We start from the raw sequence: 133,919 nt of genomic DNA on the forward strand, positions 1-133,919 counted from the left end.
TTCCAGAGACCATTTCCAGCATTTGAGCTTGCAGTGTTGAATCTCTTCTGGGGAGGGTGAACATGTTAACACAGCACAGCCAATGACCATGGGGCTACCACAATAAAGAGCCTTGTCGCACCTGAACAACAGAGGTGCTTTTTATAATGCAAAATTGTTGATATTTAACGTGCCCAAAAAATGGACTGCCAGCCATGACCTACACCTCTAGAAGTGGTTTTCATGGGCTGTTAGGGATGGAAGGATCTGTCAGTTTTGGTTCTCTCAGATCCTCATCTTTCCAATCTTAAGTTCAGTTCTGCGCATTTCTGCAGCAAATTGTATTTTTTTAATTTAAAAAAACCCTCATTAAAGTATTCAGTGAGAGCCAGTGTGGTGGAGTGGTTAAGAGCTGTAGTCTCGTAATCTGGGGAACCGGGTTTGCTTCTCCGCTCCTCCACATGCAGCTGCTGGGTGACCTTGGGCCAGTCACACTTCTTTGAAGTCTCTCAGCCCCACTCACCTCACAGAGTGCTTGTTGTGGGGGAGGAAGGGAAAGGAGATTGTTAGCCGCTTTGAGACTCCTGAAGGGGAGTGAAAGGCGGGATATCAAATCCAAACTCCTCCTCCTCCTCCTCCTCCTCTTCTTCTTCTTCTTCTTCTTCAGGATTTTAGTTTGACTTTCTCCTAATAAATACATTTTTGTATGCAGTTTTGACTAATGTACCCATTTTTGCAAGCGATTTCTCCTATTTGTGCTGCATTTTTGTATGTTTTTTAAAAAACTTACATAGTCTTTTATTCTGCACACATTCCCCTAACTGATGCATTTTGGTAAGCCCTGTTTGATTGGAGAACTGCACTGCAAAATTCAGAGAAGGCTTAATTTTGAAGGATGGCTGGGTTACAGTTTTCATACCGTTTCAGAAAATGCGAATCTGATAGATTCACTTTTAAATGCAAATTTGAATTGCGTTTCTCCTCCAATCCCTATCAGTTGCAATATGGGTGGGGAAGGGAAGGTGGTCCAGACCTGGATTACACAATCTTAGCCATGCAAAGAGTTCTCCATCAAGTGCAGAAGTGAGCAGAGCTTGCAGACAGGTGTCAAGAGCACGAGCTCCTCTGGAGTCTGTCTTCTGAGGGAAAACACACACCCTGACTTTGCACAGCTTTCTCCCAAGCCAGAAAAGATTTTGAGGGCATTTATTTTAAAAAGATGAGGCATGTGTTTTATGGGTGATGCTCTGCAATTAGTTTCTGCTCTTCGCACTGCCAGACTCAATTTCCCCAACTTAAGAGCTCCCTAGCCAGGACAAAAAAGAAACCAACCCCAAAAAAATATTGGCCTCCCCAGGAAAGAGACAGGAGGAATCAGATATAATGAGGTATTTATAGTTAGGGCAGGTTCAAATCCTGCACTTTGAAGAGATTTATTAGCAGGGAAAATTATGTCAGGGTGCAGCTTCTTCTATCTTTGCAACAGGCTAAGAGGAAATGCCTTCTCCTTTGCAACCCTGATTAGTGTAGCTTCTCCATTGTCCTCTAGTCCTTTAAGAGCCACTGGGTAGTTTGACAAGCTGTCAGCTCCTCTGCAAGGGACAGGGGGCTGTGATTGAGAGGGTGATCAGGCACTTGCACCTTGGCACCACGGTAATTGCACCAGACAGAGCTGCTTAAATACCACCAGACAGAATATTACTCAAATTAAAATGAGGCCTTAAAATGTCATTATTTGTGTCATTATTAATAGCCCTTAATTGTGTTCTCTAATCATCACGAAATTATGTTAGTATTAATAACCACGTCAAAGCTGCCTAGGGAACCGCAAGAACTTCCTAAAAAAAAAAAAAATTATGCCATATGTCAGTTCCCATGAATGCAAAATGCAAAGCTGGGAGGATTTCAGGCATCCAACAAATGAGTAATGAGACAGGGAGGCACCAGGATCCTTGGAAAAGATATGCAAACATTTGGACCCTGTCCCTTAGCCAACACACAGAGAAGTCCTGGGCTTCCCCTCCACTGCCTTGAAAATTAGACAATGTCCTTCAAGGCAGGAACTCTTGAGGTTAGGCACGTGGGGCTGGGGAGCAAGTTACACTTTGGACAAGTCAGCTGTGTTCAACCTTCCCATTGTAACGGAAGGTCCTCAGTATAACTGATAAGGCTAGCAGTGGAGTCAACTTTGCATTAGAGGAAAAATTGGGATTGCTTGTAAAGGTAAAGGGGCCCCTGACCATTAGGTCCAGTCGTGGCTGACTCTGGGGTTGCGGAGCTCATCTCGCTTTACTGGCCGAGGGAGCCGGCGTACAGCTTCTGGGTCATGTGGCCAGCATGACTAAGCCACTTCTGATGAACCAGAGCAGTGCACGGAAACACCGTTTACCTTCCTGCTGGAGTGGAACCTATTTATCTACTTGTACTTTGACATGCTTTCGAACTGCTAGGTTGGCAGGAGCAGGGACCGAGCAACGGGAGCTCACCCCGTCGCGGGGATTTGAACCGCCGACCTTCTGATCGGCAAGTCCTAGCCTCTGTGGCTTAACCCACAGCGCCACCAGCGTCTCTCAAAAACCCCAGTACGGAATTCCCTGGACTGCTGCAGAGTTCAAGGCATCTGGGGTGGGAGTGGGAAATAGAGGTCATTAGGAGAGGCAGGTGGGAACAAAACAATAAATATAAATGTGAATAGCAAAATGGATAAAAGTCCCATGAATGAATGGGGGGGGGGGGAGAATGCAATTGGTATGACTGGATAACAAAATGCATTAAATCTTTAATCAAGAAAATGAATAGCAATCTGATTTTTTAAAAAATCTTGCCCACCCTTGCCTTGTGTATCTACAGTCCTGAGACAGAGATGGAACAGAGTGAAAACCCTAATGGCCCTCTGCGGTATTTATATAATTAGCTAAATAGCTGAGATTCTTGTCCTTTAAGGATGCCCCCAAATCTACTGATGGTGAGGGAGACCCTCAGGCTGCCCTAAGTTTGGGCTGCCACCTGTGTTTACAGTCTAGCAAAGACTGGGGGGGGGGGGGAGGAATAATTCTCATTGTGCCATGCTGAAATGTTTTCCCCAAAGGAGAATCTCAGGTCATGATTTGAGGATGCCGTCTGCAGTATGGCAAGTCTGAATGGGGAGGCAATGGGGAATAGGTGGCAAGATACTGGAAAGAACCTGCATATATTTACCCAGATGGTTGGAAATGCAGGTGATTTTGATCTGGAAAATAACCTGGAAGAGAGCAGGTTCAGCAGCTTCTCCCTGTGCATCCTCCCTCCCTCCTGCCTCTGATTTTGCTGTAATAATCACCACCACCAGCATCATCATCAAATTTCGAAGAAAGAAAGCTCCCTGGAATGTTTAGCTCCTTAGAGACGAATCTGCAGGAAAGCAGTGCACATTCACCGAGAGCAAAGCTCTCTTTGCTCCGGGTTTTATTATTTATTATTATTTTAGAAAGCAAGCCGAGCAAACTTTTAACTAACGTTCATTGGCCTGAAAAACCACGGAGGAAGAAAAGCTCTCTGGGTGTCCCCGAGAAAAGTCTCTCAGCCTGATCGGCCTTCAAAGGTTCGTGTGAAGATTTGGATTCTATGGCACTTTTGTGTGCCGGAAAGGAAGAGTCATAATAGGTTGAGGATTTTACAGAATGCAGGTACCCAGTCCCAAGCCAGGGTTAGCAAGAAAAATGTTGCCCCAAAAAAGTGTCAAAGGGGGTTAATGATTTAAAAGGATCAAAGTCCACCCTGGACTATATTTAAAAGCGAAGCCACATGAAAAGTGCTTCAAAAAGTAACATGTACCATAATTCAGGCAATGAGTTGTTCTGTCTCTAGGAAACAGGCAGATGCCACTCACTTTAAAAAGAAATCCCAACAAATGGAAAGAGCGTACAGTGGTTCCTCGTGTTACATACGCTTCAGGTTACACACTCCGCTAACCCAGAAATAGTGCTTCAGGTTAAGAACTTTGCTTCAGATGACTGGCAGAATCCAAGACCAGGGAGAAGAGTCGGTGGAAGAAGATTGGAAAAAAATTAAAGTATATTTACAGAAACATTGTAAAATTAATGAGTGTTAGAAGGATGCTGGAATGAAGCTATATGGTTTTAGTAGAAATGTAACAAAGAATTAAGTAAAAGCTGATTGATAATGGGCCAAAACGAAAAAACTTAAGGTTAGACCGTTAAGATAAATTATAGAACAAAAATTGAGAAAGATGGAAAGAATTTGCTGAAATAGTGAATTGAACTAGAATACAAAAAAAGGGAGGTGTGAGGAGGTCGATGAAACAAGTAAAGGAAAGGTAAAGATATGGAATATTGGATGTGTGTTTTAGTCTTTTTGGTTTTTTTTTACTGTATTGTTGTATTGCTTTTCTATGTTTTTCTTTTTATGTATTGTAAGGTATGTTCTGAATTTTTTTTTTATTGTTGTCTTCTTTTCTTTTTTCTGTAATCTTTAAACTTCTAATAAATATCATTTTTTTAAAAAAAGAACTTTGCTTCAGGATAAGAACAGAAATTGGGCTCCGGCGGCACAGCAGCAGCAGGAGGCCCCATTAGCTAAAGTGGTGCTTCAGGTTAAGAACAGTTTCAGGTTAAGTACGGACCTCCGGAACGAATTAAGTACTTAACCCGAGGTACCACTGTACAGAACAGTTACAATTATGTCACAATAGTTGCTTGGCCATGTGACCCTCCACACACATCTTTCAACACCCCCCCCAAAGCAACAACAATGCCTGTGAGGCAAAGTTTCTCGAGGCCAACACCATAAATCCCTGAAATGTGTAACAGCCAAATGCCTTCCCGTTGGTGGAAGTGCCACAGAGCTCCATGCTCCAAAATATTATGACTTGAGTTAAATGTAACTAGGAGTGTAAAAAATAACGGCACAGTAGATGTAAAGGGAAGAGAACGGAGTTCACACAGGGCAGGCAGCTCGAGGGGTTCTGATCTTGGAGGCTGCAATTCCCCAATCGCCTTCCTGAAAATGAAGGCATCTCTTGTTGAAAGGTAAATTTCGCAACAAGCCGAAGGCTGGCAGGGAGGCAAACATTGCCAGGGTTCCTCGCAGCAGATCTTGCACCACTAGTGAACATCCCTTTGCAGATTGTAATGCAAGTCTCAGCCGGACAGGTTTGCGTTAATTGCTTGGGTGACATCAGAAATTATTTCCAAGGGAGTTTCAAAATATGGATTTCCCACTTAGTGTGTGTCTTAATTAGAACTTCTCATGCCGGGGTGTTTGCTCATGAGTAGGTCTACTGACAGGAGCAGGGACTCTGGCCTGCTGCTTGAAACAGAGCCCTTTGTGCTCAGCTGAGCTGTCATGACCCTTTGGGGATTTGTGGGTACTTGTGGCACTGTGGGTTAAGCCGCAGAGCCTAGGACTTGCCGATCAGCAGGTCGGTGGTTCGAATCCCCGCGACGGAGTGAGCTCCCGTTGCTCGGTCCCTGCTCCTGCCAACCTAGCAGTTTGAAAGCATGTCAAAGTGCAAGTAGATAAATAGGTACCGCTCCGGCAGGAAGGTAAACGGCGTTTCCGTGCGCTGCTCTGGTTTGCCAGAAGCGGCTTAGTCATGCTGGCCACATGACCCGGAAGTTGTACGCCAGCTCCCTTGGCCAATAAAGCGAGATGAGCGCTGCAACCCCAGAGTCGGCCACGACTGGACCTAATGGTCAGGGGTCCCTTTACCTTTACCTTTAGTGGTAAGGGCAAGGCGCTCTGTACATGCTCAGCAAAGCACTATATTGTTATCTCACATTTCCTAGACATGTTAATGGAGAATAAGGCTTCTGTAAATCTGGGACTGTGCTTGCAAAATAGGGGCATTTGGAGGGTCTGGATGGGCACCCTCTGGCTTCATCCACCAGTCAGGGTCTTATGTTTTCATGTTCCTAGCCACTGTACTGTAAATATGTGGAGGGGCCACATTTGCTCACATTAAGCCCTACTTTAGGGATATGGTCTACTGGTAGGTAGGGATAGAGAAAGGAAAATCATTTGGTTTGCTTTTTAATACGAACTCACCAAATTCACACTTTCCGAGCCGTATGTGCAAACCGAAACACATCTCCACCGAACATCACCCTTTCCTCACATTTTGCAATGCTGTTCTGCAACCAAAGAATGTGCAGGAAAGTGCATAAATCAGTGAAAAGTGTGTGCAGAAATGCACAGAAAGTAATGCAGAAGAATGCACAGAATCAGAGGAAGCTTGCTTGCAAACACAAATAAACAGGGCAAAATTGCGTACAAAAATTGTGCGTTTCAGGAAAAAGGCACATGGGAAGACTTACCCACTTTCATTTGAAACCTTTCTTTTTCTTTTTCTTGAAAAATGAAAACAAAGAGGAAAAACTGAACTTGAGAGTGGAAAAGGGAGAGAAATGGAAATAGGAAGATTTGCCCATCGCTACATGTTGGTGGGGGTTGCTGAGGCGGGGAAATGCCTTCAGAAATGCAAGATGGTGCAGGCTGGTAGTTTTCCAAAGTCACACCTGCCTTGCCAACAGCAGGTCTGCTTGCCTGCCCTCCTCACTCTTAACTGTCAATGTCCATCCTCCCAAAGCATTTGTAGCAGCAGCTGCCTCTCCCCTCCCCTCCCTTCTCTATCTCTCTCTCCCCCTCCCTCCCTCCTGCTTCCTTGACAGGCCACGGCTTAACATTCTACAGGTGTCGTTGCCAGGCAACCCCCCCTCCCTTGTTGGAGAGGCTCTCTGCTGATGCCAGAACCAGATCAGACGCCCCACTCCTGCTACACTGGCAGATAGGCAGGAATTTGAGGTTTGAGGGGCTCTATAAGCAGCACACAAGGCCCTTTTCTGCTTTCGCACACAAATAATATATATGATGGCTTAGAGTCTGCCCAGAATGATACCATTTTTGACTGTGGCTCAGGAAGAATTCCTGGGACTCAGCTAGATTGGTAAAGAAAAAAGTGTTGTATATATGATACAACACTATGACACCAGATGGCGCTGTGTAGTCCCGTCTTTCCCTACTGGATTTCCTGTACGAGTTGGCAACGCGTTTAACCGAGTCACCTCTTTGACGTGTCTAGATCCAGCCCTAACGAGGTCTAGGAAGGTTCAAGCATCCCAAATTGACAGCAGCTTCCCCGGCTTCTGATCCCAATCCAGGATACCCCGATTTTCCAGATCCGCGGCACAGGCTGCAGCAACCTTCCTGGAGGCCGCTCTAGGCCACACCGTGTCTCGTGAGGCTGCAGAGCAGGAGCAGGAGGCAGGAGGCAGCAAAACTAAGAGAGGGGGAGGGAAGGAGGGGGTGAGTGAGCACGTTGCAGCAGCGAGTGGGCAGGTGAGGAAGGGGTCAGCAGCAAGGAGGGAGCGAGTGATGGGGATGGTGACCTTTTGTCAGAAAATGTCGGAGGGTGTGAAGCAATGCTGTTGCGTACCCAACCCCTAGGATTCCTGCCCCTCTCCCCACAGCAGATGAAGCAAAGAAGGAAAAAACTTTGCACCAGCCCCTGGCACCTGGGCCCCTGGCAACACCAGGTGGCAGAGTCTCTGAGCCACCATTTTAATTTCCTACAATGGCCTGGAGTTGGGTGCTCCACTGGAAGCTCATGTGAAAGGAAAATCTCACCTCCCGGCTACCCTTGAGGCAAAGATGCTACCATCACCATTGCCAGGCACGGCTGAAGGAGGGCATCAATAAAAGAGGGTGTCCAGCCCTCCCTCCCAAGGTGAAGCAAGGGGTCACTACTGTCAAGGAGGGAGGGAGGGAGGAGGCCATTATCCCACCAGATGCAGCTTACTAGATCAAAGCAGCAGACCATTCCAAGCCCGAGACCATTAGCTTGCACAGGAGCACTGCCTATATTGCAACACGCTTTGCTTATATGCTTTTAAAATTATTTTACTGCAGTGTCTTTCATAGGAAGCATGTCCTCTAAAACCTGGAGCTTGCTACTAGGAACTGGGCTATGGTTCGCCTGAAAATCCCTACAGAAATTGAGAGGATTCCTCACTTCTCTGATGTGGTTTAAAAGAGAAAATCGCCCTCAGGGGATCTAGTGGGTGAGGAGAAAGTGGGGGGAGGGGGCAGCGGGGGGTGGGAATGACAAAAATGATATTTAACACATTCTGTTGAGTGATTTTCTCTGTGAAAATATTAATGCTACACATATATAATCTAATTGAATCCTCAGGGCAATATCCTCTGACAAAATGGCCCTGATGAGGAGATAATTGAGTGTATTGAATTGTGTCCTGGGAGACCATAATGTTACAAGGCCCATTATCCTGCCCTTTCAACCCCCCCTTTTGTCAGGTGTGCCTGACTTTTTGGACACATCCTCTGAAAAAAATAAGCCTGCCCCTTTAAACTCCTTCTGCCCCATTATTACAAAGCGGTTTCCAAATCAAAGCCAATGTTTGTATCATCTACAGGTCATGGATGGGGTGGAATAGCTGGTGATGCAGAGGTGGGACTTCTATGCAGCTCAGTTTGGATTCCATTGACCCTGAGGGCCAATTCTCCTTGTTGCCAGTCCTCCAAAGGTTGCACACCAAGCATGGTGAGGGCACATTCCCACACACTTGTACACTGATGCGCCATATGCTGCTGCCACAACCACACAAATAAGTGTAGGTCCAGGCTGGTGTGCCTTCAAAACAGAATTTCATATTTACCATGGGGGTCGCCTGTGAGGAACACAGTGGGATGCAGGCTCTGCTAGAAACATGGGGGGTGACTGACTTTGCCTGCAATGCGCAAGCTCTTTCCGCCTCACACTCCCATCAGAATTTTTGGCTCTACCCACAAAGTTCCTTCATGCACAGGTTCTCAGATCAGACTAGGGTTGCCCCCTGAAGGAAAGCATCCCACACCTTTGCGGGTGAGCGAGGATTGTCTATCATCTATTATTTTTTACATTTCCAAGGCCCTGTGCATCCTCTCTCCTTCCTATGATCCCCAACTTATAGCGCATGGATTTTCACCTCCCTGTCCAGCAAGGCATGTCCAGAGTGAGGGATTAACTCTTTATTGTTAAAACTACACTTGCAAGTTATAACAAGGCATGTCCATCAGTCCTACAGCTCTCAGCTTTGCCTAGGTGTGCAACCAATGAGGCAGTTGGCAAAACAGAGAGGACCTGCCCCCTACCTCAGCTTATGTATCTTCCTCACCCAAGCTGTGCGCAAGCAGGCAAAGAATGCATTTGCATGTGACCTGCTTCTGCTTCTCCTTCTTCAATCCTCTCCTGGTCCTGGGAGACAGTAGAACAAGAGAGGTTGGGGAGGGAAGAGGTGGTCTGGAAACTCTTTATACGGGCCTGACCTATCTCCCTCCTCCTGCCCCTGTTCTTCACTCTCCAGCCCTGCAGCTTCTCCCACCTCTGACTCTTGTCTTCTGGCTGTTACAGGCTCCCCCAGATCACTGATCCTTTCTTCCAAGTCAGTCTTCATCCCCATTCTCCTAGTACCCGCTCCTCAGTGTCCAGCCAGTCACTGACAGGGATGGGGAACCTGTGATCCCCTGCCCAGATGTTGTTGGACTGCCATCATTCCTGACCACTGACTCTGCTTGCTAGGACTGATGGGAGTTGGAATCTAGCAACTTCTGGAGGACCAAGTGGTTACCTACCTGTCACAGTTCAAATCTGTAGACTCTGACAATAACTAAGGGAACAACCTGGCTCTGAAACAACTTTGTTTTCTCCCTTGATAAATAATTCTGCACCACCCACCAGATCCTTAACCTTAGCAGGTCGGCATGGCCACAGCCTCATGGGCTCTGTGTTTCTTGTAGCCGGGGCCAACACATCGACAGAAAGGCGCAGGCTAAACTGACAAAGCTGCGGGCTGCTTTCTTTCCCCCATCAAAACAACATTACTTATTTACAGTACATAGAGTTTGTGGAAGTAACAGCAGGGGCACCTGCCTCTCCTCGGGCGTACATCACAGCGCACACACAGTCACAGCAGGAAGCCATTCCTTGAGCTAAACAGCAGCCTCCGCTCAGTGCCAAGGGAGGAGGTCAACACTTTCAGTATACAGGTCATTCATTGGAGAAGATAGATTCACTTTCAGCAGGTTTCTCTCCTTGCAATCTCTGTGTTGACTGCTCCCTTTCTCTACTATTTCCCAAGGTAGGCACTATAGCTCCCAGGTGTTCTATTGGCTATTACAGTGGACAGCAACAACGTGCAGTAATGCATTCCCACACATCCACCATTTGGAGAAATTCAGTTAACTCATGTCTTTTGAAGGCCTGTTTACTCAAGCTGTGGTACACCAATGTTTCTCATCATGAATTACTCAAAATGTGATCACCTCTTGGATACTCAGCCAGCACTCCATGTTCAGCACTTCCATCCAGAAATACTGTATAGCAACGGCAACCACCTGATAACGTAACAGCAACAGCAGATGAATGTGTGGAGTAGCTATCATTGAAAAGTGTGGCATTGAGGTGGCCCTGGGAGAGCTAAAGTTCTGCCCTGTGGTGTTGCATCTGTGATCCACGCTTGCAAATCACCATGAATGGTGCAGTTATCGGGGGTGGGGGACCAAATGTGCCAAAGCAGCACCCAGACATTTAATGAGCTATTAAAAAAAATAAATCAATTAGTGTTTTGTGGCCAAAAGCAGAGATGCCCCTTCCAAGGGAAGAACAAATGCTCCAGTTTAGGATAATGTAGGGCAGAATATGTCAGAGCTGGGTGCTTCCTCCTCTAACTCACTTAGTCCCCTTTCCTTTCCTTCATTTGAAGCTAAGTACACAAGCTGGGGCTCCAAAGCCTCTTTGGGAACAATGGCTCAGCTGTGGAAGAGCTGAAATAGTGGCAATAGGCAAAGGGAGGGGAGAGCACCAGCAGTGAGTGGGTGGAGCTGTGTCTGCCACATGGCCTCCCTTGTGCCCTCTAAACTGTTAGGTATAATTGTTCAATTGTACATTTAAATGGAAAATGGGTCTGAATGTGTATTGCTAAGGGGCATGGGAAATTCCATAGAGCTAAACTAGGATCTCTCTAAGTGTCACCAAGTTGATGATTAACTGTTGATTCATCTCTGCTGATTCTGTCACATGGTGTTTAACCTTAGATCACATGAGTAAGATATTCAGTTGCAAATCACCATTTTGAGAGAATATTTTTTCTCTCAAGTCACAGAACACAAAATACGTGCTAATGATCTCTGTCCTGAAGAGGAAACAGCTCCAGGCTGTAATGGAGTCTGTGTGGAGAGAAAAACCTTTGATTTCAGATCTGTTTGGATGTATCATTGTTTTTGTGTATGTTTGAAGAAAGTTCTGTTAGTAAAGCTTTGAAACCATATTTTATGTCTGGAAAAATTTTATTCTAAGAGAAGTCATTTTTTATCCATCCTATTGTTTCAATAATAATAATAATAAGTAATTGTAATATTAATATCTGCAATATAAACCAACCTCCTGCTGTCAGGTGTCTTGTAGAATCATAGCTCTGTAAGTGGCGGTCTCCTAACAACTCCCAGCACTATTAACAAACTACATTTCCCAGGATGCTTTGGGGTAAGTCATGGCTGTTTAAAGTGGTACAATGCTGCTTCAAATGGATAGTGCAGATGGGACCTGAGTCTCTGTTTCTTCCACCCAAGCTGGCTCTGTGAAAACCCTTTTGCACCTGTCTTTAAAGCAGCCTTTCTCAACCTGTGGGTCCCCAGATGTTGTTGAACTACAACTCCCATCACCCCTAGCTAGCAAGGCCAGAGCTCAGGGATGATGGGAGTTGTAGTCCAACAACATCTAGGGACCCACAGGTTGAGAACCGCTGCTTTAAAGGCTTCCCCATTGTCTGTCCTGTTCCTTTGTAGTCGTTCCCCTCTTCCTCCAAACACTCCTTGACTTTTAGCAGCCTGTTGCCCATCACCTGTTCACCCTGTGATCTACAGCATTATCTCCCAGAAATTTTGACGAGAGCATCCCAGAAAGAGTCCTCCTCCATCTCTGTAGCTTAATCCCTCAATCAGGCGAAATGGAGAACTCCGTAAGCGGCTTAGGAGGACGCTTTCTGCAGAGAGGCGCCCAGGGAGAAAAATGAGGAAGAAACCATCTATTACAGCCCAAATTTTCAGGAGGTGTATTTAAAATAAATGCAGGAGGTGAGTTTCTTTTTTATTAGAGCGACTTTTCCCAAGGAGAAAAAACAGCAGGATTGAGTGGAGGTTAAAGTCTTTCATTTATCACTTGTGCAGAAAATAGGACTCAGAGCCACACCAGGGGAGCAGCTGCTGTAGCTGGTTTTTGAAAAACTTCCCAGAGAGCGGGGCTATGGATGAAAGCGAAATGGGAGAAAGGACCACTATAGAAGCTCTGTCTGAAAAGGGGAGCTTGCCCATACATGATAGGTTACCTTAAAAACAAAACAAAAAAACTAGTGAGAGATAACATCTTTTTCATCAGGGTGGTGTGTGGTGGGCTGTCCTGAGCACCGATTGCCTAAGGCAGGGATAGGCATAGGCAAACTCGGCCCTCCAGATCAGGCATAGGCAAACTCGGCCCTCCAGATGTTTTGGGACTACAACTCCCATCATCCCTGACCACTGGTCCTGTTAGCTAGGGATGATGGGAGTTGTAGTCCTTAAACATCTGGAGGACTGAGTTGGCCTGTGCCTGCTCTAGATGTTTGGAATAACAGTTCCAAGCACTTCAGATCATTGGGCATCCTGGCTGGGCCAACAGCATATGGAGGTTGTCTCTGGTCCAAGCCACCATCAAGAAAAACATTGGGAGCTCCTGGAATTCTCCTTTTGGATTTTTATCCTGTAGTCAGAGGGATGACCCTGGGGAGAAAACGACACATGCACTCCTGTTTCAGCAGCAGGAGACTGAAGTCTTAATGTTGATTATGTTGTTGTATGCGTCCTTCTTCTCTAAGTGGGGAACTATTCTCAGTATAGTGCTATCAGGCTTCATGTCCTTTGGAGGAAGGAGCTCTGGAGACTTGTGGTGCCTTTGCAGTGTACATCTACTCAATTTGCTAATATATATATGGAGCTAAAACAATAGGAACTCTGTATCGCCAAGCTGTTTTCAGACTCTCTGCTCCAAACGTCAAATTGCTTTCTCTTTTTCTCACTTTCACTCTCTCTCAGATACACACATCACCCTGCCCACCCCCTTATTTTAATGTTACTGTAGCCAGGGAGGTCACTTTCTCTTTGCTCCATTGTGTATCTCCTTCAATACACCCCAAAGAGATCTCCAGCTGCAAGGAGATGGTCTTTCAACAGTTAGTTAGCCTCTATTGATGAGACACCAAGTAACCATTCTGGACCCTTAAATTAGCAACCTCCTGCTGCTAATGGGCCTCCAGCCCAATGCAATATTGTGGCAGCACTCCACTCATTTCCTTCCTTGCACGTGGACTGTCTGAGTGTGGAAGACCAGTCCTGCCCTGCAGCTACATAGTTCAACCCCGAAGCATGGCAAATTAGTCAGAAAGCAGGAGACAAAAAGACTTGAATGGAGCAGAAATGGAAGGGGTGCAAATGGGGAAGATTCTTCTCCTTTTCCTTTTGGCAGGAAAACGGTGTCATTTGTACAAATTGCCAGCAAACTCCAGTCTGGGAGAGAGACCTTAGCAAGAAAAAGTACCAGTCTTCCCTGCCTTTCATGTAAGCGGGTGTCCCTTTTATTTCTGAGTGAGCAGTATCTGCAAGGGGAGAAAAGGAGCCCTTGTCAGCCTCCCGCACAGACAAATTGCTTCTCTCATCCCTGGGTTATCTCTCAGCTGTAACAATTGCCTGTCCTCAGAGGTGAGCGAAAGGGTCTCTCTCCAAACTCAAAGAGCTGAGCATCTGTCCCTCCCTCTGCTCAGGACGTTTGCTTTAAGCATCACTCCCAGACAAGTAAAATAACCATCTTCCCTGCTTTTGAATTACTGGTCCTCCATGTATGTGGTAGTGCAGCAAACCCCACTGCCGGATGGAGGGGTGGAGAGCAGCTGGGTGCCTAAACGGAGTGACCCTATTGAAGCTCTGGGCCAGGGCAAAGACTGATCTGGCTATTGCACCATCTGATGGACGTGCGCCCTGTTGCACCTTTCGCGTTGCAATGGGAAACAGATGGCAGGGAGGGCTTTAATAAATCAAGGAGCCTCCTAATCTTGACAGCCAGGCAAAGGAGGTTTGTTTGCACCGCTGCCATTCAGCGTTAAGGCAGCAAGTTGGAAAATTTGCTGACTGCAGTGACACTTAGCAAGCGGGGGCATGTCCTCACCACACAACCATTCCGGCTGGAAATGCTATGCCATGCACACAGCCATCCCCTGCAAGGTGAACTTTGGGGCTTGGTGTTCTGGAAACGAGCTCAGAGTTCTCAGCCACAATCATTTGGCTACACTTCCCAGGATTCCTGGGTGGAGAACCCAAGGCAGTTAAATCACGCTTAAGCTGGTGTGCATCAACTGTGCCTGGGGCCAAATAACAAGGCAAATTGGGGTGTTTGGGGTGTTTGTCCTTCCTCTTCCCAAGTCAAAGCGTGATACTAATACCTTCTCCTGAGTCAGGTTGGAATTCCCAGAAAGACTCATGACATGTTACTGGGCCATTCTGCTCTGTGTTTCATATATTTCTCTATATTTTTTCTAGGTCTGTGGGTTTGCAAGAAGTAAGGCTGTCTAAAATGTTGCCTGGAAAGCACTGAATAATTATTGTTGTTGCTGTTGTTGAAGGACAGTTAAATGTTTCATTCTGCTTCAACATACCCCACTTCCACTTCCATGGTTTTCTAAATTATGCAGCTCTAGACAGCCCCCCATTGCAATGATTTTTTAAAGGGTTTTTTTAGCTATCCTTTTTATAATCTGTAAACCGCCTTGAGTCCCTGCCAGAGAAAAATGTGAGGTAATAACAATAATAGTAATAATAATAATAATGTCTATTGGGAGTCCCATGAGACATATCAGAGGACATAAACTACCACCATTAAGAAAGGCCAGTGTGAAGCTGCAGAGTTTTTAGTACAAGCAAGAATGTGCCTCCTTGTCCACCTCTTAATTATTTCCCAGCAAGAAATATTATGGAAGAATGTAAAGAATGTAAATCCCTTTTACTTCCCCCACAAACAGCCCCTGGACTGATCTACCTGCAGTTTTGGCAGGCTGGTTCCTGTGCCTGTAAATTCCACCTACTTTTGCACAAAGGGGGGGAAAAGTTGTAGCTGTTTTTAGACCCCCCCCCATTATAGTGAATGGAAACATAGTGCTTCATTTTATACAGAGCAGCTAAGAATCTGGAACACAGTTCAAAGGGGAGAGAGCACAGTGTGACTCAGGAATGGACGTGTGTGTGTGTGTGTGTGTGTGTGTGTGTGTGTGTGTAACACAAATACAAGGTGAATCTAGGGGACTGTGCACTCCCCCAGTATGCATGCATAGATGCTTGCATTAAGCTGTGTAAGTGTGACCTCTTCCTCTCTGCTTCTTTGCCTTCTGTTGCTCCGCAGAATTCCTCCAAACAAAGCTGATATCTGTAGCCACCTGGAGCCTTGCCACTCTAGGATTGTACTCAGAACAATACGGGGGGGGGGGGGAGGCAGTTGTGGAATTTCCACTGAGAGCTCCCCTCCCAGCTGTCAGTCTAGACAGACAGTTGGCCCTGCATGATGGATGTCAGGTGAGGGGCTTGTCCACCCCCGCTCCATGTCACAAATGGCCTCATTAGTTAGGGAGAAAAGGGGCGGCAGGAGCCTAAATGGCTAAATCAATAGCTTGGTGGTGGCACTTCAAGGGGGGGGGAGGCGTGTTCAGATAACAGATGAGCTTCTCAAAGCTGTTCTGAGCAGCTGTGGCCGCATTAGACACCTAAGCGGGGGCCATGCATCAAAGAGAGGAGAGATCCAGCTTCTCACCCTTGGCATTCCCTTCACTTTCAATCCTGGTCCTTCAACGACCTGGAAGGATGTGTAACCTGCTGGCAAAGGGGAGCTGCCCATGGATGGATGAAAGACAGGTACAGAAACTCACTTGAATGGCTGTTGAAGCTAACTTAAATGTCATCAATGGAGCATCCTTCTCCATTGCCCTTGAGGTCCAGTAGGCTGGCTTGAGAAGTACAGGATAGGCAACCAATTGGGCACAGACAGCCCTACCCTTCCATACCTCACTTTTGCTCCCTGCCCCTCCAGCAGCTTCTGCCTGAGGTACTTGCTTCACTCTCCCCAGTGGTAGTGCTGCATCTGGGGCTACCAAGACTCCATTAAAAGGTAAAGGGACCCCTGATCATTAGGTCCAGTCGTGGCCGACTCTGGGGTTGCGGCGCTCATCTCGCTTTATTGGCTGAGGGAGCCAGCATACAGCTTCTGGGTCATGTGGCCAGCAGGACTAAGCCACTTCTGGCGAACCAGAGCAGCACATGGAAACGCCGTTTACCTTCCCGCCGGAGCGGTACCTATTTATCTACTTGCACTTTGGTGTGCTTTTGAACTGCTAGGTGCGCAGGAGCAGGGACCAGGCAACAGGAGCTCATCACGTTGCCGGGATTCGAACCGCCAACCTTCTGATCAGCAAGCCCTAGGCTCAGTGGTTTAGACCACAGCGCCACCTGCGTCCATTGTCACCTTCCTAAAAGGCTGGGCTCTCTACAGAGAGGGAAGTGTTGCTTCCTGTTTCAACAAGCCCCATGTTCCCATTTGCTTTTCAAGAACTTGTTTATTTTCCCTTGGTCTTTTTTTAAAAATGAAATATCTTCCCCTCTCCCTCCCATTTCTTCTTCCCCTTGTAAACTTGATATTTCTTGCCGGCTTGTCATATTTCCTACTGGATTGGGTGTTTAATTAAAATCATAATTAAAATTGATCTCCTCATTATCATGCACCTGTTCTGGCACTCACAAGCCAGCATCCCATTATCTTCTGGAGGCGTTGAGTCGCGAGGCAAGGAGGAGACCCCTGGTCACGGCAACCTCCGGCAGCAAGAGCTGGAGCGTGCAAGGGATGGTTGTCTGGGGGCTTCTTCGGGGAGTGGGAGGGGTGGAGTGGAGGAAAAGGGCTCATGGAAGAAGAAGAGCTGCGTGGAACAACAATGGAAATGGTGGTCAACCTTGTTTTTCCCCTCAATATTCCTTCCCATCTCTGGCGGCTGGGAGAAGAAGCTGCTGCCAGATCATGAGCCCCTGTGGTGCAGTACAGTCTACCTGGAGTAGCAGTTCTGCTCCAGGGCCTTGAGTAGAGAATGCTCTGAGGACTAGCAGATTGTAAAGCGGCGGAGTTGTGAGCAACTCAGGGAGCCCTTCATTCAAACCTCAACCCAGCCATAGTGAGATGGGCCAAGGACCATAGATAGGGCAGCATGTATTCAAAAGGACCCAGCTTCAATCCTCACCCTGTTGGAAGAAATTGTGTGTGTGGAAGGGAGGAGATGGTTGGGGGAAATAAAATCTCTGTGCTGCAGAGCCTCTCCGCCTGTTGAATTAAACAACCCTGAGTAGATAGGAACAATGACTCATTGTAAGGCAGTTTTCTAGGTGAGTGGTGCATTTATGGGAAAGGGTCATGCCTCAGTGGTAAACCACCTACTTCCAGAAGGTCTTGGGTTCTATCCCTGGCAGCAGCATCTCCAGGTAGGGCTGGGAAGGATGCCCTGCCTGAAATCCCAGAGAGCCACTGCAAGCCAGTGCAGTAGACAATACTGAGCTAGATGGAGCCTGAATGGTTTCTTACCTGGTTTAAGGCTGCATTCCCTCTGGATGATCTTATCTTGCCCACTAAGCCTCACCCAAAGGTAAAGGTAAAGGGACCCCTGACCATTAGGTTCAGTAGTGACCGACTCTGGGGTTGCGGCGCTCATCTCGCTTTATTTGCTGAGGGAGCCGGCGTACAGCTTCCGGGTCATGAGGCCAGCATGACTAAGCCGCTTCCGGCAAACCAGAGCAGTGCACGGAAACGCCATTTACCTTCCCACTGGAACAGTACCTATTTATCTACTTGCACTTTTGGCGTGCTTTCGAACTGCTAGGTTGGCAGGAGCAGGGATCGAGCAACGGGAGCTCACCCCGTTGTGGGGATTCGAACTGCCGACCTTCTGATCGGCAAGTCCTAGGCTCTGTGGTTTAACCCACAGCACCACCCGCGTCCCATAAGCCTCACCCAACCCAGCTGTAATTTGGGGATAATGATGCTTGCCTACCTTACAGTGACTGTTAGTACTTATATCCCTCAAAAGCTTGGGGTCACCCTACTCCAAATAGGCTCACTCAGCCACCACAATCTTTGGAAATGGCACTTTTACAAATACCACATAATGTTTCATACTTTTAGGCCGAGAACTTTGTCATACTGTTTCTGGAGGCTACTAAAAGCTTTTTTGTTTAGGCAAACCTACCCAGACAACTAATTTTATGAGGCCCATTTGCTCATAAAATCTGCTCATTTCAGCTATATTTTGACCAATTTTTTATCATTCCTACTCTGTTGTTCTTGCTATTTTAATGAACATTCTACATAATTTTGTGTAAACTGCTTGGAGATTTTTTAAAAAAGATATATTCCAAGTGGCATATAAATCTTGCTAAATAAAATAGAATTAAAACGTTCTGAAGATTACTGAGGAAAGGATTAATGCCTGAAACACAGCTCAAAGTGATGCTGGATAAATGAGGGAAGACAAAGGCACTCCCCCCCCCCCCCAAATAGAGAGAAACCAAGAGAGACTCTTTAAAGATCACTCTTGGGACCTCTTGTGTTCAATATCTTCATTACAGGCTTCGGGGCAGAAAGCTGAAGTGTGCAGAGTGAGCATAGAAACCACATTTAACAATAAAACAGAAGGTCCATCTTGCTTGTTGTTTCCTAAAGCGGACAGGCAGGTGCCTCTGGAAGCTCACAAGCAAACCATGAAGATGGGATGGCTAACCACTGTTTATCTTCACCATTTGGCAGTTAGAGGGACGCTGCCTTCAAAGAGGTTTCCTTTACCTATAGGAGGTTTCCTACACCTCCTATGGAATCGCAAAGAATAGGCAGTTGAAACCATCTCGTATCTTGGACCAGTGGCAAAAGCTTTGTGATAAAGAACCTGGCTAGCTGGAACAATTGCAAACAGACAAGCTCTTGAATTCTCTAATCCAGAGCTGAAAGTTTAAGTGTATGCGCACGTATAGCCATGGATTCAGCCAAATGAGAACAGCCACCTCAAGGACATGAGGTCTGCCCAAGACTGTCGGGGAATGGGAGACAGGACTCAGACAGCTCAATACAACCGTACAATTTGGCTCTATTGTCTCTGTTGCCTGGAACACAGCTTGTTAATAATGAAACAAAGCGACTGTCACACGTTCTACACAAAGATGCGCTGCGCCTTTCATAATGATACATAAGCCCCATGTCCTGTAGTGGAACACCATTTAGGTGGCTTTGTAGTTAGCAATCCAACTAGAAATAAATGCCATTGTCAGACCTGAACCTTTTCGTATGCAACTATCCCCATAAGTTCCTGTTCATCCAAACGAGAGGTCGCGGAGTCCTACAGATTTCTGTTAGGCATAATGGGAGTTTTCCTGAGTAATTATGGATGGAGATCACTTTAAGGACAGGGGGACAGGGTTGGGGATAATGAAGGTGCTGTGTTGGTATCAAGTTGTGAAATACATATTGTGAAATAATAAATCGGAGAACAGGTGCTGCATTTGGAATTTGAATGAACGAAAGCTTTCAACGTGTGTCACATCATCTTAAGCAAATGCTTACCATTTCATTTCTAATTATAACGTTGCAGAAACATGTAATATTAGTAAATGAAAGGCATTCTGTGAAGATTCACCTGAGCAAATAAATATTTGAAAGCAATTACATTTGTGGATCCAAAGTTTTGAAAGATTCAGGTTTCCTGCATTGTACTTTTTGCTGGTTAAAAAGCTCATACAAAGGCAGGGAACGCAGAAGAAAACACTGCCTCCCGCCCCCCCAGGTAACACAGCAACAAAAGACTACAGAACTTCATCACTAGAGGAGCAAGGAATAAATAAACAAGAAAAAAAAAAAAGAAAACCCACATAATTTGTTTCACTAAACATCCCCATGGGAAGCACGAATTATGATACTGTTGGAGGAACCAAGGAACTCGTGTAGCAACAACATTGTTTATTTTATGACTGTTGCTATGAAAGACAGAAATTTTGTTAGAAAAATTGTGCCCATATGTTCTCTGTTCTGCAGCAAACAGCAATGTTGGCTGGGTGGGGGCTGCAACTTGGGAGGAAAGGGTTAAGTCCCTCCCTTCACATCATGGACCCAATGTAAACCAGCCCTTCCTGTCTTCTTCCCGAAGAAAATTCCAATTACTGAACTTCAACATAACCTGACATTTGACACTTTGAAAAGTCAATAATTTCATTTTGGCATTGGTCTGAAATGGAACCCTTCCCCCATTAATGTTTTAAAAATGGAGGCCTCTCTCTCTCTCTCTCTCTCTCTCTCTCTCTCTCTCTCTCTCTCTGTGTGTGTGTGTGTGTGTGTATGTGTGTGTGTGTGTTTTATTCTTATCAACAAATAGGAAGACAGAAAGCTGCTCTGTAGCAGGCCATACTACAGGTCCATCTAGCTCAGAATTGTCTCCACTGACTGGCAGACACTCTCCAAAGTTTCTAGTCCTAGCCCTACCTGCATAGTGGCTATTAAAAACCTGGGAACTTCTACATGCCAAGCGGATGACCTGAGTCCCACTTTTCTGTAACTCCATCCCCTAACAGCAAAATCCATAATCACACCTGTCTTAGAAGATGTATGTGAAAACAGCTGAATGGTAAGGCATGTGACCTGTGGCAAAAACCCATAAGTTGTCATAGAATCACAGAATTACAGAGTGGGATTGAGTCCCAACCCAACAGTCTTCTAGTCAAATCTCTTGCAATGCAGAAATCACATATAAAGAATGCCTGGCAAATAGCCACCCAACCTCTGTTTGGACACCCCCATTGAAGGAGAGTTTGCCATCTCCCAAGGTCCACATATAGTCTTTTGAGCTCCCTAGAAGAAAAGTAGGATATAAATCATACCTTTTATCTCATGTCCCAATGAAGCTGATGTGAAGAGTGACAGAGATGCAATGCTTTGTCTTAAGGGGTGGATAGTCTAGCATTAGGCAGAGAGGGATGGCTGCTTCAGGGGTGCGGGTGGTGCTGTGGTCTAGACCACTGCCAGTCAGAAGGTCAGTGGTTCGAATCCCTGTGAAGGGGTGAGCTCCTGTTGCTCTGTCCCAGCTCCTGCCAACCTAGCAGTTCAAAAGCATACCAGTGTGAGTAGATAAATAGGTGCCACTGCGGCAGGAAGATAAACAACGTTTCCATGCACTCTGGTTTCTGACATGGTGTTCTGTTGTGCCAGAAGCAGTTTAGTCATGCTGGCCACATGAACCGGGAAGTTGTCTGTGGACAAAAGCGAGATGAACGCTGCAACCCCATAGTCACCTCTGACTGGACTTAACCATCCAGGGGTCCTTTACCTTTACCCACCATACCTTGGGCTGCCTTTGAAGGCAGTTTAGAAACAGCAGCCAATGCAGAATTCAGCAGCTAGACAGTTGACTGGGACCAGAATTCTGGTACATATACAGTGGTACCTCGGGTTACATAATGCTTCAGGTTACATACGCTTCAGGTTACAGACTCCGCTAACCCAGAAATAGTACCTTGGGTTAAGAACTTTGCTTCAGGATGAGAACAGAAATCGTGCTCCGGCAGCGCGGTGGCAGCAGGAGGCCCCATTAGCTAAAGTGGTGCCTCAGGTTAAGAACAGTTTCAGGTTAAGAACGGACCTCCGGAATGAATTAAGTACTTAACCTGAGGTACCACTGTAACATTGATCCTGACCTGACTGCATTGGCAGCCAATTAGTTCAAAGAACTAAACCTTAGATGGCTCTGGATCTCAATACCTTGGGGACCATCTCTCCCCTTGCTATAGAAGTGTATCAGGCACCATCTCTGGAGTATTCATGGAAGGCACCCGTCTCCTCTCTGGCCTCTGAGAGCTGAACTACTCTTGTGAGTGTCCTACGATATACTCTCTGCTTTTGTTCTTATGTATCGTATTTGGGTCTGTTTTCATTTGTATTATTGGACTGCAATATCTTTCTGTAGCTGTAACCCACTCTGGGACCTTATGGTGAAGGGTAGGCCGCAAACATTAATATTATTTTACTAATAATATAGGATCACATCCAACAAATGTCTACGCAGAGCAAACCCATTGAAATCAATGGGCCTAAGTTCATACCCTCTAACATTTCTCCGATGAAAATAGAGACGTCCTATTCTGTACCCTCCAACATTTCTCCGATGAAAATAGTGACGTCCTATTCTGTACCCTTCAACATTTCTCCAATGAAAATAGAGACATCCTCTCCAACATGTCTCCAATGAAAATAGGAATGTCTATTTATTTCAGAGGGTCTATGCTGAGTAGGCTGAGCATTAGACAGACCAATGATAATACAAAGCAGCCATTGAACCCTTCCTCATTTGGCGTGGCTCAAAGGCCAGGAAGACCTGAGCCCAGAGCTGGCCTTTTTGCTTCCATGTCCTCGGATTGGCATGGCGAGGTTCAGAATTAGGCATTCCAGAAAGCCTGCATCCCTGCTTAATGTTTGCCTATGAAAAACACTAAATATTCATTGAGTAATTAGCCCATTCCGATTAGTGGTATGAAAAGACAATTCCTCCTAATTATAAGGGGATGTCAGTTTAGAAGATGCTATGCAGGTTTGCCAGTTGTGAGGATATAACAGTCGTGTGTGTGTGTGTGTGTGTGTGTGTGTGTGTATGCACGCGCGCACACACTCCCTTTTGTCTAAAATTCAAATGAAATAAAAAGAACCCAAAGAGGTGCCTTGTGAAATCCCCTAACACAATTACTTTAGATAATTAAATATTTATCACAGCTGAAGAAATAAGCCCATTTAATGTTTCAGGCAAGTCAAAAAATCTCTCTCTCTTAATTCATTTTGCTTTAATTGCTTTCCTCTCGCTTCTCCGTACTTCCTCCCCCCGTGATGCCCCCCCGCCCCACCATTGGGCATTCTGCTTCATGAAGGCATCGCCTGGCTTGTTCAAAAGGCCGCCCTCATCGCTCACTGGGAGTGGGGGGGGGTAGCCTCCCCCTTTTAGCTTTAATTGAGAAGAACGTGTTTAAGGGGACTTTTCTGTTCCAGTCACTAATTCCACACTCTCCTCTTCACGAGGTTTCTTTCCAACCACAGGACGTAACATCTAATCTTGGCTACAGCTGAACTGAAATTTAAATCCCAAAATGAAATTTCTTATGAAAGGCTGTAAAATGGAAAGGATTTTTTTTTAAATGGTGGAAATTTGAAGGCCATCATCTTTATACGGGCTCTGAGATAACATCCCAAATCCCTCGTTCAGTGCTGAAACCTCTGAGAACACAAGAAGAGGTTGCTGGATCAGGCTAATGGCTCACCTAGGGAAGCATCCTGTTCTCACAGTGGCCAACCAAATGCCTGTGGGAAACCAGCAAGCAGGATTCGAACACAAGACCCCTCTCACCTCTTGTGGTTTCCAGCAACTGGTACTCAGAAGCTTTGCTCCCTCCAACTGCAAAGGCAAAGCGCAGCCACCAGGGTTAGTAGCCACTGTTAGCCCTCACCTTCATGAATTTGTCTAATCCCCTTTTAAAGTCATTGAAGTTTCTCCAAACTAAAAAGTCCTAATGCTGAGAGCTTTTCACATCAATGTCACCTGATTAGCCTCCATGCTGCAAAAACCTTTCAGGCACGCCAGTTATGCATTATTTCGTAGGTTCGCAAACTCCGCATAAATCATTCCCCCCCAATAGATTTCAGCGAATTCCATTTATTACTTGCACAGAGAGACAGCGTGGCCTAACAGTTGGAGTGCTAGGCTGCAACCACTCAGCAACGAAGCACAAGAATGATCTTGGGCCTGTCAGGAACCATGAGAGCCAGTGTGGTGTAGTGGTTAAGAGCAATAGACTCGTAATCTGGTGAACTGGGTTCGCGTCCCCGCTCTTCCACATGCAGCTGCTGGGTGACCTTGGGCTAGTCACATTTCTCTGAAGTCTCTCAGCCCCACTCACCTCACAGAGTGTTTGTTGTGGGGGAGGAAGGGAAAGGAGAATGTTAGCCGCTTTAAGACGCCTTAGGGTAGTGATAAAGTGGGATATCAAATCCAAACTCTTCTTCTTCATCATCATCATGCTAGCCAGCCTCACAGGCTGGTTGTGAAAATTAAAAGGTTGGGGGGGAGAGCAGCTGGCAAACTCCTCTGAGCAGCTTGGAGGGGTAGGATGGGATACAGGTGAAATAAATGCACATTCAGAATGTGTTTCTAGAAGCCTGAAATTTGCACTTTTTTGGGAAAAGTTCCCTTAAGGGACAAAAATCTCCACCAACTGATTTCAGCCACCCCCCTGATTGCCTGGCATGGTTGTCAGTTTGATGTTGCCAAAAAGGGTTTTAAAAATAGAGTCTGCATTTTGCTCTTGTCCAAAATGGCCTCATGCTCGTATCAAATTCCATGACAGCAGCATCAAATGCCTGGTTTAAAGTTGCTTGTGGACAGTGTGTACCCTTTTTGCTGGAGAGAGAGAAGAGAGTGCTTTGACATTAATCAGCCAATGCCAGGTTGGAGTGGCAAGGTACATGAGGCATTACCTATGTTTTTGCATCTAACTGCAGGTATTTTTAAGCACACAAGCTGTGTTCATTAGGGGACTGATAATGAATGGGAGCAATGAACAAAACAATATCCCAAACTGTGCAGGGCTTAAGTTTGTAAGTTTGACAACTGGTGTTGGTGGCGGTTGTAAGATGACGCTGGAAATGTGAGATGTGTGTTTTGTTTTTCCGTGGACAGGAGGAGTCCCCTGAGTGGAATAATGACTCAAGATAACGTGCTATGGGATTAAAATTGGCCACAACTTTATTAAGTTTCATATGTAGGGAGACCTTGACTCAGGCACTGGGTGTTTATCCTTCCCAGTCCCCAGCTGGGGATCTGGGAGACATCAGGATTATCCAGAATGTGTGGGGATTGGGCTGGCTCTGGAGAACATATGTTCAAGCAGCCAGCCCACTCCCCGTTTCACCGCCGTCGCAGGGGAGAGCAATGACAACCTTTCGGCGTACGGCCAAAGCCTTCCCTCAAGACCCCTTTAACAGGGAACCCTGGGATCACCGCCGCAAGGGGGGTGGGTGGATCACTGCTTCACGCCCCCCCCCACTTTAGGAAGATAGACTAAATGATTCCACCCAAGGCCTGAAACTGCGAAAGTTGTGACATTTTGCTACGGGAAAGGCAAAACCTGCCAATGCAGGAAAATTCCTTTCCGGCCCTTCAACAGCAACCATGACATAGCAGCGGCTGCGTACCTGTGGAAAAGAGGTTAACCTGCAAAAGAAGGCTTAACTGAGGGAGGGCAGGATGGAGCCAACTGACGTTTCCCAGGTAAGATTCACCTTCCATTGTGTGGGCAGGGCGGTCTCTCCCCCTACCTGGCTGATCCCCTGGCAATGCCTCCCCAGGCGGGATTGGGCGATTAGCTGAGGTAGGTGGAGACCTCCAGGTATTCAGCCTGGGGAGGGCGAAACCAGTCCGTACTACCAGCCACACTGGGATCCGGGGGCTGTGTGCAACCATGCAAAAGACGCCCACCATTTGATGTGGGGAGCGGTCATTATTGCTGATCCTTGATGTTCTGTTATGTATTTTAGGATATTGACTTTTGTTATGGCCTCTGGCCAAGTCAAATGACCTAACTTAAGCCCACCTACCCTCCCAGGTGTAAGTGTGTAATATGCCCTATCCAAATCTTCTGTTGATTGAACACTTCCAGCTGCTGAGTGACTGATAAGCCAGGACAAGTGGTTGCCAGCTGCCCTGCAGAAGGTGAAAAGTCTCTGAGCATCAGAAAAGTAGAGTCTGTCTGACCATGTCCACAATTCCTTTCTGCCGTTGCTGAATGACCACAGAGGAGCATAGGAAGGAATATAGGGAGCTGCATTACACCAGATCAGACAGTTGGTTCATCTAGCTGAGTTTCGACTGCGCTGAACGGCAGTGGCCCTCCAGGATTTTAGACTGGAGTTTTTCCCAGCCACACCTCAAGATGATGGGGATTGAACCTGGGACCGCTGAGCTACAAATCATCCCAACAACTAACCTCTAAATATCTGGGACTGGTTGTTGTTGTTGGGAAGTTTAAGGTTAGAAAGTGTGCAGCCTCTGCAGTTGCTCCTATCCAACACATCTCTGATTTTATGAATTAGCCAGGTTCCTTTTAAGACTGTGATGCCCAGAGTCAACGATTTCCTTCCTTCTCAGTGCTCCCTGTGCTAGTTTTCTCTAGGGCACTGCTTGTCAACGTCCTTGTGGCCCACTCCATGTGGGGGCCCCAGAGGAATTGTGCCCCCATTTCCCCACCCTTAAAAATGGACTTGGAACTAACCGTTGCATCCCTATGCCCCTCTGGAAGTCTCAAGGCGTGATGGGAAAATGGAGTTGTCATGCATGGCATGGCTTTTTCATGCAAAGAAAGCCCTCAGATGAACAAGGACCCCTTAGGAGACAAGTGTGTGACCCAGCCAAGACCACCAGGCTGGCAGCAATGGGGCCCAGCGAGCAGCCACACCCTTGTTTGTGTAGCCTCAGCATGACCGACTCCAAAGACAGATGATCAGACAATTGGCACTCACCAATGCACAGCGATGGCTTGGTGACCTGCCAACCTGGAGGAGCCAGTCTATAAATAGCTGCGGAGAGGACATTGATGTCACTCTGTGAATAATGAAGCCAGCCCTTTTGTTCCCAGCCCGCAGCCTGCATAGAGACGTGTTGTCGGACTAGCAAGGCCTGAACTCGGTCCTGCCTGGAAGGGATCCCGTCCATTTGGGGAGATGCTGTGTGTGACAAAGATAATGGCTTCAGAATATGTGCCACCACAGGAGAATTCTTTGTCCGGGGAAACGAGGAGAGGAGGCTGCAGAGACAGACAGGACCTGGGCACAGTCTGGCCCAGATGCTTTGGCGTTATTTTAAGCACCAGTTAAAAAGTGACCTCTTTGGCCAGGCCTTTGGTAGGGAGGGCTCAGGCTGAAGGGAGCTTAGGGCTGATTTATGATTGCGGAACTAGTTTGGGGCACTATGTGCTGTGGGTTCTAATCATCTGATATTTTCAAATGTTCTCGACTGCTGTTTAAAGGTAAAGGTAAAGGGAACCCTGACCATTAGGTCCAGTCACGGACGACTCTGGGGTTGCGGCGCTCATCACGCTTTATTGACCGAGGGAGCCGGCGTACAGCTTCCAGGTCATGTGGCCAGCATGACTAAGCGCTTCTGGCGAACCAGAACAGCGCACAGAAATGCCGTTTACCTTCCCGCCTATTTATCCACTTGCACTTTGACATGCTTTTGAACTGCTAGATTGGCAGGAGCAGGGACCGAGCAAAGGGAGCTCACCCTGTCACGGGGATTCAAACCGCCAACCTTCTGATCGGCAAGCCCTAGACTCTGTGGTTTAACCCACAGCGCCACCCGCGTCCCCGAATGCTGTTTAGTGATTATTATTTATTATTTATTAAATTTGTACAGCACCCTATACCCGCAGGTCTCAGGGCGATTACAACTAAAAAAACCACCACAATATAAAAACACAAAATGCATAATAAAAATTAAAACAACCCAATAACCCTACCAACACATTTTAAAAGGGCATTGGATGTCGTGGTTATTCTGGTTAGTTCTGTTTCTAGTGTCACCAGTGCTTTGGAGGGGGGAATGAGGTGCCGATACCCATCCCTGCATAAAAGTGTTGGGGTGCTAGCACAAAATGGTTGCCACAGGTAGGAGAAAAAAAGATGTTGGTATTCCTTACTGGCGAGGAGCGTCACAACCCCCCCCCCCACCTTATTGTAACCCACCCAGAGACTCCTGCATAAAGAAGGGTGAGATTTTAAAATATGCGTATAATAATGAATCAGTTTATAAATATATTGTCTCAGCACCAGCAGATTAGTCATTAAAACCTTTCCTGGGCCGTTTCTGCTCTGGGTGGAGTGGATTGGCATTTGCTGCGCTGTTCCAATGCAGGATTAAAGATCCCCAACAGGAATGATGGACTGCTTGGTAGATATTGTTCTTGGCAAGGGGCTTGCCTGTCCTTCTGTCAGATTCACAGCTTGCTTGAACGACGGAGACAAAAGAACCCAAAACAATTTACCACCTGAAGGATAATACAAAGTCTGCAGTATCGGAGAGCCACAAAACATGGCCAGGCCTGATCTGTTCTGCAGTCACCAACCCCGCTCTCTCTCTCACCCTCTCTCCACACACATCCAGCAGCACAGCCAGGATGGGGTGAGTTCACCATGTCTCTCCACAGACTCTTAGGACATGGGTGCCAAATTTTGGAAACAAACGGTGCAGGTGCCAGTTGGTCACGTATCCAAGGCTCAGCCCAAAAGAGATGGAGATGAGGGAGCTTTTTTCTCCACCTTCCAGGATTGTGTTGGAGCTAGTTGAGGATACGGACTGACTAATAATTTAGGTATTTCTCTCCGTTTCTCCATTTCTCAGTCTTAAACTCAGCTGGACATGTTCTTACTTCAATTTGCATTTTAAAAGTCAGAGGAAATGATGTGTATTTACAGTGGTACCTCGGGTTAAGTACTTAATTTGTTCTGGAGGTCCGTTCTTAACCTGAAACTGCTCCTAACCTGAAGCACCACTTTAGCTAATGGGGCCTCCTGCAGCCTCCGCGCACGATTTCTGTTCTCATCCTGAAGCAGAGTTCTTAACCCGAGGTACTATTTCTGGGTTAGCGGAGTCTGTAACCTGAAGCGTATGTAACCCTAGGTACCACTGTATTATTACGTTTAGTATATTGCGCCATTCCTCCAAGGAACTCGAGGTGGTGTATGTAGTTTCTACCCCCTACATTTAATCCTTGCAACAGCCCTGAGAGGTAAGTTAGGCTGAAAGACATTGCTGGCCCAAAGTCACCCAAGCAAGTTTCATGGCTGCACAGGGATTTGAACGCTGATCTCACAGGTCCTAGTCTGACACTCTAACCACTGCACCACATGGCTGATCAGAGCCCAATATACATCTTTGCAAGAACTTTCGCCCCAAATAATGCTTTTTTGGATGCTATTTTAATTAATACATGCATTTTTATGCACATATTCTGACAATATCCTCATTTTTTCCTCCCCTTTCTTTCAGTTGGAGAACTGCGCAGCAAAATTCAGAGAAGTGTGAATTTTGAGGGGTCACTAGCTGTGTTTTGGTTTAGGTTATCAAAAAGAGTTTTCCAAGCCTGACTTTTTGAATTAAAAAATTCCACATGCAGTTTTGCATTTAAAACTCACTTAGATCATAGTGGCATCATGACTACAGGAATAAAACGGGGTTTGCTTCTGCCACCCTGGTGCTAAATGCATTTCCTTGGGACCAAGCGCCATTTTATTATTGTAGAAAAGAGTGATTGGTTTTAAAAGTAAAAATAATAAAATGGGAAGAGTACAGGCATGCACATGCCTGGCTGGCTGTTCCCTGACTAAAAACTGCTTTGAAAAATAAGAAGAACAAAAGGAATCTGCGTCAAGCAGTGCCACAAGCCTTGGTGTGCCCTGCTGTGCCCATGCCAGCCCAGGTACCAATGTCAGCGGTCACCAATTTTTTAAGTCAGAGAATGCACCCATCACACAGAGGCTGGACACGTCTTTCCTTTTCTTTGTTGGGGTTCCTTCACACAGACTGTTTACATGATAACACTTCATTGCAAGGTTGTGCATGTGTTTCTAGTGAAAAGCTAAAGGTTGTATTTCAGCCAGCTGGAGTTGTTTTGTTAAAGGCCAATGCGGTTTACAAGTCAAATCTACAAATTAAGCAAAACTATGCAATCCGATCGAAGCACCACTGAGCTCAGGAAACTACGCAGGGTAATCCTGATAAGTTTGATATGCGATGCACTGTTGCTTTAACATATGTGTTAAATTGACACAGCTGCCTGCGTATTTGGACTTTGGGAGTATGACTATTTATACTAAGAAGTATCCCTACTTGTGGGAAGAAATGCCATAGTTTAACTATGAGCTGTGTGATGAAGTCCTGCCTTTATTTTTATTGTATATTACAAAATGTATGTGCCCCTCGATTGTAGAAAACCCCCAAAGTGATTCACAAGAGGTAAAATTATCCATAAAGGCAACATATAATTTAAATGAACACCAGAAGAAATCAAAAGACACCAGCATCTATGTGTTCCTTTGGTCTGAATCTTCCAACATGCACCTATGCTTCTGGGTTCTAGTGTTGTGAGAGAGGCAGAATTCTCCTTATTCATCCTCTCGATCATATGCATCATTCTAGACACCTCTGTTATCTTCTCTGTGCCCTTTTTTACTAAGCTAAAAAGCCCCAAAGATTGTAGCTTCTCCTTGAGCTGCTCCACCAGCCCCTGAATCATTCTGCGTGCCCTTTTCTGCCCCTTTCCAGCAGAGTGGAAACTGTATTACCAAGGCGACACATCCACAGCGAGGAAGCAAAGAAAATAGTCCTGTGACAGGTACATCTGTAACACCTAGAGGAAGAAAGACTACTTGGAGATATATATATACACGGATGCACACACAGAGAGATACAGATATGTATATATTTAACATATGTAATTATAGCACTGAATGTTGTTTGCTTTCTCTCCTGCAGCTGCTGCCATCCTGCAGTTTGGCCCAGCGAAATTACAGTGGAGAGACAACCGTCTGTCTTCAGCCAGGCGGGCTGCCTCTCCACAGTGACAGTGAAGCAGGAAGGGAGCACAACACAGGCTTCTCCTTGCAGCTGCTTCCAAGGCTTTGCGAGGCAGGGCAGAGCGGGCAAGGCTGCGACACCTGGTGGCAATGGCAGCCCACTGTGGTGGGGCTGCCTTTCATTTTAGAGGGTCCCAGGCAGGAACCTCAGCCAGTGGCAGAGTGTATGCTCCAGCCACCTATGGTGGGCGCCTGGGGCATGCCCTCGAAGGGGGCGGGATGTGGGGCATAGAGGGAGCCCGCTGCACCTGGCCTGGCCGGGTCTGAGAATGCTCCCTTGGAAGCATCCTTGCTCGGTGTCGCCCAGCCAAGGAGAAGGGTGGCAACACTGCCGCTGACTCTCCTCTCTCCCTGGCCACTCGTTGGAGATGAAGGCTGGTTGAGCGGAAGGCAAAGAGACCCTCTGCACATCGCCCAGCCCTTGCCACTGATGGGTGCTCTCTCATGCACTGGGCGGGGAAATCTCAGGGGGGCCTGGTTCACGCCCCCTCCCCATTATGCGCCCGGGGCAACAGCCCCCTGACAGCCCTCTACACCAGTGGCCTCAGCAACAGCCCGGGCTGGATTTTGCCCCAGGGCAGTAAACTGGCAAGAAAGAGGCAGCTGGGACTTGCCCCCTGCATTCCACAGGTCTATGCCAGCCTCTTGTCCTGAATTTCCAGCTTCCTTTCACCTTTTTGCTACAGGAAGACATTGGATGCAATTGCTCAGTAGGAAGACAGGAAACCATTGGTTCTTAAGGTTCTAGCCAAATAATTTGAAAGCATGGGGGGACTGCGGGAGGGGGACAAGTGCCAGCTTCCTGACAGTTTCTCAATTTCACTGAAATCAAATTCAAAGAGGATTCATTTATTAGATCACAAGAAAGCGTAAACAGATTAGACTGCCAGCAAAATAGGTGTTTGCTGTTTTACATTGACTTAACAGTTTATTCAATAAAGCATTACCCTCTTTCTGCCTGAAACCCCTGAGGCGGCTTCCAAAATTAAATGAAATAAATCTACAATTAACTGTTGCAATTAATAAGCTAAAATGAATTAAAACAAACAAACAAAAAGCCACTAACAGAAGCAGCAGCCGAATAACCAGTTTTTAAAAAAACCAACCCAAAAAACTGAGCTAAGATGCTCTGAAATTAAATTTCATCGAATGCACTCAGGAGTAAAACAGCTTTTGGCTGGCAATTGGAAGACAGCAAAGGAGGAGCCAGGTGGCCTTTGTGGTGTCTGGGGGCAGCCACAACATAGCAGCCCCCCACCTCTGGAAGGTGGGGTACATGAGTGGGGTTTAGCACATGGGCAAAGTCATAGAATTGTAGAACTTTGGGGTTGGGAGGGACCCTGACGGTCATTTAATCCCAACCCCTGAAATTCAGGAATCTTTTGCCCAATGTGGGGCTCAAACCCATGATGCTGAGATTAGGAGTCTCCTGCTCTGCCAACTGGACTATTTCAGATATTGGAGCTTAACCCAGAGCCAGGTTGGTCGGAGCTTGATTGAAGGATGGTCACATTGTCTGGGCCAACAGGCACATTGAAAGTTTTGAGAAAGTACCATGGTCGACTGCTTCACTCTGTTTCTTGGGTGGTCTGGCACTGGGGTAAGCGTTCAGTGACCAGCTAGAGATGGGGTAGGCAACCTAAGGCCCAGGGGCTGGATGCAGCCCAATCACCTTCTCAATCTGGCCCATGGACGGTCTGGGAATCAGTGTGTTTTTACATGAGTAGAATGATTGCTTTTATTTAAACTGCATCTCTGGGTTATTTGTGGGGCATAGGAATTCAATCATCCCCCCCCCCCAAAATATAGTCTGCCCCCCAAGGTCTGAGGGACAGTGGACCGGCCCCCTGCTGAAAAAGTTTGCTGACCCCTGGGCTAGAGAGATAGAGCTGGAGCTGTGAAGGAGCTGGTGCAAATACATTTCCCCATCATTTTAAAACCTTAGTATTCAGAGCCCAGCTGCAGAATGCCTGAGAGCCTGGTCTACCCATGAGGAGCAGCTTACTCACAAGTATCCATTTACTCTAGGGAGGTCCTTGTTCCTCAGATGGGCACATCGGCAACAGGCAGCTGACTAATCCTGCACCCAGAGGTGAAGCAACCTGCTCTGGTACCCGAAGCAGCACTCGTCTCAGGGCCCTCGTCCCTGGGGGCGTGGTGTGCATCCCGCATTTCTGTGGTGTGGCATGATACAGTGCCCCAGCCCCCCTGAAATATGCCTTTTTAAAAATGTACTTTAGGGTTTGTTTCTTTTTTTGCTGCACCTTTGGCTTCCTCACTGTGATGTCATGATGCCAAAAGGTTTTTTTAAAAATTGTGAGATGTATGGTCCATTGAGAAGTAGTGACCATTATAATAAGCAAATGATAGGCTTTGGGGTAGCCCCTTCCACTTTACCCCTACCTGACACCTTCTCCCCTCAATTTGAGGGGATGGGAGATATGGTCGTCATTCCCCCCCCCCCAATCTTAAAGGGTCTCTCTGGGAGATTGCTGGTTAAGGGATGTGCATGAAACTGGTTTTATTGCAGAGTTTTGAAAGAGATGGAGCCATCTCACAACATGCCTGGAACCCCAAAAATCCATAAAGGATTTCCTTTAATGATAATCAAAAGGTACAGAAGAATGATGTAGTAAATAGAGCTCAGCTCCGCAACTGCAGCGGAGCAATAAAAACTAATCCCAAGCGGAATACGTCCCCGTATATTTTGATGACTCCTTTCGCCTATTTGCAATTCACTCTCTTTCCAAAAAACACTGGCAAGGTTTAATTTCGTGAGTTGGCTCACCCACTGGAGATTCCTGCCTGCCTCTGCCTGTCTTAATTTCCCTAAACTGTGAAATCTCCTGTAAGGTTGAACTGGTAGAAAAACTCCAAATAAACGGTAACACTGTCTAAATGACTTTAAAACACACACACACACACACACACACACACAGAGAGAGAGAGAGAGAGAGAGAGAGAGAGAGAGATTAGACAAGTATTAAAGGGTTAATGAGTGTGTGGAGCAGTTTTTGAACTTTCCAGATCATTAATACCTGATACAGAGAGGGAAAGAAAAGCAACCTGGCTAAGAGTCAAAGGAATTATAGTTATGGATGGTTATAAAAAAAGGAGGGTAATAAAGAGTTGGTGGACTTTATGGGGATCTATAAATTATTGATAAACAATTCAATAAACCACTTAACCATTTATTAACCTTTTTGATTTTTTTTCCTTTTCTTTTTAATGGTTGCATCCAGAGGCAGGCAAGGCCATCCTGGCTTTTCTTTTGCAGTGAGGTGTACCACTCTTTTGAGCCTCTTCTTTACTTAAATTTCCAGACAGTGGGAGAGAGACTGTCATTTCTTTTGGAATGTGCATCATCTGCCGCCACCATCCCACAAAGGATGCCCTAGATCAGTGGTTCCCACCCCCCCACCCCTTTTTTGGCCATGCCCCACCTAAGCATCTCTAAAATCCTGATGCCTCCCCATGACATATAATTCTTATTATTCAAAAAGTGAACTCCTATTCATGTGGAGGAAGCCTAAAAGGCCATTTGCTGTTAATAACTCATTCTCGAATTGCCCCCTTAAAAATCAAACTGCCCCCCTGTGGAGCATGGGCCCCATGTTGGGAAACACGACCCTAGATTAGCACAAAGACTGGGGCATTCTGGGAAAATAAAATACCAGCAGCCATTTTGTGGGGCCCCCAGGAAGTCCTGGCCACTAACCGAAAGCTGCCTAAGCCTTCTGAGGATGTGGCTCCCATCCCAAGCAAACCCTCTGTGCCATTATCTCAGAGCCCTGTTCTTCAGGGGAGGGGAGGAAGTCACTACGGATGAAGTTGCCTCCATCCAAATCCTCTGCCCTCCCTCACAGACAAGCCTCAGCTAAGGCCTGATGTATTGGATTTGGAGCTACCTGGTTGTTATAGGGCAGGCTTCCTCAAACTCAGCCCACCAGATGTTTTGAGACTACAGTTCCCATCATCCCTGACCACTGGTCCTGCTAGGTAGGGATCATGGGAGTTGTAGTCCAAAAACATCTGGAGGGCCAAGTTTGAGGAAGCCTGTTGTAGGGTGTTGGAAGGCGACTACTACTACTCAAAGGGCTGCCTAGTCGAACTCCACTTTAAAGATAGAGAACCCAAAGAAGAGAGAGGTGGTTGGGTGGGGGGAATTGAAGTTTAATTATCAGCACCTGGACAGCAGACTCAGTAGGCACACAGGTCATCAGGTCACGGTCTTCCCCACAATTTATTGTATTTCTGTTTCAATAGGTCAGTTGGTTAGAGAGTGGTGCTGATAACACCAAGGTTGCAGGTTCGATCCCCATATGGGACAGCTGCATTGTGGGGGTTTGGAATAAATGATCCTCAGGGTCCTGTCCAACTCTACAATTCTATGACTTAGTGAATTAGAGCAACATTTCCTAAATGCATATAAATTAGCACTTGCAAATTTTATGTCTTTCTTTCTATTAATTAAATTTGCACGCCACCTTTCTGTACAAATCTGCTCAAAGAGTCCGGCAGCAGAAGAACTAAAATGCAAATCAATACATTGTTATGATAGCAGTCAAATGCTAAACCATTTCAGAATGTAACAACCACCCGGTAAAATTGCTCACTTTGATTATATGAAGATTATAACACAAGAAAGTCGTCATAAAACGAACTATCAATAAAGTACAACATATAAATTAATTACAAATATAAGATAGGCTCGGATGCATAGGCATGTTGGCAATCATATATACATTTATGCAATTTAGCGTGCTCTTTCTTAGCGATGCGTAAGCAGCCACTCAGCCAAGGGTGCTGTTGGTGTGAGAAAGAGCTACTGCTGGAGCTTGCAACTTTCATTGCCGCTATCCCTCTGGAGCTGGGAATTTTGCCAGGGCCTCCTGCTGGTTGCTAGAAGTAAGACTGGGCTCCAGAACTGACACCACAACCCAACCACTCCATCCCAAAGCAGACCTGGTAGCTCCCAGGATCTTCAGCCCACCCAGGAAGCCACCTGTCTAGCCCAGAGCTCTTGTCCTCATCTTGTAGTTCCAATGGTGCCTTTTATGAAACATGCTTCAAGGTAACCACTTGAGGAGGTTTAGCAGCAGGACAGGGTTGTGGATGACAGCTACCATCAGATGAATGAATGGCAGGCGCCAGAGCGATGACAGTTCCATAAAGCCTTGTTATTAGCTGTGTTTTGTGTCAGGTCCCTTTTCTGGCAGCGAGGCAAGTCCGACGGCCTCATCAGGAAGGAAGGGAGACAGAAGAATGGCAAGGAAGAACAATGGTGGCAGCAGGAACACTGGACAAAACTCATCTCATCCGTGCTTCCTTGTCAAGCTATAAGCATCACGCTTGGACTGAGCAATTCCTGCAAAATTTGCCCTTGTATACCCTAGGCTCCCATCTTTTCATCTGCCAACCAGGCAAGCAAGAATCATTATCAGAATTTGACAATACATTCCAGCCAGGCAAATACACTCAAGGTGAAAGCAAAGCAGAGCTGCTGAAGGATGTGGCTTGGGAAAGTCCTAAGGGCCAGACAGAGAGGTCTGGAGGCCACATTGCACCCCAAATAAAAAAGCCAAAATAGGCACAACTACATGCATGCACATGAATTTCCTGGAGGCTTTTGGTATCACCCTACGGTCAGAATTTTGATTGCATGCTCCATGCTCATTCGACTCCTGAAGGCAGCATAGATATTGGTGGCATTGTGTGATTAAAAATATAAACCTGCGTTGGTCATCTATTGATCTGTTGGAAGAACACAGCGGCATAGGAATCTGCCTAATACTGTCTCAGGCCATTTCGGTTCACCTAGCTCAATATTGTCTACACTGGCTGGCAGCATCTCTCCCAGGCTTCAGAAAGGTAACATTCCCGGCTCTGCCAGGAGATGCCCTCTGAGACTGAACCGGCAACCTTCTGCATGCAAAGCAGATGCTCTTTCACTGAGCTACAGCCCTTTGACACTTTTATATGTTCGGCCCCACCAGATAATGGACACTCATAGAGCAAATTGTTTGCAGCAGAGTCACCTAATGTAGGATTCAAGACGCTCCTTTTGCTCCCCAGATCGGAAGAAGTTGAGGTTTTCCTGTTGACTTCCCAGAGAAGCTGGCTGGGCAAGGCCACAATCCCCTGTAAGCTACAGAGTCACTGGGTGGGGGAATGGAGGAAAAGCTTGGCCTTGTTCTTCTTCACAGCTTGTATTATTGCTTGGGAACCTGGGGGCACATCAGAGGCAGGAGAAAGGGGGGGGGAAGGATGCAAGGCCAGCTGGAGAACAGAACACTAACGGACTGGGAATATCGATGAGATGTCTCAATCAGTCTGTCGTGCTCTTCGCTCCCTCCCCACCCTCCTCCCAGCAACTAGGCAGGAGGCAGCCTTGTGCATCTCAAAGAGATTGTGTCAGCTGACTCTAGCTCAGGGGTCAGCAACCTTTTTCAGCCGTGGGCCGGTCCCTCAGACCATGTGGTGGGCCGGACTATGTTTTTTGGAGGGAAATGAATGAATTCCTTTTTTTAAAAAAATAATATTTATTAATTTTCAACCGTTTAAACACAACAAAACAGAAAGACAAAAAAAGAAAGGAAAAAAAGAAAAAAAGAAAAACATTAATAATAATAATAATAATAATAATAATAATAATAATAATAATATCTTTATTGTCATTGCCCCCTTTGGGGACAACGAAATTACTTGACTGCTCCATAAAAACACTAATTAATCAATACAATATAATACAGCAAGGGAGATTAGATGACTTTCAAAGTCCGGGCTTCCCATTCAGGGCCGAGATCGCTCTGGAGAAGAAGCTGTTCTTAAGACGGCTCGTTCTTGTCTTCATCGTCCTGTATCTCCGTCCCGACGGCAAGAGCTGGAAGAGACAGTGACCAGGATGCGATGGATCTTTTACTATGTCCAGTGCCTTCCTAATCCAAGATTAGTTTCAAATTAGTTTCAATTTTCAGTTACTTTTACTCCTTTTTAAAGCAGCCGGAGACAGTAGAAACAATGTATTTCTCTTATTTGACCAGCTGTCAATGAACGTTCTAAACGCTGTCAATGAACATTCCAAAAGACGTCAGTCCTACTAGCAGCCCGTTTCCAGGGTCAGAGCGGCGGTGTTTTAAGTCTCTTCGCTCTCTCCCGCAGGCATATTCAATCCGCAACTTCCCCCTCTCTTCTCCTGCCTCCAAGAGGGGGTTTAATGTTCTTTACCGTTGGAAATTTAACCTTTTACAAAAGACCTTCCAGGACTCCAGCTTGCAACTTCATTGCCTCAGTCTATTTACAAAAGGGGAAGGCGGACTTCCTGTTTTGAACCTCCCCGTTACGGTACCAAATTAAACATTTAGAAATCCAATTCTTCCGTTTCAGCTTTACTCACGGGTAATTACTTTAAAGTCAAATTGTCCACAGGAAAAGGTCAGCGCTCTCCGGCAACAGCTATGCGGCTTCGCTCCGTGAAAGAAGCAGATGATTCGATGCACCGCGCCGTTCACCCCACGTCGCTCCGGAGCCCCCAAAACCGGGGTTCCCCGCGAGTGGAGGAGGCGCTAAAGGTGCCCGCCGAATCCCACGCTCACAGGCTTCTCCCGCCTGTGATTTTAACGGGTCTCCGCCTTCGCCGTGGTGGCCAGACCCAGATTCCCACAGAGCAGATTCCTCCCGGTCAGAGGAATTCCGCCATTACCGGAGGCGCCTCCCCGGAAGTCCTGGAAAATGAACGAATTCCTATGCCCCACAAATAACCCAGAGATGCATTTTAAATAAAAGGACACATTCTATTCATGTAAAAACACACTGATTCCTGGACCGTCCGCGGGCCAGATTGAGAAGGCGATTGGGCCGTATCTGGCCCACGGGCCTTAGGTTGCCTACCCATGCTCTAGATCATAAGTGACCCACAGGGGTAGTTATTCTTTAGGGTGTTTGAGTGCTTTCTTTCCCCCAGTGGGGAGATGCATAAGGAAATCACAAGTTGCAATGAAAGAGCTTTTGGCTTGTTGGGAATGGAAGACTCTGAAGAGCCAAAGCTTTGCATCTTACCCAATGCTGCTTCTATTTATCTGGAGCGCTGTCTTTAGCATATGCGCCACCGGGGTGCAAAGATCCGCCCAGCACCCCCAAATTTAGTTTAGCCCCCCAATTAACTTTTATTATGCTTATGTCAGATACCACGCTTATGCCTTATCTCTTGTTTATGAAAGAAGGGAGGGAAAAGAAACAAACTTTTATTTGCTCATTTATTTACAATACACTTATACTTAAGTATACACCACCACCACACTTAAACGTATAAGTATTGTTTAGGCACCTATTCAGGAGAAACATCGGTCGTGTCAAAGGTGCCGCTGACCCTGCTGCCGCATAGCAGCTCAATACAATACGTAACATAATATTTTGATGTAAGAGTTAATTTCGTGTGCACGGCATTGTTGAGAATGACAAGCGCCATCGTTGACTCATCTGACAAGCACCACCGTTGTGAATGACAAGCGCCGCCACTGGTGCAGCGCATCTTTGGTAAATGAGCACACAAAGTCGAAAGTCCTTTAGTGAAACAGTAGGTATACATTTCGGTAATGCCTAGGTATATATGTATTTTGTTTTTCTAGCTTGATCAAAAGTATTTATTATTTCATAACAGGTAGATAGTTAAGAGCTTAGGCCATGGGTAGGCAACCTAAGGCCTGGGGGCTGGATGTGGCCCAATCGCCTTCTCAATCCGGCCCGCGGATGGTCCGGGAATCAGTGTGTTTTACATGAGTAGAGTGTGTCCTTTTATTCAAACTGCATCTCTGGTTTATTTGTGGGGCATAGGAATTTGTTCATTCCCCCCCCCCCCAATATATAGTCTGGCCCCCCACAAGGTCTGAAGGACAGTGGACTGGCCCCCTGCTGAAAAAGTTTGCTGACCTTTGGCTTAGGCGGCTTCAGTGGCGGGCACCTGGCATCCCCCAGAATTCGGTGCCCGGGTGCCCCACACCCCTTGCACCCCCAGGTAAAGACGGCCCTGGGGGGTGGGGAGAAAGTTCGTGTGCTTATTCTCCCTTATGAAGATGCCCAAATGCAAAGTTCTATATTCAGGAAATAAATAAAATAAAATAAAATAAAAGCACATGTATGCCAATTGCCCTAAGGTGATAGGAGAGGCAGCTGTGAACATATGATTCATATATAGAATCCATCCATGTCTGTCTTTTCCTCTGCAGCAGCCAGACAAGCCAAGTCCATCCTAATCCTGCGTCCTCCAACCTTCTCCAGTACTGTTGGGAGTAAAATCTGCCTCTTCCTCTGCCTCCTAGCTGAGCAGCCATCCCTGTGTGGGATTCTCTGTTCCTCTAAGGGGAAGGACTGGAGCTAATGGAGCTAATTCACAGGAGGGCAGATTTTAGTTGAACGTTTGAGGATACTGCTGGATGGAGCACTTTGACCTGTGGGTGCTGGGCTTCCCTTCACTGGAGGTCTCCAAGCAAAGGTTGGGCTGCCATCAGTTGGGGAGGCTACTTTAGTCCGGGACTCCTTCCTTCAGCAGGGAGTTTGACTAGGTGGCCTACAAGCCTCCCACCAACTCTATGATGGCTTCTGAAGGAACGCTTTTCCTTGCAAAAACAATGATGACCAGGAAATGACAATGCTTCTGAATAAGAGAGTGGTATATGCAGCTCACTGATCCATCTTGTAATTCTATTTCTTTCAAATTTGTTATCTTCTTTGGGGGGTAGGGTGGCGGCATGATGAGAGGAGCATGAAGGGTATATTGACCATGAAACTCACCTTGATTTTTTTCCCCATTTCCAAGGCTAGTTTGTTTATGTAACATGATCTTTCTCTCTCCCCCTAACATGCACACACACGCATGCACACACACACATCCAGGCTGCACCTCCCGTGCGTACTTACATGGAAGTAAATCCACTGAATGCAATGGGACTTGCCTCTGAGCAAACACGCACAGGGTCAGGCCATCAGACGCACAAATCCTCTTTGTTCCACATGCCAGTGGGAGCTGGGGATTCAGTGCTCATTCAAATCGATGGGATGGTCAGTGGTGCATTAGAAATGACCTTTTACTTATTTAAGAGGGTGGTGGAAAGCACTGAAGAGTGCTGTGTGCTAGTCAAAGAAAAATAAACCAGCCACCAGCTTCTCCCTCCCTCTCCCCACTGCAGCTCCTCTTCAATGATGGGGGAGGGGGGGAAGGTGTTCTAAATCTGCTCAGGCTGGTTTCTCCTGCTATCTTGCACTGTGCCTGCTTTTTGCCCTCCAAGGGGTCCCAGGCACAAGGCTTGGCTTGTCCCGAGCTTCCTGGCTCTTCCTCAAGCATTTCCAGGATGCTGGAGGGAATCCCAGGGTTTATCTTGTGCTCCCAATATATTTCCCTGGAAATTCACCAGTCCTGCACCTTTCGTATTTTCTGCATTTGGGGAAGGTTTGGAAGGGCAAGCTGAGATGTGGGTCTCCTTAATGGGCTAGAGGGAAGGAGATATATTTGGGCAACTTTAGGCTCTGGAAACACAGACCAGAGACTGGCAGGAGTCAAGGTTAAGAATAATGGGTGTGGCATAGTGATGGGGGATGAATTCAATACAGTGCACATTTAAAGGCAAACCTGCCTAATTTGCTTTTGCCTAAACAATAACACTCCTGCCAACCTAGCAGTTCGAAAGCACGTCAAAGTGCAAGTAGATAAATAGGTACTACTCTGGTGGGAAGGTAAACGGTGTTTCTGTGCACTGCTCTGGTTCGCCAGAAGAGGCTTAGTCATGCTAGCCACATGACCCGGAAGCTGTACGCCTGCTCCCTCGGCCAATAAAGCGAGATGAGTGCGACAACCCCAGAGTCAGCCACGACTGGACCTAATGGTCAGGGGTCTCTTTACAAGCTGAAACACAGGTGTCCTGCAATATTTGCACTTCTCTAAATTTTTTGATGCACTTCCCCAAACAAGCAATGTGTATGATGATACACATTGGGAACGCGGGTGGTTCTGTGGTCTAAACCGCTGAACCTCTTCAGCTTGCCGATCATAAGACGGGGTGAGCTCCATTGCTATTGTTCTGATTCAGCATTAAAGAGCAAGTTTTCTTGCAGAAAGCAGTGGAGGGGGTGGGGAAGTGCTCGGATGAGGACTGGGAAATCACAGACCTGTGCCTAGAAAGCACAGGGTGGAGGCAGGTAAGTGTGGATGAGCCCTCAGTTTACTTTGAATGGCCCTGGCTCCATTCTTTAGTCCATTGCCAGGGGGTGTTTTTGTGGGCAAACTTTAAAAGGGGAGAACGTAGGAAGAGCCTGCTGGATCAGAACAACGGCCCATCGAGTCCAGCATCCTGTTCTCACTGGGATGCGGGTGGCGCTGTGGTCTAAACCACTGAGACTCTTGGGCTTGCCGATCAGAAGGTCGGCGGTTTGAATCCGTGCGACAGAGTGAGCTCCCATTGCTTTGTCCCAGCCCCTGCCAACCTAGCAGTTCGAAAGCACACCAGTGCAAGTAGATAAATAGGTACCGCTGCGGCGGGAAGGTAAACGGTGTTTCCGTGTGCTCTGGTTTGTCTCACGGTGTTCCATTGTGCCAGAAGCGGTTCAGTCATGCTGGCCACATGACCCAGGAAGCTGTCTGTGGACAAACGCCAGCTCCCTCGGCCTGAAAAACAAGTTGAGCGGCACAACCCCGTAGTCACCTTTGGACTTAACTGTCCAGCAGTCCTTTGCCTTTTTAAAAAATACCTTATGATGATGCATATCCTAGTATGCCTAAAATGTATGTATCAGTGGAAATATCATTAAAGGCGTATTTTATTAGGGAAATGTGTTTCCCGAAATGTGTATTTTCTGCAAAACTGCATACAAAAATTTGTATAGTAGGAGAAATTCACTAATGCATTTTCATGATGACTTAAAAACAACACTGATGTGCTCCCCATGTGGGGAACAGAACTTAAGACTGGGGGGGGGGGGGAGGAATGGAGACAAATAAATGAGAGATTTGTCTATCCCTGGTACAGGAAGAGAAGGGAGCAAAGGAGTTCCCTTAAGGCAGCAGCAACAGAAGTTCTAAAAATACATGTTTTGCAATTTAGTTTAATAGATCCAAGAGCAAACCTTTGATGAGTCGAAGGTTGATTTGAAATGCTACTGCAGGTGGCCAAATAGGAGGCTGATTCTGGTGATTTTCAGAGGGAGGAAAGCTGGATGAACTTATTCTGTATTTATAATTTATTTCAAGTATTTGTATACTGCTTTCCAGCAGAATAGACCCCAAAGTGGTTTACAAAGGAAATTAAGCAAAGCGAAATACAATACACCCAGTATATGAAATAGCAAAACAGGTAACATCAAAGGGCACAAAATGTGATTCGAATCATGCAAGGTCAAGCCAGAGTCCATCTTCAGATTCTATCCCCAATAATACAACCGTACCTCAACTTGCACACTTTCTCCCACACTTGCATGTGCACAATGACTGCTCCTGACAATCCCTTAGCTACATAGGCAAGAAGATAGTTCCACACCACTAGCAGCCTAAAACCATGAGTCTTAAATTAAATCTAATCTAGGTCTCCACCAACCACAATAAAAAAAACCTGCACATCATTCACCCAAACACTCATTCACCTTTGCAGCAGATGAGGAGCCTAGCTCTCAACCTGGCCATCAGACCCCAATTCCCAGTTGCCCCCTCTGAAGTGGGGAGTCTCCAACAAAGCCTGTGGAGCTCTTCTCAGCAGGTGACATTTCCCCCACAAGTCACATCATGTTGTAGGAACACCTTTTGTTCTTACAATACATTGAGAACAAGTCTGCCAAAGTGTCCAAGACACAATGGCTTTGTAAGTACTTCCAGCATCAGAGGCAATACCAGCCGCTGGGAATCACAAGTGGGGTGAGTGGCGTTGTACTCAGAGCCTGCTTGTGGGCTTACCTTTGGGGCACCCAGTGTCAGGAGTTCAGCCTACACTCGAGTAGGACCCTGGCAGAGACACATGCCTGACTGGCATGTTCTCTCCCTCCTGGTCGATCGTTCGGGAGCTTCATAAGCTTTCTTCAGCCTGAACATCACAGCGGCCAATGCCGACTGACATCGGCACACTTAGAGATCCGCAGAGTTAGCACAGCATTTCGCATGACAGAACTCAGCATGTTGGCTAATCTACTTTATTACATATAAACACACATGGAGCACTGCAACATGGCTCCCTCTCTCTCTAGCATCAGACAGCAAAGAGAAAAAGAACAAAGGACAATAGTCCCACTTCACGGAACACAGTAACACAAACATCCTGTCTCCATCACTTCCCACTCTGTAGAGTCGAAACATACACCATCATGTGATAGACAAAAATCCCATGACTGCAATCATAGATCAGGAATTCTAACACCCAGTTGGTCATTCTGAGAACAGGCTGCTGGACTAAGTGGGCCTTTGGTCTAATCCGGTCAGCATGGCTCGATGTCCTCACATGACATCCTTCTGAGGAAGCTTCTGAAGAAAAATATGAAATGGCAGTTTGTACTACATACCCTGCAAGTGTCCTGGTAAAACCAGGACATCCCCTTTTTTGTGTGAGAGCACAGTGGCCATTTTGGGTGCCATGATCTCACATGATTGTGTGCCACAATCTCACCCCCCCCATAAAAGTACTTTATTCAGGGCCACAATCTCATGCAGCACCCCAAAGTGCACGTTTGCTTGGGCACCGTGCTCTTGTGTGAGAGTACAACTCCGAAAATATCGCATCTTTTGGACTCTGTGAGCTCACACAGGTCACATGACTCATGCAGGAGCATGGCTGGAAAGATGCACATCCCAGTTTTGGGTCCCAACATGTTGGAGGGTATGGCCATGAATTGTTGTTGTTTAGTCGTTTAGTCGTGTCTGACTCTTCATGACCCCATGGAGCAGAGCACGCCAGGCACTCCTGTCTTCCACTGCCTCCCACAGTTTGGTCAAACTCATGTTGGTAGCTTCAAGAACACTGTCCAACCATCTCCTCCTCTGTCGTCCCCTTCTCCTTGCGCCCTCCATCTTTCCCAGCATCAGGGTCTTTTCCAGGGAGTCTTCTCTTCTCACGAGGTGGCCAGAGTCTCAGCTTCAGGATCTGTCCTTCCAGTGAGCACTCAGGGCTGATTTCCTTAAGAATGGAGAGGTTTGATCTTCTTGCAGTCCATGGGACTCTCAAGAGTCTCCTCCAGCATCAACCATGAATTAGGTGTCAACAAAGCTGAGTCTGGGATGCCAATTTCAGGACAACTTTTACCCCCCTCTAAAAACAACCTTTTGATTCAAGTGTAGAGTGCATAGCAGGAACAATGATCCTCGTTTCAAACTAGGTCTCTGAAGAAGCTGATTTTATGCCTCCTAGTTGGGTCTCTCAAAAACGTGGGCTTTCCATTCTTTACTCTGCCAAGGTTAGGCAAACAATTCTATTCTGCAGGAATCAACATACTTTCTATACAGACAAATCAACCTCTGGAGGATAGTCAGGGAACAGCAATCAGAGAAGAAGAATTACTCCAAACTGTGATTGTGTGCGCAATATTCAAATCCACGTGGACCTAAATGTAAATGGCGCAAGACCCAGGTGATGGAACAAGCTCTGGCAGCCCTTTGGTTTGCATAAGCTCTCCTCAAGTATAACAGCAACAGACACATGTGGTTGGCAGAAGATGCCAAGATGCTTTTAATGTTGGCATGCACCAAAGCCTCCTTTGCTGATGATGGCATGGTTGCCATGCTAGGCAGCCTGTCTATTTATTCCCTGGGTTGCTTGGCACCTAATGCCAGAGGGCAAGTGTCTGACCAATTTGTGAGTGGGCACCAGGCCACCTGAACAGATGGGGAAAAGGGGAGGCTGCCAAGGGAATGTGGATGGGCTTCAAGTAGTTCTTCTTTCAGAGGGCAGAGTTTAAGCCATTCTTCTTCTGAAGGGCTGCCTTGGAGCTCTGGTCCAATGGCATTCTCCCTTCCCCTGTTGCATTTGGGGGAAAAACAGACTCCCCCCCATCTCCTGAAACCAGGCCTGAAAGGGACACGTATGATGTTTTCTGGACACGAGAGATGGTTAGTTGGAGGGGCACAGAGGTGGGAGGGTGAAATTGTTCCAAGCATGTAAATTCTCACACCTCTCGTTCCCTTCTGTCCATTTGTGAGGAGCCAAGTGGAAATGGCTTGAATCTCAGCCCCCTCTGCCCTTCTAGCAGGGACAGGCTGGCAACCAGCACTGGATGGATGCCTTTCAAAGCAGGTTAGCAGAGTGGGGAATGTGTGCACATGTATCCATGTAAGTTGGCTGTTTCTGATGTTTTTCTTAAAAGCAACGAGGTGGTGGTATGGCTGGGACTGAATAATGAACTAATCCTAGCAGCCCCATTTGAACACATGAATTTCTGATCAATACAGCCTGTTTTTATCGATCCCGTTACTCCCCGTAACGAACTGATTACGAGAAATACAGCTGAAAAGCCAAATGCCAGAACACATCTTCCTTCTTCCTGGCATGGGGAGACAACCTCCTTTCCTCATGGTGGGCAAGGATCCATGGCAGTTTTGAAAGTTAATTTAAATTTAGACCATCTAACCCTCTCGGCTGTGCTAGCCTGGCAGAGCAAAGAAATTTGGGGGTGGGGGAGAATGCCCTCACACTTTCCATCTCAGCTGGCATGAATGGCACGACCTTCAGGTGTGGTGGGGGTGCCCACCACTCCCAACCATTAGTATTTGTGACCTTCAGATTCTACTGGAGGGTTTTGTTTGTGTGGGGTTTTTTTGTCAACTCGTGAATTTACTAGGCATTCTTTCCATTTCAAATGCAAAATCCTTGAAGCATCCCCAATGCTGGGCTTCAGGAAGACATCAGCTATTCAGAGAATCAAAGTGAGCTCTCCTTTGAAACAAAACAAAACAAATTCTAAAGTTTTAAAAGGTGCATGTTTGATTTGGGTAAGGCAACCAAAGCTCACAGGGCTTGATTTATTTATTAGGAGCTTTGAATTGTCTTTGTTTGGCTTTGGCGTGTTTATCTGGAATGCTGCAGAGCAACCCCCAAAGGACCTGTTTCCAAAATGTCCAATTTGTGGATTCATTGCACAGCTCTGGGCCCGGCTCTACATCTGCATCTCCCTGCAGCAACTGGTGCCGCATCAGCGCAGAGGGAAGCCACGAGGGTATGTGGGCTGAGGGGATGCATGGATTCACATGCAGTTGCTACAACCTGGAGTGACCCACTAAGAATTATATGAAACAAACAAAAACATAAAAAATCCTTCCAGTAGCACCTTAGAGACCAACCAAGTTTGTTATTGGTATGAGCTTTCGTGTGCATGCACACTTCTTCAGATATCTGAAGAAGGAATTTTTTTTATTTTGTTTCGACTACGGCAGACCAACATGGCTACCTACCTGTAACTAAAAATTACCGTATTTTTCGCCCCATAGGACGCACCGGCCCATAAGGCACACCTAGTTTTTTGGGGGGGAAATAAAGGGGAAAAAAATATTTCCCCCCCAGGCGCGGGGCTTATTTCCGACCCCAGCCCCCAGAACAGGCAACTCTCTGCAAGCCGTGGGAGCCCAGTGCCGGGCTCCCACCGCTTGCGGAGAGCTGCGCGAAGTCTGGAGAGCGAGAGGGGTCGGTGCGCACTGACCCCTCTCGCTCTCCAGGCTTCAGCAAAAGCCTGCATTCGCCCCATAGGACACACACACATTTTCCCTTCATTTTTGGAGGGGGAAAAGTGCGTCCTATAGGGCGAAAAATACTGTATATGATTAGACATACGCAACAGAGCTTCAGAAATTGCATGCCAGGCTAGACCAAAGAGTTTATGTGCAGTCCAGCACTTTACCTTCCGCTATGCCCATTCAGATGCCCACAGTCTGATCCTGATGCAGATAGCCATCTGCCCGCACATGTTTTGTCTGCCACTATTTGGGAATCAGAGACGTGCTTCTTCGGAACATGGGGATTTCGTTGTTAGCTACTGTGACCAAATAATCACTGATAGATCCATCAACCAAGGTTTTCTTTTCCCTATTTTTTAAAAAACCTCTTCTGCTAGTGGCTATAACATTTACCCCCCCCCCAAAAAAAAACACAATGTGGAGAAACTAATGAAGTCATAGAGCAGCCTTCTTTAATCTGCTATCCTCCAGATGCTTTGAATATTGCAGCTCCCATCAGTTGCAGCTGGCATGTAGCCACAAACATCTGGATGGCAACAGAGTAGGGCTTTCCAAGTAGGAGTGGGCAAATAATGCCGCTTTCTGTTTCTTGCCATTTCTCATTTTTTCAGTCTTAAAATTCAGTTCTCCACATTTCCACATCTGTTTGAGATTTTTTTTTTTAAAAAATGTCCTCATGGAAATTCATCAACATTTTATATTGATTTTCTCCTAATATTTTTCACTTACAAATTTCCCTAACATGCAGATACTTGCAAAATGATCTCCTCCAAATACAATGCATTTTTTTGTACTCAAAATTCTTAGAAGTGCAAATTTCAAAGGATGGCTGCGTTTCAGTTCACGTATTGCTTATGAAAGCCAGTGGCATAGTGGTGGGGGGCACACAGGGGTGGTTGCCCCGGGTGCAAAATTGTTAGGGGGTGCAAAATTTCAACACCTGCTGCTGCCTCGATACAGCTGTGCTAGGCTCCATTGAAAACGGCTTCTCGGTGTGAACCAGGAAGTGACCTTCCCAGACAACGAAACAACTCTTCTTTTCCTATCTCTGTGGCTGCGATCTCCTGGGTGACATGGGACATGATTAGGCAGTTGAATGTGCATGCATGCTTTGTTTGTATCCCTCCCTCCCACCCCTTCCATTTGGCCCTGGACGCCAGCAACCCATGCTACACCACTGAAGAAAGCACAAATTAAGTAGGTTTGTCTTTAATTGTGAACTGAACTGAATTCCTCCTCCATTTCTTGGGCCTCTGGGCCAAGAGGTTGACACTGCTAGCATGCCATTTGTGCTTCTCTTCTGCCTGTTACCTGCTGTGGAGAGGAGAAAGTGCTCATTCAAGGGTTTCCCTCAGCCTCAAGTAGGCATGTGTGCTCCAGAGCTGGTCATCTTCTCTCTGAAGTTTCCTTTCCACTGTTTGCATAACTTCCCTGTGACCCCCACTCTAAGAGCATGGCTAGTTTGGGCCTTTGCCAGAGACTCACGAACGCCCTGTCCTGTGCTCATCTGGAACCTCTTAAGGAGAAGGAATCCCTCCAGCTGCTCACAGAGGAAGCGTTTGTTTGGGCTGTCTCCTCCCAGAGCTTTGGACAGTGGCATTTGCTGTTGGCTGCTCCTCCCACCGGCTTCCTCCTTCCCCATCAGGGTGTCCTCCTGCATGCGAACAGGAGGCGCTGTGTAATATCACAGGCCTGCATGGGGCACAGCAAAGTGATGATTATAGCTGCTGGGAGATGAGAGGGAGCTGCGCATCTGGAGGTGATTTGATAATGAACAGGCCCGGCTTCTGTTGGGAGAGAAGGTTATTAACTCCAACTTAAATTGTGACTACAATCCCACACGGGAATGATTGCGCAGCTAGGAGAAAGAGAGGCCAGGTTTAATTCCAGCAGTACTGGAGGAAGGGGGAAGAAGCAGGATTAGGATGTCTGGCTGGGATTTGACTGCCACTTCTACGGACAGTGGAACAGAAAAAGCTGCCTTACCCTGAGTCAAACCATTGGTCCATCTGGCTCAATATTGCCTGCACGGACTGGCAGTGACTCTCCAGGGTTTCAGGCATGGATGCCAGGAATTGAAACTGAGCTACAGACTTTCTACCTAATGATCCTTGGGAAAACCAAAGTTCTTTGGGGAATGTATCACTATGATTATGTTGTTGACCATGGATTTAGAAGGCTCCCCTTTGATACTTTGTTCTCATGACCTTTTGTAGCAACAGGTTACCTAAGATGCACATTTTAGCAAGTGTCATGTTCACCCTCCACCAAATCAGCAACTTCTAATTCCCTGAAGGCTAAAAGTAAAAGGCCTGCATGGGGCACAGCAAAGATGTGCAGCTCCCTCTCATCTCCCAGCAGCTATAATCATCACTTTGCTGTGCCCCATGCAGGCCTTTTACTTTTAGCCTTCAGGGAATTAGAAGTATTATTTCCCGACCCTTTTCTTTGTTGCCCTGGAACCAATCCATGTCCGAATAGAAAACCGCTGTCCCCGTCGTACCTTTGGCCCTCAGGCTGCCCAGCCAGTTACAACACAAAGCAGCACCTTTGATCTGTGATTCACTTTGAAATCCCACCTCGGATGCATTATTCACCATGGCGGCTTTCAGCTCCACTGCAGAAGGCAAGTTTGCTGCAGTTCAGCAGCTCCTGCCCAAGCCATGCTGCCAGCCACCCTTATCATTTGCTCTTCATATTCTGATGACGGCGTCCTGCCATAATGCAATAATCCTTGGGAGGGAGAAGTAGACACTCAATAAAGGGCTTTCAGCTTTGGTAAACAGTTTTGTTTTTGTCGAGGTGTTTACCTCACTTGGCAGTTACTTATTGGATCTTCTCTGCCTGCTTCCAAACATTATGGCTTAATTATATTTCAGAAACTCAGCACTCGCAGACATACAGAGTTGGCTGTAACTGCCAGATTGTGCCTCTGATAGGGTGTTGTTCCCATAAAGCGTAATATACGTTTATTTGTATTCTGCTATACAGAGTTAAGGCAGTAAAGTTTAGATGTGAATCCCAAGCCGAGGGCAGTCCAGAGGCACAGTTTTGGGGAGGCAATTCAATACTTTCAGGGTCCTAGCAACTCCAATAACTGGATTTTTGCCCCCGACGACACCTTGACATTTTAAAAATTAGCTCTTGTTCTGAATCTAGACAAAAGGTCGCACTATTGGAATATTGCCGGGGAGGAAACATTCCAAAAACCTTTCAGGCAGACATGTGTGCCATCCAATTATTTTCAACCATGGAACAAATATTTACACCTTGGACACTGAACTGGTAACCCTATCAACATAAATTGTTTGCTCTTTACTTTTGAAATTCTTTGAGCTGCTATTATATACATCACATCTCAAAGCAAACCTCAGCAAACACTCTACCTAGTGACTCTGCCTAGCAGATTTTGTCATGGGGCTGGTGGGAAGAAAGGCAGCGACAGGAATTCTCCAGAATCTGGGTAATAACCAGAAAACTACTTGCTTTCAAATTGGATGTGTGTAATCTAAGGGATGAAGAAGAATACTTTTCTGTATACAGAGCCACTCACCAGTTGATACAATCTTTTTGATCCATTTCCTCCCCCCCCCAAAGCTAGCCCATGCCAGAAGGAGACCATTAAAAATGTGCATGCCTTTAAGTTATTAGCAGACAAGACAAGCCCTTTTGTCTGTTTCTCATAGAGAAGAAGCAAAGCAGACATACACCAGGGCAAGCAAACTTTCCTTCTTCCTCGGAGGGTTTTGCTCTGCCAAAAAGCCCATGGTTGTGTTTGCTGTTAATAATGGGCATGCAGAAGCAAGAAGGAACAACAATTAAAAGGTGAGCATCACTGCTGGTGTTTCTGGGAGGAAGTCAACAAAGCTTCACCAACAGGTGGAGGAGTCAGAGGGTCAAAGACCCATTCTGCAACAGGGGTCCAGCAGGGTCCCTGTCTCCAGCATCCTAGAGTTGCACAATCAGCATGGGGAGGTAGTTCCTCCCACACACACACCTTTGTGCTGATTGGAGCCAATCAGAGTGAAAGCAGGCGAGTTAGCCACTGAGGATTGGCTCCTCTGGAGAGTGACTATAAGCACATGGGGACAACACTTAGGAGCTGTTGTCCTGTATGCTCGAAAAAGTAAGCATTTAAGAACACTGAAAACATAAGATGCTTCAGTTTCTAGAGAATGCTGGGCAAGTCCTGTTACACACAATGGAACTTCAAAGGGAACCCAACTTCCCAAAGAAGATATTTGAGTACTCCAAATAATTTCCCAAGTATGTGCATAGAAAATAACAGATCTTGCTGAAAGGCAACACTTGGAGATCTGCACTTATGGTTGCAGTGCACCCCTAATGATTTCTTTTGTATAATTGTGTGCTCTTCGAAGAGGGCGTGACTGCAGGGCAGTGTGGATGTGAGTGGGTGTAGCTGTGACTATGTGGAAGGAAAGGTGCAAGGGCACTTCTGAATTGGTCACTACAGGCCTAGGAGTATAGGAAGAGGAGGAGAAAGTAGTGTTAGAGAGAAAGAATGTGGTTGGGGCTAGGGGGATCCAGGAAGGTAAAGTGTGGGAATGCCTCACACAGGGGCTTATGGTTCAAAGATGACAATGCTAGGTAGGTGCTTTTGTTGTGAAAGAATGCAGAGAGCTGGGTTTCACGTATTGGCATGAAATAGTTTTGCATAGTGGCACATCAAATAAGGGTTGCCACCCCATCCTGCAGCACTGAATTTCATAATTTAAATATGTGTTCTGTGGGGGGGGGGGAGTTTCCTTTGTTTGTCCTGAAACTACTGCTCATCAATTTCATTGGATGCTCCCACTTTTACAGATGGGGCAGGAATTAAGTTCAGGTAGCAGTTTAATGTGATCCTACCTAAATTTGCATTTTCTGATCCAAATTTTGAAGTGTCCTTCAAAATTGGCGCTTTTCGGAATTTTACAAAGCATGTGTATATTCAGGGGAACCACACATGAAAATGCATTATATTGGGGAAATTGCTCGCAAACATTTGCATGTTAGGCAAAATTGCACACAAAAACATGTATATTATGGAAAGTGTGCATTATGTTATCGAAGATCATTTTAAGAAAGATGCGAAGTGATTTAGGAATGTGGCCAGCTGAATTTAAAATGGGTCAGAGAGAGAGAATGAGATGACAATATTGACAACATTGTCCATTCCAACTGCTGTCCAATTTCCCCCCAATATGTTTTGTAGTTAATTTACGTGATTAGAGTAGCTGGGGCAACCCACCCAAATGGGCAGGGTATAAATAATAAAACAATTATTGTTATTAGGTCCTGCACAGCTCTGGATCTAGTTAGCCAAAGTCCAAACCACCAATTTTGCCGATTCAAATTCCGCCTCACAATGAAGTTTCTCCTCAGTTCCCTTAGGGCAGAGCTCTGATCCTATCATTTACTCTGACGGGTATCTGGAAATGAAAGCAAAGGAGGCATGAAAGCAAAGCTCTTTGCTTTGCAAGGCCAGTAATGGAAAAGTCCTGACACTAAACAGATATGAAAACATTAATGGCCAATACTCAGAGCAAATGTTTTCCATATGCACAGACTGTTCTAGACCAAATAATACAAATGTCGGCAGAGCTACAGATTTGGTGGGGGAGGGATGAAGGAGGGTGTGATGATGTGGAAATCAAGAATGTGGCAAGAAAGCAGATGTATTCCTTGCTGAATCTCCAGCTCTGCTTCCAGCAACTTGTAGCTTGATTTGGTCATCATTCAGCTGCGAAGAATTCACGGCTCTTTGGTGGTCTCACACTGGCCATGGCTGCACATTTTAATTTTGGGCCAGGGGAGGCTGGAACAGGGACCATCTGTGCATTGCCATTGCATCACAGCTCATGTGTTTTGCATCTGGAAGGTTCTGGGGCTCAGTCCCCTTGAAGCATCTACCATTGAAGGATACTGAGGAAGAAGTGATGGGGAAGACCTCTCTTGGCCAGAGGCATTAGAGAGGCACTGCCAGGCTGGTAGTTAGACAATACAGTGGTACCTCGAATTAAGTACTTAATTCGTTCTGGAGATCTGTTCTTAAACTGAAACTGTTCTTAACCTGAGGTCCACTTTAGCTAATGGGGCCTCCAGCTGCTGCCACGCCGTCGGAGCACAATTTCTGTTCTCATCCTGAAGCAAAGTTCTTAACCCACGGTACTATTTCTGGGTTGGTGGAGTCTGTAACCTGAAGTGTCTGTAACCTGAAGCATATGTAACCTGAGGTACCACTGTATTGGACTAAATGGGCCATTGGTCTGACTCTGCAGAAGATCTGTGTATGAGTAGACGTGGCTAGGATTGTGCTGTAAGTCACTGACGGAGAAATGTTGATGTATAAAAGACATTATCCAGGTCTAAAGTTGGCCATTAAGATCATGGCCACTGGTCCCACCACCACTGGTCCCATCACCTCCTGGCAAATAGAAGGGGAAGAAATGGAGGCAGTGAGAGATTTTACTTTCTTGGGCTCCATGATCACTGCAGATGGTGACAGCAGTCACAAAATTAAAAGACGCCTGCTTCTTGGGAGAAAAGCAATGATAAACCTAGACAGCATCTTAAAAAGCAGAGGCATCACCTTGCCAACAAAGGTCCATATAGTTAAAGCTATGGTTTTTCCAGTAATGATGTATGGAAATGAGAGCTGGACCATAAAGAAGGCTGATCACCGAAGAATTGATGCTTTTGAATTATGGTGCTGGAGGAGACTCTTGAGAGTCCCATGGACTGCAAGAAGATCAAACCTCTCCATTCTGAAGGAAATCAGCCCTGAGTGCTCACTGGAAGGACAGATCGTGAAGCTGAGGCTCCAATACTTTGGTCACCTCATGAGAAGAGAAGACTCCCTGGAAAAGACCCTGATGTTGGGAAAGATGGAGGGCACAAGGAGAAGGGGACGACAGAGGACGAGATGGTTGGACAGTGTTCTCGAAGCTACCAGCATGAGTTTGACCAAACTGTGGGAGGCAGTGGAAGACAGGAGTGCCTGGCATGCTCTGGTCCATGGGGTCACGAAACGTTGGACATGACTAAACGACTAAACGACTAAACAACAAAAGTTGGCCATGGCTGTCCATGGTACTGAGCTATTTGGAACAGTTTGATATTTCTGTGGGCCTCTCTGGAATACAGAAGGGTTGTCTTGAGGAGACTCTGGAGATTCTGGAGTCACTCCTCATTTTTGAGTATTTATAGTGCTACTTCCTTTCAAAACCCAGCTAGCAGTTTCCCCCTCACCGATGGATATAGATATATGTTTATTGTTCTCAATGTGAGCCATTCTCTGGCTCTGGTCAATGTGTCCTGTCAAGTGTTTTTCAGGAGCTTGTTGCAGTCCAGATGTACCCAATGTTTCTTATTTTCTTCTCATCTAGTGGAGAGGAGCCAGTTTTATCTGTTAATAGATCAGGCAAACCAGCACTATGAGAGAGAGGAGAGAGGAGAGGAGAGGAAGAAAGCTCAAATGAAAGCAATATCCATTAGCTCAGAGCATTCAACATGACCATGGATTATTGTGTTGATTGGAGGAGACAGGCCATAAATTCCTCTTATTAAACTTCTTGATTCACAATATGAGGCAGAGACTAATGACTTAAAAATAATATGCACAAATGTAGCAGGAATACAGATTGTCTCTTTTAATGGGCCCATGGGAAATCAGCTCTGCTAACCCCCTCAGCTAACTGAAGTTGTCCCCCCTCCTCCCCAGTCCTTTCAACAGCCCTCAGATGAAGCTGCCTTTGGGACAGCTTAGCACATGGCATTCGCCGCTGAACAAGATAACCCCAATGCTTGTTTTCCCTTCCTTTATGAGGATTCACACAATCACCTTTTCCTCTACATGGTGGCTTCCTCTGTTATTATCTCAAGCAGGTTTTGGTCTTGGGCAACGCTTGCTAAGCTGGTGGCCTCTAGCTGATGATGCCCTCCGACCCCCATCAGCCGCAGCCAGTATGGCTTATGTCAGTGATGGTGGGAGCTGGAGTCTAACAATATCTGAAGGGCACCAGGTTGTGTGAGCCATGGAGATAAGCACACAAGAGCCTGCGGGGTCAGGCTCAAGGGTCATCTAAGCCAATATCCTGCTTCCAAGAGAGACACTTCTGGGGAGCCCAGAGCAAGGCTCAAAACCATATGGCCTCTTTTGCTGTTGATAGGCTTCTGCTCCTCCATGAACTGGTCTGATCCTCTTCTAAAGCTATCTAAGCCAGAAGTCATCACCCCATCTGGTGGCAGGGACTTCCACAGATCACAGAGAGTCTGTTGCAGGCAGCAAAAGTAATAAAAAGACTCGTGGCACTCTGAAGACTAACAAAGGTTATTATGGTGTAAGATTTAATGGGATGGTTCACAAAAGCTACTATAATAGTAATAGTAGTTTCTAAGGTGGCACAGCACTCTTTGTTGATTCTCTGCAGATTTCGATGTGCAAATGAAAAAGTTCCGGATAAAGAAGTACTACTTTTTATCTGTCCTGAATTTCATTGGGTGACCCCAAATTCTATTATTGTGAGAGAAGGAAAAAAATAAATGAATGTTGCATTCTGTCAGGTGCATTCTCTAGAGTCTCCTGAATCTGCTGCCGGTCAGATTCTGGGGTCATTCAACATGTGTTCACATCTTGAGCCAACCAGTATTAATCAAGTCTTCTTGTGTCTTCACTACAATATGATTTTGAATCATTGGATAGCCAGGCAAGCTCTCCCTGGGCAGCAGCACTTCTGATGCCAGGTTAGAGAGGTCACTGCATACAATCACCTGATGAAGGAAACCTGCATTTTTAATCGGTCCCTGCTCCTGAACCTCAGTGTGATCTACATACACACTTGCCTGTACACCACGTTGTAGAAAACATCTGTTGGCAGTGTTTACCTTTGCGAGCAACAATTAAAAGACATGGGATCAGCCTGAGGAATGGTCACCAGAATACACAGCTTTCCTACCACTTGGAGCAAAATGACAAAGAAACAAAGGGTTAAATGCAAATCCACTTTTCCTCTCTAGATATAGTTCCTAAGGTTACAAACTCAGGTCAGGATTGCAACTATCTTATGTTACTTTATCTTTCTGAGATCCAGCCTTGAACTGAAATTGAACATGAAGGCAAGACTCAGCGGCAGATATAGCCTGGGGCTATGTGACTCACCCACCCCCCAATAAACAAGGTTAAAGGAAGTTACTGATCTTAATTGCCAACTGCAGCCAGAGTATGTGCATGAGATTCACCTCCCATGGACAGGTTAGGCTGACATGTTAACCCCAAACAAACCCGTACCAGATTTGTACTTTTTATATATATAATGCAGTCCAGACTACAGAAGCAAAGTCCATTTCTTTTGCACTTCCACTGGGGTAAATCTTGTCTAACTAACCATTTAGAGTTCCTTGAGTGTCAATAAGCATAAAGATAGAGGGGATCCAATAGACATTGTATACGTAGACTTTCAGAATGCTTTTTATCAAAAGACTCCTGAGTTAATTTAGCAGTCATAGGATAACAGAACAGGTGAATCAGTCACTGGTTTTAAAAAGTGAAAACTGAGAGCAGGAACAAAGGAATAGTTGTTGAATCGGAGGGATGTAAGGATGTGTAATGGTTCTTCTGCTTTTCAACATGTTTATAAATGACCCGGAGTTAGGGATGAGTAGTAAGGTGGCCAAGTTTGCTGACGACACCAAATTATTCAGAGTGGTACAAATAAAAAGGGATTGTGGGCTTCCTGTTTCCTGTGCGCCAGGGGGTAGACACCTCTCCCAAGACTGCAGAGATAGACAGATGGAGATAATCAGAAAATGATGGGGGGGGGGGATTGTATTTTCTGTATTCCTCTTCGGCCGGAAGAGGAACCTGGCTCTCACTCGCAGTTTGCCTGGTGCTCTCGCTTCCCCATGGAATGTGAGGGCAGGCAAAGGCACTGGGTGCATGGAGCACTTGGGCTGCCTAGACCCCCCAATCCCATTCCTGGAAGCACAGGTTATCCTGCTAAATGGTTTAAATAATAATAATAATGGAGCAAACTACAGGTGCGTGTTAGAGATGATGAGATAAGAAACTGCAAAAACGAACCCAGCTACAAGGATTTAGAAAGTTTGGATTGAGAAGGGATTTCATTCGGTGAAAGAGACGATGGGGGGAAGGGGAGCCCACGGTTTGCTTATGCCAAAGTTTTTCTCTACATTTATGATACGGCAACCCTCCCCAGAATGCATGCTTAAAAAACTAACAAAAAACCTGTACATGTGAGGAAGGAAGAAACTGGAATATAAATATGGGATTTAACAAAACTGGAACTGCATGTGTGAGAGAAAGGAACTGAGAGGGAAGCAGGGGAGAACGCTATGCTTTGAAAATATAAAGCAAAATCCTCCCTAACCTCCATTATCCACAAAGGAATGTGTTTGAGATAAGGACAATTGGCCATAAAGCAGTGGCAGAGAGGAAAGGAGTCTACCAGGTGCAGCAATAGAAGCTTTTAGATTAACTATTTGCAGTCTGGGTTCAGATCGTTCTTCCTAGGCTGGAAAAATGGCGAAGATGGCTTGTTTACTGGAAGCCAAATCACAGGATGAAGTGACGCAGTGACTTTTGGAAACTGTGAGATAACCACTTCTCCTGAGGCATGATGCGAACCATCAAAAGTTGTAGGAATGAAGGATATACAGTGGTACCTCGGGTTACAAACACTTTGGGTTACAAACTCTGCTAACCCGGAAGTAGTACCTTGGGTTACAAACTTTGCCCCAGGATGAGAACGGAAAACGGGTGACGGCAGCAGCGGGAGGCCCCATTAGTGAAAGGGCGCCTCGGGTTAAGAAGGGTTTCGGGTTAAGAACAGACCTCCAGAACGAATTAAGTTTGTAACCCGGTGTACCACTGTAGTGCCATATATGAACGGGAAAACATCATGGGGGGAAACTGTCACACACAGGAAAGAATAATGATTACAGTTAGAGTTCCTCACTTGAAACTTTATAAATTACCTAATATACCAACTCGAATGAAATCACAGGATTGTAGCTGTTATATAAGGGATTATTATATCTGAATGTAATGTAATAGAAATTATTAAGATTTTGGAATGCAGAAAAAATGTAGAAGAAAGAGGTCATCAAATCTAGCATGTGGGGAGGCCAGTTTGAATAAATCGTATAATTTGACATTTGAATAATTGGCATGAATAATTGTTTTAATTGGATAAAATTGATATTGTTATAATGAGGCTGCTATTGGAATAATATTGGAAAATCAATAAAACACTATATATATATATATATATATATATATATATATATATGAATGAAAGAAATAAAAAGGGATTGTGAAGCAAAAACATCTCTCCAAACTAGGTGAATGGCCATTGTGATGGCAGATGCGGTTTAATTCATGCAAGCATGGAGTAATGCACATTGAGCTCCTAAAATCCCCACCATCGTATATAAGCTAATGGGGTCTGAGCTGGTGGTTACTAATTAGGAACAAGACCTTGTGGTCATAGTGGATAGCTTACTGTTGACCCAGGGTGCAGTAGCTGTGAAAAGGGCAATTTCCATATCAAGGGTCATTGGGAAAGGAGTTTGGAAATGCCAGTGTCATAATGTTGTTATATAAACCTCTGGTGCAATGTTGTTATATAAACCTCTGCACTCTGAATACTGAGTACAGTTCTGGTCACCTTACCTCAAATAGGGTATTGTAGAGCTGGAAAAGATCCTGAAAAGGGCAACTAAAATGAGGATAGGGCTGGAACAACTCTTCTATGAGGAAAGGTTACAGCTCTGTACTTGGCTAAGGAAGGACATGATAGAAGTTTATGAAATGATGTCTTGTGTGGATAAAATGAATAGAGAGAGGTTTTCTTTTCTTTCACACAATAGTAATTGGAAGAACGGAGTTATCCAATGAAGCTGAATGTGAGAAGATTCAGGACAGGCAAAAGAATGTATTTCTTTACATAGTACATTGTTAGATATAGGGATGACCAGCAACTCGGATGGCTGTGTACTGTAGGGTGTGAATGGGCTCTCTAGGTACCCTGAATAATGGGCTGAAACAGGGTCATGCTCTCACTTTCCTAAGACCGTTAACAAAGTACAGTGGTACCTTGGGTTACAGACGCTTCAGGTTACAGACTCTGCTAACCCAGAAATAGTACCTTGGGTTAAGAATTTTGCTTCAGGATGAGAACAGAAATTGCACAGCAGCGGCACGGTGACAGCGGGAGGCCCCATTAGCTAAAGTGGTGCTTCAGGTTAAGAACAGTTTCAGGTTAAGAACCTCCAGAACGAATTAAGTGCTTAACCCGAGGTACCGCTGTATCTCCAGTTGGGTCACAGACCCCACAAATTTCTGAGTCACTGCATGGCCTCGATTTCCCCCCAAAGTCCACCTACCGCCACTTCTTTTTTTGGAGAAACAAAGCAAAGCTGATTGGCAAAACAGCCAGAGCAGGAGGTGATGGAGAGATGGCAGTGTGGAAGCTTTTGTTTTGACAGTCATGTCCCCTCAAAAAGTGCAAAGGTGCCTGGAATTTGCATACATACTGGCAGACAATAAGGAAGTTTAAAGGCTCTCTGCATACACACAAACACACCCTTTGTGATGGCCTGGGATTCCGAGTCTGAGAGTGAACCGGAGGAATCCCAGCCGGCACAGGAGTCCCCGCCTCCAGGGCCGGCTGAACTGGGGCAAGGCCTAGATGCTGAGGAGCCTGCACCTGTGCCAGATCCTCAGGGGCAGGCACCAGGTGAGACCATTCTGGCCCCAGAGGTGCTGGAGGACTCAGTGGCTACAGGTGAGCCTCCCCCGGGGCCCAGTAACCCTTCGGCCTCTCCTGAACTGCAGAGGCTTAGGGCAGAGAGGCGAAGGGAACTGGTCTCTCCCAGGAGGAGTGCTCGCCTTAAGGCCAAGAGAGGCGGGGCTCCTGGGGGCCGGGACCGCCCCCGGCCTTAGAAGAAGATAAAGGTCAGGCAGCCCGGTCCCAGGTTGCGGGAGCAACGTCGTTGTGGAGTACCTGCTTTACCCAGACCTAGATCTGCACTCCCAGTGTGCCTGTTCCACGCCCGGCTTCCTGCTCCTGACTCTCCGGTGTTCCTGTTCCTCGCCCAGCTGCCCGCTGCTGACCCACCAGTGTTCCTGTTCCCCGCCTGGCTCCCTGCTTCTGCTCTACCAGTGTTCCTGTTACCCGCCTGGCTTCCTGCTGCTGCCCTACCAGCGTTCCTGCTCCCCCGCCCGGCTCCCTGTTTCGGACCTCGCGTCTCATCTAGTGATTGTCTACCCTGCTAGTGACTCTGGACTGAACTTCGGCTACGGTATTAGTACCTTCCCCCCCCCGGGACCAGCACAGTTTGCTCCCGCCTCACCCGCACTCCCTCTTTGTTGGGGTGCGTTCGGGAAGAGTCAGAGGCCATGGCCGACCAAGCGGCTAGACTGTTGGCAATAGCCCAGGAGAACCAGGCCTTGACGCACACCGTGCAGCAGCTCAGTAATGCGGTTACGGCACTTCAGCAGTGGTTGGACGCCCTCCCGGCTCCTGGGGCCGACGCCCCGGCTCCTGGCAAGTACCCAGTGGCCTTGCCTGAGAAATTTGATGGGGCCCCGGCCAGCTTTCCCATGTTTCTTGCCCAGGCCAAGCTGTACATTCAGGGGCGCGCCCGGAACTTCCCTGACGACCGCACCAAGGTGCACTTTTTGATTAGTTTGTTAAAAGACCAGGCGGCCAAGTGGGCGTTGCCGCTGCTCAGGCAGGACTCCCCTTTGCTGGTGGACTATGTGGGGTTTTGCAATCTGTTGGAGGCCGCGTTCGGCAACCCCCAGAAGGGGAGTCAAGCCAACCGGGCGATTCGGCGGTTGAAACAGGGCAAGTCCACGGTGGCCGCATACACCACGGAATTCCGGCTGCTGGCACAGGACTTGACCTGGAATGACTCTGCTCTTCGGGACCAGTATCTCGAGGGGCTTTCAGACGAGATACTGGACCAGCTGGCCACTATGGAACGCCCCACCACGCTAGACACCCTCATTCGACGGAGTCTACAGATAGACGATCGGCTAGAGGACCGTCGTCAGGCTCGGGGCCGCCGGCACTTTCAGTTCTCGGCACCAGTTTCTACCAGCAGCCCCACAGGCACAGCTGAGTCATTGGAGGAACCTATGCAGCTTGGGGCAGTGCGGCCACGCCTCTCCCCCGCAGAGAAGTCGCGGCGTCGGGAGGGGAATTTATGTCTCTATTGTGGCGGAAGCGGACACTATGCCCGGTCCTGTCCTGAGAAACGCCAGCCACAGGGAAACCGCCAACCCCAGTAGCTGATGGCCCTGGCTACCTGGGGTCCCAAACAGCACAGAATGGGGCCGCACCAATTGAACTACAACACCTTATGGTTCCGGTACGTCTATACCCTCCGGGTGGACCCTGGATTCTTACCCATGCTCTAGTGGATTCGGGGGCAACCCGCTCCTATATGGACGCTGCTTTTGCTGCCCATCATCGGGTGCCACTTCAGAACAAGCCAGAACCGGTACAGGTGGAGGCAATCGACGGGCGGCTCCTGCGTTCGGGTGCCGTTACTCAGGAGACTCAGCCCCTGGTCCTGTGCCTCCAGCAGCACCGTGAGATGCGAACTTTGGATATTGCCTCCATGCCCCAGTTCCCCCTGGTGCTTGGGATGGACTGGCTGGAGGCTCACAATGTGCAGATTGACTGGGTCAAACGGACTGTACACTTCCCAGACCCAAGTTCTCCTGCTGAGACTGAAATGCTAGCAGCTGCGCCCACTGAGGAGGCTGCTGCAACGCTCCCCGCTGAGTACCGGGACTATTACGACGTGTTCGAGGAACGGGGGGCCGACCAGCTGCCGCCGCATCGGTCCTTTGACTGCGGCATAGACCTCCAGCCCGGAGCGCCCCTACCGGTGAGTCGCTTATACTCTTTAACAGAGCCAGAGCGCGAGGCTTTGCAGGACTTCTTGCGCAAGAACCTGGAGCGTGGGTTCATTAGGCCTTCGACCTCGCCCACTGCTGCGCCAGTGCTCTTTGTTAAAAAGAAATGTGGGGAGCTCCGCCTTTGCCATGATTACCGGGCCCTGAACAAAATTACCATCCCAGACCGGTACCCCTTGCCCCTTATTTCGGAGTTGCTGGAGCGGGTGCAAGGGGCGCAGGTGTTCACCAAGCTAGACCTCCGGGGTGCCTACAATTTGATTCGGATCCGAGCCGGGGATGAGTGGAAGACAGCATTCGGGACCCGGTACGGGCAGTTCGAATACCTGGTTATGCCCTTCGGTTTGTGCAACGCGCCTGCTGTGTTTCAACGGTACATCAACCACGTGTTCCAGGACTTGCTAGACAAGTACGTGGTGGTGTACCTGGATGACATTCTGGTTTACTCCCGTGACCCGGCGCGCCACGAGGGTCATGTCCGGACCGTGCTGCAGTGCTTGCGCGAGCACCGTTTGTATGCAAAGCTCAGCAAGTGCGAGTTCCATCAGCGGTCAGTGGACTTCCTGGGTCACCGACTCTCACCAGGTGGGGTGCAGATGGATCCTGGGAAGGTGGCAGCGGTTCGAGAATGGGCGGCACCTCGGAACCGCAAGGACCTACAGCGTTTCCTGGGGTTCGCCAACTATTACCGGACCTTCATTGCGGATTATGCTCATCGCACCACCCCGTTGACCCGGCTACTGCGCCCCAAGACGCCGTTTTCCTGGGACAAGGATGCAGAGGAGGCATTTCAAGGGTTGAAGGCCTGTTTCCAGAGAGCGCCAATCTTGCAGCATCCGGATCCTTCTCGACCCTTTGTGGTAGAGACTGACGCCTCCAGTACGGCTCTCGGTGCCGTCTTGTCTCAGCAGTGCGGACCGGAAGCGCCACTCTTACCCTGCGCCTTTTATTCCCGCCAGCTCCTTCCAGCGGAGCGTAACTATACCGTGTGGGAGCGGGAACTACTGGCCATCAAGGTGGCCTTTGAGGTTTGGCGCCACCATCTTGAGGGGGCACGACACCCGGTGGAGGTGAGAACCGACCACCGGAACCTGGAGTACCTCCAGACCACCCGCAAGCTGAACCAAAGGCAGATCCGGTGGGCGTTGTTCTTTTCCCGGTTCCAGTTCCGGATCCGCTACATCCCTAGCTCCCAAAACCAGAAGGCGGATTCCCTGTCCCGGAAACCTGAAGACAACGCAGACACGGTACAGCAAGCAGTACCCACCACGATTCTACCACCAGCTGCATTCCTGGCCACCCAGGAGGTTGAGCCACTGCAGGCTCGGGTGCGGGAACAGCAGCGGGTCGACCCTTGGGCCCAGGAACGACTCCGGGAACTGGCCGAAGGGTCATGCCCTCAGTATCCAGGGCTGGTCTTGCATCAGGGTCTTCTGCTGCACCACGGGCGCCTGTACATCCCACCAGGGCCGCTGCGGGCTGAGGTTCTCCGGATGACCCATGATGCTCCAGCAGCGGGGCACTTTGGGCGGTATCGGACCACCCATCTGGTAAGCCGTGAGTTTTGGTGGCCCCGTCTGAAGGCTGACGTGGCTCGCTACGTCGCTGGTTGTGATGTCTGCAGGCGGGCCAAGGGGCCTACCGGGCGCCCCCCCGGCCTTCTTCAGCCGTTGCCGGTTCCACCACGTCCTTGGCACACAGTTTCTCTGGACTTTGTAGTGGAGCTACCCCCGTCTCGGGGCTACACCTGCCTTCTAGTTTTCTCCGACCATTTCACGAAGATGGTGCACTGTGCCCCCTGCCCATCCGTACCCTCAGCTAAGGAAACCGCTCAGCTGTACCTTCAGCATGTCTTCCGCCTGCATGGTCTACCTGAGCGTGTGGTGTCCGACCGTGGCGTTCAGTTCACGTCCCGGTTTTGGCGTGCTTTGCACCAGGCCCTCGGAACAGAGGTCTGTCTCTCATCTGCTTACCACCCACAGACTGATGGCCAGACGGAACGGGCGAATGCGGTGCTGGAGCAGTACCTCCGGTGTTACTGCAGCTACCAGCAGGATGACTGGGTCGACCACCTAGCCTTGGCGGAGTTTGCTTATAACAACGCGGTGAATGCGTCCACCCAGCAGACCCCGTTCCAGGCCAGCTACGGTTTTCATCCACGGTTGTTCCCGGATGTGCTGCCGGCATCTGCGGTCCCTGCGGTGACAGAGTGGCTTCAGGAGCTCCAGTCCCAGCAACAGCTGTTGATGGAGCAGCTGCGCCAGGCCAAGGAGGCGTACAAGGTCCAGGCCGACCGCCACCGCCAGGTGGGGCCGGAACTCCACGTCGGTGACCTGGTATGGCTCTCCACTCGCCACCTCCACCCTTCTCGACCTTCGCGGAAGCTGGACGCCCGTTTCACCGGCCCGTTTCCCATCGTGCACCAGGTCTCGCCGGTGGCATTCCGTCTCCGGTTGCCAGCAACCCTGAAGGTTCACCCGGTATTCCACAGGTCCCTTCTGAGTCCGGTGGCCCCACCCGACGAGTTCCACCCGAACCGTCCCCGACCGCAGCCAGTTTTGGTTCAGGGAGAGCCTGAGTACGAGGTGGAACGCATTCTGGACTCCTGATACCGCAGGGGAAAGCTGCAGTATCTCATAGACTGGAAGGGGTATGGGCCGGAGGACCGTTCCTGGGAACCAGCGACCAACGTCCACGCGCCTGCCTGCCTCCGAGAGTTTCATGCGGCGTACCCCAACAAGCCGGGTCCGGACCCTCAATTGAGGGGGGGGCCTGGGAGGGGGGATGGTGTGATGGCCTGGGATTCCGAGTCTGAGAGTGAACCGGAGGAATCCCAGCCGGCACAGGAGTCCCCGCCTCCAGGGCCGGCTGAACTGGGGCAAGGCCTAGATGCTGAGGAGCCTGCACCTGTGCCAGATCCTCAGGGGCAGGCACCAGGTGAGACCATTCTGGCCCCAGAGGTGCTGGAGGACTCAGTGGCTACAGGTGAGCCTCCCCCGGGGCCCAGTAACCCTTCGGCCTCTCCTGAACTGCAGAGGCTTAGGGCAGAGAGGCGAAGGGAACTGGTCTCTCCCAGGAGGAGTGTTCGCCTTAAGGCCAAGAGAGGCGGGGCTCCTGGGGGCCGGGACCGCCCCCGGCCTTAGAAGAAGATAAAGGTCAGGCAGCCCGGTCCCAGGTTGCGGGAGCAACGTCGTTGTGGAGTACCTGCTTTACCCAGACCTAGATCTGCACTCCCAGTGTGCCTGTTCCACACCCGGCTTCCTGCTCCTGACTCTCCGGTGTTCCTGTTCCTCGCCCAGCTGCCCGCTGCTGACCCACCAGTGTTCCTGTTCCCCGCCTGGCTCCCTGCTTCTGCTCTACCAGTGTTCCTGTTACCCGCCTGGCTTCCTGCTGCTGCCCTACCAGCGTTCCTGCTCCCCCGCCCGGCTCCCTGTTTCGGACCTCGCGTCTCATCTAGTGATTGTCTACCCTGCTAGTGACTCTGGACTGAACTTCGGCTACGGTATTAGTACCTCCCCCCCCCCCCCGGGACCAGCACACCCTTGATAGATCTGCCTGAGGGGTTCCTTTGCCTGCAAATTTCATCCACTTATTCAAAAAGGGGGGGGGGAGCTATGGCCATTTTCAGATTCTTCATTATAGTCTCTATGGGTGAAACAGGTCAGATTTAAGCCCAAATTATGGACTGAATCAGAATGACACAGAGATCAGGTTGCTTCAAGGCAAAATGTGTGGTCACCTCACACTCCAAGTGCTTCCTACCTTCACTGTCAGAAGCAGTCAGCTTCTGAATAACAATTGCTGTGAATCACAAGTGGAGGGAGAGTTTTTATGCTCATTAACTTGCTCGTGTGTTTCTCAGAGGCTTCTGATTGGCCCCTTTTAGTAGAAGACGCTGGACCAGATGGGCCTCTGGTTTGATCCAGCTGCAGTGAAATAACCATTGCCATCATGCCTTGCTTGCAAACCTTCTAGGGGCACCTGGCTCTTCCCATTGTTGGAAGCAGAAAACTGGGCTAAATGGGTCTTTGGTCTGATTCAGCAGGGCTGGGTTAAGTCAAGGGCTGTAAGGGTATCAGGGGGTTCTCGAGAGCAATCAGGCAAATGCCTCCCTGGTCTGTTGTAAGCCTTGTTATTGGTGCCAAAAAAAAAACCCCTTCGCCGTTTACGCACCAAATGAGGGGAAATCTGAATTTTTTAAAAAGTTGCATGAGACCTTGATGGACTATTTGGACTATAATGTGATTTTGATGGGAGATATGAACGGAGTGGTATCTACACATATGGACAAGGCACAAAGACAGGTAGTCAGTAAGGATGGCAGACTACCGAAAATCTTTTTCGAGATGACAGACAATTTGGACTTAGTTGATATCTGGAGAACAAAGAATCCCTTGGCTAGAGAGGGAACCTTCTTCTCTGAAGCCAAAATGACATGGACAAGAATTGACCAAATATGGGTAACTAGAGGAATGGCACCAAAGACAAGAAAAGTGGAAATCTGCCCAAAAACCTGCTCCGACCATAATGCTGTGAAGATGGAGATGAAACTAACACCAACTGGCTTCTTCAGATGGAGGATGAATGACACCTTATTTAGAGATGAAGAAGTGACTAAGAAGGCCCAAAAAACCTTGAGAGACTATTTTGAGACAAATATGAACACTAATCTCGAAAAAAGAGTAATCTGGGACGCAAGCAAAGCTGTTATGAGAGGGTTCTTGATACAACAGAATGCAATAAAGAAGAGAATTCAAAATGAGAAGAAAGATAAAATATTGGAGAAAATAAAGGAAAGTGAAAAGAAATTGAGAGCAAAACCAAAGTCGCAAGAGATCTTGAGAGAAATAAAGTTATATCAAGTACAATACATGAAAATGATGAATCAGGAGACAGAATGGAAAATTAAACAAATGAGACAAAAGACATTTGAGTCGGCTAATAAATGTGGGAAATTGCTGGCTTGGCAAATGAAAAAAAGACAAAAACTGAATACTATTATAAATTTAGAAGTGGAAGGAAAGAATATACAGAACCCAGTTGAGATTAGAAACTGTTTCCAGAGGTATTTTAAACAACTATATACACAAGGGCCACAGAAAGAAATTGATGTAGACCGATTTTTGAAAATAAATGGATTACAAAAAATCTCTCAAGAAAATAAATTAATGCTGAACTATAAAATAACTGAACAGGAGGTAGAAGGTGCCATTCAGAATATGCAATTAGGTAAATCTCCAGGACCGGATGGACTGACTTCTAGATACTACAGATCTTTAAGAGAATGGTTAGTACAACCTTTAAAGGAAGTCTGTAATGAAATAATGGATGGGAAAAGGGCACCAGAGTCGTGGAAAGAAGCGTATATTACACTTATACCGAAAACAGAGACTGAAAAGACGCAGCTTAAGAACTACCGCCCTATATCACTGCTTAATGTGGATTATAAAATCTTTGCAGACATTTTGGCTAAAAGACTAAAAAAAAGTGTTAATGGAAGAGATTCATAAAGACCAAGCAGGCTTTCTCCCGGGTAGACACTTGTCTGATAACATGAGAAACATAATCAATATTTTAGAAAAATTACAAGTGAATATTAATACCAAGGCAGTTTTGATATTTGTGGACGCAGAGAAAGCTTTTGACAACATTTCTTGGAGTTTTATGAAGAAGAATCTACAGGGGATGGGGGTAGGTCAAGGCTTTGGAAACGGTATAAGTGCAATTTATTCAGAACAAAAGGCTAAATTAATTGTTAACAACGTGGTGACGGAGGAATTTAAGATAGAAAAAGGTACACGACAAGGTTGCCCAATCTCCCCATTGCTCTTTATATCGGTCCTGGAGGTCCTGTTGAATATGATTAGAAGGGACCAGTTGGTTAAAGGTATACAAGTCGGAGCTAAACAGTACAAATTGAGAGCATTTGCAGATGACTTAGTATTGACATTACAGGAGCCAGAATCTAGTACAAAAAGAGTTTTGGAACTGATTCAAGAATTTGGTCAGGTTGCAGGATTTAAACTGAATAAGTTAAAAACAAAGGTTTTAGAGAAAAATTTAACAGTGATTGAGAGAGAGAGGTTTCAGAATGAGACAGGTTTAACAGTGGTTAAGAAAGTGAAATACCTGGGGATTAGCATGACAGCTAAAAATGGGAACTTATTTAAAGACAATTATGAAAAATGCTGGACTGAAGTGAAAAAAGATTTAGAAATTTGGTCAAATTCGAAGCTTTCACTGCTAGGCAGTATTGCTGCGATAAAAATGAATGTATTGCCTAGAATGTTGTTCTTGTTTCAAACATTGCAAGTTTTGGACAAAATGGATTGCTTCAAGAAGTGGCAGAGAGATATTTCTAGATTTGTCTGGCAGGGCAAGAAGCCTAGAATAAAATTTAAAATACTAACGGACGCAAAGGAAAGAGGTGGATTTGCCCTGCCAGACCTTAAACTTTATTATGAATCAGCAGCTTTTTGCTGGCTGAAAGAGTGGCTACTTCTTGAAAACACAGACATTTTGGATTTAGAAGGTTTTAATAATGTATTTGGATGGCATGCATATTTGTGGTATGACAAGGTCAAAGCACAGAAAGCATTTTAAAATCATATTGTCAGGAAAGCATTGTTTAATGTCTGGATAAGATACAAGGACCTACTTGAAAATAAAACCCCAAGGTGGTTGTCACCGATGGAAGCGAAAGCTTTGAAAAAGCTCAATATGGAGGCCAAATGGCCGAAATATTGGGAAATTTTGGAACAAGAGGGAGACAGATGGAAATTGCAGAGTTTTGAAAAACTAAAAAATAAAGTGCGTGATTGGCTTCATTATTATCAGATAATGGAGGCATATAATTTGGACAAGAAAATTGGCTTCCAGGGGGAAAAATCAAAATTGGAAACAGAACTGTTAGAACCCAAAACCAAGATTTTGTCAAAGATGTATAACTTGCTGTTGAAATGGAATACTCAGGATGAAACGGTGAAATCTGCTATGATTAAATGGGCACAAGATGTTGGACATAACATAATGATGGCTGACTGGGAACAGTTATGGACCACAGGTATGAAGTTTACGGCAATTAAGAGAGTTTACGGCAATTAAGAGAGAATATTATGAAAATGATATACAGGTGGTACATGACACCTGTCAAGCTTGCAAAAATCTATCATTTGCCCGATAATAAATGTTGGAAATGTAAAGAAACTGAAGGCACATTCTTTCACCTTTGGTGGACGTGCCCAAGGATTAAGGCTTTCTGGGAGATGATCTATAATGAAATGAAAAAGGTATTTAAATATACCTTCCTGAAGAAACCAGAGGCCTTTCTCCTGGGCATGGTTGGCCAATTGGTGCCAAAGAAGGATAGAACTTTTTTTATGTATGCTACAACAGCAGCAAGAATACTTATTGCAAAGTATTGGAAGACACAAGATCTACCCACCCTGGAAGAATGGCAGATGAAGGTGATGGACTATATGGAACTGGCGGAAATGACTGGCAGAATCCGAGACTAGGGAGAAGAGTTGGTGGAAGAAGATTGGAAGAAATTTAAAGACTATTTACAGAAATACTGTAAAATTAATGAATGTTAGAACGATGTCAGAATGAAGTTACGTGGTTTTAGCAGCAATATTACAAAGGAGTATGTAAAAATGGATTGTTAACAGGTGAGAATCTAAAGTTACAATATATTAAGTTAAAGGATTAGGATAAAAACAAAGAGGGAAAGGATTTGCTGAATTAGCTAACTGGATTGGAATACAAAAAAGTGACTTCCGGGGGCGGCGCGAACGGCAATGGCGGTCCTCTTCTGAATGGGAGAGGAGGCTCCGCAGGCAACGGGTCGTCCGCTACGGCGAAGCGGAGACCCATTCTGGAAAACCCCAGGCGGCAAGAGCCTGGGGTCTTGAGGCTCGGTGGGCGCCTTGAGCGACCCTCCAAGCGCAAAAGGAACCCCGTAAGGGGCTCCGGAGCGCGGAGGGGGGTTGCGGCGCTGAGAGCTGCTTCACAGCCTGAGGAGCGAAGCCGCGCTGCTGCTGTCGATGAGCGCTGATCCCTTTTCCTGCTAAATTACGGATTCGGACGAAAAGCAACTAACTTGTGAGTAAAAGACTGAGTCACTTGAAATTAGAGACTTTAAAGGGAAAATCTAAATTGGCTTGAACTTGGCTGAAAGCGGAGAGACGTGGAAGCAGGAAGTCCGTCTTCCGCAGTCATTGAACTTGAAAAAAGCAATCAGCTGGAGGAGTGGAGGCTGAAAGAAAGAGAACCTAAGCCTTACAGATCTAAGCATCTATTGAACTTGCATCTTAAAGTAAAGACTTTAAGATAAAGATTTGGGATTATTACTTGCACTTGACTTTCCTCCTTTTATTGGATTACAAATTAGAAGGTGAAACCCAGAGTCAGGAGCTGCCTGAGCACTAAGGGAGCTGTCAGTACTGCAGATTTGGATACTGTATATTGGAACTTGAAACAATCTGAGGGTATTGAGACCTTTTAAATTGGAAACACTCTTTTTGGAGATAAATAAGCACTGTCTGTAACAAAGTGACCATTTATAAACTCTGCTAAACACTTGTATTTGAAGGTTCTTGGATATTAAATTAGACTCTGAAAGACATTTTAAGCTCCCTCTAGAGGATTGGATTAAAACAGTGACTTTACATGCACATTTTACTTTCGATTCCCTTGTTGTTTGCTTGCTCTGGACCTTTCCATTCCCATGGGAATAACTCAGTGTGACCTTGACTGACAGATAACGTTGGAATGAGTGGCACAAGAAAAAGAGGGAGAGCTAAACAAACAACTTTAACAACTCTAACCTCAGCCTCGCAGACACGTAGATCATCTGTACCTACTTTGCCCTCAGAAGTGGAGGGAGAGGGCGAAGCAGAGCAGTTACAATTGGAAGATATGGCCTCAGGAGTATCTGTTTCTGTTCTAGACAAAATTTTTGAAAAATTGGAAGCTTTGGACAAGAAAGTAGATGCGCAATCAGCAAAGATTGACAAAAATACAGAATGTCTAAATAAATTAACTACACAAGTGGTACAGAATGCACAAGCAATTGGACAGTTAACGGAGGCCTCAGCAGAAAATCGGAAATTGGCTGAGGACACCAGACAAAAATTAGAAAATTTAGAGCAAGAGGTAAGACCACTCACTAAACAAGTTGGGGAACATCAGATTTATCTCTCTATGATAGAACTGCGAAATCGTGAGAATAACTTGAGGATTAGATCACTACAAGAGGCAGAAGAAGGACATCTAACTGAGTTTTTGACCAAAGAATTCTCCAAGTTCTGGAATTTGGAAGAAAAGGACTTTAAAATCGTGTCAGCTTTCAGACTTGGAAGATTCATAAAGAAGGAGAGGCCCAGAGACTGTTTGATAACATTGAGATCAAAGGAAGAAAGGGATAAGATCTTGGGCCTACATTTTGTAAAATCACTGGAGGTTTTGGATAGAAGAATTGAAATTTATAAAGATATCCCAAGACTACTGCTGGATCTTAGAGCCGCCTATTCTGAACTTACTAAACTACTAAGGAGCAACGCAATTCCATTCAGGTGGGAATTTCCCCAAGGAATATCTTTTACCTTTAGAGGGAGAAAGGTTAAAGTAAGAACACTGGAAGAGAGAGACAAATTCCTGTCTACATACGGAGAGGACCTTCAAAAAGGAATTGAACTACCTTCTGGGCCTGAGGCAACGCCAGTACCAACACCAGCACCTGTGGAACCTGAAGATCCTGAGAACAAGATACCATCCCTTGAAAAATAACCAGATAATTCAGGATGTCTCTGCAACTGTTGAGCTGGAATATTAATGGTTGTAACATTCCGGAAAAAAGGAAGAAAATATTTCATATATTAAAAAAAGAACAATTGGACATTATTTGTTTACAAGAAACACATGTGACGAGGCTCCACAGAAAAGTGTTAATAAATAAAAGATTGGGCCAGGAATTTGTATCGTCGGACAAAGTTAAGAAGAGAGGCGTGGTGATATATGCAAAAGAGAGCCTGTCACCTAAATTCCTATTTAAAGATGAACATGGAAGAATTTTGGCTATTGAGATACAATATCAAGGAGAGAAACTGCTGATATTAGGAATCTATGCACCTAATGAAGGGAAATCGGAATTTTACAAGAAGCTGCAGGAGACAATGCTGGACTATCTGGACTATAACAACATCATAATGATGGGAGATATGAATGGGGTCGTATCAACTAACATGGACAAGTCACAAAGTCAAAATGTTATAAAAGACGGCAGACTACCTAAAACCTTTTTTGAAATGACTGACAATATGGATTTGATTGACATTTGGAGGACAAAGAACCCACTAGGAAGAGAGGGAACATTCTTTTCTGAAGCCCAACTGACCTGGACAAGAATCGACCAAATATGGATTTCTAGAGGCCTGGCACCTAAGGTCAGAAAAGTGGAAATCTGCCCAAAGACCTGCTCCGACCATAATGCAGTAAAGATGGATATGACACTATTACCAACTGGATCCTTTAGATGGAAGATGAATGACAATTTGTTTAGAGATCAGGAAATTACCAAGAAGGCCCAAAAAGTTTTGAAGGACTACTTTGAGATAAACATGAATAATATGGTGGAAAAAAGAATAATCTGGGATGCAAGCAAAGCTGTAATGAGGGGATTCTTGATACAACAGAATGCAGTAAAGAAAAGAACACAAAATGAGAAAAAAGATAAGATCTTGGATAAAATAAAAGAATTAGAGAAGAAATTAAGATTGAATCCGAAGTCACAGCCAACTCTGAGAGAAATTAAACTTTATCAAACACAATATTCTAAATTGATAAATCAGGAAATTGAATGGAAGGTTAAATTAATGAAACAAAAAACGTTTGAGTCGGCGAATAAATGTGGAAAACTGCTAGCTTGGCAGTTGAAGAGAAGACAAAGATTAAATACTGTTACAAACTTAGAGGTTGATGGAAAAAACATCCAGAATCCAGTGGACATCAGAAAGTGTTTCCAGAGATACTTCAAAAAATTATACACCCAAGGGCCGCAAGACGATGTTGAGATTAAACAATTTTTGGCAAAAAACGGACTATCTAAATTGTCACAAGAAAATAGGACAATCCTGAATTCTAAAATAACACGACAGGAGATCGAACAAGCCATCCAGAACATGCAACTTGGCAAATCTCCAGGACCAGATGGACTGACCTCCAAGTACTATAAGACATTAAAAGATTATTTGATACAACCTTTGATGGAGGTCAGCAATGAAATTATGGAGGGGAAGAGGGCACCGGAGTCGTGGAAGGAAGCGTTCATCACATTAATACCAAAGTCGGAAGCTGAAAAGACACAACTTAAGAACTACCGTCCCATCTCTCTTTTAAATGTGGATTACAAAATATTTGCAGACATTTTGGCAAATAGATTTAAAAAAGTTTTAAATGAAGTAATTCATAAGGACCAGGCCGGCTTTCTCCCAGGTAGACATCTGTTTGCTAATACAAGGAACATTATTGACATTTTGGAACTTTTGCAAACAGACATAAATACAAAAGCAGTTTTAATTTTTATAGACGCGGAGAAGGCCTTTGACAATATCTCCTGGAAATTTATGATGGGAAATTTAAAAGAGATGGGAGTGGGACGGGGTTTTGAGAATGGGATTGAGGCGATATATTCAGAACAGAAAGCTAAATTGATAGTTAATAATGTGGTTACAGAAGAGTTTAAAATTGAAAAAGGGACACGACAAGGTTGCCCTATTTCCCCTTTGTTATTCATTTCGGTTCTGGAAGTGCTATTGAACATGATTAGAGGGGATCGGTTGGTGGAAGGAATTCAGGTCGGTCAGAAACAATATAAATTAAAAGCTTTCGCAGATGACCTGGTTTTGACCTTGCAGAAGCCAGAGCCCAGTACGAAAAGAGTACTACAACTGATTAATGACTTTGGTCGGGTGGCTGGATTTAAACTAAATAAACAGAAAACTAAGGTTTTGGGGAAAAATTTGACTGATACAGAGTCAGAACGGTTTCAGAATGAGACGGAACTCAATGTGGTTAAAAAAGTAAAATACCTAGGGGTAAACATAACATCAAAAAATCTAAGTCTATTTAAGGACAATTATGAAAAATGCTGGACAGAAATTAAGAGAGACTTAGATAGTTGGTCAAAATTGAAACTTTCTTTGTTAGGCCGAATTGCTGCTATCAAGATGAATGTATTGCCAAGGATGTTGTTTTTATTTCAAACACTTCAGGTTTTGGACAAAACGGAGTGCTTTCAGAAGTGGCAGAGAGACATTTCTAAGTTTGTCTGGCAGGGCAAAAAGCCCAGAATTAAGTTTAAGATATTAACCGATGCAAAACAAAGAGGGGGCTTTGCCCTGCCAGACTTAAAGTTGTATTATGAAGCCGCAGCGTTCTGCTGGCTAAAAGACTGGCTACTTCTTGAAGACACTGATGTGTTAGATTTGGAAGGGTTTAACAATGCCTTTGGATGGCATGCATATTTATGGTATGACAAGGTTAAAGCAAACAAGGCCTTTAAGAACCATATTGTCAGAAAATCATTGTTTAATGTCTGGACAAAATATAAAGACTTGCTGGAAAATAAAACACCAAGGTGGCTTTCACCTTTGGAAGCCAAGGCCCGAAAAAGACCCAATATGGAGGCTAAATGACCAAAATATTGGGAAATACTAGAAAAGGATGGAGACAATTGGAAATTGCAGAGTTTGGAGAAAATGAAAGACAAAGTGCGAGATTGGTTACATTACGCTCAGATTAAAGAAGTTTTTAAAAATGATAAGAAACTAGGGTTCCAGGTGGAGAAATCGAAATTAGAAACAGAATTGCTAGAACCAAAGATTAAGGTACTTTCAAGGATGTATAACTTGCTGCTGAAATGGAATACACAAGATGAAACGGTTAAATCGGCTATGATAAGGTGGGCACAGGACATTGGGCATAATATCATGTTTGAGGACTGGGAGAGGTTGTGGAGTAATGGATTGAAATTTACTGCATGTAACGCTCTGAAAGAAAATGTAATGAAAATGATTTATAGATGGTATATGACCCCAGTCAAACTTGCCAAAATTTACCACCTGTCTGATAATAAGTGTTGGAAATGCAAAGAGTGTGAGGGAACGTTCTTTCACCTCTGGTGGACTTGCCCTAAAGTGAAGGCGTTCTGGGAAATGATTTATAATGAACTGAAAAAGGTATTTAAATATACCTTCACTAAGAAACCAGAGGCTTTCCTTTTGGGTATTGTCGGCCAAGGGGTGGTAAAGAAGGACCAGACATTTTTTATGTATGCAACAACAGCAGCAAGGATACTTCTCGCAAAACACTGGAAAACTCAAGATCTACCCACACTGGAAGAATGGCAGATACAACTGATAGACTATATGGAACTGGCTGAAATGACCGGCAGAATCCGTGACCTGGGAGAAGAGAGGATTGAGGAGGACTGGAAGAAATTTAAGAACTATTTACAAAAGTATTGTAATTTGAGTGAATGCTAAATAAGATGCTAGATCAAAATAACTGAGCACCACTAAATTTAGAAGTTTTTAAGAAAACAAGTAACACTGTGAAATTTAGCTCCTTCTGAGAATTATAAGATTATGAAATATAGAAGGGATATAAGAATTTAAATAAGATGATAAATTGCTGACAAAACGTTACAACGATGAAAGTGGGAGCGGGAGATGTGAGGAAGTCCAAAGAAAATGTGAAAATATGTTAAGATCAATGTTATATTGCTTATTATGTTTATTTCTATTGTAAAACCTAATAAATTGCTTTAAAAAAAAAAAAAGGAATACAAAAAAGCGAGGTGTGAGGAGGTCAGGGAAACAAGTAAATGAAAGACAAGACATGGAAAGACTGATTTGTTTTTAAATGCTTTTACTTTTCTGTATTTTGTATTTTTTCTTTTTTTTCTTTTCTTTTTCCTATTTTTGTAACCTTTTTTTGAAACGTCAATAAATATCATTTTCAAACAAACAAACAAACCCTTCTCCATGCAGAGTGCCACTACTCCGTGGCTCGCTCATTCATTGGCAGAATCTGAGAGTGGGCGGTCCTTAAACCAGCAGAGTAGTTTCTTGACACCCAGTCTGTGCTTCCCCTCTTGGCGCGGAAGCCTACTGCGCAGGGAGGGCATGGGTAACGGAGGACCGCTCTCCTCCCCGCTTTGCCCAGACAAGGTGTCCTGCCACCGCCTCGCCTCCTCCGAGCCCGGCAGCTCCTCTCCACTGGAGGCGTGGTTACTCTCCTCCACTGAGGAGGTGCTGCTCCCCACGATCTTTGGGGGCTCTCTGTAATCCATCCGGCTTTCCCCCTCTCGCCCCTGAGCCGATGGCAGTTCCCTGACAAGCGCCTTTCCTGTGGTCGAAAGGTCCCATGGCAGGCCTCACTCTTACCAGACTAAGACTTTCCCCTGCACAGCAGGCCAGCCGAAGCAGAGGAATGGATACAAATGGGATTTTCTGTTGGTTGCTCCTTTTTTGTAAGGAACAGGGAGGGGGGAATCTTCTTTCTTCTATTTTTCTGACTATTAACTGGAATTAGAGTTTAAATGTGAGCTCAAAACAATAAAGGCATGAAAAATCTCAGAAATAACTTAATTAAGTTTTTAAAGATTTCCATGCTTGAATAAATTAGCCTTCCTGAAAATGTCACAACAGTCAGAGAAAAAAAATGCAATCAATGGAGTATAATGCGATTCTGCTCTTTATTTAAAGGAAAACTCCAGCCGTGCAGCTCATTGGGGTCCTCTCCTCCCTTACTCCTGAGCAGCTTTGGGGGTGGGGGTGGGGAAACAGGGGGAGGGAGTGGGAAAGACTTGAAAACCCAAAACATCAGCAGGTTTCTTTCTCTCTCCACCCCCCCACCCCAACTGCGGAAATCAATCTATAGAGATTTCACTGCTGTGAGCGCAGCCGCTTGTTTAACAAACCCAGATTTCCCCCTGTAGCTCTGCAAGTCAAACAACCCCAATGAGGAAAATGTGCTACGTAATTGACAGAAAAGAGCCCAAAGAAACTATATTACAGAGAGCCAAAGAGTTTGGGGGAGATCGATACGGAACTGGCCCGAGACGTTATTATATTATTTTGTTTTATTTAAAATATTTATATATCTGCTTTTCAGCAAAAAAAAAAAGTCCTCAAAGGCGGTAGGTGGAATAAAATAAGGGGACAATGAATGCATGGCGAAAACAGTGGGCCCAGGAACAAGGTTCCATGGGAGGGAACCTGAGCAGCTACAGGATACATACCCTTCAACACTTCTCTGATGAAAATAGGGATGTCCAGGGCAGAGGTGGAGCTAGCTCCTCTGGACATGCTGTGCACCCGGGGGCAGCCTGGCGATGTCACCCCCCCCCAGGAATGACACCCAGGGCAGACTGCACCCACTGCACCCCCCTTCCTCCACCAGTGGTCCAGGGCTTTTCTTTTAGAAAAAATGGTGCCAGGACTCACCATGGAGTTGTTACTGTAAGTGCCACATGTTTAACCAGTGCTTTTTTTCTAGAAAAAAGGGTGCTGGTACTGCGTACCTTTGAGTTCCCTAAGATAAAAAGCACTGGGGGTGTCCAATTCAATAATAATAATAATAATAATAATAATAATAGTTGTTTTATACCCCTCCCATCTTACTGGGTTGCCCCAGCCACTTTGGTCGGCTTCCAACATATATAAAAACATAATAAAACATTAAACATTAAAAAAAACTTCCCTATAGAGGGCTGCCTTCGGGTGTCTTCTAAAGGTTATATAGTTACTTATTTCCTTGGCTCGGGGGTCATATAACTCCATACCCTCCAACATTTCTCCAGTGAAAATAGGTAAAGGTAAAGGGACCCCTGACCATTAGGTCCAATCGTGGCCTACTCTGGGGTTGCGGCGCTCATCTTGCTTTATTGGCCGCGGGAGCTGGTGTACAGCTTCCAGAACATGTGCCAGCATAACTAAGCCACTTCTGGCAAACCAGAGCAGCGCACGGAAACGCTGTTTACCTTCCCACTGGAGCGGTACCTATTTCTCTACTTTCACTTTGACGTGCTTTCAAACTGCTAGGTTGGCAGGAGCAGGGACTGAGCAATGGGAGCTCACCCCATCGCGGGGATTTGAACCACTGACCTTCTGATCGGCAAATCCTAGGCTCTGTGGTTTAACCCACAGCGCCACCCACGTCCCTTCCAGTGAAAATAGGGACATCTTAAAGATGAGCAGGACATTCTAGGATCGAATCAGAAACTGGGATGGCTTCTGTAAATCCAGGACTGTCCCTGGAAAATAGGAGCACTTGGAGGGTCTGAGGATGTGGTAGAAACCTTGTCAGAGCAGTGGGCTGGGAGGGGGGTGGTTTGGCATCATTTCAGCTGCCAGTGTTCCCTCCTCCCTGCCCAATATGGTGGTGGAAACTATGGCATTGCTCTCCTGCCAGTGGTGATGATGACTCAAAAGGGATGGCTATGGTTCCACAGAGTTCTAAGCTCCTTGAGTTCCTGACAGCCTCCCCCCACTGCCCCAAATCAGGCTGGCAGAGTCATTGTGGTCAAGGGGTGGGGGCGACAAGAAAACAGGAAGAAAAGGAAAGACGCTGTAGAAACACAGACCTCCCATTGTGGCTGCATTGAGTCGTCAGGGCACAGGAAGTGGTGGGCAGCACTTCCCCTCGCCCTGTTCCTAGACCATGGGATTGGTCTGTTCATTAGTTAAAGCTCTCACTTTGAAGGCAAAGCCTCTCCCTTAGAAGCCCCCATAGCACTGGACAGGCTGTTGCTGTAATTCCATTGCCTACCAAGAAAAGCAAAATCGCTACAAATCAGGTCTGAGAACAATGCAGGAGCGCAGCACAGAAAACTCTGGAAATACAGCAATCTAACTTCACGTCCATGTAAATTCTCCATAAAAAGGGGGAAAGAAGAGAAGGCAGCAACCCCAGAGTGATGGGCTAGTGTGGAAGCTAAAGTCTGTGCTTAATAGACAGAACCAGAAAATGATTCATTCAGGGCAAGAAGCAAGATGGAATCACAGCTGCCAACACTGCCATACATTTTGTCTGCATCTTTAATACCTAGACTCTAGCTGAGTATCAGGTGTATTGTATTTAATAAACAAGATATTTTGAGTCAGGAATATATTTTGAATATTTCCATCAGGCCAGTGGGCATCTCCACCAATTTCCCATTATTCTATAACCCAGCATTCCCCAACCTGGTGCCCTCCAGATGTTTTGCTTACATGAACTGTGATGACTGGAGCCAGTGGGATTCTGTAACATCTGGAAGACACCAAGCCGGGGGGCAGGCACTGCTATAATCCATCAGTATCTACTACCTAGCTCAGGAGTATCCCCTGGCCAGTCAAAGCTATCCCCTGATTCTGTCCATTGAGCAGGTTTTGTTTTGTTTTATTTTGTTTTGTTTTGTTTTGGGTGTGTTTTTTTTTAAAAAAAGACCACAACATTATATTAGCCTTATATGGATTTGTGATCTCTGTTCAGTAGAACTAGTCACCTTCAAAGCACAAATATTGATCTCCTCTTGGTCACAAAGGTTGCAGAAGCCCAGCTGGAGATTTTCTGTTGTGTTTACAGTATACAATAATACATTTGCTCTAGTAGCAATAAAGCTTAATAACCTGGCCCATTGGAAATTTACCCAGGGCTGTCTTGAACGCCCCACAGAAATCTATGGCCAGAACTGGAAATCCCTGATGGAATCAACCTGGCAAGCCACTTGCAAAGGTAGAGGAGGGAAAAGATTATTTCTTCTCCAAATCAGGAGCCAATTAGATTTTTTAGGCCAATAAAAGTGAAGGACAAACGATATGACTAATGGCTCTTGTCTCCGATCCCATTACTGCTGATGCAGAGCTCATCTCCTGCGGCTGGTGTAATACAGCCATCAGGATTCCACGGGGAGAACTTGGGAGAAATGCTGGATGTCTAAACAGAAGTAAAAGATCCAGGGAAATCAGGGGGAAGGAACCACAGGCAGCCTCTCTGGCAGGTGCTCTGGAGAATTCAAACTCTTTGCTTTTGCAACTGGATTCTGCATTATTTATTCTCCACACATCATTCCTTTGAAGCATCTGTGTGCTCCCAGCCTGGGCTGCTCTGATTTGGTACCTCTGCAAGTGCACGACCCAGAACGGGAACAAAATCCTAGTCTTGAGTGTTTGGATTTACTTTTATATATATAACATGTTTCCCTCATGTGTGGTTGGCTGGGGAAAGGAGATCTGTAAGTGCAAATGCCTCTGTCCAGCACAGGCCTCTCTTGGCCTGCTCAGAAACTGTCTGCAAACCCTCAATGGCCCTCCCATCATCACAACTGAAAGGGCTCAAAGAAGCTCCTTCATCCCCTCCCAAAGACTCCTACTGGCAAAGCAGAGGCAAGCTCTACTCCAATGGAAGATTAGAGTAGTACTATTGTTGCTCTCACCTCAATCTCTAAGTGGTGAGAGACCCTAGGGGTTCCTGCCCTCACCTAGGGTTCAGTTTCTTTGGAATGAATGTCAATGGAGACAGTGGTGTTTTTAGGCTATAGCATATGGTTTTATTTACACATGTATACAACCTGAGAAGCAGATGGAGGGGCTTGCAGTATTAATTCATCAATTTATCTTGCTTCTCCATTGGGTTTCCAGGGAAGGCCCAAGCTGCAGCTTGGGGATTCAGCATATAGCAAGACATGTCTCTGTCTCTCCAGATTCCAACATCAGTTAAAGTTCACCCACACGCAGCACCACTTGGCCTATTGTTCTCCTTATTATCCAGACAGGTGAAGTGGGAAAAGGCATTTGTCTCTATGGCAACAGAGCTCACTTTTTGGACATGTAAATGGTGCTACTTAACTGGCCAAGAAAGGCCATTGTCCTACAAAAGAAACTTGTTTTACCAGTTCAGCAGCCTCGTCTAGTAGTTTCTAAACCTCACTGGATACAGGATCACAGGCCTGGAAGGGACCCATGAGAATCATCCAGAGTCATCCTCTGAACCGATAACAATATTAATGATAATAATATATATTCTTTACTTTTTACTTAGAAAGCACCTTAAAACAATGCATCTGTGCTGAAAATAAAACAGCAGACCCTACCCACAGGATTATGCTAAAAGAGATGCCTTTAGCAAAGAGAATGGACTATCCTGAGCTCCAATTTTTATATTTCCCACCAGCTCTGAACAACAGGAACCTAGGGAGCTGCCTATTACTGAGTCAGACCATTGGTCCATCCACTCAGCATAACCTACACTGACTGGCAGTGACTCTCTGGGGCTTTCCAGGCTACAAGCTTCACAATCCCCGTTCTTTATGCAATCATAGGGAGGTTGTTTCTAAGACCAAGGTGAAAGCGTGAATCTCCCTTGTTATTTTTGCTATTGGATGCTGCAAGTTGTTTAAGTAATGCTGTTATATTTATAGTACTGAAATGCGGGGTCTTTTTGGGTGTGTTATATTTGCTATTGTTTTACTACATTATTATGAAATTGTTATTGATATTGTTTTGCTGTTAGGAAATTGTTGCTATGTTATTGTTTTGCCATGCTAATGTGAAATAGTTTTTGTAGTGTTTGTTTGAAATGAACCAGGCAGAGGGCCTTCTTGGTAGTGGCACCTGCCCTGTGGAACGCCCTCCCACCAGATGTCAAGGAAATAAACAACTACAGTGGTGCCTCGCAAGACGAAATTAATCCGTTCCGCGAGAGTCTTCGTCTAGCAGTTTTTTCGTCTTGCGAAGCAACCCTATTAGCGGCTTAACGGATTAGCGCTATTAGCAGTTTAGCGGCTATTAAAGGCTTAAAGGCTTAGGGGATTAGCTGCTAAAAGGCTATTAAAGGCTATTAAAGGCTTAGCAGATTAGATAAAGGGGGGGGGGAAGCGAAAAAAAAATCTCTGGACTCGCAAGACATTTTCGTCTTGCGAAGCAAGCCCATAGGGAAATTTGTCCTGCGAAGCAACTCAAAAACGGAAAACCCTTTCGTCTAGCGGGTTTTCCGTCTTGCGAGGCATTCGTCTTGCGGGGCACCACTGTATCTGACTTTTAGAAGACATCTGAAGGCAGCCCTGTTTAGGGAAGTTTTTAATGTTTGATGTTTTATTGTGTTTTTAATATCCTGTTGGAATCCGCCCAGAGTGGCTGGCCAGATGGGAGGGGTAAAAGTAATAAAGTGTTGTTGTTGTTGAATGCATCCTTGTTCCTTTGTTGTGAGCCACTTTGACCATGATTTGTGTATGTGTGGAAAAGCACTATATATGACTACAATGAATGAATGAATGCCAACCTTAGTCCATTCCAGGTGCTGACCAGGCCAAGACCTCCTTAGCTTCGGCTCAGAAGTCACTTTTGTACATGTCTGCATCAGGAACCCAAGTCAAAGGATTCAACTTTCCATGCCCATCCATATAGGGATCAGAAAGCAAGGTGTGGTAGGGAATCTGGCAGCAGAAGCAGCAGCACACAAAAAGTCCACAGTATATAGAGTTTAGGTGTTGCCCCTCCATATTTCCTTTGTTGTGTGAATCACGCCCCAGCCCATCAAAAAAAAGAAAAAAAAGGATGGTGCCTCTAGCAGTTATTGCAAACACCTGTTGTTCCACACTACCATTTCTTGCTTGGCAGTACGACCAGAAAGCCCGTATCACTTTCCCCACCAAGGCTTTTGTTTTGGAATGAATTTAGTGTTCCAAAATGGCAAGCATTCAAGATTTCCTTTTTGAGGCTTCTGGCTATTTTTCGAAACCCTTAATGATTTCCTTGTTCATAACATTGCACAGCCAGCACAAACTGCTTTGGGTGTGTGTGTGTATGTGTAATAAAATTTCGGAATGCAACTAATATCAGTCTTTTGGTGGGGGGGGGGGCGCAAACCACCAAACCAACATCCACAACAAAAACGAACTCTAGTTATTAAAGCCATTTCTTCCTCCTTTTTTGGATCTGTGCCCAGGCCACTAAGATATCGTTTGCTGATCCACATAACGAGGTGGCTGCTGATCCTGAACAAATGGCAAAATTATTTAATAATTATTTGGTAAGGTCCTTTGATGACCTTTCCGTTTGTCAGCAGCCTCTTTATCATTAGCGATGCATGGAAGAGCTTGATTGTCTTAGATCTGCTTAAAGCAACCTTTTGACACTGCAGGCCACTGGAGCCAAGTTCCAAACTGGCCGTCAAGCATTAAAATGATGGCGAAGTTCAGCTTCTGCTTCATGTTTTGGAGCCAGGAGAATGGTAATGGGCTCACCTTGGACTCACCTTGGGCTGCTTCCACTGGTACAAAGTGTCAGTATAGATGTGCTGTGGTCTGGGGATATGGTATTACCTTGGGATGGCTGTGTGTAGTGCATTAGTGAACCAGAAAGTTTCCAGTTTAGATACATTTTTAGCCATGGAAACACTAGCTAAATAGGCTTAACCTAGTTGCTTTTTCTCAGCCTCAATATGGGGAGAAACCATAGGACCCAACTCCTTTTAGGTGGCGATGCCCTGGACTGAACCTGGGGCTTTATGAATGCATATTCCTAGATAACAACAACAACAACAATTTATTTATACCCTGCCCAACTGACTGGGCTGCCCCAGCCACTCTGTGAAGCTTCCAACATATTTAAAAACATAAAACTTTTTTAAAAAAAACTTCCCTATACAAGGCTGCCTTCAGAAGGCTTCTAAAGGTTGTACAGTGGTACCTCGGGTTACATACACTTCAGGTTACAGACTCCGCTAACCCAGAAATAGTACCTCGGGTTAAGAACTTTGCTTCAGGATGAGAACAGAAATCGTGCAGCGGCACAGCGGCAGCAGGAGGCCCCATTAGCTAAAGTAGTGCTTCAGGTTAAGAACAGTTTCAGGTTAAGAACGGACCTCTGGAACGAATTAAGTTCCTAACCCAAGGTACCACTGTATAGTGACTTATCTCCTTGCCTCGGGGACTGCATAACTCCATACCAGCCAACATTTTCCCAATGAAAATAGGGGTATCCTAAGGAAAAGCGGGGCATTCTGGGACCAAATCAGAAACCGGGACAGCTTCTGTAAATGCAGAAGTGTCCCTGGAAAATAGGTACACTTGGAGGGTCTGTGAATGTTTGGAAAGTGGACAAGCAGCTCCTGTCCTTTGGATAAGCCCTTTGTCTCCTGGGCCATTCTGTGGGTTCAGCTGAGTCCCACTTGCCACGAACCTCACTCCATCTTTTGCTTTGGTGAGCTGCATGTTCCTCCAGCACTCCAGACTGGCCTTTTAGGGGAGCACACAGCCGCATACCTCTTGCCAGGCTGCTTCACAAACCCCCTTTGCCTGTCCTGCTTTTCAAGCCATTCCCAGGCTTCCTTTGCCTTTCATTTCCTTAATCTTAAATTGCATCCAAAAAAAGGCAGAGATTAGAGGTAAAACCTCAATAAAAGGCTGAACAAAAGCCGGTGCCCACATTGCTTTCTCTTATGTTGCTCGGCTCCCTTTCTCTCTCTCTCTCTCCCCTCTTCTTTCCTTGTGTTTGACAGGTGGAGTGTCGGAACCTCTTTTTAAAAAATAAAAAAAATCTTTAGATTAAAACACTATTTAGAAAAGGCCCTGCAAGTTTGAAATCACCTGTGGTTCATACATTAAACATCAAATGTACATTAACTCTGAATTATGGACATGAAAAGCAAATCCTTTAATACCATTTTCTGTGTTCCAGTGGCTGGAGCTTAGCATTTAATGGGCCTCTTTGCAACACAGTCAATGGGAAAACTCCCTCGTTTGCGTATCTTTGTATCCTCTGACATTCATTGACGGGCAGTATCCTGCTTTTGAGGAGCATCACAGGTGTGGAAAGGCAACGACAGGTACCAACTCCCATTTCAGCTGCCGAGCTGCTCTTGGTTCCACACCTCTTTTGTTTTCCAAAAGGGGTGTGTACATTCCTGCCCGGAGAAATCTGAAGTCAATGCAGTGTAGAAATAAATATGAACGGGAAAGTTGTCCCCCGGTTTAGGGACACGGCAGAAGACAACAACATTTTAAGTTCCCCAGGGCGGGGACTGCATCTTGCGCTAATGTTTCCCTGCAAAGTGCTACATGCACTGATGTTGCTATAATAGAATCACAAAGGCAGTGGTAAATTCTGAAGCATAGGAGCTCATGATGGCAGCCTCCCATAGTGAACCTCAAAGGAGAGTTTAGAATTGCAGGTGGCTACGTTGATCCATTATTTTATATATTACACACGCACAACCGCCAAAGAGCAGCAATACATGGCGTAATACCCATTTTATTAGGATTAGCATGGCTGTCACCCTGTGCCGAATTTCCTGGGAGTAAGCTTCTTTGAACTCAGTGGTGCTTACATCTGACTGCACAGGTTCATCTTGTAAAACACGCTGGGTTTCAACAAAAGATCTTCAGCTGGCTGAATTGCAGCCTTTAGCTTTTCATCAGGAATGCAAACAGTCTTGCAAAAAAATAAAATTAAATGAAAAGATCTGTTGCCATTTAAAACTGCTAACACAAAGTAGGAAAGAGGACCTTCTTGTTTTTCCTCATTCTCTGGGTTCCTCTGTATGTGAATCTGTCACAGACAAATTTGAAAGTCTCCTTATCACCTCATCCGCTGGCCAGAGTAAGGACGGTGGGGCAACTGGTTCTGGCAGATGACATGTTCACTGCTGCTCTGAAAATGGCCCTGGAGCTGTGCTTAACTCTGCATTTCCAGATGGAGGGCACAAGGAGAAGGGGACGACAGAGGACGAGATGGGTGGACAGTGTTCTTGAAGCTACTAACATGAGTTTGACCAAGCTGCGGGAGGCAGTGGAAGACAGGAGTGCCTGGTGTGCTCTGGTCCATGGGGTCACGAAGAGTCGGACACTACTAAACAACTAAACAACAACAACAAAACATTGGCAGAATTAAAAGTATATACATGTATAAAATCCATTTGAAACATACATATAATTGCAATAAAAATAGCACGGCACCAGCAATAAAAGCAGTCAGATCTTGGATGCAAGATGGATGTCTAAGCAAGAATCCCAGAGGTTAAGCAGTTCCCCACATAACCCTCTTTTTCTCTTCCATGACTGGTAAAACTAGGGTTGGTTTTCTGTCTTTGCAATGCTCTCCCCAGAGAGGCTGGCCTGGTGTCTGATCTCTTTTTTAGTTTCTCAGACTATTTAGCTTTCATTGATCTGCCTATTCATGTACTGCTTTGTAGAACGACTGTTTTTAGCTTATTTTGATGTGCTAATTATTTTTCTATTGCATTCAAAATTATTTTATTGTATGTTGCCCTGGCAGTGGATTTGAACAATGTATTTATTAATGCATTTATTAATCACGCAGATTAGCAAAAAAAAAAAAAAGCAAAAAAAAGCAGAAGCAATTGTGCAGAACATGCAAATCTGCCGAATTCCCATTGTCTTGCAGCTGTTCCTGGCTCAGAATTTCAATTTTCGCAAAATGTACTTTGTAATTATTATTTTTAAAAGCACAGTGCGTGCGTCGTTCCAGACACTGTGCAAAACGGTTCTGCGAAGGCTTCCTAGGCAGCCATTCATATCCCAGGTGCAGATTCCCTGCAGAAGGGCATTTGCAATACTGGCCTATATGTCACCCAACTGGTCCAGAAGAAAGATGCTTCATAAACCCTGTCAGGTCACTGAGCGCACTCATGTTGGCACCATCTCAGTGCTTCTACTGCTCTCTCTCTCTCTCTTTTGCAACATCTCTCTTCAGCACTGCGATTATTTTCTGCCTTAGGGCTGGTGACAAGTGAACTATAGGCAGCACAACGATAAATAATAAATACAAAATACGGCACCTCTCCAATACAACCTGACAATTAATTAAAAAGAAAAGCAGCACTAAGAATGGTACTGTTGAAAGAATAGTAATGAAAAGGAATGTTTGTGAGCTCTCCCAGATTCCTCCTCTTCAGTTGCTCATGGTTCCAAGGAACAAAGGGTGGGGGAACTGGACCTACATGACCCTTAATTTTTTTTTAGAAAGGATAAACTGCAAACCAACCATAGAAAATGGGCACAATTAATTCCAGCCTTCGTGCCAGCATTGTATGAGCTGCTTTTATTTCAGAATCTTGCTGAAAGTTGTCACAACTTGTCCTTGTTTATTATTAATAGTATTAAAATGTTATTAAGTGTGGTGGGAACAGAAATCCTGGGAGATTAATCAATCCAGTTAGGAGAGGGCAGGGAAGGCTTGGCGCTGCTGCAAACTGCCATCAGTGAAAGCCCAGAAGGGAGGGTGGTGAGCTGGGTGCCCACGAAAACCAGGCACAGCCAGGCGCAAAGGGTGACATCAGGGTCTGTATGGTTCAATCCTGGCATTCTCTTTAATTCACGTCTACCCAAACCCAGCAAAAGTCCTACTCATATCTCTTGTTCAGTGCAGTCTTGCAGATGACAGTTGGCTAGTAAGTCTGAAGCAATGTCCAGACCCTTGGGGTGATGCAACCATGGGGCTTGCTAGCCTGCCATGTGACTTTCCTAGTGATCAGCTACCCTGCAAGAGATCACATGATTCTTGGCCTATGGAAGCATCATATGGATAGGTGTGGGCAGGGGGAAATGAGGCTAGGCAAGAGGTCTATGGAGGGGAAAGCTGGTATTGGGTGAGGTGGGAACTGCGTACTTGGCTGCTGGGTTAAGTCTTCTATTCGCCAAAGAGAGGCCCTTTGATACACAGCTGACTTGTTGAAGGAGGCGATTTGTAGGCAAGGGGGTGTGTGTCTTTTGGTCTTGGGCCAAACCTTGTTTCTTTCAGGATGCCATGCTTTAATGTTCCCATGTCCATCACTCCATACCCTACAACATTTCTCTGATGAAAACAGGGAAGTTAATAATAAATAATAATAATAATAATAATATAATAATAATAATAATAATAATGCTATCTGAATTATTATTAATAATAATTATAATGCTATCTGAATTATTATTGTGCATGCACACGAAAGCTCATACCAATAACAAACTTAGTTGGTCTCTAGGGTGCTACTGGAAGGAAATTTTTTATTTTGTTTTGACTACAGCAGACCAACACAACTACCTACCTGTAATAATAATGCTATTATTTATATACACCCATCTGCCTGGGTTGCCCCAGCCACTCTGAGCAGCTTCCAACATATATAAAAACATAAGAAAACATTAAACATTAAACAGCTTCCCTATCCAGAGCTGCCTTCAGCTGTCTTCTAAAGGTTGTAATCTCCTTGGCTCGGGGATCGTATAACTCCATACCCTCCAACATTTATCCAGTGAAAATAGGGACGTCATACTCTCCAACATTTTTCTTATGAAAATAGGGAAATCCTAAGGAGAAGAGGAACATTCTAGGTTCAAATCAGAAACTGAGACAGCTTCTGCAAATCCAGGAGTGTCCCTGGAAAATAGGGACACTTGGAGGGTCTGTCACTCCCTTGGACACAGGGGAAGGGCCATAGCTCAGTGGCATAGCTCCTGCTTCACATGCATGATGTCCCAGGTTCAATCCCTGGCCACGTAGGGCTGGGAGAGACCACTGCCTGAAACCCTGCCAGTCAGTGTAGACAATATTGAGCTAGGCAGACCATTCACCATAAGGCAGCTTTCTGTGTTAAGAACAATAGAAAGGCCTGCCTTGGACCAGTGAAGAAGGCAACCTTCTGCCAACCATAAATGAGACCAGAGCCAATAATTTCCTGGTTTCTTTATCAAACATTTCTGCAAACTTCTGCTTCAGAAAACAAGGTCCATCGAGTGGAACCGCTCTGTGCTTGCCCCCTTTCTCTTCCCCACTAGTTCCCTTTGCTAAATCCCAGCTCCCTTGGTGGGACTTCAACCTAATTCATTGTTATTTTTTTTAATCTACCCAGCATTTGCCTTCTCATGTATAAATATTGGGCTGGGTGTGTGGGTTGAAGCCAGCCAGTCCTTAAGCGCCGACGCCTGACAACAGCGGCGCTTCGAATGGATTGATTTTTAAATGCAAGTGTGGAGAAGAGGAACCCGGGCCTGGCAGGATTTCCAGAGCTTTCCTCCCCAGCATTTTATTTTTCATTCATAATGGACACGTACACAAATTTGTGCTGGAATGTTTTGCAGCCCCCTGCGCCTGGTGGTTATAGCGCATGCCAAGACAGGAAAAGAATGATTAGTTATAAAAAGGAGAAATGTTCACGGCATGCGTTAGGCAAGCAGCCCCTGAGCTGGTAGAATTCACAATAAAATATTACCTTAATAATGTACTCGGGGAGACCAACATGTAAATGGGAACAGCTGCTTCTGTGATGACCAGATTACAAATGGTTGCAGCCGCGTCATTAATATTGCATTTCGACAATAATATCTTGATTTGCCGAAAGAACTATAGTCTCGCATTATTTCACCAAAAGGGAATTCAGTCACTGCTCCCCACCCCCACCCCCGTCTTTAAAGGAAGTTAGCAACATTGCGGTTATATTTCACCCGTCGAGAGCTGAGGACCATATGGGAAAATGAAGTCCATTGCAGCAGCAACTGGTGCAACCACAAGGGGGTTGCAAATCAGGGTCCGGGGTATGTGAAAGGGAATATGCGGCAGCTTGGAGTACACGATTGGCCTTAAGAACATAAGCACATAGGAACAGACCAAAGACCCATCCAGGCCTGGTGGTTTGTGAGATGGGTCCCATCACACCCACCAGGGTGGAGTGGCGTTGGCAGGATCTGCCAGAGGGGGAGGATAAGGAGGAGCCAGAGTCTGGAGGTAGGAGGAGCCTAAGTAGTCATAATTGCTGGATGTCAAAGAAGGAGAGGAACAGGTGGTTTAAGGGTAGTGCAAGTGGTGCGGTTGCACTGGGCGCTGTCCTGCAGGGGGCGCCACAACATTATGTGGAATGTAGTGCAAGAGGCGCCGAATTTTAACGATGCAGAAATTTGAAAGGTCTGCCACTGAGAGGGAGAACCATGTGGGTCAGTGCCAGAGGGTGTGATTTCCGCAGTAGCCAAAGAAGAAGAAGAAGAGTTTGGATTTGACATCCCGCTTTATCACTACCCGAAGGAGTCTCAAAGCAGCTAACATTCTCCTTTCCCTTCCTCCCCCACAACAAACACTCTGTGAGGTGAGTGGGGCTGAGAGACTTCAAAGAAGTGTGACTAGCCCAAGGTTACCCAGCAGCTGCATGTGGAGAAGCGGAGACACGAACCCGGTTCACCAGATTATGAGTCTACCGCTCTTAACCACTACACCACACTGGCCAAGTGGCAGGCTTGGTGAACCAGAGGCAGAAGGGGTCTCCAAGGGTCTCAGGTCCCATTGCCAAAGACCCAGCCCACCTGCCAGAGCACCCACTTACAAGCTCCATCTTCACATTTGGGATGAGAACAGCATGGATGGTTGGTCCTGCCCTGCTCTTTAAAAGCGGGGTGGGGCATGTATGGGGACAACAGATCAGCTGCTGCTAGTCACGAACCTTAGAGATGAATTGTAGACCTCTGAATCTTGTATCCTGTGCTTTGAGCTGATGCGGAGACTGCTCTGATTTCTTGAATATAGCTTTGGGGTTTCCTTGAGTCAAGAGCTGACATATTGCATCCAAGAGAGGAGCCAGGAGGACAGATCAGGCCCAAAGCGCCATCTAGTCCAGCCTCCTGTTTTCACAGTGGTCCACCAGATGCCTCTGAGAAGCCCAGAAGCAGGACCTAAACATCATAGCGCTCTCCGGTTCCATCTCTTCTGCGCTATTTGCAGTCCAGCCCAGAGAGTCTCTTTTAATGGCCTTCTTAATGGATCATCAACCATTTCTTTGTGCTCTTTTAATTGCCCATCTCTCCAGGCAATTACTTCATCAGGAAGCCAGCCTGACTTATTTTTTAACCTGGGTTGTGTTTTAACATGCTAAATTCAGCATCTGGCATCCTGGAATTAGAGTGGGGTGGGGGTGGGGGTCCAGAATTAGAAGAGGTATCCAGGCACCCCACAAACTTATAACATTACATTTGAATCTGCTATTTTGTTCCAAGGACATTTAATGAGGATAATCCCAGTGTGAGCATCTTTTCTTTTTATTTACATAGAACAATAGTGGAGAACTTGCGGTTCTCTGGTTGCTATTGGATTTCAACTCCCACCAGCTCCTGCCTGCATGTTCAACATTCAGGGATGATGGGAGCTTAAGTCCAGCAGTATCTGAAAGGCCACTAGCCACCATTCTTTATTTAGTCAATGGTTGCTGCTTGCCCAGTGTGAAAAGGTGGATGTGCAGGCAGGCATCATTTGACATAGAGCGGTAATGCATGGAATTATTTGAATCGGTTATTGCGAGCAAAACCTGGAGAAAATGGGATACCAATGATTGAAACGAATACATAAATGCATTTTATTTCTGCCTAAGAAAGCTGTGTGACACTCAAACATCTTGCACTTCCAAGCAGATTAAATAATTTGTTGGTCCGGCGAAGGATATTTCCTCACGAGATCTGTGGAGCCTTTCCTTTGCTCTTTGGGAAGGTGGCAACAGAGCTACTGAGATCCTGAACATTAAGAAAAGCAGAGGGGAAGCATCTCATAAACTTTCATTTTTTTAAAAGACTGTCGTTTGCAGGGTGGGGGGTACCACAAACAATGCTCTACACACAAACAATGCCTCGCTGGTGTTCTGTGTTTTTTGCCTTAATGAACAGTGGTATTTATTATCAATGGCGTTTGCTCCTCTGAGTGATACACTCCAGGAATTTTGTCTCCAGCTTGTTGTTTTCCTGGGTACCAAATGCTTTGTAATTGCGGCTCATAAATGCGTCGGACGGAATTGCCATGGAAAATAACTCCTAGCTGTAAATCTTCATAATAAAAACCACCAGACCTTTTCTTTTCTATTTGGACACAGTGCCCTAGAGAAAGCAGCCAAGCTGATGCCTCGCTTTTAACACTCCCCTCCACTCCCATTCTCCTTTCATTTCAAGAACCCAAGGGGTGGAGAGCTTTACTGCAGGTACCAAGGAGAGGGGAGAGTCCAGGAAAGCCCTGCCCTGCCCCAGTTTGTGCTGGAGATGCTGTTCATTGCTGGCAACAGAGAAGTGACGCACAGCAACTCGGTGCCCAGATCCAACACCACCACTCGCCTTGCGGCTCTGGCTGTAGGGAGAAAGTCATTCAAAAATGTTGAGCGTCATGCAATGTAGCTCCCATTGCCAATCATATATTCATTTCTTTGGGCCCATCTTAAACTCTGTTTCTGAGAAGCATGGCAGTGTTTGTCTACAGGTGACTGCAGGGTCTGTTTGCACCATCATCCAGCCCAGACACTGAGGTCTAATGCCAAGGGCCTTCTGGCGGTTCCCTCGCTGTGAGAAGTGAGGTTACAGGAAACCAGGCAAAGGGCCTTCTTGGTAGTGGTGCCTGCCCTGTGGAATGCCCTCCCAGCTGGTGTCAAGGCAATAAACAACTATTTTACTTTTAAAAGACAACTGTTTAGGGAAGTTTTTAATGTCTGATGCTGTATTGTTTTTAATATTTGATTGGAAGCTGCCCAGAGTGTCTGGGGAAACCCAGCCAGATGGGCGGGGTATAAATTATAAATTGTTGTTGTTGTTGTTATTAAGAGTGTCCAAACACAAGGCACTGGGTGGAGAGAAGGATCACACCTGCTCTCGGTGCTCCTTGCTGCTATGCATCTAGTGGAAGATCTGAGCAGCCATATACCAGCCTACTATTGCCAGGCATTTAGCTGCCTCAGACATAAGGCAAGATGGTGGCCTCCCTATCATGACTACCATGAGGAAGGGTCATAGCTCAGTGGTCCATCACCTGCTTTAGATGCAGAAAGTCCCATGTTCAGTCTGCAGCATCTCTAGGTGGGGATGGGAAAGACAACTCTGGATGAAACTCATCTGCTTCCATTCAGTGTGAATGATACTGAGCTAGATGGACCAAAGGTATGACTCTGTATTAGACAGCTTCTTATGTTCCTGATGGCTATGAATAGATCTCTCCTCCATGGATGTGTCTAACTTCCTCTTAAAATGATTAAAAGCTTCCACTCTCACTCAGTCTGTCTGCCTCTCTCTCCAGATTTATTGTTAACCCTACTCAAAAATGTAAAAATCTGAAAGCCAGAAAGTTGTTTAAAGTACATTTCTGCTGACAAAAGTGGAGGGGGAAAGTTACTGCTTAGATAAGTTTCCCTTGCCTGAAATGACAACTTGCCGAGTGCTCAAGATGGCTCTTTTGATTATATTTAATATGGCATGGAAATGATGTCGTCATGGTGAGACCAGATCGCTCAAGAGGGAGGAGGAGGATAAGGTGATTGGGTTTCGGATAGGAATGAATTTTGACTTTTGACAATGGGCATCTTATCACCTACACAAGTGCCATTTCTCAAATTCCCATAGAAGATTAGATGGGTATAAGAATGCAATGGTAAGAACAGTCAATAATTCAAGGGTTATTGATTGAAGCCAGCTCCATTCTTCTTTTTTAATTTATATTTTATCCAATTTTTTTCTCTATGTGTTTTATTTTTTTATTCATCTGAAGACTCGAGAGCTTTCTCCCCAGACAAAGGCACCTGCTGGAGAAGATTGGATCCTATTCAACTTATTATTTTTTTCTCTTTTCTTTAAATTGCTGGGGTAATTTATATAGTGGTTATAAAAGTGGAGGAGGAAGGATGATGACAGGAAGAAGCAGAAACAGAAGCAGAAAACAGGGCAGAATGTGAGGTGGGTGAAATCATTGGATTCAGCACTTCAGGTCTGCTTCCTTCTATCCTCAGGGAAGTTCCTTGGACAGGGAATTTGGACACCCATCCACTGGGGTATTCTCCTTTGAAAACCCCCCATTGGAATAAACAAAAACCATGTACCTTTGCTGGAGAACTTCCTAGTGGATTTGCAGTATCTTTGGATCTGGAAGATTCTCTTCCAATCATTGCTTTGTCACTGACTCACTGAGGGAGCCATTTCCTCCCCAGCCTTAGTCCCCTCAACTTTACAATAGGAATAGCTTTGATCCCACAAGGTGGGTTTACTCTATGGATGCAAGGACCCAACAAGGTGTCAAAACAGTACCGCTTTTGAAAACAAACACTGCTTGGCCAACAGCAGCCCCCCAGCTGTGGATTCTCTTTGCTTTAGAGCAGCCTTCACCTACTTGGTGCCCTGCAGATGTTGTAGATGACAGCTTCCATCAGCCCCAGCATCAGGTCATGCTGGCTAGGGTTGATGGGGGCTGTAGTCCTAAACATCTGGAGAATGCCAAGTTGGTGAAGGCTGCTTGAGAGGCTTGGGTCATATTTTCAAGTTGCCTTGGCACAGCAGCAGCTGCCACCACCACCCTTGCTTTCATACGGCCAGTTATCCACATGAGCAGAAGCCACGATCAGCCCGACCTGGCAGAAGCAAGCCAGCAGTAAACCACACAGAGGAAGTGAAGTTAACTCTAGGAAAACAGGATCTGCACAGGAGTGCCAGGCCTAATGAGCACAGCAACTCTGTTTTGGTAGGTTGGTTGTTTCGGAGACTGAAGGACCCTGCCTTCCCACAGTTGCCTAAGTCCCCCACCTCTCCAGGGTTTTCTCCAAGCAACCTGAGACTGCTCCTGCCTGCCTGCCTTTGCTCCTCCCACTTCATGCCTCTTCTGGTCCTGAGAGACCAGGGGGAAAAGCAGCTTGTTGCAAAAGGAGGGAGAGACATTTCACCAGTCTGACTCATCTCTACCTCTTGGCCTCCCTCATCCCACTTTCCTGCTTCAGCTTCTAGCTCTGATTCTGGGCTGCTCTCTGCCCCAGATTATCCCCACTCTGATACCTCTTCAGTTTCCAACACCTCCTCCTCCCATGCAAAGCAGGTGCTGCATCACTTCCCCAAATGTAAAAAAAAACCACTCCCACCATGTTTGGAAACATGTGTATGCCTATTGGTGACACAGGACTGGCTCCTAGCTGCATGTAGTGTCAGTGGCCAACTTGAGTATTCATGGCTCTTTCTCATCTGTATTTTTGAGCCTCACAGATGGTTCCTGGCAGCTTGCAAGAGAAGAAGCATTGTACTTCTCCAGCCTGCTGAGCGATGCGTTTTTTAGTCAATACCTTTTATTTGGTCCTAATACCTGGGCATTCCTAATGGGCAGTTAGTGATCTGGCCATTACTGAAGCAAATGAATGGAGCAGCTTTGGGAGGCTTTGCTGTGTGGGGAGAGGGATTCTGCACCCTGGAATAAATCATTCTCAGGTTCTTGTTGGACAATTTTTTTTATAATGGATCCTTTTCATGTTCTTTTTTTCCTCTTCTGAGCCGGATCAGAAGCATCAGGGCCTTCCTCTTTTTCTGATTCAATACATGTAGGAAGATGCAGTGGTTACTGCTAGACTTTCACCTGCAATTCCTCAGGTCAACTTTCCTGCTGGAGACAGAGCAGCTTACCATTCCAGCAGTGGGAGAGATGGAAAGCGGAGCTCACTCCTTCAGCTCTGGTGTGACAGACCAGCTCCATCAGGCCTCCTCTCCCCTCAGCTGTCATATGGGGGCAGCCATTCCATCAGGCTGCCTCAGTGGGAGAGATTTGAAGCAGAGCTCATTTCATCAGCTATGCTGGAGGTCCAGATCCATCAGCCACCTGCTGCTCTCGAACTGTGCCAAACAGTCATTACATTAATAACTGTTTAAAAATTGGTGGCCGAGTTTGATTTTGATTTTCCTCTTCCCTCCTTGTCCCTCTTCTCTTGTGTGTCATGTTTTTTTAGATTGCACAGACGGTCTTGTTTTGATTGTATGCAAACTGCTCTTTGGGGCTGAAAAGTGGGGGTATGGAAGCTACAAACAAACAAACAAACAAACAAACAAACTTCCTGCTTGCTCTGCAAATCATACACATCCTAATTGTCTCTTCTTCCCATCCCATATTTCTGCAGTCAGAGTTTTCAGAACACTGGCATGTTGCTTTGCACATTGCATTTTGCAGCCACGTGGGAAATGCTTTATGTGTCCTTGAAATGTATGTTGGATCTAAGCAACCTTGCATGCATCCAGACAGTAGAGGGCAGGGTTGAGACTAATAGTCAGTTTGGGAAAATATACTCTGTGGTTTCCCACCTAAGCTCCACCCCTTCTTCCTGCTCTTCCTCTCGTCTCTCTTTCTTGCATGAAGATGCCATTCAGGTCTCTGTAGTTACAAAGTTTAGAATCCCGAGTCATCTTTATGAATATGAAAATGAATATGAAGGAACTGGAAATAAAGAACTTTTTCTAAAAACCAATATGACTCCTTTCTGTGTCCCCCGCCCCCGGGGACTTTACTCCCTAGTAGGCATATTCAGGATTAGCTGTGCTGGTGGCTTACAGGTTTTCAGAAGAGCATAAGAAGAGACCTGTTGGATCAAGCTAATGACTCATTTAGCCCACCATCCTGTTGACTAGTCACATGCCTGTGGGAAACCAACAAGCAGGACCCAAAATCCCCCCAATGTCTGATGCTGTGTTGTTTTTACTATTTGGTTGGAAGCTGCCCAGAGTGGCTGGGGAAACCCAGCCAGATGGGCGGGGTATAAATAATAATAAATAATAAATAATAACTCACTGTTTCTTGCCAGCTCTGCCAGGCCTTGCAAAATATCCTATTTTTCCCCCAACAAAATAAGATTCATATTTTTTTTAAAAAAAAAAACAACCCACCTGCATCGATGTGCCATCCCTTTTCTGACTTAGACAACATATTCTTGCAAAACCTGAAGTTTCCATTCATGCGAAAAGGTGGCTTTGCTTGTTGTTTGGTGTTGGTAGTGCAGTGGTTGTGTGCATGTGTTTAATTTTGTACAGGAGGAGGAGGAGAGCATCCCATGCCAGCTGGCATCCCATCCCTTATCATCTCGCAGCTCAGTTCTCTTTACAAATCAGATGGGCACAGTGCGAGGTTGGCGACAGTTTGAGCCAAACCTCCGCTCGCCTCCGAGACCGTCTGCGTCGTCGGAATTTCTGCCTAACACATCCCTCCTCCTTGTTCCTTTTGTGGCGTTTAATTAAATATCTGTTTGTCTCGAGTCAAACACTGACAGCTATGAAACCTCCAATGATTTATCAATAAACACAATGAGATAATTGCTCAGACGCTCACCTGACCTTTTCGCAGCTCGCGGAAAATGGAATCTCGCCACTCTCCCCCCCCCCCCGGCTTCGTTCCTTCTGTTGAAGATTTCTTGTGGTGTGATTGATGCTTTCCTATTAAATATATGAAAAAGGACGCTAAAATATCATTGGACACTTTAACAGCCTTTAAAAGATAATGCTCTCCCTCTCTGGACACCGGCAATTGCCACAGAAAGCGGAGAAGGTCAGCCGTTAATGAACTGGTGAGAATTAAACAGGAGAAACCAAGATGAAATGTGCCCTGGCCCAAGTCAGCCTGGCTCACTTGGGCACCATTGACCTTGGAACATCAAGGAGGACCTGGTGGGTTAGTCAAGCATTCCAGAGACTGATCCCCCATCCGCAAACATTACAGCCCTGTGGATTGGACCCAGGGCCTTGACCAAGCTCTGTGCAATAGCCAAGACTGGGATTCAGAATCAGATCACTGGCTAGGAATCAAAACTTTCCATTCAGATGCATAATGTGCCCATAGGTTCAAGGCAGGCACAACTTTCCAAATGATAAAATAACAACAACAAGAGTTGCTTCACTCTGTAATAATAATGGGCATTTGTAAGTTTTATCTCAGCAGTCTTTACTATGGTCTGCAAGGTGGATCAGTGTTACATTATTGTCCCATGTTGCAGGTGAGTGCTATAAGAGTGACTTGCTTAAGACTGCCAGCGATTTCCTGGTCACAGTCCAGTCTGTTAGCCACTACATGACAACTCAGTCACTTCCACATTAGGTCCCTTTTTTCAGGGGCGGAAGAAGAGGGGTGGGGGGGGTCCGCCCCGGGTGTCACCTCTGAGGAGGGTGACAAAATGGCGGCCGGCCCTCACTGCGGGACCTGCAGCATGCTCGAGCCACACGTCTCTCCGGGGAGTAACACGGTAGCTTGGGTGCCTGCAGACTCCACTCTGCCCCAAACGGTCCACCAGCCGCCTCCCCCTCAGCTGTAGGGCAGCTGAGTGCAAGGAGGCAGGCAGACTGTGATGGCCTGGGATTCGGATTCGGATGCTGAATGAATTCGGATGCTCCAGAACCAGCTGAGCCGGGGTTGGTGCATGAGCCTGAACGGTGAGGACCTGTGCTGTGTCCTCAGATGCAGGCACCAGCTGAGTCTGCTCTGGCTCCTGAGGTGACGGAGGACCCATTGCCTGCAGGTGCTCCACTCTCAGCCCCGTCAGAGGAAGCTGAGGTTGCCTCTGGGTCCTGTAACCCTCCAGCCTCTCCTGAGCTGCAGAGGCTCAGGGCAGAGAGGCGGAGGGAACTAAGTTCCCACAGGAGGAGTGCTCGCCTCCAGGCCAGGAGAGGCAAGTCACCTGAGGATTGGGGCTGCCCTATGCCTCGGGGCAGATAAAAGCCAGCCAGCCCCAGTCCCAAGTTGCGGGAGCAACATTGCTGGTTGCCAGTTCCTGCCTGAACCCTGTCCTGCTTTCCTGCCGGAGCTCCTGGCCAGCCCTGGTTCCTTGCTTGGATGCCTGCTCCTGACTCCACCCGACTCCCTGCCCTGCACCCAGCTACAGATTCTACGGACTGCCTCCTTGTGCTCCTTTGACCACGGACTGGACTAGGACCTTGCCTCTCGGTTAACCCACGGGACCAGCACACAGACACCTCGGAGGCCCTACGGAGTGTCCTGCCCAGGCTTGCCCCGCCCCTGTGGGTGGCTGGCCGGCCCCACCCCTGGACACAGGGCACTCCAGGCACCCAATTGGCTTGTTCCGCTGCTGCATTTATTGCTATTGAGGCATTGCTTTTCCTAAATGTGCTAAATGAGGAATTAACACTGCACTTACTTTAATACTTTAATCACCACCTGAAGTCCTATTGTGTGTGCCCCTCTACGGGATGGTGGTAACCAAAACATGGGTCTTTTCATTGGTGGCCCCCCATTTGTGCAGTACACAGGAAGGCATGCCTGGTGCCATCTTTATTCCGTTTTAGGCATCAGGCAAATATTTTTCATTTCTTAATTTGCAGCCCTGCCCTTTTTGTTCAACTGTGTTTTAGTTTTTTTATTCTAATTGTTATATTCTTAGGTATTTATTGTTGATTATAATTGGTTTTAATGTACATCACTTTGAATTACTTTGTAAGAAAAATAACAGATATAATACTACTACTAATAATAATACCAAACAATTCCCACAACCAAGAACCTTCTATAGTGTCTACTCACAAGTCCCATTCAGCAAAGGCCCCATCCAATGTTAATTAGTAGCTTCCCCTTTTCAGCTTCTGGCTTTTTATTGCTTTCTGTTTAGCATGATTTGGAGATTAATGTTGAATTGCCTTCTAATAAGTCAGCTTCTGATACATTGTTATTTTGCTACACAACAAATATAATGGGGAAAGTGAAAGGAAACCCGTAATTAAAGCACTCTCCTGTAGGAACAAGAACTGTCTAAGGGGCAATTAAAAGACTCTTTTTTCAGTAACGCTACTGCTGTACTGAACAAAAAGCAATAATCTCAGAATCTGTAATCTGGGCTGCCCTATCATCAAGCAAAGTGAGGCATCTGTTTCAGGCATCTGATTTAGATTGTAATGAAAAGGATGGAAATTGGTAGTTATTCAATTTCTTATTGTGGTGTTTTTGCAGCCAGGGAGTGGGAAATACACTTTGTGGGATTTTTTTCCTCCTCAGGTGCCAAAATATATTGGCCAGATTTGAGTACTGTACAGACTTGACTATTTTCTTTTGGGGGGAGGAAGGGAGGGAATTGCTGCTCTGCCACAAGCAAAATGTCTTGGGCAAACCCTGGCTGCAAGGAGGCAGCTTTCAATTAGAAGTGCAGTAGCCCCCAAAAGCTTGAGTAGTGCTTTGCCCAAGAGCACACCTTCCTTGCCAGCAAGGAATCCCTATGTTCAATAAGATGAGTCCACAATACAACCGTATTCTCAGACCATATTGCTTAAATAAATGTATACAGGTGCAGAGTATAAACAATTATTTTTACAGTGTCAAAAGCATATTTCTAACACCCCTTTCCCCCTCACCCAATGACAGCAATGTATAAAAGCATGCAGTCTTTTGGAAAATTTCTAACAACTGTACAAAAAATGCTTCAGGGTGAAGTTCAAAGCTGCCTCCACACACCTCCATCATCATCATCATCATCATCATTTACTAAATTTGTATACCACCCTTCTTCTGCAGATCTCAGGGTGGTTTACCATCACACACACACACACACACACACACACACACACACACACACACACACACTTACTTTAGGAATCTTCCATGCTGCTCCACAAGGCTTCCATTTTAATTATGGTTCATCAGTGTTGGTTATACAATGATATTTCTTGACTTTATTTCATTTACATCCCCAGGAATTTGGGTTGGAGGGGTTGATGACAACTTTAGAAGTTTATAAAGTTAGATCAGCGTACTCAGTAGTTTGGGAAACCCTGATCTAGACACAGAAATTTAGCAGGCGATGCTTTTTCCTGACATGCAGATGAATTCCAGTCAGTTCTCCATGCCAGGAGAATCCTTCACCCTCACTGTGAAAGGAATAGAGGCAAGACCACTATGAACTTTGATTATCTTAATTAAGGTTGCCATACAGCCGGAATTTCCTGGACATAACCGGTATTCAGCTGTGTAAATGCTGTAATGTCTGGGGAAATCTGGATGTATGGCAACCTACAGTATGTCAGCAGTGCAGATTATGGTGAATTTCATTAAAAATCACTCAAAAACTCTATGGGCAAAACTATAAAAAAGAGCTCAACAACTTTGCCCAAAACTACAAGCCCCTGCCCAGAGCAGGACTCCCTTCACCTTCCTGTCCTGATTGGTCCTTAGCCTGCCAGAGAAGCAGAGTTGGCTATATAAAAGGAGGAAGCGGGCAAATCACACAAGCTTTTGCCAAGGGCACGTTTCACTGTGTGTGGCATGTGTCAGCTGCAGACACAGTGAATAAGCCCATCTTAATGGAATTATCCATCTCAGTTCCCAACTTAATTGAGCCCTGCCCTGTAACTTAGCACAGGGGTGCCTTTCCTAATTAACCCCATGCAAGCGACAGAGTGTTTTACCATCACTTACACACGTATTCAAAGGTTAGTTTGAGAAATAGCTGTGCAACATTATTTATCATGTCTGGAGAGGAGAATTAAAAAAATGAAATGAAATGGGGGGGAAAACCCTCAATGCCATTTCTCATTGCAATACCTTGCTCATTTTTTAATTTTAGCTGCGCTGGGGATGAAGCTGGAAAAAGTGCAGATTTGATCAATTGTTGTTTATCATAAATACAAACAGAGTTTTAATGGGTGACAGAATATAAAAGACTCTCTGAGAGATGACACCTTGTGTAGTCAGGATGCATTCAGTTCTAACACCTTGTCTGTCCTTTGTTATCAGGGGATGCTATCAACCTCAATCATATACATTCTGAAAAGCCCTTTACAAAAGGCAAGAAATAACTTTTAAAATCAAGTTTCTTTTCTGCTGCAGTTCATTCAAATTGGAGTTTTTAACACCATTCTAATACTTTTGCGGAAATATTAACTATTGGGATGAAGAGGAGAGAGCTGCCTTTTGGTCCTCATTGTCTGCAAAAAAAAAAAAAAAACCTGAACAAAAGAAAACTTTAAGGCAAAAGTTTGTTAACACAATGTAACCGAAAGGCTCATAAACATAGAAGACATAAGCAGAGACCTACTGAATCAGACCAATATCCCGTCTAGTCCAGAATTTTCTGTTTGCGGTGGGCAATCAGATGTCCCCCTGCGAAGCCCTCCAGCTCCAGAGAGACTGTCGGCTCCTTAGAAATCTCTGGCCTTTGCAGTACATAGGCCCTCATGTCTTCAAAACCTCCCTGTAAGTCATATGACCTATTTGTTTTAGGCTCACGGCTGGGTCCATGCCAGTCCCCGAGTCCCCTACCCAATTTACAGTCATCTCCAGGGTTGCTTGCAAGTGCAGCCACCAAGCCGCATAAGAAGCCACCAGAGGTAAGAGGCTTAATGAAGTCACCGGAAATCCCATATTTCTCCTCCTCTCATATATATATATTCTATCTGATAGTGTGCCACAGTTAATTGTTTCTGGGTTTATAATGTAATGAAAAAAGGTCCTCTGCGCTTCAGGCACCTTTTAATTATCCAACAGTGCAGGTAAAATCACTTTATAGTTTTCTTTCTCTCCCCTTCCTGCTTCCTTGCATAGTAATTAATGGGAAAGCCTAGTTTGTTTCCTAGTTGACTAAGGTGACAGAGGATGAGCTCCATTGGTGGCAGTTGCCTGTGGTCTGAGTGTTGCAGAAGGACACATCAGGTGGACCAATGGAGGGTCTGTTATTTGGGCAGAAAGTAAACTGAAGAGCTTTTTTAAAAAAAGTTTTCTGTGCAGTGTCAGGATATAGACGCATTACAAATATTATTACAGTCTTACCTTGGATCCTGAACACCTTGTGAGCTGAACGTTTTGGTTCCCGAATGGCACAAACCTGGAAGTGAGTGTTCCGGTTTGCAAACATTCTTTGGAACCCGAACGTCCAACGGGGCTTCCGCAGTTTCTGATTGGCTGCAATAACTTCCTGCAGCCAATCAGAAGCCGTGCCTTGGTTTCCAAATGTTTTGGAAGTTGAACGGACTTCCGGAACAGATTCTGTCCGACTTCTGAGGTACAACTGTACAATTAATTTATTATTATTATTTATTATTATTAAACTGGGTGCTTAGCAATTCCTCATGAGAAGCAACCAGCTCAACAGCATTGCCTCTTTATCCTTATATCTTGGCTAAATCAATAATTAAGCATATTCTAAGTAGTTGGATTTTGCTTGAGATTTTCTATTTGGCTTCTGCATTAGTCCGGAATGAAATATTTAGAGGACAGAAGACGAACACATCTCTGCTTGGGTGTTTCAATTTTTGTGCTAATAATTAGACACTGCTGCCCTTCTCTAGGCCCTAGTTACAAGTTGCTCTTCTCTCTCCCCCCTCCTCTGCCCCCCTCCCCAGTTCCATTGGGAAGGTAGAGATTGGATTCCCGTTTTACAGAAATGATAAAGTCAGGCATGTCTAACAAATTGCCAGGCCTGTGCATCTCAAGATGCAGATGTTCAAAGAGATTTTCCCAGAAGGCTTTTTTCTTTTCTTTTTTGCGGGGTGGGGTGGGGGAGCATCTGGGTTTAGCCCATCTGATTCATTTGTTCGAAGTGGAGAATTTCCTACAATACTCCTTTCTAGGCACTAAACTTTTAACAACACCCCTGACCCTGGGATGGGCAGAGTTACTTGCATATGTGCAAACACACACATATAAAATTTCAGAGTGTGTGATGAGATTTTAAGTGTGTGGCTTTTACCTGCATGCAGGATACCCAACATACCCCTTGGACTGGTACCTCCTGCCCACCCACCCCAATAACTCTCTAAACTGCCTACAAAGCATCTCAACACTGATTGATTGATTGATATATAAACAATCCACCTGTGTGATTGCTGGCCAACCAGTTCCAGATGGGTTCAAACTTCCAGTCAAGCAGGGTTGGTAAGCCATTCTTGGTCTGCAGGCTGCATTCACCCATGGCCACTCCTCCAGGGGAAAAGGATAGACTCCTCCAGCAAAAAAGAATAGACTAATCCTCCCCAGTTTAAACATCTGTTTTAATCCTGTTTTCAGTTCTGAATAGGTTTCTGTTGTTTTATACTGTAATTTCTTTGTCAACAGAGCACAATTCAAAGTGTTGGTGCTGACCTTTAAAACCCTAAATGGCCTTGGCCCAGTATACTTGAAGGAGCGTCTCCACCCCCATCGTTCAGCCTGGACACTGAGGTCCAACTCCAAGGGCCTCCTGGCAGTTCCCTCCCTACAAGAAGTGAGGTTACAGGGAACCAGGCAGAGGGCCTTCTCGGTAGTGGCACCCGCCCTGTGGAACTCCCTCCCATCAGATGTCAAGGAAATAAACAAGTATCTGGCTTTTAGAAGACAACTGAAGGCAGCCCTGTATAGAGAACTTCTTAATGTTTGGTGTTTGCTATGCTTGATGTGTTTAATTTGTTGGAAGCTGCCCAAAGTGGCTGGGGCAACACAGTCAGATGGGTGGCATATACATAAATTACTACCACTACTACTATGACTACTACCCCCAGAGAACACACATTGTGGGGGCCTGCAATATACATCCAGTGAATAAATAAAGAAGTTTTTGGTGCTGAAATAGCCCTTAATGCTAACTGCTGCATGGTCTCCTGTGGCAATCTCTCCTGCTTCTATCCAAAGCAGCAAAACAAGGAATATAATGTGTGTTTATCAATGGCAAACTCCAGGACTCCCCCCTCCAACTCCCTCCATCTTAAGCGCTTCTCTCTGAAGCTGCACTTCTTTCGTATTTGAGTTTTTCTGATCTCCGGTAGATTTACATGGGTGTCAGGAGGCATTTTCTGCTGATAATATTGATCTGGCCCAACTGTCCCCCACAAGCCGCTTAGTCATTACATCAGTTCCACAAAGATGTGATTAAAATAATAATAAATTAAATGAGAACCCGCCAACGACCGTTCGTTTCAGGTGTGAAACAGCTTTAAGATAACTAATTATTTGCACAGCTTGGTGCAGCACGTGAGGCTATATTTCAGATAAATATTTTGTGCATGTTTGAACTTGGAAATTAAGAGGAAAGTTGAGCGGTGCCGCTGTGGAATTCAGCATTGCTGTTTGAATCTCATAGTAGTTTTGAAGTCTGTGCAGTTGGGCTGCAGGCAGTAGGTCTCTGGAAGAAGAGAAGAGTTAGGCAAAGGAGATGTTTCTGATCTATGTTGGGACTTATTTGTTTCACAAAAAAATATATATTGGCACAGTATAGAGGTGAATGATTGCACAAGTAGAACAACTTCTGCTTGTGCTATAAGAATCCCCCCTATTCTCTCCCTACAAAACACCACAAAATCTGCTCAGATGGTTGGGAGGAACCCTAGAAGAGACTTACAGAGAGAGGAGAAGGGGAGAAAGTTCTGACACGCAAGGAGAAATCCTTCCACTGATTGAACATTCACTTTAGTACAAAGCTGATATCCACAAATATTTACTCAGAGTAAACCCAGTAAAATTAATGAAGTTACTCATGTCCGGTGATTTGCACAGGTCCGCTCTCAGTATTCCTAATGTTGGATACAACCCAGAATTTGTTTTTCATATGAAATTTTTTGCTAGGTTCTTTTGCCTCCTAGTCCACTGCTTTCCGTACTTCTGCCACAATGTAGACTTGAATGGACCACAAAATCTAAGTCTCAGTTTCTCTTTCCACAAAAACAGATTGCCCACATTGTTAATATGACCACGGGACTGGAACAATTCCCTTGTGAGGAAAGGGTGCAATATTTGGGGATTTTTAGTTTAGCAAGGGGGCAGGATATAGGTGTATAAATTATGTGGGGTAAGTGGGCAAAGAGTCGTTTCCCCCCTTTTCTCATTACATACAAACTGTCTCTGCAATATCTCTATCAATATCAGCTGCTGGAAACAGCAGGAGGGAGAGCATGGCTGTGCACTCAGAACCTGATTGTTGGCATCTGTTTGCAATTTTTAAAAAGTCCTCATGTTTGTATGCAATTTTCTCTAATATGTACACATTTCTGCAAAGCAGTTTCCCTTAATACAATACATTTTCAAAATTTATTTTTATGGATATGTGCGCTTCAAGCACAATTTGCCCAAGTATATGCATTTTTTATTTTTACCCTGAGAACTGCATTGCAAAATTGTGAATTTCAAAGGATAGCTGAATTTTGGTTCTCATTTTTTTTTTTAATTAGGTAGCTTTGTCTTTACATACAACCTGGGCCAGAATGCTCCCCCATTCATACATTGGAGAGCTAGCCAGCACAGATGAGACTCAGGGAGGCAGACCAAGGGGCTGCCTCAGTATAAGGCACCATCCCATATCCTCTAACATTCCTCAGATGAAAACAGAAACTCTCCCTTTCTCACTCTCCCTGCAATAGCCCCTCCTCGACCCCTCATTTCCTATCAGAAGAAGGGTGAGAAAACTCCTTAATCCCAATTTTATTCTATTCTACTGTTTGGCAGATTTGCAAAAAGAAAAGCACACACCAATAAATAAATTTTAGGAAGGGACAAGATTAGACACAGACACACAAAACCAGTCACAGACTGGTTCACGGGCGATCAAAGTCCTGGCTGGGGACATCGGGACCGGGGGCAAGATGGCGGGGTGGGAGCAGGAATGGGAGTCCAAAAGCCAGGAGTCAGGAAGCCAAGAGTCCAAGGGTCAGAGAGCCGGGAGTCAAGAAGCCAAGGGTTTGAGGGTCAGGAAGCAAGGAGTCACGAAGTCAGGGGTACGGGGATCAAGAAGCAAGGAGTCATGAAGTCAAGGTTCTGAGGAGCAAGGAGTCAAGGAACCAAATGCAGCAAGGCAGGGAATATGTTACTGTGGCAAAGAGCCAGAGGGAAATGCTGACCTTATATCCCTTCCTGGCTCTTGCCACCAGGTGCTGTGAGTTACCAATCAGCCTCACCTGTGTGGCCGCGCCTTGCTTCTTCAGAACAAACTTAGGAAGGCCCCACTCCTGCAGAGTCCTATTGGTCTCAGGGCCTGGCTCCTGCATGCACACCTGACAATTTTATATATATATATATATATATAAATTAATACCCCTTGTGCTCTGCTCCACTCCCCCTTTTCTTCAGCCCTGGGCAGCCCTGTCCAACGCCTTCCCTTCAGAACTGGCACATCATGCGCTGCTGGGCCTCAGTGACAGCAGCCTCTACTCCCCCTCGCCTGCTCTCCAGCAGCTGCTATGAGCTGCCCAAGGGAGGGGGTCAGTAGGCGCCACCATGGAAAGGCTATGGAGAGGCAATGGGATGCTCCCTTGAAGACACAGGCATCGCAACAGCCATAACTCGGAACAAGCGCCGGCCAATCCTCCTCCCCAAGCTCAACCGTGGCAGCATTGGTGGGGGGAATAGGGGCATCCCAGGATAAAATCAGAAGCTGGGATGGCTTTCGTAATTCCAGGACTCTCACTGGAAAATCAGGACATTTGGAGGCAATTGCATCCTTTGTCCCTGTGCTAGACTGACAGGCCTGCACAGTGAGTTGCTTGGGGGTGGGGTGGGGTGAGATGCAAAGGAAAGGAGGTTTGAGCAATGCCCTTGCAGCACCCCCAGCTGTGGCAGCAAACTTAGCTTGGAATGACATTGTGCGTCTGCCTATACCTGGATGCTTCCCAGCTGCTGTAAGCCTCACTCTAGCCTCTAGTCCTCTGAGCGAATTCCAAGCCAGTCGCCAGGTTAAGCAAGGCTGATGAAGCAGTCCAGGCTTCTGGTTCATTATTAACTGTGGCTGGCAAGCGGCCTTGCCTTGGCCCTCCGTCGCCGATTCGTGCGCCTCCTCCTGCCATTGTTAACACGGCTGCCATACCCCTGCATCTGCACTGAGTGAAAGCTAATTATAATAATTAACAGGGAACTCGTGAACTTGTCAAGCTGGTAATTATAAACCACGGGGACTTTTATCATTAATAGACGCTGCTCAGGAGTAAAATAATGAAGTAGAACCAACACGCAAAGCCCGCTTTTGATCAAAATGGCACCGGAGATGATCGCCAGTGCTGGCCATTTGTCATCTTCCAGGGGGCCTGAATCCTCCCCATTGGGACCCAGAAGAGTCCAGATGAACAATGCCTTAAATTAACAAGTATGATGTGTTCTGCTTTGCATTGGCAAAAAGAGCCATTGCGGAAAACCCAAGGAGGATCCTGCGGCTACTGCATTAACGGATGCTGAAGCAAAATGCAATCTTGTTGCACTTAGGAGTTGCAATTCACACATTACATTTTTGATGCAGTGGAGGCACTGCATCTCACAGGGCGGGGAGAGAACAGTCTGTCCACATCCAACAGGTAAAGGGTAAAGGGACACGGGTTGCGCTGTGGTCTAAGACACCGAGCCTCTTGGGCTTGCCAATCAGAAGGTCGATGGTTCGAATCCCCGCAATGGGGTGAGCTCCCGTTGCTCTGTCCCAGCTCTTGCCAACCTAGCAGTTTGAAAGCACACCAGTGCAAGTAGATAAATAGGTACCACTGCGGCGGGAAGGTAAACAGCATTTCCATGAGTTCTGGTTTCCGTCATGGTGTTCTGTTGTGCCAGTAGTGGTTTAGTCATGTTGGCCACATGACCTGGAAAGCTGCCTATGGATAAACGCCGGCTCCCTCGGCCTGAAAAGCAAGATGAGAGCCGCAACCCTATAGTTGCCTTTGACTTGACTTAACCATCCAGGGGCCCTTTATCCAGTGGCAGAGCTTCATGCTCCAGCACCAGGGGGCAGAGACCGGACAGGGGCGGGGTTGGCGCACATCCCAGGGGTGAGGGGCGTTGCCAGCAGGAGCATGGCATGCCGCCTAAGGGACACCCAGCATGGGGGGGGGCAGCTGCTATGGCACCCCACCAGGATCCCGTTGCTGGAGGCAGTGCGCTCCCCCCGCACTCCTCTTCCTCTGCCAGTGCCTTTATCTTTACCTTATATCCAACACACTGAGTTCTGGTTTTTCGACCTGGGACTTTCTGGCTCACAACAATTAAAACTGGAGGCTCAAGGAAGTGATCGCTTGCCTAAACAGGTGTGTCTTCAAGAACCTGCAGACCACCAATACTGATGTGACCCTGGCAGGAAGATCATTTCACAACAGTAGTACCACAAATGAAAAATCCTGCCTCGGTATCACCACGAGCTGATAACCATCAGGCTGTGGCAAAACTAACTTAATTCCATTTTGTATTTTTCTGTTGTGCACTGCCCTGGGATCTTTGGATGAAGGGAGGGATGCACATTTATTAAATAATAATTATTATTATCTCAGTGACCTTGCTGGGCCATGCAAGGGGAGGAGATCTTTTGGGTCACCTGGTCCACAGTTACTTTGGGCTTTATAAATAGCCAGTGCAGATCCCTTATCCCTGGTGCAAGGGGAACTACTCGCTGGCATAGCATTTTGCACCAGCTGCAGGCTGTGCACTACCCATAAGAGAAGCCCCACATACAGTAGCCCAAATGCAAGGTTACCATTGCATGAGTCATGATGGCCAAGTTTCAGGGCCTGGGCAGGGGAGGAATGGTGGAGACGCCCTCCCCAGCCTGACCCTTCCAGAGAAGAAGAAGACAGTCAGAATTACAACAGGGGTTTGAGGGAGGTCACAGCTCAGAGGCAGATGAGGGGATAAGCTGGAAATAATGGGAGAGCAGGAGGAGGAGGAGGAGGAAGAAGAAGAAGAACCAGGGGAGCAACAGCTGATAGACTCAGTGTCTTCAGAGAGCATTCCAGACCCCCCACTCCCAGAACATGGATGGCCTTGAAAGTAGAAGAGCAAAGAGCTCAAAGACAGACGGCACATCCCAGCACCCATAGTTATGACTCATGAGGAAGTGGGAGGGGTTGAAGTTTCACTCGGAGCAACACCATTACTCCAAGAGGCTGCATTTCTAAGCCTCCCTCGATGAATATTGAAAACAGTGGTACCTCAGGTTAAGTACTTAATTCGTTCCGGAGGTCCATACTTAACCTGAAACTGTTCTTAACCTGAAGCACCACTTTAGCTAATGGGGCCTCCTCCTGCTGCCGCGCCGCCGGAGCACGATTTCTGTTCTCATCCTGAAGCAAAGTTCTTAACCTGAAGCACTATTTCTGGGTTAGTGGAGTCTGTAACCTGAAGCGTATGTAACCTGAAGCGTATGTAACCTGAGGTACCACTGTAAAAGGCCTTGGTGAGAACTTTCCTTGTCTTCTCCATTCCTGGCAAACTACAGTGCGAGGTTGGATCCTCTAATGCCTGACACCAAGCTATCCTTGTCCAGGAAAGGGCACCATTGATGCACCAACCTGAGCTGGTGAAAGGCACTTTTTGCCATGGAAGTTACCTGTTGTAGTCAGGTTCTGGCTGGGCACTGTGAGACTAGATGGACTGAGCCAGCAGCCTGGCTCTTATTATGGTCTTATTCCTACAGTTGCACACAGAGGGGCTCTTTTCAGAATTCCTTATGAGTGTGCATAGATCAGAAGAAGTTTTTCCTTCTGCAATCCACCTTCCCTCTCCTAAGCACATTCAGCTGAACGTCTGAAAGGGGTGCAGTGCCAACTCTTGAGCTCCCACCAACTTACAGTGTTTGGGTGCTGTCTGAACACCAAGAGCTGCCACAGCCAATTGCAAGGCATGATTCTCTTTGGGGAGAGGCTCAGCTCCGTATGATCCCAAAGAGAAGTCACTCTCTTTCCTTGGAGACACATTTCTTTTTAAACTCATCCATCAGCTTACACTTCGCTATTCTCCAAGTTCCCCTGCTCTCATTGTCAGCTTTCTCTCCTGGACAGTAAACAACAAATGGTTCTTTTCACCCAGGAGATAAGATTGTTCGCCTTCCAAAGTCACCGCCGTGTGTATGCGGAGACTGGAATTGTTTGAATAATGAGTCTCTGGTAGAACGTGTGTTTCTTTTTGTGTGTCCTTTTGGTAACAAAGATCTGAGCTCCCCAAGGCAGCTGCAGCTTCACCTACCGAGAAAGCGGAGAGGCTGCTTCTGAAGGGCACAAGTTACTGCAAAAGGGATCTTGCCTTTGCATTCTCATGCCAGGCAAGGGACGGAACAATGGACCCTTTGTGCCAAAATCCCCACAAGGAATTGCAGGAACCTTGTGGGCCACAGGTCTGATTTGACTCCAGCAACAGAAGCCGCTGCAGCATTTGGATGTATTAACTATTGATTTGCATTCTGGGAGTTGGATGGGGTGGGGGAGAAGATGCACAGATCCTCAAAGCTACCATGTTCGGCTTTCTCTGGGCCCTGGGCTAACCTTCTGAAATGGGATGATGCTAGTGGTGGGTTGAAAGGCTTTTCCAACATGCAGGTGGAATGAAACTTGTTTCCAGGGGCATACCTAGGGGATAGGCAGGTTGGCCTCCGCCAAGGATGCAGGCCCAAGGAGGTGCAAAAACTGCTTCTGAGTCAGACTGGCTAGGAGCCTGTCCATCTACACACTCCCTAAGCTGCTCCTCCACTGATCTGGGCAGCCAGGTGAGATGGGGGAGGGGCATAGGAGGCAACTCCTAGTTGCTGAGGGGTCTTTGCCCCCCATAAAATATTTGAAGGCCCCCAAAATGTTGATGGGCATTGCCATTCAAATGGTGTGCATGCACTGCATCATGTGATCAATTATGCAGGGTGGGGTTTACTTGGAACCACCCAATATTTTATTCACCCTGGGAGAAGGCTGATATATCTTCTTGCCATGAGCACAAAGGACAGGGGGAGGCACCAATACAGCTCCCTGCCAAGGGTGCAAGGGAGTCTAGGTACAGCTCTGCTTGTTTCTAAAGAGATTGAAGCTTCCTTTGTAATAAAATAAAATCCAAAGCTTGATTTTGGCAGTCACTTGGAAGGGAGGACACCCACCACACTTTAGGCCTTGAGAGGAGATGTTGGCGATCTGGCAAAAATATCTCAGCATCTTGCAGAAGACCACCCTTGTGGCCCACCAGGATCTGAGACACACCCTTACGTTAGTTGCCTCTGCAGCAGAGGCAAAGCCAAGAGTAGCTGAGAGGGAGGGCAGGATGATAGGGTGGGGTGCATGGGTATTGTCAGGATTTTTTGGGGGGGGCAGGACTTTTTGTTAGCGGGGGCAGAATCGATGTGATTGGTCAGTTAGTTAAGTATTTATGTTGTTTTACTTGATCCAGCTGCCCCCCTACCCCTTTGGCTACGTCCATGGTGGTGAAATAAAAAAATTAAGGTCTTATATATATAATAAACGTTCATAAATGTACCAACCAAGCACATACATAGATATGGGGACCACATGTCTGGAGCAGCACAGGAAGACAGTCCTGAAACCATTTTGACTCCCAAACTGACCAAATGTTTTCTCTGCAAGGAGGGAGGGGGGTGAGGGAACCTTCCCATTGTCTCAGGAAGTGGGTAATCACCATCTCAAAAGGAATGTCCAGACTACCAGGAAAGGCAATCAGATAAGGCATTATCAGATAACCTGGCAGACAGGAAAAACAACAACATTCAAATTTCTGTTGTAGACCACCTTTCCTGTGATGTAGGTATGATGTTTGTGGGGTGGTGGTTTTGGGTTACACCTCTTCTGTGATGTATGTATGATGTATGGAGGGGTGGTCTTGAGCTCCAGGGCAGGGAATTTAAAATGTCTATATAAGGGCAGGCACACCTTGGTTCTGGATCCTCCTTTCCTGCATGAGATGGGAGCACCCTGTTGCAACAGTTCAATAAAGATCAGGCTTACTAGCTGCTTTACTTCTCAATACTCTCTGGTCGGCCTCTGTTATTTTCTCCTGCCGATGGAGAACCTACAAAGGACTCTATAAGGGCTCTTGTGTCCCCCATAAGGGAATAAGGGCAGATTTTGTTTATTACAGTGGGGTGGCTCAGTTGCTGGCATGAGGGGCTTTGGTGACTGGTGCATTGGGGCAAATGGGACAGTGTCCCACCACCCACAGTCTGCCATCAGCTGGTCCCCACCTGTCAGCTTCCTCCTCCCTAGTTTCAGTCTTGCCCATATAGACAAAGCCAGAATTAGAGGTCTCTGTTGGTCATTGGCTCTGGCTCCTCCTACTCCTGGGCTCCTTGCCTTCCACCAATGGGTGCCAGCCTCCACTGGGGAGGAATACGCTTCCTCGCCCACTAGAAAGCCTGTCTGTTCTCTCTGTGTCTGATTGCTGGGCTGTGGGGTTCCTGTCAAGCCTGTAGCTTGCTGCCCTTAAGCCGGTCAGGAAAAAGGTCCATAGCCCAAGGGCAGGAGAAGTGGGGGAGAAATTTGATTCAATTCCTATTTAAAAGTGTACCTACCTGATCTGTACTTTCCAAACCAATGTGGGAACTGAAACACAGCTTCCCATCTAAATTTGCCCATCTCTGGACTAAAAAAAATGAATCTCTGTGAATATGTATCTATATTTTCACATGCATTTCACATAATACATGTGATTTTGCCTAATACACACTCTCTTTTTTTGGCAAACACTTCCCCCCATATTGCAATATTCCATACTGCATTTTTGTACATTGTTTTCACTAGCGTAAATATTTCTGTTTGCATTTTCCCTTTTTTGAACAGGGAGCTACATCACAATAATAAAACTGGGTTGAGGGCATGACCTCCTTGGAGGAAAGAAATGGGTAGAAATGTATTTCAATTAAAACATGGCACAGGGCTAGGCGTTGTCTGCCTCCTTATGCATAAAAACAACTGGAGGTCTTGCTAACCTGTTGGATGACCTGCCAACAATTGAGCAAGTGGCTCGGCTTCAGGAGGTGCTGAAACTGGGCAGAGGGGCCCTGCCCTTTGACCTTGCCACCAGAGTACCGGGACAAGGCGTCAGAGCATTTAAAATACATTAAAGGTGTGCCGACTTTGAAGTGGGAAACTCACTCTGTGTTTAATCATAGAGAAACAACTTTTCAAAAGGTTTTCTTTTTCTTTTTTTTCTTTTTGCCTCTACCTTCAGTGGAGTGGCTTCTCCTGTGGATAGTACCATGAATAAAACATCCATCTCCCAATTAAATCTTGATTTAATTTCTCTTCTTTGTAGAACTGATGAACTTGAGTGGTTTCACAAAAGGCAGTGAACATTAGTATTCTTTTGTGTTACAAAATCCCGCTGGAGGAACAAGGGACTCAGCATAATCACCCTGTGCTCTCTCTCCCAACCCCTCTGAACTCTCTGATGATTTAGAGGATTAGGGGAGAGGAGGGGGAAATGAAGAATATTCTCCCTGGTGGCAGACGGCCACCAGCCCATGACCCCTGCCCAGTTCCGGAGCCCTGGAGAAATGGAGACACACACACACACACACACACACACACACACACAGCATCTGGGAAGAATCACTCCATTACTAGTACGATTTCTAAAACAGGCCATTCCCATCCCTCAAACTGGCCCTCATTAAATTGAGTCATGATAAGACCCATTGACACAGTTCTGTTCCATAGGCAATTGTGACAAATTCAAAATCACTACATATAAATATTCTACAGGACATTTATTCCCATTTTACAGCTGGGGAACACTGAGGCAGGAATAAATGATAAGACTACGCAGTGAACTCAAAAGCAGGGGAGAACTGACTAAATGGAGGCCAAATAATCCCAGTTTATCTGTAAACACCTGCAAACACTGCAAGTGATTTGCAGAGTAACCCAGACAATTTTATTAAACCCACAGTACTCTCTGTGGCTGAATAGTATCTTACCAGATTTCAGAACTGCACCATCTGGCTACTGAGGATTTTGCAGGGCTGAGGCCTAAAGCCTAATCCAAATCAGGCATAATCAATTGGACTTGGGTGTCGGATGAGTCAAGGGCAGGCAGCTACGGATCCCTGTGTATTAGGTTGGATGGCCCAGAGTGATCCATGGCTGTCAGGGCTTGGTGCATCAGACAGGAAGGTTTTGCATGACCTTCCATTAATGACCAGTGTGTCAGTGGTGCAGTGCCACCCCCTCAAGCTGCACTGAAATTGATCTCCTGCACATTGCAGCATAGCTCTAGTGGCCTGCATTGCAAGCAATGGCCAGGTATGGACTCAGCACTCCAATGGCATCCATTTTCAGGGCTAGTTCATTCAACTGGTGAGCTGTTACACATTCCTTAGAGGATTCCAGATTCCATGGCCGTCATCCCCTCTGTCTACATAAACTGACACCTTTTCTGGGGACTGATGAGCATCAAAATCAGACACCTTTACCCGGCATCGGCTTCACCCTGCAGCGTGACATCTGCTTACCAAAACTGACCCACTAGGCAGCTTGCATCCCATTCCCATGGGCTTCTTACCCATTTAAAGCTTGAGAATAGGTTGAGGTTGTTTCTAAAGTCAGGCTTGTCCAAAGTCTGGCCCGGGGACCACTTGCAGCCCCCAGGCTGGCTTCAAATGCCCCCCTCCCTGGCAATTTTGAAAAAGCAATCTCTTGCAGCCCCCGAGCGCCTGCTCACCAAAACCATTTCCTTTTTGCAGGCTTGTCATGAGCTCTCCCCTCTGCTCAGGGGCGCTGCTAGCCCCCATGCCATTAGGAAGTCCCTGGCTGCATCACTCCTTAGGTCGACCAATCTGGTCGCCCAGGGGGTGGGCGTGGCTAAATAAATAAATACTACAGTACACATTCGGGACGTTGATGCTGCAGCGATGGTGGTGGTAGAGGGGCGGACGCCGCCTTGACCCAGTGCCAGATTTATGTATAGGCTAAGTAGGCTGTAGCCTAGGGCCTCTAAATCTTGGGGGCCTTACCAGTCCGCCTGTTACCCAGCAGGCAGTCTGCTCTCTCCCAAAATTGCAATCCCAATACTTCATGTGAGGCCAGGACAACTTGGGACTCTAAATCTAGGGGACCTCGCCAGCCTGCCCGCTCCCCAGTGCCGCAGTCTCCCCTTTCCCAAAATTGTAAACCCAAGACTTCATTCGAGGGCAGGGCCATTCAGGCCCAGCAACTATGAGACTCAGGGCTAGCCAGTGGGGCCAAATTTGAAGCAGTGGGGCGCAACTTGAATTATTTTTATTTTTTTTGGAGGTCCCCAGTTCACAGCCAAAGTCTGCAAAATCTTATAGATATAAATAAAATCCATCTAGATTGTCCTGGTGCGGGGACCCCTTAGGAGTGGCATGCGGGGCCCAATTTGGCCAAATTGCTCCAATTGCCTTAAGGTCAGCCCTGATGAGACTGTGCAGGGGTTGGACTGACAAGCCCTGCACCTTCTTGGTCCCTGGTGTCACTATTCAGAATACGAACTCAAGGACTTGTTATGGAAATGGGGGGGGGGCATTTATTGGAAATCAGTTTTGTCACCTCTTCCCGCCCCCAAACCCCGAGACAATGAGTCCAGCCACCTTTTATTCACAGTCGCATAAGCACTACACTACAGCATGGCCATAAACCTGTACATTCAACCCCTGAAATATACACCCAATAGGTTGCAATGGAGATTTATGTTACTACTTTATGAATGAACACTGTGTTTTATGAATGGACTCTGTATTTTGTGAATTACCTAAGAGTCACCAATAGGGAGCTCTAGAATCTGACAGCTAACCAATTGGGTACTACCAAACAGCGACCCCTATTGCTGAAAGCAGGTAACCAGCAGGGAATGCTTCACCTCAGCCTTTGCACTGTTGACTGAACACCCCCTGCTGTGCAGATAATGGAGAAAGCTCATAAATTGTATCCCTTCTGGCATCCTGGCCAACTCTATTATGCTGGTGTAAACCCTGGTGCACCAGAAGCCCAGAATAGCAGCAAATAAAATCCACTCATACGTCAGTGACTAATAAGACTTGTCAACCAGTTCTTCCAAAGTCTTCCTAAATTATAAAGCTCCAAAATATAGGCCAAAAGAGAGCAGGTCTGGGAAGAGCGAGGCATACAATGAGTACCACCAGTGAAAAGGCCCTGCTCCGTATAGCTCCGGCCCTGTCATTTGATAGGGTGCCCACCTGCCCTCCTTCTTGACATGGAATGCTCTCCATTGGAGTCTCCAGGTCCAGTACAAAGACCATAAGAAGGGAGGGCGGGGACCTTGAAGTTCCAACAGCTGTTAAGCAAGCAAGCAAGCACACAGGTCACCTTTTGTCATAGTCAGGACGTCTATGTCCTGGCCAGGCCTGCACCCAATCTTGTTTTTGTACAATCTTGTTTGTTCTCAGTAACCAAAATTATATTATCAACATATACAAGCAGAAAAGTTGTTTTCCTTCATTTGCAAGGAATTGTGTAAAACAAAGTGGCACTAATAAAGAAAAGTTCCAGGGTAGGAACAGAAAGCAAATTGCTTTTACAGTTCATCAGAACTATCCTGCAATATCAAGTTATAGGAGGCAGCTACAGTTGCAAATGGAAACAATACATCTGTGAAAGGAAGAGGAGCAGGTTTGCTCAAGTGTGTTGCAGGTAGAAATACTGTTTGTAATGAAGTGAGAGCAGTAGTTTACTTGCTCGAATTAACAAATAAGAGAGTTTTGAGAATTTAAATTCTAGATTAAAATTGATTACTTAATTGAGAAGGGGATTGTAACAAAAACACTGGGGCCTAATTTGAATAGTACAGTGCCTAGTATCTGGTGGGCAAACCAAAGCACTCGTCAGGAGAGCTATGAGATTCAGGTGAAAGGTCAGATGCCTTGTCAATCCTAGCAGGCATATAAGCCGGTGCCCTTCCACTATTCAGATTCCGTTCTTAGACCGAGGTAAAGTTCTCAAACCAAGACACTATTTTGCAGAGTTTTTAAACCAAATAGTTCTTTAACCAGACTGTTCTTAAACCAAGGTACCACTGTACTTGTCTATCAAGTTCAGTTCTGTCTACTTTGACCAGCAGCAACCCTGCAGGGTCTCCAGCAGAGAGAGGTGTTTTCTGTCACCTGCTACTTGACTATTTAGCTAGACACACCGGGGAGCTGAGCGTGGGGCTTTCAGCTTGCAAAATATGCGCTGCACCTACTGAGTGATGGAAGCCAGCTCATGCCTTGCTAAACCTCTTAATTTCTCAGGTGCACAAGCTTGCCATAACACCTCCTGTGCAAGATACGCTTCTGGTAGCTTGATTTCTTTATTTACTCTGCCGTCTTTGTGGCTGACAGTGCAGGGTGGAAATACTGTACTGTAAAACATGCTTCTTAAAAATAAAAAGGCCAATAAATTAGGATCAAACATCTTCTTCTCTTTGTTTTAACTTCACATCCATCTCTTTCCCCAGATATCTCTCTCCCCACCCCCCACCCCCGTGCCATACATAAACCCTTTGCTTGTTTTGCCTCCATCTCTGCTGTAAAAGGACTGGCTGATTTACAATCTAGCATGATTGATAAGCATTTCTGGTGCCTGATTTATAAGAGGTAGCTGGTGATTTAAGACAGAAAGGTTTAGGTATGATTTGCTTTTGATTGATAGCATTTGCTCTTATAAACGCACAGTCTTGTAAATGCCCAATTTGAGGTTAACATCTCCGTGAGGGTCCAGAGAATGCGTGGGAGCTTTCGGATTCAGATTTGGAAAACTGGACCATTATGATATTTAGGAACAAAGTTGCTAGATCAAAAATCAGAATCTGGGGGTAATGGGGGCAATTTTAATAATAAAGATAGACAACTTTAAGTGTAATTTCCTTCCCTTCGAGCCATCAGAGAGGACTCTGGTTGAAGATGTAGTAAAACTGCAAAGGGCTAATTGCTGGCATAATACATACAGATGCCTTCAACCTTCTCCCGAGTTTCTTTTTAAATGAAAATCAGGCCTGGGAGTCTTCCGTCTTCAGCAAGGAGCTGGGTGCTATTGCTTGCTTCTCCGAGTTGCTCCCCCATCCAGAAAATTATATGTTGGGAAAGGCATGTGTGATCAGAAAAATAGATATATGAAGGACCCCCTTCTCTAGCCAAATCCACAACTTTCCCAAGACTGCTTATTTATCATTAAAAGAGAAAGGTAAACATATTCCTTATGGGTAACACTGTGTTTGTCCCAGAGAAAGGATTCTCTTTGGGAGGGTAGGTTCAGTGGTACCTCGGGTTACAGACACTTCAGGTTACAGACGTTTCAGTTTACAGACTACGCTAACCCAGAAATAGTACCTTGGGTTAAGAACTTTGCTTCAGGATGAGAACAGATATTGCGCGGCGGTGGTGCGGCAGCAGCAGCGGGAGGCCCCATTAGCTAAAGTGTTACTTCAGGTTAAGAGCAGGTTCAGGTTAAGAATGGACCTCTGGAACGAATTAAGTTCTTAACCTGAGGTACCACTGTATTTGTGGATTTTACATTCAGAGTTTGTATTGGAGTGAACATCCCAGCTGGTGGGATATGTGGCCTCAGACTCCCTAGACATCCTCTGGGGATCAGACTGAACTACTTTGAATGTGGCCAACAGATCCCATTACTGATCTACTTGCAACTTCTAGGACCTGGAGCTTCGAGCAATTTTTCCAGCTCCTTTGAACTTGGAAATTTTGGCTGTGACGGATCTAAAGATGGGCTGTAATGACCCTCATCCTTTCCTAGCCCTAGGAATCCAGATGCTTCTGTCCCCAACCCTGTCTTTCACTACACTGAACCTGATTCAGCTGGTGTGTTTTGAGAGTGAAGACAATGCCTCTAAGAAGCACACAGAGAGACACTCAAACACGCCTGAAATGTCTAGTTAAGTTCATATTCAATTAGGAATTCCACCAACTGTCCAGACCTGAGCCACATGCTCCCCATTACCCTAATGATGTTCTTGGTGAAATTTAGTTGTGTCTTCAAAACTAATGAAGGTTCCTGGCTGGGAGCATTGATAAGAACTTCTTACTAAGGATGGTAGTGGCCCTCAACAGATGCTCCTATTTGTGGCTTTAGAAGGAAAACAACCTGAAAACTAAAGGGAAGCAAAGGAAAATAGGAAATCAATGACAAGTTAACACCACAGAGAGCAATTAGGCCTTGGAAGAGCGCTGTTTGCTTTGGCAGGAGGGAATTTTCAAGTGCATATGTATAGGATTTATATACTTGCACCAGACTGAAACATCTCGCAGACAGAGGAGTTAGCTGGGATGCCATTTGTAAGAGGAAAATGTTGATCAAAGATGAAGACTGCAGAGAGGGAACAAGCCAGCTCTTGCAGAATAATTCAGCAGCCTGGGTTTCCCAGTGCAAACCATCTCGAAATGTGGAGAGAATTGGGGTCAAAGCCATTCCTGTCCTGAATATTTGCAATGTGAATTCTCTGGTCTCAGGATCTGTGTTCCGATTTATAGAATTCAAAGTTTGGGTTGCAGAATTTGAGCAGCTGGATTATGTTTTGAAGCTGGAAGCGAAGGCATCTGGTTGGCCACTGTGAGAACAGAATGCTGAACAGGATTGGCCTGATCCTGCAGGGCTCTTATATTCTAACCTTCAGGGTTGGGGCTAAAGGTATTCGCACTTTGTGTGCGCACACATTTTCAGGGATCAAATGCTGGTGTGAATTGAAACGCCAACTTCAGATTTGGAAATGATTCACACTTGCCAGTTTCTGAAGGAAAAGAAAACCATTTCCTCTTGAAATGTATCAGTCTGAAGTGACAGAAGCAGGAAAAAAAGCAGAGACCACTCATTGTCTGTGAGTCATTATTGCTTCAGTACACTGCAAAAAACTGTAAGAGTCCCCGCTCTTGCTGATTTTCTTGTGTTTTATGCCGATATGAAGTTAAACTGTCCTTTTAACGCAACCCTAATTAGACTCCAATATAACTTGTGCATGTCCCTTAGTAACCATTTCCCGTCTTTATTAGTTGGCTTTGGGACTAAAGTGTCCCTTAAGGCGGCAAGAGGAAGACATTTGGAGCCAAGCAGGAAGTGGCATGCCATCTTCCTTATTAGCCAAGGAGGTGAGAGGTTCAGGGGACACCATTTAATAGAGAAAGAGGAGTAATTCCATCTGGGCTCAATATATCTCGCGTCTGACAAGGACTCTTTGGCCCCATCATTAAAGGAAACCCTTAAAATATAAGGTTTCTCAGGATGTAAGATCATAATTGCGTTGAATACAAAGGATGCTCAACCGAACATGGGCCAGGTCAGTCACCTCTGACCATCTCCTGAACATTGTGAATCAAGTGTTTAAAGCAGCCTTGGAAATAAGACCAGGAAAGTTACTGGCTTGTCTCCCCTCCCCTCTAAATGGCACTGAAGCAGCATCTGCATTCGTGCTGCAAACAGCAAGGGACTGGGATGATGGATGGGTGAAACTTGGCTTGACAGAAGTACTTGCGAAAAAGATCCAGGTTCCAGGATTTTAGCAGGCTACAACATAAGCATGAGCCAGCAGTGTGATGCGATGGCAAACGAAGCTAAGCGTCTGCTTTGTCAGGCCACACCAGGAGTCCTGTGTCCACCAGTTCTGAGGACTGCTGTTCAAGGAGGATGTTGTCAAGCTGGAAATGTCTAGGGGAGAGCGACAAAGATGGTGAGACAGACCCGGAGGCCAAGTCCTGTGTGGAAAGGTTGAAGAGGTTGGGAATGTTTAGCCTGCAGAAGAGATGACTAAGAAGAGATGTTGTTGTTTAGTCGTTTAGTCGTGTCCGACTCTTCGTGACCCCATGGACCAGAGCACACCAGGCACTCCTGTCTTCCACTGCATCCCACAGTTTGGTCAACCTCATGCTGGTGGCTTCGAGAACACTGTCCAACCATCTCGTCCTCTGTCGTCCCCTTCTCCTTGTGCCCTCAATCTTTCCCAACATCTGGGTCTTTTCCAGGGAGTCTTCTCTTCTCATGAGGTGGCCAAAGTATTGGAGCCTCAGCTTCATGATCTGTCCTTCCAGTGAGCACTCAGGGCTGATTTCCTTCAGAATAGATAGATTTGATCTTCTTGCAGTCCATGGGACTCTCAAGAGTCTCCTCCAGCACCATAATTCAAAAGCATCAATTCTTTGGCAATCAGCCTTCTTTATGGTCCAGCTCTCACTTCCATACATCACTACTGGGAAAACCATGGCTTTAACTATACGGATATAACTGCCTTAAAAGGTGGTGGGGTTTCCTACAAGTATGTCCTTTGAGGTACCATATAGGATACGATTTGGTGGAAATTCAGTGCAGCTCTATAACAAAGTTGACGTTCCCAACTTCAGCACCAAGAACAGCACTTCATTCTTGTGATGAGAGAAAGCAAAGTTAGCTTGGCACCTTTTGCAGGAGCTCATTCATTCAGGAGCCAGGGACATTCAGCTTTAAACCAGGGCTTCCGTGTTTCAGCTCAGATTCCTTTTCGTGTGTGTAATATTTCCAAGATTAAGGAGCTACAAGAGAGGATTTTCTGGGGGAAATGAATCACTGCCAACAGAGAAAGGGAGAGTGCGAGCCTGGTGTTTGTTTGGAATGTGTGCCTTGCTTGTGCGGACAGATAACATTTAAGGAACAATTAAGGAAGGGAGGGAATGCTCTTTTCACAGCGCCTTTCTTAGGGGAAAAGGGACAGCTTTGGCTGCGGCAGGAGACCAGAACACCAGCACCAATGGGGGTGTAACACAGTTCTTTCTGCTGCCATGCAAGAGCTGCATTTTGGGTCCAATCAAAGATGAGGGTGAAGAGAGAGCTATTAGAAAGGACCACACCCTCTGCAAAGGGCTGTGCTGGGGGGGGGGGGAGCTGTCCAACCACCTGTCAGCAGCCATCCAAGATGCCTTTCAATTTACACTCTTCATAGTCTGTGGGTGCTGAGCATTCGGCATCCAGGACTCCACATGCTGTGGATGGAGAAAGTCTTGCAAAGTCTGCAGGCCCAGGGGGTGGAAACCAACACTTTTGGGTTAGAAGAACCCAATGCAAAGCCGGTATCTTCACTCAAGATTAATTAAAATAATAATATTTGGGGCAGAACTGCTTGCCCCTTTGCTTTTTTAGAAACTGTATCCCCCCCCCCCAAAAAACCGTCAACCTCTTACCCCCAAATTCCACCCCAGACGGGTTTTGTTCCTGATCAGTGTGTAATTTCAATTTAGAGCCAAGGTAGGGATCCATAAAGTCAAAGGGAAAGGCAGGCTGTGGCTATGATAGAGATGAATAACAGAGTAGCTCCACGAGCAAGCAGAGGTGGGAGGGAGGGACCTGAAACCTGCTGGGAGGATGATGTAAGAGGAGGTGGAGCATGGTTGGTTCCTCATGGTCACCTGACTTGTCAACTCATTTAGCGGAGATCGTTTCTGACCAAGGCATACCCTCCAACATTTCTCCAATGAATATAAGGATGTCCTATTCCATAATAATAATTTTATTATTTCTACCCTGCCCATCTGACTAGGTTGCTCCAACCACTCTGGGCAGCTTCCAACATATATAAAAACATAATAAAACATTAAACATTAAAAAAATTATACAGGGCTGCCTTCAGATATTATTCTAAAAGTTGTATAATTACTTATCTCTTTGGCTCGGGGAGTCATATAACGTCATACACTCCAAATTTCTCTGATGAAAATAGGGACATAGAATCATAGAATCATAGAATCATAGAGTTGGAAGAGACCACAAGGGCCATCGAGTCCAACCCCCTGCCAAGCAGGAAACACCATCAGAGCACTCCTGACATATGGTTGTCAAGCCTCTGCTTAAAGACCTCCAAAGAAGGAGACTCCACCACACTCCTTGGCAGCAAATTCCACTGTCGAACAGCTCTTACTGTGAGGAAATTCTTCCTAATGTTTAGGTGGAATCTTCTTTCTTGTAGTTTGGATCCATTGTTCCATGTCCACTTCTCTGGAGCAGCAGAAAACAACCTTTCTCCCTCCTCTATGTGACATCCTTTTATATATTTGAACATGGCTATCATATCACCCCTTAACCTCCTCTTCTCCAGGCTAAACATGCCCAGCTCCCTTAGCCGTTCCTCATAAGGCATCGTTTCCAGGCCTTTGACCATTTTGGTTGCCCTCCTCTGGACACGTTCCAGTTTGTCAGTGTCCTTCTAGAACTGTGGTGCCCAGAACTGGACACAGTACTCCAGGTGAGGTCTGACCAGAGCAGAATACAGTGGCACTATTACTTCCCTTGATCTAGATACTATACTCCTATTGATGCAGCCCAGAATTGCATTGGCTTTTTTAGCTGCCGCGCCACACTGTTGGCTCATGTCAAGTTTGTGGTCAACCAAGACTCCTAGATCCTTTTCACATGTACTGCTCTCAAGCCAGGTGTCCCCCATCTTGTATTTGTGCCTCTCATTTTTTTTGCCCAAGTGCAATACTTTACATTTCCCCCTGTTAAAATTCCTCTTGTTTGTTTTGGCCCAGTTCTCTAATCTGTCAAGGTCGTTTTGAAGTGTGATCCTGTCCTCTGGGGTGTTAGCCACCCCTCCCAGTTTGGTGTCATCTGCAAATTTGATCAGGATGCCCTTGAGTCCATCATCCAAGTCGTTGATAAAGATGTTGAATAAGACCGGGCCCAAGACAGAACCCTGTGGCACCCCACTAGTCACTCTTCTCCAGGATGAAGAGGAACCATTGATGAGCACCCTTTGGGTTCGGTCAGTCAGCCAGTTACAAATCCACTGAGTGGTAGCATAGTCAAGACCGCATTTTACCAGCTTCTTTACAAGAATATCATGGGGCACCTTGTCAAATGCCTTGCTGAAATCAAGGTAGGCTACATCCACTGCGTTCCCTTCATCTACCAGGCTTGTAATTCTGTCAAAAAACGAGATCAGGTTAGTCTGACATGACTTATTTTTCAGAAATCCATGCTGACTATTGGTGATCACAGCATTCCTTTCTAGGTGCTCACAGACTGTTTGCTTAATGATCTGCTCCAGAATCTTCCCTGGTATTGATGTCAGACTGACTGGGCGGTAATTATTTGGGTCCTCTCTTTTCCCCTTTTTGAAAATAGGGACAACATTTGCCCTCCTCCAGTCTGCCGGGACTTCGCCTGTTCTCCAGGAATTCTCAAAGATGACTGCCAGTGGTTCTGAGATCACATCTGCCAGTTCTTTTAATACTCTTGGATGCAGTTCATCTGCCCCTGGAGACTTGAATACATCTAAACTAGCCAAGTATTCTTGTACTATCTCCTTAGTTATTCTGGGCTGTGTTTCCTTTGCTGAATCATTTGCTCCAAATTCTTCAGGTCGGGCATTGTTTTCTTTATCGGAGAAGACTGAGGCAAAGAAGGCATTGAGGAGTTCAGCCCTTTCTGTGTCCCCTGTTTGCATTTCACCATCTTCTCCTCTGAGTGACCCCACTGTTTCTTTGTTCTTCCTTTTGCTACGAACATACCCATAAAAGCCTTTTTTGTTGCTTTTAACCTCTCTAGCAAGCCTGAGTTCATTCTGTGCTTTAGCTTTTCTGACTTTGTGTCTACACGTGCTGGCTATTTGTTTGAATTCCTCTTTGGTGGTTTCCCCCCTTTTCCATTTTTTGTACACATCCTTTTTTAATCTTAACTCAGTTAAAAGTTCTTTAGAAAGCCACCCTGGCTTCTTTAGGCACCTTCCATGTTTCCGTCTCATTGGTATTGCCTGAAGTTGTGCTTTTACTATCTCCCTCTTAACAAACTCCCAGCCATCATGAACTCCCTTTCCTTTTAGTATTACTGTCCATGGGATCTCACCCAACACTTCCCTAAGTTTTATGAAGTCGGCTTTCTTAAAGTCAAGAAATTGAGTCCTAGCATGCTTGGCTGCTCCTTTCCGCTGTATAGTAAACTTCAGAAGAGCATGATCACTCGCGCCTAATGATCCTTCCACTTCTACCCCACTAACCAGGTCATCAACATTGGTTAGGACCAGATCTAAAATGGCTGTTCCTCTTGTTGCTTCTCCCACTTTCTGGACAATGAAGTTGTCTGCAAGGCCAGTGAGGAATCTGTTTGACCTTATGCTCTTGGCTGAGTTTGACATCCAACAAATATCCAGGTAATTGAAGTCCCCCATTACTACTATCTCCCTTCCTTTTGCATGCTTGGCCATCTGTTCCAGGAAGGCATCATCTATGTCCTCCGTTTGGCTTGGGGATCTATAGTAAACTCCCACAATGAGGTCACTGTTATTCTTCTCTCCCTTAATTTTGACCCAAATGCTCTCACTTTGGCTTTGAGGTTCTAAATCTTGGATCTCTTCACAGGTATACACATCCCTGACATATAACGCCACTCCTCCTCCTTTCTTGTCTGGTCTGTTTCTCTGAAATAGATTGTATCCCCCCATTATTACATTCCAATTGTGGGACTTATCCCACCAGGTTTCAGTGATGCCTATTATGTCATATTTAGTTTGCTGTACCAAGAGCTCAAGCTCATCTTGTTTATTTCCCATGCTTCGTGCATTAGTGTACAGACATTGAAGTCCATTAATCATTCCCCCGTGTCTCTTATTTAAGGATTTTTTCCTCCCACCACTAGGTCTGCGTGCTGTTTGTTCCATTTGGTCTATGAGATTTGGATGATCATCTTCATCAATTGATAGACTCCTACCTTCAGGAGCACTGTCTCCCTCCCCCACATTAGTCAGTTTAAAGCCCTCCTGATGAGGTTTCTGAGATTTTTGGCAAAAACATTTCTCCCAACCGTTGTGAGGTGCAGCCCATCGCTTGCCAGAAGTCCATCTTCAAGAAACTGCAGTCCGTGATCTAAGAATCCAAACCGTTCCTGTTTACACCATTTGCGAAGCCAGCTGTTCACTTCCACTATTTTTCCCTCTCTCCCTGGGCCACGTCGTTCAACTGGGAGGACAGATGAGATGACAATTTGTGCATTTAATTGCTTCAATTTCCTGCCCAGAGCCTCGTAGTCTCTTTTGATCTTCTGGAGGCTATTGCTTGCAGTGTCATTGGTTCCCACATGAACCAAGAGGAAGGGGTATTTGTCAGTGGGTTTTATGATTCCTTGCAGTCGTTCAGTTACATCTTGGATCTTAGCCCCGGGGAGACAGCAGACTTCCCGAGACATCTTGTCAGGCCCACAGATCACTGCTTCTGTTCCCCTCAGTAGGGAATCCCCTATCACCACTACACGCCTCCTCTTAGGTTTGGTCGGGGTTCTTCCGTGAGCTGTCCGTTCCAAGGTCGCCTGCACATTCCCTGAGGACTGACTTTGCTGCTCGTCTTCATATACCTGATCGACTGTAATGAGGGAGAGATCCTCAAATGGAGTCTGCTCTTCGTCTTCCATGCTAGGGGAGAGGACCTCAAAGCGATTGTGTATTTCTAAACAATCAGAGCGAACCCTGGGCCTCCTACTTCTTTGAGTCACGTTTCTCCATATATCTGGCTCCTGTGTTGGTGAACTAGCCTCCTTCTCAGGGGAGTCCCCTGTCTCCTCCTTGGTGGAGATGGTGTGCTCTGTTGCTTCCAAGAAGAGCTCCAGCTCTCTAATTCTTTGGAGCGTAGCTACACATTCCTCCAGTTGCTGGACTTTGTCTTTTAAGAGGGCAATCAACATGCAATTGCTGCAGGTAAAGCTGCCTGCAACCTTTGGCAAGATGGCAAACATTGCGCAGGAACCGCAGGTGACTGCAGCTGTTCCCTCCCCCTCCATCTTGAGAACGTGTCGTTGGGGGTGGCTACAGCGGTCCTCCATCATAAAAAGCGTGAAGACAGGACAAATAACTCCCCCCACAAAAAAACCTAGGTCTCCCCCAACAAACGTTTGAGACTAGCTCCCCAAATCTAAAAGATGGATCAAACTGCACAGGGAGAGCAGCTAATCAGCCACAAAGAAACACACACACACAAGAAAAACCTTTTTTGCTCCTTCTTCAACTGCTGCCCTGCAACCTCTGGAAAATCCTAAGGAAAAGTGGGACATTCTGGGATCAAATCAGAAACTGGGATGACTTCTGTAAATCTGGGACTGTCCCTGGAAAATACAGACACTTGGAGGGTCTGCCAAGGCAGTTTGTTGCCTGACGTGAAGGATAAAATGGCACCCTCAACTTCATTCCATACACATAAGCCAACTAGACTGGACCTCATTTCAATCCTGGCAAGCAGATACTGTGCTCCACCACACCTGGGGGGCAGCAGGTTAGTTGTTGGGGTGCAGGAAAAGCCACGTAGTGCATGAAGCTCTGGCCTTCAACAGATGGGGCACCATTAGGGGACTCAGGAGGAACTTTCAGAGGGCTGTTGATGCTACTGTCTGTCCCACCCCACATAAACATCTGCCACCTGAGATGGCTGTCTTTCTTTGCCTAATGATAGGGCCGGGCCTGCTTCTGGCCAGAGGTTCATGTTCATTGGCTCAGTTTCCTTCCATTCCAGTTTTAAAACTGTGATCATATGTGGCTCAGACATTAATGGGCCTCCCAATGATAATAATAATAATAATAATAATAATAATAATAATAATAATAATAATTGCAACTCTGGATTTGATTTCTCCAGACACATTGCTCTCTGTGGGATCTGGCTCTCCCCAACATTTTACTAAATAAATAAATAAACATTTTTTAGTACGTTTAGTATGTTTCCAAGCACAATTCAAAGTGTTGGTGCTGTCCTTTAAAGCCCTAAACGGCCTCAGTCCAGTTTACCTGAAGGAGCGTCTCCAACTCCATCATTCTGCCCAGACACTGAGATCCAGTGCCGAGGGCCTTCTGGCGGTTCCCTCACTGCGAGAAGCCAAGTTACAGGGAACCAGGCAGAGGGCCTTCTCAGTAGTGGCACCCGCCCTGTGGAACACCCTCCCACCAGATGTCAAAGGGAAAAATAACTACCAAACTTTTAGAAGACATCTGAAGGCAGCCGTGTTTAGGGGAGCTTTGAATGTTTAATAGGTTATTGTATTTTAGTGTTTTGTTGGAAGCCAGCCGGATGGACGGGGTATAAATAATAAATTAAATTAAATAAAAAAATTAAATTAAATTAAATTAAATTAAATTAAATTAAATTAAATTAAAAATAAATAAATGCAACTCTGGACTTTGATTTCTCCAGACACATTGCTCTCTGTGGGATCTGGCTCTCCCCAACCCTTTACTGTCAGGAATGGTCAGACCCTCTGTTATCCATTATTGCCATCCGTTTATTCATTCATCATCTCTTCTTTGAGGCTTTCATTCATACCCTGGCTCATTGTTAAACGCTTATCAATGATGATGCTTTGTGTCATAATTGTGCCCCCCCCCCTGCAAGCGGCATTAATATTTGCCAGGTTATCACATATGACCAGTTTTCATTGCACTCCAGGAACAGGCTCCCAGGAGATGCTTCTTCTTTTGAAATGTTCACTTCGAGTTGCTTAGAGAGGTTTAGGGAAGAGTGCCATGTTTTCTGACTAGCTAGATCTAAATATTTATAAGTGACTTTTTGAGGATGTATGACCCCCCTTGAACCTCTTCTGATGAGCTGCCACTAGACATAGCACAAAAGCAGGCAGGGTTCGGCTACCATTACCTGCGCATCCCTGCGGTGGAGCCGGGGGCGAGCACCACAGAATTTAAACAAGAGCGAGTCTCTGTAATTGGAATGCTGACTGCAATCTAGCCTATAACGGAGAAGGGGTGGGGGTGGGGGAGCATCGAGCCAGCAAAGTTAAGTGCAGATTCAATTAGAAATTTCACTGAAATTTCAAATTACAGCCTTTTTTTTTTAAGCGGCAGAATTACGTCGCATTACAGAGAAAGTGACAGGTAATTTGGTACACTAAAGATTTCTTGGACTCGCTAGTTAATGGGGAGTTTAGCACCAATTCCACTGTAATTTGCACTTCTGAGAAACTGTGTTATTATAAAGTCAGAAATCTCCGACACTTTCAACTCCAGGATCTGCCAGGCTTAAGATGACCAGGAATTGAGAAGGCCCGAGTTCAAAGGTCAACAATTTCAATATCTGAGGCTGTGCAGCTTCCAAGAACTGGCATTCCAATTGAAGACTTGAAAATTGGAGGTGACATTCAGAAGTCTCTGAAAATTATAACCCTGACTTCCTCCTTGAAAAGCTTATCTGAATCCTAGCTCTTCCTTTGATGAGGTTACCGAAAAAGCATTCTGCTCGGAAGGCTTGAAAGACAGCGGGTGTTGCACAAACCACTCCACTTCTACCTAGGAGGGAAAAACAGGACCGAGCAAAAGAAGCAAAAGGGGGTCATTATATCAGTTGAATTATGCTGGACCTCCATAGGATTCCCCTTGTGCCTCTCCTCCCTTTCCCTATTCTGTGACGGCCAACCAGCAACGGATTCATCAGGTTCTGAGGTTTGTGTAAATTCTGGGTTAATGTCCTGACTCCTGCAGGATGAAAGACTCTAACGCGTTTTCCGCAATATGCCTTCAGGTTTGAATTAGTATGGAACGTAAGCATAGCAAGGATCACTCACACAACAAGTGCCTAGGCAAACTAACATGGTGCCCCAACAGCTGGCATGTCCCCTGGGCCTCTGTTATAAAGGAGCAGGGTGGACATGGCTTTAGCAGGATGCTGTTTGGGTTTGTGCAAGCAAATGGGAAATCTGACTTGGGGATTGGGCCTAAGCTGCCCGGGCATCTTCATGGCCCAGGTGATGGCGGAGGTGACAGCGCTGGCTCAGAATGGGCATCGGACACCTCTTAGGTGAGCAGAGTGAGGGTGGAGTCTCCAGCGGCATGGGAGGCAGTACCAGAGCTTTGGGCAGAGTGGGCAAGGCTGGCAAGCGTTTGTGCAGTGACAATCCACTGGGTCCTTCCCTTGACAGCTTGGATGACTCTTGGGGCCCCAACCCAACCAGCTAGGTCCCTCCCCAGAGTTATCATTGGACACCTCCTCAGATGCTCTCCACCCAGTGTGGTGTAGTGGTTAAGAGTGGTAGACTCGTAATCTGGTGAACCAGGTTCGCATCTCCGCTCTTCCACATGCAGCTGCTGGGTGATCTTGGGCTAGTCACACTTCTTTGAAGTCTCTCAGCCCCACTCACCTCACAGAGTGTTTGTTGTGGGGGAGGAAGGGAAAGGAGAATGTCAGCCGCTTTGAGACTCCTTAGGGTAGTGATAAAGCAGGATATCAAATCCAAACTCTTCTTCTTCTTCTTCTTCTTCTTCTTCTTCTTCTTCTTCTTCTTCTTCTTCTTCCACCCCTCATCCCAATCAGACCAGTCCTTCCATGCCACAGTTAGGTCCTAGAATAAGGCAGGCAATGAAACAGAGTTTCACCAGAAGTCAGAGTGGTTTCGAATCCTAAGCTGGGAACTGACTCAAGGCTGGCTCTGGTGGTTGTAAAATTTGGCAAACCACACCTGGCCAGAGGGAGGACTGCTGAGGATGGGCTTGTAGATATGAATGCACACCTCTCAAGAAAGAAGGGTGCATTTTTCTCTCTGGGAGTGGTGATTAGTGTCAGCACACAACACCTCTTTCCTTTATGACTCTCTGCAGCCACCCTGATGCTGGTAACTTGGTGGAAAGGAAGGCTTGGAGCTCAGTGCTACCATGACTCCTCCTCTTCCTGGATTGTGGCTGGGGGATTTAGGTGTGGAGAAACTCCCCATCAAGGTCCAGGCATCCAGCTTGCAACAAGCAGAAGAAGTTTGTGTTTCTTCCTGAATGCTACCAATACTAAAAATAAAAATGGGCAGATCTTTGGATGCAGATGAGCCTGGAGTCAGTCACAGGACAATCCTGCAGGGTGTTTTCCTACTCTTAAGTTCATTGACATGAATGGAGTTTGGTCAGGAGAATATCCTGGTGGATCAGACACCCTCGGAAGGCAATAAAAGCAGCAGCGTTAACACAACCAGTCAAGTGAGTCACCTTAGGGGCTGACAATGACCCAAGCGAGCTCCTATAAGGAGGCAATCATGCCTGTTATTTCACAAACTAATACAGTGTGATGGGAAAAGCAAGATAATGCATATCTCATATTTAAAAAGATATTATGGTAAAAATCTTATTACTTATTGGTAAGTGTTCCCCTTGAGGCAGTAAAGTTTTTAGTACTGCACAAGAAAACAACTCTTGTAAAAAGCTCACAACTCTGGGTTAATCACTTGGCTTTATCCCAGGATTCCTTTCTTGGAATGTTCCCTGGTTTCTGTGGGATTCTCCCCAAACAAACAAGAAAGCAGCAAGTCACTAATTGGAGTACGATCATTTGGAAGCTATGAATGGGTCATGGCGGCAGGAGAACATGACTCCAGCCGTTCGCATTTTCTTAACGACAGGAAATTATTTCTCCTGCACAAAAAGGCGCCGCCGAGAATGTCTCCAGTGTGATCAAGCCATAATTTGTTTGTTTGTTTTAAACAGAGAAATGTGTTTTGTTCGGCACTTTCATTTGCTGTGCCAAAGCTGCTCAACCTCTTAACTTTTTAGCCAAGGCAGAATTATTTTGTTATTAATTTTCTGACGAGTTTCGAACCTTTTGCGTTCTTCTGGTGCCGGTTTAATATGTGAGGTAAATTAGAATTTGTCAGAAGGGTGCAAATTATATGCAAGACATCTGTAAAAACGAAAACAAAAAACACCTTTTGGAGCCATTCTTAAAACTTTCATAGTGTTCCTGCATGCACACAGATGTACTCACAAATTATTCAGGCTTTGCAAAATAAGTGCAGTTTATCTAAGGGATGGTGCATTTCAACTGCGCTTTTGTATTATGTTCACTTCCCCATCCCACTCTACTCCCTGCTCGCCTGACTGCTGGACTGCTTTTTGCGTTTTTTATTATTTATTTATATAATCTGTCACAATGCAAAACATCTCTTTTTTTTCTGAACTGCATTAGAAACCTTTGGCTGGTAGAAATAGGTGAATAGGAAATAGGTACTGTATTTTTCCATGTATAAGATGGTGTTTTTTTATTATTAAAAATGTTTAAAATTGGGGGTCGTCTTATACACGGATAGTGCAGAGGGACGACAGGCGATTGGTGGCAGCCACGAGCAGGAGATTGTCAGTGGCTATTGGACAGGTGATTGGTGGCTGCGGCAAGGCCTGCTGGAGATTGGCTGCTTCTGTGGCAAATGGGCATGCGATTGGCAGCTGCTGGCGGCGAGCGGGCAGACGGTTGGTGGTTTCTTCAAGGCATGCGATTGGCAGTCATGCATGTGAGCGATTGGCAGCAATCTCCCCCTCCAATGAAAGCTCAACAACCCTGAGCAATCTTACCTCATTTCCTTAATTTGGAGTCCCCAAAGTAGGGGTTGTCTTATACACGGGGGGGGGGGGGGGTGTTACACACGGAAAAATATGGTAACTGTGCTTTAAAAAAATAAATAGGGCAAAGGTGCTTTGTGAGGACTTTACTGTGAAGAGGTGTCAAGATGGGGAGAGAGATGGGGGATAAGGGTTGTCTTGTCTGAGCAGCCAGAGGTCATGCTCGTGCAGGAAGGAAAATACTTTCAGTGACTGCCGCTCATGATGGTGACATGAAACCTTCCATGTTCAGAAATGCTTTGGCTCCAAATAGTAATTGCTGCAAGGTCAACACAGTGAGAGAGGGTGAATGAGCTCATTTCCCACTTGTGGAATTCCCCAGAGACATCTGGTTAGCCACAGTGGGAAACATAATGCTGAACTATATAGACCTTTGGCCTGACTCTGACATGTAGGGCTGATAGTGAGGATTGTCTGCAGATGAGTGCCAGCAGTACAGTCGTACCTTGGAAGTCGAATGGAATCCGTTCCAGAAGTCCGTTCAACTTCAAAAACCAAGTTGTGGCTTCTGATTGGCTGCAGCAAGCTCCTGCAGCCAATCAGAAGCCGTGGAAGCCCCATTGGATGTTCGGGTTCCAAAGAATGTTCACAAACCGGAACACTCACTTCTGGATTTGTGGCGTCCAAATTGTCCGAGTACCAAGGCGTTTGGGATCCAAGGTACGACTTTACTGTAGTCAAAATGGAGCCACTGAAAATCAAGGGGGAGCAGGCTTGGGAGGGACCCCAATGAAC

The 133,919-nt window shown here is 46.0% G+C and overlaps 1 long non-coding RNA gene across 1 annotated transcript; it reads left to right on the forward strand.

The window, feature by feature from the left end:
• The first annotated feature begins 24,931 nt into the window (after positions 1-24,931).
• LOC308464421 lies at positions 24,932-104,667 on the forward strand. The gene is made up of 3 exons (XR_013980034.1): positions 24,932-25,424; positions 102,423-102,529; positions 104,253-104,667. It is a non-coding gene; the product is annotated as an uncharacterized lncRNA (long non-coding RNA).
• Positions 104,668-133,919: the final 29,252 nt, after the last annotated feature.

This window comes from Podarcis pityusensis (genome assembly GCF_964106645.2).
Source record: "Podarcis pityusensis genome assembly, chromosome: 15".
Lineage (NCBI taxonomy): Eukaryota > Metazoa > Chordata > Lepidosauria > Squamata > Lacertidae > Podarcis > Podarcis pityusensis.